We start from the raw sequence: 121,593 nt of genomic DNA, 5'->3' as shown, positions 1-121,593 counted from the left end.
ATATCTAAAGGAATTTTTCAGGGATTCTTCCAGGGACTTCTTTACAAATGTCTTCAAGGATTCTTCCACGGATTCTTTCAGGGATTCCTTCAAGAATTCTCCAGGAATTCCTCCATGAATTCCACTAGGAATTCCTCCAGGATTTCCTCAGATGATTTGTTATTTATTTTTTCAGAAATAGATAAATAATAGAATAGGAATAGAAATCCCCCAGAATTCCTCTAGAAATTCATTCAGTAATACTTTCAAGAATTCCTGTAGTGATTCCTCCAGGAAATCCATCATTGATTTTTCCAGCAATTCCCAGGAATACCTCTAGGAATTCTTTCAGGCATACCTCCAGGATTTTATATAGGAATTTCTCCAGGAACTCTTCCAGGAATTCTTTCAGGAATTACCCAGGAATTTCTTCAGAAATTCCTCCAGAAATTGCTGCAGAGCATCCTTCAAACAATTATGTCAGCAATTCCTTTAGGCATTTCTCCAGGAATTTCTCCTGAGATTCCATCAGGAATTGCTACAGGGATTCCTCCAGAGATTTCTCCATGAATTTCTCCAGAGATTTTCCCAGGGATTCCTCCAGGAAATCCTCCAGCAGTTCCTCTAAGGGTGTGAAGAATTAGCTTAAGTTAAAATTCACAAATACAAAGAAATTAAAAAAAGTTCCTCTAAGGATTCTTGCAGGAAATTCTCAAGGGATTTCTTCAGAAATTCTCCCAGGAAATTATCCAGGGTCTTCGGGAATTTTTCAGAGATTCCTTCAGGTATTCCTGCAGGAATTCCTCCAGGGATTTCTTCACAAATTTCTTCGAGGATTCCCCCAGGGATGTCTTCACAAATTTCTTCGAGGATTCCCCCAGGGATTCCTTTAGGAATTTCTTCGAGGATTTCTCCTGAAATGCCTCCAGAAATTCCGCTACCAATTCCTCCAGGAATTTCTCAAGTGTTTTTTTTTTTCAGAAATAGAAAAATAACAGAAATAGAAACAGAAATCTACCAGAATTCCTTCATTCATTATTCCAGGATTTTGTCCAGGAATTCCTCCAGGAAATGTCCTATGAATTTCTTCCGGAATTCCTCCAAGAATTTCTCCAGGAATTGATCCTGGCATCCTTTGGAAATTATGTCAGCAATTTGTCTAGGAATTTCTCCAGGCAATCCTCTAGGGATTTCTTCAAAGATTCTTTCGGGAAATTCTCCAGGAATACTTTCAGGATTTTTTCCTCCAAGCACTCCTGCGGGAATTTCTCCAGAGATCCTGGCATCCTTTGGAAATTATATCAGCAATTTGTCTAGGAATTTCTCCAGGAAATCCTCTAGGGATTTCTTCAAAGATTCTTTCGGGAAATTCTCCAGAAATATTTTCAGGATTTTTTCCTCCAGGCATTCCTGCGGGAATATCTCCGGAGATTCCTCCAGAAATTGCTTCAGGGATTCCTCCAGGGGTTTCTCCACGAATTTCTCCAGGGATATTCCCAGAGGTACCATCAGGGAATCCTCCAGCAATTCATTCCATGCGTTCTTCCAGAAAATCCTCCTACCTGGAATTTCTCAAGGGATTTTTTCAGAAATTTCTCCATCAATTCCTCCCAGAATAGCGCTGGAGATGTTTCCAGGAATTCTTCAAGGGATTGCTCCAAGAATTCATCTAAGAAGTTTCTCAAGGAATTTCTCCAGAAATTCCCGCTGGGTCTCATCCAAGAATTCCTCTAGGAATTACGCCCGGAATTTGTTCAGATGTTTTTCCAGGCATTCCGCCATGATTCTCTAGAGATTTTTCCAGGAATTGCCTTACGGATTCCTTCAGGAATTTCTCCAAGAATTCCTCCAAGGATTCCTTCAAAAGATTTCCTCTATAAATTCCTCAAGAGATTTCTTATGAAATTTTTCAAGGCATTCCTCGCAGAATTTCTCCAGAAATTTCTTCAAAATTTCCCCCAAGGAATCCTCCAAAAATTTATCTAGGATTTCCTCATGAGATCTTTTCAGAAATTTCACTAGGTATTCATCCCATAGTTTATCCAGGAATTCCTTCAGGTACATTTCCAGAAATTCTTCCAGGGATTCCTTCGGGGAATTCCTCCAGAGATTCCACATGGCTTCCTTCAGGCATTCCTGTAGGAATTGCTCCATGGATTCATCTAGGTGTTTCTTCAGGGATTTTTTAAGGAAGACTTCCAGGAATTGCTCCGGAAATTCCTCAAGTGATTTCTTCAGAATTCCTCTCAGGTTCTTTTCAAAAGTTCATTTAGGAATTCGTTCGGAAATTTCAGAAGTCCTTCAATTATCTTTTCAGGGATGTACCCAAGCACTTCTCCAGGATTACCTGATGATTTAATTGATTTTTTTTCAAGAATTTCTGAAAAAAATCCTCCAGCGAACAGCCTCAAGTGTCTGAAGTAGTTCCAACAGATCTACCCGGTGCGCCCACTATGGAGTCGGAACCGGATCCCTTCCCTCCCATCGAAGACAAAGGAGGCGGACATTCATCGAATCTCTTTGATGGCGAATTTGCTGGAGCGCTGTTGCCAGGGTATCTCGACAAATATGGCACAAAGGGCCCTATTCAGGTGCTACGTATGAAGGCAGTCCGGGGAGTGCTACCGCAAAACCCTTTCGTACTGCGTAAATCAGTGGAAAAATGCGTGGGTATGAAAATTGATGGCGCTTTTCCTGAAGGCAAGGAGGGAATCTCGTATGTGCTGAAGATCCGAAGTACAAATCAAATCAGCAAACTAAAAACCCGATTTAATCCACCTATGGTGAACAGAACCCTTCTTACACTTATTAAAATCAGTGTTGTATTATTTGTTTTTAACATATTTATTTTGTGCTATTGACCAAAAGTTCTAGAAAATATTGTGGATTTGGCATCCAGTGGATTGGTTTCCAAAATAGCATCATGGACCATGGACTAAACTACTAGAAAAGCCAGACACCATCTAGAATCTTGTATGGAATGTTTAAAAAATATCTTACATATTCTGGAATATTCCTCCTCTCCTCTTCTTGGCGTAACGTCCTCATTGGGACAGAGCCTGCTTCTCAGCTTAGTGTTCTATGAGCACTTCCAATGCTAGAATTCTGGAATATTATATCTTTTGTTAACTGCCAAAAGATCTTGAATCGATTAATAAATGGATAAGAAAATCACCGAGATACACTTTGTCTAATATCTCTTAATCAGTCGATTAACTTAGCTCCAAAGTACTTGGTATTCATGGTTATGGTGTAGAAAGGACAAAAATGATATATCTACTGAGCTTATCAGTTTTGGCATCAGCTAGTTATTTTGGCTGTCCGGTTCTTGCATTTTTCCCACAATATATAAATTCAAAGCTTTCATTTAACATATTGTTAGTTTTCATAGAATTTTCTGTTTATTTATAATTTGTTATTTATAATTTTGTTGAAAACAATAACCTGCTAGTATACACTTTGTATGAGGTCAGCATTATTTAAGAAAAATAATTTCCCATAAACTGCTCAAAAACTAATTTAAGATAACAAGTGAATGTAATAATAAAAAAGAATTTCTTGAAATACTCTTCGCAAGATATCTTAGTAATCAAATGGCGAATCGAAATAAAATTTCAGGGCCTTTTACAAGGATATTATAGCTTTCATTTGGTGCTTAGAGAACCCAAATCGGTTGACAGACGGCTGAGATATTTATTATGGTACCCTTGGTCAAAAATCTCTCAAAAAGTTAACCTGTATTACTCCAGAGTACTCTTTGAAAGATATGTTGGTAACCAAATGTCCAATCCTAATGAAATTGTATAGGGTTCTTCTAGAATGTTGTAGCTTTCATTTGGTGCCAGGAGAACCGAAATCGGTTGACAGACGGCTAAGATATTTATTATGATACACTTGGTCAAAAATCTCAAAAGATTTAGTTGTATAAATCCTAAGTACTCTTCGAAAGATATCTCTGTAAACAAATGTCCAATCGAAATAAAATTTCTGGGCGATCTACTAGGATGCTGTAGCTTTTATTTGGTGCCAAGAGAACCCAAATCGATTGACAAACGGCCGAAATATTTATTATGATACACTTGGTCAAAAATCTTAAAAAGTTTAGATGTATGACTCATAAGTACTCTTCGAGAGATATCTCGGTAACCAAACGTCCAATCGAAAAAAAATTCAATAGCGTTCTACTAGGATGTAGTAGCTTTCATTTGCTTCCAAGAGAACTCAAATCGGTTGACAGACGGCTGAGAAACGTGCGTGACTTTTTTTTGTAACGCACATACACACACACACATACACACATACACACACACACACACACACATACAGACATTTGCTCAGTTCGTCGAGCTGAGTTCATTGGTATATGAGACTCGGCCCTCCGGGCCTCGGATCGAAAGTCGGTTTTTCGAGCGATATTTATACCCTTCTTATGGGTGTAAGAAGGGTAAAAAGGCTTTTCCTACATACATTCCGTGATATTTTTGCTACTGTTTATTAAGCTCAAATATAACAAAGAGATAGTAGCTTTTATGTATTTGATGCAATTGCATTTTTATGTATAACTAACTTGTGTAACCAAATATGATCATAAAAAATCTGTTGACAAACGGCTGAGAAATGTATTATGATACATTTTATCAAAAATCTCTCAAAAGCGTAAATTTCATTACTCCTTAGTACTCGTGGAAAGATATCTCGGAAACAAAATGTCCAAACGGCATAAAATTTAATAGCATACTACTTGGATGCTGTAGCTTTCATTTGATGCTGAGAGAACTCAAATCGATTGACACACGGCTGATTCATTTATTATGAAGCATTTTGTCAAAGACCTCTTAAAAAGTTAAGTTGTATTACTCCAAAGTACTCCCCGAAAGATATCTCGGTTACAAAATGTCCAATCGGAATGAAATTCAAAAGCGTTCTTCTAGGGTGCAGTAGCTTTCGTTTCGAGCCTTAAGAACCCGATTCGGTTGATAGACGGCTGAGAAATTTATGGTGATACACTTTGTCAAAAATATCTAAAATAATTAAGTTGTACTACTCCCTAGCACTCTTTGAAAGATATCGCGGTAACCGAACGTCCAATCAAAAAAAATTCAATAGCGTTCTACTAGGATGTAGTAGCTTTCGTTTGGGGCCTTAAGAACCCAAATCGGTTGATAGACGGCTGAGAAATTTATGGTGATACACTTTGTCAAAAATATCTAAAATAATTAAGTTGTACTACTCCCTAGCACTCTTTGAAAGATATCTCGGTAACCGAACGTCCAATCAAAAAAAACTTCAATAGCGTTCTACTAGGATGTAGTAGCTTTCATTTGCTTCCAAGAGAACTCAAATCGGTCAACAGACGGCTGAGAACCGTGAGTGACATTTTTTTGTAACATACATACACACACATACACACACACATACACACACACATACACACACACGCACATACAGACATTTGCTCAATTCGTCGAGCTGAGTTGATTGGTATATGTGACTCGGCCCTGCGGGCCTCGGATCGAAAGTCGGTTTTCCAAGCGGTATTTATACCCTTCTTATGGGTGTAAGAAGGGTAAAAAAAAGGCTTTTCCTACATACATTCCGTGATATTTTTGCTACTGTTTATTAAGCTCAAATATTACAAAGAGATAGTAGCTTTTATGTATTTGATGCACTTGCATTTTCATGTAGAGCTAACTTGGGAAACCAGATTTGGTCATAAAAAAGGCTTTTCCTACATACATTCCGTGATATTTTTGCTACTGTTTATTAAGCTCAAATATTACAAAGAGATAGTAGCTTTTATGTATTTGATGCAATTGCATTTTCATGTAGAGCTAACTTGAGAAACCAGATTTGGTCATAAAAAAAAGGCTTTTCCTACATACATTCCGTGATATTTTTGCTACTGTTTATTAAGCTCAAATATTACAAAGAGATAGTAGCTTTTATGTATTTGATGCAATTGCATTTTCATGTAGAGCTAACTTGAGAAACCAGATTTGGTCATAAAAAAAAGGCTTTTCCTACATACATTCCGTGATATTTTTGCTACTGTTTATTAAGCTCAAATATTACAAAGAGATAGTAGCTTTTATGTATTTGATGCACTTGCATTTTCATGTAGAGCTAACTTGGGAAACCAGATTTGGTCATAAAAAAGGCTTTTCCTACATACATTCCGTGATATTTTTGCTACTGTTTATTAAGCTCAAATATTACAAAGAGATAGTAGCTTTTATGTATTTGATGCAATTGCATTTTCATGTAGAGCTAACTTGAGAAACCAGATTTGGTCATAAAAAAAAGGCTTTTCCTACATACATTCCGTGATATTTTTGCTACTGTTTATTAAGCTCAAATATTACAAAGAGATAGTAGCTTTTATGTATTTGATGCAATTGCATTTTCATGTAGAGCTAACTTGAGAAACCAAATTTGATCATAAATAAAAAAGGCTTTTCTTACATACATTCCATGATATTTTTGCTACTGTTTATTAAGCTCAACTATTACAAAGAGATATTAGCTTTTATGTATTTGATGCAGTTGCATTTTCATGTAGAGCTAACTTGAGAAACCAGATTTGGTCATAAAAAAAGGCTTTTCCTACATACATTCCGTGATATTTTTGCTACTGTTTATTAAGCTCAAATATTACAAAGAGATAGTAGCTTTTATGTATTTGATGCACTTGCATTTTCATGTAGAGCTAACTTGGGAAACCAGATTTGGTCATAAAAAAGGCTTTTCCTACATACATTCCGTGATATTTTTGCTACTGTTTATTAAGCTCAAATATTACAAAGAGATAGTAGCTTTTATGTATTTGATGCAATTGCATTTTCATGTAGAGCTAACTTGAGAAACCAGATTTGGTCATAAAAAAAAGGCTTTTCCTACATACATTCCGTGATATTTTTGCTACTGTTTATTAAGCTCAAATATTACAAAGAGATAGTAGCTTTTATGTATTTGATGCACTTGCATTTTCATGTAGAGCTAACTTGGGAAACCAGATTTGGTCATAAAAAAGGCTTTTCCTACATACATTCCGTGATATTTTTGCTACTGTTTATTAAGCTCAAATATTACAAAGAGATAGTAGCTTTTATGTATTTGATGCAATTGCATTTTCATGTAGAGCTAACTTGAGAAACCAGATTTGGTCATAAAAAAGGCTTTTCCTACATACATTCCGTGATATTTTTGCTACTGTTTATAAAGCTCAAATATTACAAAGAGATAGTAGCTTTTATATATTTGATGCAATTGCATTTTCATGCAGAGCTCCTTGAGAAACCAAATTTGATCATAAAAAAAGGCTTTTCCTACATAGAGTAATGCGGGGCAAAAGTTCGCACGGGGCAAAAGTTCGCAGTGGGTCTTTTTCTGAACACGAGTTAAGAACCCAAACAAATTTGCATGGGTTCGACACATAATCAGGCCAGTTACTCGTCAACAAAAAATGGAAGGATTTCGTTATGGTGTGGCAGAGTTATGCGAAAAAATGTGTTTCTAGGTGTTTTGATAGATTTTTTGGGCTTTTTGGAATAAGAATTTGTAGTAGCAGGAAGAAGAAGAATCTCAAAATCTCTTGATGTCGGAGAATTGTTATTCCATAGTAGTTCAAGAGGTGCACTCAAATAAACAATAAACTACTAGTGCTTCTTGCAGAAAGGGACATTGTTAAAACCTTGACGGTGGGGCAAAAGTTCGCAGTAGCTGTGGGGCAAAAGTTCGCACTAGCTTTCTGAATGTAGTACATCAATAAAATTACAGAATCTTTGCAGTAATGATGGTTTCGTATAGAAACTACTATATGTGTATAATATGTGTAGTATGTACCCTGAAATCGTTCCGGCAGAGGGTTTGAACTTTGTTTTGTAAGAAGATCCATTGTAAGGCAAACATTATGTTCACCCATTTAAATCAAGAAATGAAAAATGGCTAAAAAACATTTTAAAACATTTTCTTCGTCATCCTCGTCGTGTCTTTTCATATGTTTCTGCAGGTCATGTTATGTTCTTCTACTTTACCGGGGTCTTTCATAGCTTAGTTTGTAAATTCACAGTTATAATTCATCACCATACTGACGGGGATAAGATTCGATTACGGTCCCGTTCAATAGTTTTGCAGCATATTTGATTTTTTTAAATGTATTTTGTGCAACACGTATCTCTATGATTACCCCACAATGTATTTTGATAACTTCAGTTATGCAGGAAAGGACAGCTTCTTGTTAGTAGTTGTGGAAGTCTTCATAAAATACATTGTATTCCAAAGCTGAACACCAGATCGTATTCCAGTTGGGCCGTAAAGCTAAGAACAGAAAGAAACAGATTTCACGGCTAAAGTGAAAGGACGAACATGAATTACCATGAAATAAATGAACATCACACCAATAAACTATGCTATTCAACGTGCGAACTTTTGCCCCGCATAATGCGAACTTTTGCCCCCACTATGGGGCAAAAGTTCGCATTGGAGTACTTGCATTAAAAATTGTATTACTGAAACTACGAAAAGAACGCGAAAAAATCTAGTACTACGTTTTGAAGGCAACATGATAGGGACCCGTTTAACGAAGAAAAACGATATTATTTTCTTTTCGTTTAATAGCTATTTTGTGAAGTCTGTTAGGTGCGAACTTTTGCCCCGCATTACTCTACATTCCGTGATATTTTTGCTACTGTTTATTAAGCTCAAATATAACAAAGAGATAGTAGCTTTTATGTATTTGATGCAATTGCATTTTTATGTATAACTAACTTGTGTAACCAAATATGATCATGAAAAATCTGTTGACAAACGGCTGAGAAATGTATTATGATACATTTTATCAAAAATCTCTCAAAAGCGTAAATTTCATTACTCCTTAGTACTCGTGGAAAGATATCTCGGAAACAAAATGTCCAAACGGCATAAAATTTAATAGCATACTACTTGGATGCTGTAGCTTTCATTTGATGCTGAGAGAACTCAAATCGATTGACACACGGCTGATTCATTTATTATGAAGCATTTTGTCAAAGACCTCTTAAAAAGTTAAGTTGTATTACTCCAAAGTACTCCCCGAAAGATATCTCGGTTACAAAATGTCCAATCGGAATGAAATTCAAAAGCGTTCTTCTAGGGTGCAGTAGCTTTCGTTTCGATCCTTAAGAACCCGATTCGGTTGATAGACGGCTGAGAAATTTATGGTGATACACTTTGTCAAAAATATCTAAAATAATTAAGTTGTACTACTCCCTAGCACTCTTTGAAAGATATCGCGGTAACCGAACGTCCAATCAAAAAAAAATTCAATAGCGTTCTACTAGTGTTGTGGTAGGGTAGAACTGAGTTTTCGTAGCAGCTGGGGTTTGTTCTCGAGCAGCTCAAAACTGGAATTTATTCAATTTTATAGTAAATCCACTTCTCTCTTAATTTATGTACTTACATGACTAGTTTCCCCTTAACTCAAATGATTCTCCTCGCTAATCCTCTTTACCAGCTATTTACAGCTTAGCTGTTCACGGTGACAAATTATTTCAATTTGTGCAACAATTAATGCAATAAATGCAGACTGAGTAATCACTTTGATACCGAAATCTTTCTAGAAAATATCACCGACTTGTTCACGTTTGTTATCGTCTCCTAGCATGACGATGCACCTTGCTGATCTGACGTTTCGTTGTATCGCTGTGATAGTGCAGTTACTGCAAGGTTGCCAGCGGTGCCTCAACAGCCCCACCCTGTAACTCTGGCGCAGGTTCCGACAAGCCAGAATTACCAGATCGAATCTCTGGCACCGCCAATTTTGTCACTGGTCGTCGGTAAGTACCCTTAGAGGTACGTACAATAGCTTGTCTAACACGATTATCTGCTCCTTTGATTACTTCTTCAACAACTCCTCGTACCCAGCACTTACGATTCTCACTATCTGCTAAGTACACCAGTTCTCCCACTTTAATGTCGATTGTTTCCTCGAACCACTTCGATCGTCTATTGATTGTCGGCAGATATTCCATTAACCAACGCTGCCATAACTTTTCTGCTAACTTTTGCGACCGTTTATAACTGTCTCTCAATGCTTCTGCATCTACAGTTGGCAAGTGTTCATGTTCTGCTCCATTGGACGGGAACCCGCGTACGAAGTGGTTGGGAGTTAAAGCTTCGTTTTCAGCTGACTCCAACGGAACATAAGTCAAAGGTCTGCTGTTGATCATGTCCTCTGCCTCAGCTAACGTTGTTAACAGCATCTCATCGGAAAGTTTCCTTCCATCTTCGAAAACCTTCATAGCTTCCTTTACTGAACGAACCAATCTTTCCCACGCCCCACCCATGTGTGGTGCGGAGGGAGGGTTAAAGTTCCATTTGGTTCTCGCATCTGTAAATGCTTCGCAGCAGTCGACATTTATCTTCTTCGCCATCTCCTTACTCGCTCCAACAAAGTTTGTTCCATTGTCCGAAAAAAATTCTATCGGCATACCACGTCGACATGCGAATCTCCGAATCGTCATCAAGCAAGCTTGCGTAGACAGAGTATGCGCCACTTCGAGATGAACTGCTCTTGTTGCGAAACAAGTAAAAAGGCAGACCCAACGTTTTTCCGAACGTCGGCCAACTGTTACCATTATCGGACCGAAATAATCTATCCCCGTGTAACTGAATGGACGCATGTTTGGAGTGAGTCGCTGTATCGGCAATGGTGCCATTCGTGGAATCCTTGGTTGACATTTGTGAACTTTACACCAGGTACAAGCTCGCATAACACTCCGAAGTTCAACCCTCAAATGTGGAATGTAGAATCTTTGCCTCAATTCATTCACTACTGTCTCACGATTTGCATGACCAAACTTCTGATGATAGTGCTCGATCAGTTTAACGGTGATTGGATGTTTTTTGGGCAAAATGATGGGGAATCTCATCTCGAAAGGCAAGAACTCTGCTTGGTTTGTCCTGCCCTCCATGCGAATAACGCTGTGTTCATCCAAAACTGGCGAGAGTTTGAATAAATCACTGTCCTTATCCATGGATACACCTCCCTTCTTTGTTTCTTCACCTCTCTGTAGAATCCTGATTTCTGCTGCATATCGATCTCCTTGAGCCATCTTCCATAGCTGACACTCCGCCATTTGAAACTCTTCTTTTGTTAATAATCTTTTCACAGCTGGAATCGCCTTCACGATGCAGTCCTTCACTTTTCCTGGAGCTGACACTGCTTCGATAGGCTCCTGTTTTTGTTTCCGGCGAATGTTAGAAACAAAGCGTAAAACACAAGCCAGTGTTCGTACTAAAACGTTCCATTTGGAAATTCTTCTTACGTCTATCAACTGCGTAGGTGCTTCCAGATCATGGAACATGAATACTGCTCGAAGTTCTTCGTTGATATCTGTCGTTTTGGCCGGTTGCTCAGGCCAATGATCCTCCGACTCGTACAAAAATGACGGACCTTTGAACCATCGTCCATTCGAATCTAACTGTGGTCCATTATTCCATTTAGTTAGCTCGTCCGCTACATTGAGCTTTGTTGGCACCCCATGCCATTCAGATAATGCTGTTCTAGTAAGAATATCTCCAATCCTCAAGGCAACAAATATTTTGTACTTTTTAGCATCGGACACTATCCACGAAAGAGCAGTGCGGGAGTCGGTCCACAGAAACACCTTTCTTATCTCTAGGGTATGGTTTTCTTTAATATTTTGGACCATTCGAGCCCCTAGAACGGTAGCCATCAGTTCCAAACGAGGGATGGTGGTTGGTTTCAGTGGCGCCACTTTTGATCTTGCCTGAACTAAGGAACAAATGGGAGCTCCGTTAGCAATAATTCGAAAATACGCAACGCACCCATAAGCGCATTCGCTAGCGTCTGTGAACACGTGAAGCTGTAGCGACTCATGTTCCAGCACCTCTGCTCCGACGAAGTGGAACCGAGGAATCTTCACGCTTCCAATCGTCGACAAGTAGCTGATCCATAACTTCCATTTACCAAACGATTCGTCGTCGATCAGGTCATCCCATTCACACCCTGTCCGCCACAAACTCTGTATTAAGGTTCTTCCATATGTAGTAAACGGCGCTAGTAATCCCAGCGGGTCGAAGAGGCTCATCACACAGCTTAGGACTAAACGCTTCGTTGGTCGCTTTCCCTCAGATACGTATGTCACTTGATCGTCTCGCATTTTCGTGGAAAAAGTGAAAACATCTTCAACGGTGTTCCACACTATGCCTAACACACGTTCGTAATCAGACTCCTTATCACGATGGAAGTGCACTTCCTTATCCAACATCTTTTCGCCCAATTGATGCAGAACGTTCTTTGAGTTTGATACCCAGTTCCTGACTTCGAAACCGGCTTTGGAATTGATATAACGGACCGTCGAGAGTCCGACTGCACACTAATTGCCATACCAATAAGTGATTGGAAGGCAGTGCCCGAAGCTCTCGACAATTAAAAATAACTTCCTCTCCCGCTTTGACATACATGTGCACAACAGACAATGTGTTAGATGTTCATCTAATCCCATCCGAAGGGGGTTTGGATTGTGAAAAGAAGATAACCATGTGCGATTGTGGAATCGAGTTCAGTTCTAGGCCTGCTGGCGACGGAGATAGTCGAGTGACTCCGTAGCTTGAAGGAATAGAAGCGCCCGTCTAGCGAATTGGGAGTCGTGAGTTCGAGTCTCACCGGAGTACGTGGATTTCTTTTCATAATTTCAAATCTCAATTTGTTCATCGAGCACATGTTCTGTTGTGCACATGGATGTCAAAGCATTTTCAACAGTGTAATTTCCCACATGGCTTGGTCAGCCAAAGCAAAATCAAGAAATTGACATTTGTAAGGTGCTACGGTCACCCTTACCGTATTCGGTCGGCCGAGGACCGACCCGTCGAGAGTCCGACTGCACACTAATTGCCATACCAATAAGTGATTGGAAGGCAGTGCCCGAAGCTCTCGACAATTAAAAATAACTTCCTCTCCCGCTTTGACATAGGGTTCATTCAAATATTACGTAACGCAAAATATGACAGTTTTAGACCCCCTCCCTCCCCCACGTAACAACTTTTGTATGAAAGATTTTGAAATTTTGTATGAGACGTAACACAGCGTTAGACCCCCTCCCTCCCCTCATTGCGTTACGTAATATTTGAATGAGCCCATACATGTGCACAACAGACAATGTGTTAGATGTTCATCTAATCCCATCCGAAGGGGGTTTGGATTGTAAAAAGAGGATAACCATGTGCGATTGTGGAATCGAGTTCAGTTCTAGGCCTGCTGGCGACGGAGATAGTCGAGTGACTCCGTAGCTTGAAGGAATAGAAGCGCCCGTCTAGCGAATTGGGAGTCGTGAGTTCGAGTCTCACCGGAGTACGTGGATTTCTTTTCATAATTTCAAATCTCAATTTGTTCATCGAGCACATGTTCTGTTGTGCACATGGATGTCAAAGCATTTTCAACAGTGTAATTTCCCACATGGCTTGGTCAGCCAAAGCAAAATCAAGAAATTGACATAACGGACCTGCCTGGCTCTCCTAATTGCTTCGTTTTCGCTGGGTGCACTGTCAAAGTAGTCGTCCATATAAGTCTTCTTTACAACTGCCTCAGATGCTTCCGGAAACTGGCTCTCATATTCCCTGGCGTTTCTGTCCTTCACATACAGCGCTTGACTGGGCGAACACGTGGCTCCAAATATTGCACAATCCATTACATATGTCTGACCACCGTACAGGAATCTTTGTGCTTGCTTGTCAGCTGATTGAATTAGAACCTGGTGGAACATCTCTCGAATGTCACCACCGAATCCAACAGAATGTTCACGAAACTTGAAAATTACGGAGGGGAGAGAGGTAAGGAAATCAGGTCCCTTCATCAGTTTCGAATTCAGGGATACCCCCTCAACGGCAGCCGCAGCGTCCCACACCAATCTTACTTTTCCTGGTTTCTTTGGATTTAGTACGATGTTTAGCGGCAAATACCAAACCTTCTTCGGGTCAGCTTCACTCAGTTCATGTTCTGTGGCCTTATGACAGTAGCCCTTCTCCTGATACTCGACAATTTGCGTATCCACGTTAGCTTTCAACTCTGGATTCCTGGACAGCCTTTTCTCCAAACACCTCATTCGACGCATCGCCATCGAGAAACTGTTGGGAAATTGAGGATTATCCTCTCGCCACAGTAAACCGGTTTGAAACCGATCTCCTACACGGACAGTGGTGTTCTCAAGAATCTCTCGAGCTCTCCGATCTTCAGCTGACTCCGGTAGTAGATCAACCGATATTCCCGCTTCCTCCGTCATGTAATGGGATTTCATCAACTCATGGAGTTCTTGATTTGAAACTCCCGAGCAGAAATGATGTCCCATGAATTGTTGTCGCAATGGTTCATCGTTTTCCTGTGGCCCATACACAGTCCATCCAAGTTTTGACCGCACTGCTATAGGTTCCCCCGGGCTACCAATTCGCGACTCTAGTGGAGCGAACAAGTGCAGATGCTTTAGACCGATCAGTATTTTTGGGGATTCCTTTGGATAGTCTATTACAGGTAGATTTTGCAAATGCCTGTATTGTTTTGCTACTTCTGCAAAAACCATTGTCTGTTTAGGTAGTTTCAACTCCTGAACGGTATGAGCATTTCTAATTTCGAACTTTTCAGGAGACCCGCGCGCAGAAAGAGTCAAGTGTAGTCGCTGGGAATGTCTTTCGAGTCTGGATAATCCACCCGTCCAAGTAACACGAAGCGGTTGTGTTGAACCTTTGATCTTCAATTGGTCAGTTAAGGCGCTATCAATTAACGTATACGAGGAACCTTCGTCTAGAAAAGCCATTGCATTGACTGACTTGTTTTCATTAAACAGTGTAACAGCTACGATCCGGAAAAGAATCGGTTGTCCCTCTCCCACTACCGCGTGTGTGTTGCAGTCCGAGTGTGCCACAGGATCTCGTTGGTGAAGAAGTGTGTTATGCTGTTTATCACATTTCGCTACCTTACAACGGATAGTCATCCTACATCGCGATTTCCCATGGTCGTTCAGACACACATGACAAAGCCCCCACCGATTTACCGCTTGCAGACGCTCAACGGGGTCCACCTTTCGAAATTCGTCACAGTTTCTGAGCCTATGGTCCGTTTTATCACACATTGGACAGGGAATTTTGCTGAACTGTCGTGGCTGGCAGTTTACCTGATCTTCAACGTCTCCTACACCCCCACAGTGCACATACGTATACCCTTCTCTTTCTTTATTTTTGCTATTTCCTACATTGCTACTCTTACCTAGACGACTATGACCCTGGTACGAATCTAGAAAACTTGCTGCTTCGTTGTATCGCTGTGATAGTGCAGTTACTGCAAGGTTGCCAGCGGTGCCTCAACAACTAGGATGTAGTAGCTTTCGTTTGGGGCCTTAAGAACCCAAATCGGTTGATAGACGGCTGAGAAATTTATGGTGATACACTTTGTCAAAAATATCTAAAATAATTAAGTTGAACTACTCCCTAGCACTCTTTGAAAGATATCTCGGTAACCGAACGTCCAATCAAAATAAAATTCAATAGCGTTCTACTAGGATGTAGTAGCTTTCATTTGCTTCCAAGAGAACTCAAATCGGTCAACAGACGGCTGAGAACCGTGAGTGACATTTTTTTGTAACATACATACACACACACATACACACACATACACACACACATACACACACACGCACATACAGACATTTGCTCATGGGGCAGCAGGGACGGATGTCCTGGGGCCTGACGCACTAACCTTGAGGGTGCGATATGCACTAGCCCCTCTCTGAAGCAATACCTTCTTGGTGGTTCCGGAGAGACGTAGGGTTTGGCGACCATAGGAATGTGTTTTAGTGGGTCGAGGAGAGAGTAGTCCTGGCTTCTACCGGCATTGTAGAAGACGGCCTCAACCCCACACTACCCTAACCTTCCTGTTAGGGTGTCTGATGAGCAGATTTATCCCCCTATGGTTTAGAAGGAAAAAAAAAAGACATTTGCTCAATTCGTCGAGCTGAGTTGATTGGTATATGTGACTCGGCCCTGCGGGCCTCGGATCGAAAGTCGGTTTTCCAAGCGGTATTTATACCCTTCTTATGGGTGTAAAAAGGGTAAAAACCTGACAACGCTCACCGATGGAACCGGGGTCGAGGTTACCGAACACCCTACCCTTAACACCTGTCGATGCGTCGTGAACTGCAGAGCCGTAATTGATATGCCCGATGACGTTTTGGAGAATGAGCTGATGGACCAGGGTGTGAAAGGTATTCGCATCACCAAACGCATAGGAAAGGACAACGTCAACACGCCTACTATCATTTTGACAATCGCAGGTACCATTATTCCTTCCCACGTTGACTTCGGTTATATTCGATGCAAAACACGCCTGTACTATCCAGCCCCTATGCAATGTTACAATTGTTGGTGCTTTGGACATACCAGTAGGAGATGCCAACAAACACATCCAACCTGTGGCACATGTTCCAAAGATCACGCGATTGATAAAGAGAACCCTTGCCAAGCAGAAACATACTGCAAGCGTTGCGACAGACACTCTCACTCATTGTCTAGCCGAAAATGTCCGGTTTTTGTCAAAGAAAACGAGATTCAAAGGATTCGTGTCAATCGTGGCATTTCGTATCCAGCCGCAAGACGTGAATATGAGCAAGCCAATCACCAGAACACCTACTCTAGCATCGCAGTAGCAGGCAAAGAAAGAAATCGCTAACTTTTCCTCTAAGGTGGACCAACTCCAACAAGAGATGGAGAGAAAGCGAATCGAAATTCTTGAATCCAATCTTGAAAGCGGCACTCACTCCGAAAATAATCGCGGTATTGCCGAACTCCTAGAAAAAGTGGATCTTCTCACCAAAGAAATGCGCAAAAAGGATAAACGAATCCAAGCACTAGAGGCGACCCTGCAAAACAGTTCCCGCATGGAAATGGTACGAAAGCACGACACAATTGAAGACCTCGTAGCGAAAGTCACCAACCTCGAAGATCAGCTCAAACAGAAGGAAAAGGAAGTTAACGCTTTCAAAGCCCTCTTCCAAAATCCCTCACAATCGACCCTGAAAACCACTCAGAAGCCGTCTACAAGCGCTCAGACCAAAATCCAGAAGGAAACACGTTCGACAAAATCTAAAAATAAGAAAGATAATCAAGCAGTAAAGGAATGGCAGTCGACACCTATGTATGAAAGTGACACAAGCCCTATCTCAGTATCCCCCGCCGAAAGAACTCCGACGACTCATCCGGACAACCTAAAACCAAGATAACAAACGCCAACGCCTCTACAGCTAGTGGAGACGACGGTATGTCGGAGTAAATCAAAAGCGCCATCCAGTACTCCCCTACATATCAGGCTCCAACTGATACTATCCAATCCACTACAAATCAATGGCCACGAAATCCACTAACAGCATAGCCCTACCGTAGAAGAAAATTCTGGACGCCTCACCTTTGCTACCGACCACACCACAGATCAAGACAACTACCGACCTGGAAACGCACGACAACCCAACACCAACACCTTACCAAAGGCACCCCCGGATCCTCCGTGGGACAGTCAAGGCCCCGTCGGTGCGGAAGCTACACCACCACCGGAACTGGCGGACAACCCTTGGCATCCCACGGACCCGGGAAGAGGGACGCACAAGGGCAGAAATGCTCGTTCCCCTGAGGACAACGTGGGAATCAAGGCACCTGCCACCATGGAGATCAAGATGTTCGAACGGAGATGCTCACCAAAGACAGCTAAAAGCTTCATAAAGACTAACAATCAAAATGTAGATACTTCCCGTCGACAACCGAACTTCTCAAACACCACCGACTACGACAGAATGTTGCTTCTTCAATACGGTCCCACAGCAGTCCCTGTGGCAAGCAGCTCCACTATTTCTCGTTCGAAAAAGACCTTGAAATCAGTCATCTGCAACCAATCTACTGTAGAAGACGAGGCTTCTAGACTCTTCTGGAGAGGGTCATCGATCACAACATTAATCAAGACCACTCTCAACCTGGAAACGCACAACAAACGAACATCTTACCAATGGCTCCCCCGGACCCTCCGTGGGACAGTCACGGCCCCGCCGGTTCTACATCACCACCGGAACTGGCGGACAACTCTTGGCATCCCACGGTCCCGGGAAGAGGGACGCACGAGGGCAGAAATGCTCGTACCCGTAAAGACAACGTGGAATTCAAGCAAGGATTCAAGAAACCTGACACCAATGAGATCAAGACGTACGAACCGAGACGCTCGGCACGGATACAACATGGCCCCACAGCGGTTCCTGTAGCAAGCAGCTCAGATACTCCTCGTTCTAGTACTTCGACGATCCCAGCAGTTGGCATCGACTTTGGGGAACGCTCCATCTTCGCTCTACAGTGGAACATGAACGGGTTCCACAATAACCTCAACGACCTTGAATATCTAATCCAAGACAACACACCAGTCGTCCTTGCCATTCAAGAGGTGCATCGCAGCAACGTGAACAGCATGAACCGAACCTTAGGTGGACGATACTCTTGGGTCTACAAAAGCAACGCGAACATCTATCACTCTGTAGCTATCGGAATTCTGGAACCAATCGCCTTATCAGTGATACAACTGGACACTGATCTACCCATCATTGCCGTCAGGATCGAATATCCGTTCCCAGTCTCAATTATAAGCATCTACCTCCCATGTCAAAAGATTCCAGACCTTAAGAACCGCCTGCTTTTAGCATTGGAGCCCATACAGGGTGCCAAACTGATCCTTGGGCACATCAACGGTCATCACACTTCATGGGGAAACTCCAAAGTAGATTCCCGTGGAGCCACTATTATGGAAATTGCAGAGATGATTGACCTAGTCCTACTTAATGACGGATCCATTACATTTACCAAAGGAGAACGTAGGTCATCAGTTGATATCTCTTTGGCAAGCTCCTGCATCGTCAACAGGCTGCTCATAAGCGAGGACCCACTAGGAAGCGACCATCATCCAATATCGATATGTCTCCACGAGCAACCACCAGAAACATCACGGCGTCCCCGATGGATTTACAATTAAGCTGATTGGACTGCTTTTCAAACAACGATAAACGAATCTCTAACAACGTCCGAACAAGAAAACCTCTCTGGGTTTTTAAGCATAGTTCATCAAGCAGCCATAACGTCGATTCCAAAGACTAGCTCAAAGCCAGGTCGAAAAGCTCTACCCTGGTGGTCACCGGAGACAAAAAGAGCAACTAAGGCTAGAAGGAAAGCCCTAAAAGCCATGTTACGTCTCCCCGATGGGCATCCACAGAAGCTAATCGCCAAGGATCTTTACAAATCAAAGCGAAACGAATGCCGTCAAATCATACGTGATGCCAAACGACTAAGCTTTGAAAACTTTCTGGACGGCATAAATTCCAACCAATCCTCGAGCGAGCTTTGGGGAAGAGTGAATGCTCTCAGTGGGAAGCGAAACGCCAGGGGCATGGCAATCCAACACAACGGTGCCCTTACCAGAGATCCGCAGGTCATAGCTGATGTACTTGGCGAATATTTTGCCTCTCTTTCTGCCTTTGACAAATATGATGAAGCCTTCAAACGACGAAATGATGCATCCACGCTTGGCAAAATGGTCATCTCGGAGGTCACACCACCGCATCCCATCAACGTACCTTTCCGTCCCATTGAATTGGAACATGCCTTAGTTGGCTGCAAACGTAACTCCGCAGGAAACGATGAGATAGGTTATCCGATGTTGAAACATCTAACTCTCACCGGCAAGGCATCCCTTTTACGATTGCTGAACAAAGAATGGTCGAGAAACACGCTTCCTCAGGGGTGGAATCACAGTTTGGTCATCCCTATACCGAAACATGGTTCTGCGGCCTCCAAGCCTTCAGACTTTCGTCCAATATCGTTGACATGTTGTGTCAGCAAAGTGTTGGAGAAAATGGTTAGGGTAGGGCGGGGCAAGATGAGCACCCTAAGGATCACGTTGAGTTTATTGAACAGGGTTCCTGATTTCCACTTTTCATCTTCTTCCCCACTCGAATACAGTCAGCAGCGAACGGTTGTCGCTTTAGTTTGTGTGTTTGCTTGTCAGCGACGACAGCAAACACCGGCGAACGGTGGGAAGCCATACATGGAATTTAAACATTCGTCCACAATCGCATCGCAAGCGATGGAGAGGTGATGCGATTCGTGAGTGAATTGCGCGTACGAATATTTGAAGTTTTCAAAAAATGTTTATTATTTTCTTTGCTAATCTAGCATTTCAACAACAATACACTAAAAACGTATGCATTACATGCAGAAATTCTCTTCTAGTTATGATAATAGCCGCTCCGATCGCTCACCAGCATTCGTCACCATTCGCCATTCATTCATTCGCTTGCGATCCAAACTGCGACGATCGGCCACGAATATCCATGTCAACCAGCTTGCGCATCGCTTCTCACTGGTGATGGGGTTGCGTGTTTGTTCATGACTATCCGTTTGCTGCATCATTCTCGATTCGCTTCAGCAAAGAGGAGTGAATATGAATGGAGTGAGGCGAATTTACCGATCCTTGAATTGAAAGTTAACACAATTTTTCAAAGTACCTCTCAGTAGTTCTCTTCTATATCTTGTTTTCTATCACCCATAAACATGGGAGGGTTAAAAATTCACAATAAGGATGATTTATTTGACTAAACAAAAAAGATGTTTTATGGTCAGTTCGAACATGCTACGGGGCAAGACGAGCACCCCTACGGGGCAAGAAGAGCACTTCATTAAAATCCCAATATTTTAACAATAAATTGGTCATACACTGATTGATATAGTGAACCTTGTGTATAGCTATGGTATCACGTTCTAAAATTATCATTTTTTTTCGATAATTGAAAAAAATGCGGTTTTATAATACTTTATACAAAATGACCCGAAAAACAATAAACGATTATGTGGTTGCTTATTTTTAGAAATTTACTCAACCAAATAGTTGCAGAGGTTACGGAAACCTATGTTCGGCACTATTGAGTGGATTACAATAATTTCAAAATATTTTCTATATTACCATCAGGGGTGCTCATCTTGCCCCACTATAGGTAAATAACTAAAATTGAATAAATTTTAATGTTTGTTTTTAGAAAATATTTTCTAATGTAAATTAAAATGCTTTGCAGTAAGCTAGTAATGTTGGCTGATAACTAGAATTATGGTAAAAATTTGATTCTGACATAAAAACCTTATTTTATTCTGATGATTTCTTATAAGAAAATGATAAAATTCCATGCTATCGACTTATTTGACAATATTGTTTAATTCGTTCATTATGAAGTACCTTTTATCAGGTTTACAAACAGGATGAACATTATTCTAACGGATTATGAAGTTGCTTGGGCAAAATTCATCATAAAAGTAGTAAAACGGAGGGGTGCTCATCTTGCCCCGGGTGGCCATCTTGCCCCGTCCTACACCGTCGTTTAATTCACTTTCTTGAGTCGAACGGCCATCTCGACCACCGGCAACACGCTTTCTGTCCCGGACACGGAACAGGCACATATTTTGCTACGCTAGGGCAAGTATTACACGACGCAAAAACACAGGAGCAGCACGTGGAAGTTGCCACGTTAGACTTGGCAAAAGCGTACAACAGGGCCTGGACACCAGGCGTCATCTACCAACTGTGTAAATGGGGTCTATCAGGACACGTTCTGCACTTCCTCCGGAATTTCCTTCACAACCGGACATTCCAAGTTTGCATTGGAAACCATCGTTCTAGAAGCTTCAAAGAAGAAACAGGCATACCGCAAGGTTCGGTTATTGCCGTTACCATCTTCTTAATCGCCATGAACGGAGTTTTCATCAGCCTTCCGAAGGAGATTTACATATTTGTATATGCAGACGATATAGTACTAGTGGTAGTCGGATCCACGGAAAAAGCTCTTAGACGGAAACTCCAAGCATCAGTGAACGCCGTCTCTAAATGGGCAAAGGAAGCCGGATTTGAGCTATCAGCCGAAAAAAGTTCCATAACACATATATGTCCCCTCCGCCATCGTCCCATCCGTACTACAATTGTAGCTAACGGACAACCTATACCATTGAAACAACGTACTCGAATACTCGGTGTCCATCTGGATCGCCGCCTATCCTTCCAAGAGCATTTCAAAGAGGTCAAACGGAACTGCCAAACTCGTCTAAACCTTATGCCGCACCCCTTGGCGCACCCTTTCCAAGATACACCAGGGTAGTAATCGAGATGTTCGTCTACGTGTAGCGAGTGCAATAATTGATAGTAGATTACTCTATGGCATTGAACTAACCTGTACATCAACCGATGCAATGACCGCTTCACTCGCTCCTGTGTACCATCAGTCGATCTGAATAAGCTCTGGTCTACTACCCTCTACACCCTCCTACTCCGCTTGTACTGAAAGTGGTAAACTACCTTTTGGGCATCTCGTTACAGAGGCTGTCTGCAAAAGAGCAATCAGTTTCTTGGAAATGACAACAGCTAGCAACGACAGAGTCCTTCTTCTCGATAAGGCGAATCGACTCCTACAGAGACACACCAACGAAGTGCTCCCCCCGGTGGCCGAGGTTCATTGGAACAGAGCCAGAAGTTGGGATTCACAGCGTATCAATCTCGAGACATCTATAAAAAGCAGATTTCGGGCGGGAGATAACTCTCCTACTCTTACCAGAACCGTAACAGAATTACTGCGCAACAAATACCACAACTATACGCATCGATACACAGATGGTTCCAAGGACCAGAATCGCGTCGGCATCGGCGTTACTGGTCCTGACATCAACCGCTCTCACCGCCTTCAAGATCCCTGCTCAGTTTTCTCTGCAGAGGCTGCAGCGGTCCTCATCGCCTCTACTACTCCATCTCCAAAGCCAATTCTCGTCCTAACGGACTCAGCCAGCGTTATTGCAGCCTTATCGTCCGACGTAGCACGACACCCATGGATTCAAGCTATCCAGTTGCAAGCTCAGCCCGATACAGTATTCACATGGATCCCTGGCCACTGCGGAATCCGCGGCAACGAAAAGGCTGACGAATTGGCAGCTAATGGAAGATCTGGAACTTTCTTTACAAACGATGTACCTGGGCGAGATTTGAAACATTGGGTCACCATGATGCTGAGAAATTCCTGGTCAATCGAATGGCTCAACTCGAGAGATCTCTTCTTACGAAAAATAAAAAAAAATGGTACGACTCGCTGGGACGATCCTGAAACTCATCGGGAGCAGAAAATTCTTTCGAGGCAACGTACAGGCCACACAAAAGTATCCCATAATATGGCCAGTACAGGGGCTTTCCGCAAAATTTGTCCCGTTTGCAATGTACCCTACTCTGTGGAACATTTTATCATCAACTATCCCCAACATGAACCAGCACGCGTTTCGCCCGGACAACGAAAAGGATCAACGGAATAACACACAACCACAATTGAAGGTGAAGACTCTGGCAAACGCATCCGGACTATCCAATGGAAACATCCCCGTTTATAATACGTCTACTCGTTTTTCTGCCCAGGAGGGCTAGTGTACCGCCCTCTCTCGATACAGAGATGAACCAGCCGCCGGCTGAAAATCTCTTTAATAAAGATAAATAATAATAATAATAATATAATGTTATTACCTACATTAAATTTCAACGTGTTGCGTTTAATTATAAAAGCTAGTAAGTAAAAATTTGCCAAGGAGTGGTTGCCAAATCCCCCCCCCCCCTTTCTGACTGAAAAGCTGGCTACGCCCTTGGACTTAGGATTTCTCTTGCTTCTACTTACAGGAACACCGGCTACATTGAATAAACGTCTTTGATTTATATAACTTTTCGGATCTACAACCAATCACATCGCCATTAACTTAAGATAAAGTTCTCCCGCGGAAAAGATCTCCAACATGAAACAAAATCACTATTACGAAATTACAAAAAAAAAAAAACGGTAAAATTATGAAGCGTAAACTGCCGTCGTTGAACACATTCGAGTGGGTGCACAATGCAGATGATTAGTAAATGCATTTAAAAGTTTCATTTCGTCTGTGATCATCGTCGGGAAATCTGTTTCCGCTAGTTACTCTCGGGCCTCACAAAATTTGGACCGCTCGAAGAAGTTTAATATAAATTTCCCTGAGATGAGCGGTTTTGCTGAGCTTGGATACTCGGGGATGCTTCTATGTTGGATAACACCTGCATAACTCGTTCCAATCGACCTGGTTGTCTGAACCGTACATGGTGGAACTACGGAATGACCAATCTCCGTAAAATGCTGAATCTAACAACATGCTCAGCAATTGGAAGAAATGATCTACACCGTTCATTCCACTGGATAACGCGAGGCCAGCTCATTGAATTGAAAAATAGTCTCTAATTTACACACTGCGGTCACAGTTCCGAATTTTAACTCCTATTGCAAAAATTTAGCTCTAGATTTTACCTTAACGTTACATAATGAATCCTTTTCCGCCCGTGATTGATTTGTGATCTAGTTTCTCTTGCTCCGATAACCAAGCCATCTGAAAGAGAAAAAAATGGGGTTCGTTTTATGTTTGAATTTTAAGATAACCTGGATAACCGGAAACAAACCTTCTGTCGGTGTTGTCGCACGGCAGCTTCGCATCGATCCAGGACCATCTTTTCGGTCAGCACTCCCTGCTCGGAGGCGTAGCAAGCCGCTTGCCAGGAAACGCCCAGCTTGGAAATCTCACGACCGGACATGCCTTCGCACATTTCGGCCATCCTACTGCACACGACGCTGTAATCCCACTGTTCTACCTTGAAGCGCCTGCAAAGGGAAGAAAAACGCACAATTTAGAGTTGTTACTTTTAAAAATAATCTTCTTCTAGGGCGTTTAGAAGGGCCCACGGGTCGTGTTCCCATTAAATTTCAGTAGTTGACAATATTCAGATTTCAAAGGGAATAAACCACGAATCTTATGGAAATGTATGGAAAACTTAAGAAATTCTGCAATAAAGATCTTTTGAGAAGTGCTTCATTCACTTACTTCTTTCCTTCGGAGGCCGGCTGCAGCACAAATTTGTCAAAGTACAACCGGATCAACCGTTCGCGCTCCTCAATGCCGGGCAGAACGAACTCGACCATCTCGTCCAGCCGATCGTTGATGGCGTAGTCAAACTGTTCCGGGGTATTCGACGCCAGAACCAACATGAATCGTGGATTCTGCTCGCCGGTCCTGTAGAGGAAAGCGTTCAGCGCCGAACGCAACTCCTCGGAAATGTGCTCCGACGATCGTTTCCGCAGGAAAGCATCCGCCTCGTCGATGAACAGCAGCAAACCGCGCCGACTGGTGTTGGCCCAATCGAACACCTTGTGGATTGCAGTGACGGCATCCCGGCCCATCGGGCCCACATCGCCTCCAGTCATTATAGCGTAGTCCATTCCCGAGTGGTTGGCCAGCTTCTTGGCGAACATGGTCTTACCCGTTCCGGGAGGACCGTGGAAGAGAATGTTCCGGAACAGTCCGTTGTTGTGCTTGGTGTTCTTGGTTGCGATTGCGATATCTCTGAGGCGTTCTTCCAGCTTCGGTTGGAGGACAACACCTTGGAGAGCATCTGCAGGCTTGGCCTTAAAGCGATTGAAGGTTTGGATTGGATGACGGACCGCTTCCAGAAGGGAGAATCTAGATGTTTCGTTCACTAACGAAGGCTTTCCAATTCTGGCTTCGATGAAACGGGCCGTGACACCGGTGGCACCTTTGGCAGAATACACACCCAGGGCCAAGAGGGACAAACCTCCGACCGTTGTGGCCACCTTATTCCAATCCGTGAGCAACGCTGTGGCACCTTGCCCCAAAACTGATCCTGCAGTCTTAATACTTTCCATGACAGTGATGCGGTTCTCCTCGGCCTTCAATCGAATCTGTTCCAAAGTCAAATCACGATTCTCCCGGTCAACCTTAGCCTTTGCCCTCAGTTCCGCTTCCAGCAGTTTCATCTTGTTCTTTTCCCTCAACTCCATTTCGTGCTCAATTGTTTGCCTTCGCATCGCTTCTTGCTTGGCTACACTCTCTTCCTGCTTTCGAAGATTCTCTTCCTGCACTCGTTGCTGCTGGGCAAGTTGCTCCTCATACCGCTTCCTGGCCAGCTGATCCTGATACTGTGCCCTCTGTTGCTGATGCTTGGTCTCCTCAGCCAATGTTTTACGGCGCTCTTCATGGTCTACGCGTTTCTGTTCCACCTTGGACGCTTCAATGTGTGCCTCGTATTCCTTGACCTTGGCAACGTATTCCTGCTGTCTAGTTCCCTCCTGCAACTTCGACAGTTCAAGCGCTTCTCGAGCATGCTCTGAAATTTGCCAAAATCGAAAGTTTTAATCCACCTTCCGTAATGCTTGTTCTACGCTTAGTAACTAAACTGCACAAACTTGCTGTTGGATTCATTACGCAACAACTAACACAATCGTATAATATGTAACACTACTCACTTGATCTTTCCAGCGTTCGGGCAGCTTCCGCGGCACGCTCCAGTGCCGACGAATCGAACCGATACGCTTCCATCGCTTTGCGTTCGGCCTTGGTAAGATTGGCATCGCCGGCCGCTTGACCAGCCGAGCTGGGATCCTGCGGGGCACCGCCTTCGGCACCACCCGGAGGTGGAGGCCCCTGCGGTACCTGGCTTTTGTACCCGAATAACCACGACATATTGGAACAAAAACTGTGTCAGAACACGCGGAACTATATCGCAACTGTTTTCACTTGATAAGTTTCCGGAAAAGCCGAAAAAATACGGGATGATGAAATAACAATGCACCCGCGGAAAAACGGTAACGATCCGATGGGACTCGATTATGCGAATGATGGAAGCGCACGAGGCACACGCAGATGTTGCACTTGGAAACGTCAAAATGACAATGATTTTTTTGTGTTTACTGTTGACTAGGAATGAACTTTAGATGACTTTCCCCAGGAACTCGTTCACGAAACCAAACGGCTTGATTAGGGTGAGTCAATCAAGGTTTTCGGTCTTGAAGAAATTGAGTTATTTTTTTTTACTTATTGTCTATCCAGTTGGAATCAAGACCGACATTCAAACGAAAATTGCAAATTTCTTGGTCCACAAGTGTTGCAACTGTTTCGCATCTAGTGCGCTGTGTTGCTGGCAACAACGGGAAGGATGCGCACTACTTTTGACATGATTAAAAAACGTCGCGAGTTGGGTCGCGTCGCGACTTGATTGTGCGAAGTCCGGTTTGGTGGCGGCCCGACAATATTGCGCATTGCGCAGTTAAAAGTGCGACGAGGAAGTGCGGAATCTCAAATAAAAGTGCGATTTGGTGTCAGATCGTTTCGGTGTCTTCGTCGCACTTATTCATTAGCTCATGATGAAAGTGCGGTGAAGACACCGGAACGATTTGATGCAATATCGCACTTTTATTTAAGATTCCGCACTCTGTCGCAGTCCAGTTAGCAATGCAATATACTATATGTCTTTATTGACGATCTTGCGCCAAATATTTATATACGACGCACAGGCAAACAAAATTGTCCCACCACAAAATATGCACACCGGTTGCAGCATACATTAGTTGATATCGTCACTACAGTTATCCAGTAAAGGATGCGTTATTTTGGAGTGGTGTTTCGACTAAATCGGTTTGTTTATGCACTGTTTCCTTTGTTGTTGGATGTGTAAACATTGTGCTGTCAAAGATTGAACATTTGCACGATCGTCGCGAAATCCGTGCAAAGCTCAATACACAACTTCATCGCATCCAGTTGGTTGCAGCTGTTTCTGTGTAATATTCACAATCTCTCGGTGTGAATGTTTCACATAAACGATGCAAAGAAAAATTGGTAATGTTTTTTGTGTAATATAAAGGAATGTGTAATTTTCAATCGAACCGATGTGATTGTGCATTTGAAAATCACGATTCGGAATTTTTACATAATACGGCAATTGCGTCGAGGCATATTGCGGATTTTTAGAAAATTTTCCACTCTGCGGTAGCCGCCGAGTTCTACCGCAGCTGTCAAAGTCCTACCGCAGCCATGAAAATGATCGTACACACTATTTTTATTTCGCTGGAAACCAGCAAAATTTTGCTGGTTTTTGACATGCTGTAAAACCAGTAATCCATCCAGTAAAATATTTCTTGCTGGTTTTTCAGTAATGCATCTTGACAGCTTGTTATGCTGGACGTTCAGCAATTTTGTCCAAGCTCGAATCCGGCCGAATTTTTTTGTATTTTTTTTTCTTCTCAGCCGAAATAAAAGTGTATAAAAATGTTCGTTTGAACTTGATTTTTGATAATCAGAGGTAATTCAATTCGAAGAAGGCTCAGTATTGAAGTAATGCAATCCATTTAAGTGTAAATCAAGATGAAAATTGAAACTTTTTCAAGTTATTTTCTCGTCCTCCGGCTCGTGCAGTGCCTCAGGTAGGAGCGCGCAAATGTGTCAAGGAGAATGGCTGGGGGGAAATGCTAAGTGTTTGACAACTCTTTTGCTGATGTTCAGCAATTTCTAATTTTGCTGACCCTTCAGCTATTATTACTGAATTTTCGGCAAACTACAGCTTGCTGATCACGTTCCAGCAATTGGGTTGTTTAGTGAATAAAATATTGCTATTTTCTACAGCCTAATCGAAAGAGCTCATTTTTCTGAGTATAACGTGATTTTATTGGATTGCAACGCCTTTGTTTTGATGGTTAAATTAACAAAACAGTTTTAATTTTCGTGGATACAATGACAGTTCAATCGTTAAAGTGACAGTTCGACCCGAACAAAAAATTTTCCCCATACAAACTTTAAATGCATTTTAAAAATAGTTCCCGGACTCCAAAAATTATGAAATTTTGGATTTCGACTAATTTTTGGGCGGAGAATCCGATTATGAAATAATCCGGATACCCCTAAAGAACCCAATTAGTTTTGCTGGATGAAAAAATCAAAATTTGGTGTGTATCATCGAAAAGTTTGGTCAAATCAAAGCATGCTTGTAAAGTAAAATGTTCTGAAAAGCAACAACAAACAATGGTCATCGGCGTCGTATCCAAGGCTCGATCCAAGGTATCCTTGGACTGATTGATGATACATTGGTGAAAATCATCAGTCTGATAGCTGCGGTAGCTTTTCAATCTTCCATAAAGTGGAAAATTTTCTCTAAATTAGCAATATTACAATATTTTTTGCTGTGATAGTGCCTTGGCTAGTAGATTAATCGAGGCATTAACTATCACAGCAAAAAATAAATGCAACCCGCCCGATGTAATTCATTCCGATGTACTAAATAATCACGATTCCTATGTACCATTACATCGTTTTGTTGTAAAATCTTATGATCTTATGTGTACATCGTCCGATGTAATATTCATGCAACCGACGTATTGATCGAGTTGTAGCAGTTCAGATGTAATATTACACAACAGTTTTTTCTGTGCATATGCATCACTTTTAATGTAAAATCATGTAAGAAATCAAAGAAAAATATTATCAGCGCATTTTGGTGAGGCATTTCTGAGTAGAAAGAAGTTGTTGAGAGTCGACCCCGCTGTGCTGTCAAAAAAATTTCAGGCTTAGTGAACTCAATGTTCATCGGTGCACTCGTCTATACTCAATATTTTTTATTTAAAGTGTACTTTTCATGAGCGTGTTCCATTATTTGTTGAATCTTCGAATATTCATTAAGTACAGAATCCATATTTTCTGCAGTGGGGCTCCCTCTGACAAGTGTGTTCATTTTCTCCCGAACGCCGCCGCGGCGCGACGACGAACGAACGAGTTCAACTTTCAAACCAAAAACGACCGCCATAAGTGCAGGAGGCCTTGCAAAAGCACACCTTCGTAATCGTGAAAGCAACACACGTCCAAAGGAAAATTCGCGTTTTCGCTCAAGTGCGCAGCGTTTGTGGATTCGTGATCGTACAGGAATATTCCTCCGGAATCGCGGGTGAAGGAAGAGTGGCATTCGGTTCGTTTACGATACGGAGTGAAGTGTTAAATCGCAGTTTTTTCGGACACCGATTCAGTGGGGGCCCGGTGTCGACATCATTGTGAAAATGTTCTCCACCAAGAAGGATATTGATCGACACGTAAAAACATCGCTTGCAAAACTGCCGGAGCATGAGGTAAGCTTTATTAGTGGTTCAAATACGACAGGACAGTGTTTTTGCTTCGAAAAAGTGACTCATTTTGGCTATTTTCATGGTTTTGGGAGTTGATTTTATTACGGTGACGCTTCTACGCAAAACTGACGGATCGAGTACAAAGACCTTGAATGTGTTGCGGCATTCGTCGTCACTTTTGGTTTTGAGGTTATGTTGCGTTTTACCGTCAACATCCCGGATAGCTTCCGCATCTTGTTGTTATTCTCAGATTGTTATGATTTTGAATGCCGATTATTTGGAGTTTGACACTCCAAAATGTAGGAAAAAGGTGCAGTAATTATTGCAAAAGTTTAGTTAACTGGTTTGAATCAGGTCAAATATTTCGCCGGAGATGTCTTGAACTGAACTAGCGCCATTCTGGTTCACGGTGTCTCTTATAGAAGAATATTTTTGAAAAATATCAGAAACGCTAAAACATCCACCAGTTGGGAGCATAGACTTTTCTATTCAATCAGACATTAAAACTTCCTGCAGGGTAATATTTTCAAGGATATAGCAATACTGGAACGTACCTGAAATTTGCTCTAATCTTGAAAAAGCGTGTTATTCTGATTAAAATGTCTTCACCAGTATTGCGCAACTAGTTTCTTCACTTTGCACACAACGTTTTATGGCCAATAATTCACATGGCCTATATAATAGGGAAAGATCCATCTCGGCAGGGGCCCTTTTTTTGGGCACTTTTCTACTATAACTCAGCCAATTTTGAACCAATTGACACAATTTTTGGAACGCGCTGAGATACATATAGTATCTAGCCGTGTACAGAATTTCAAGTCAATTTGTTTGGAATTGACTGAGTTATAGCGAAGAGTGCCCAAAATACCGGTTGCTGCCCAAATGGTTCGCTACCCTATGTAATTGTAATTGTAATTGTAATTTTATTAGTTACGACACCCTGTTGGATACATTTGTATACCTATTATCAGGTCAAGGAGAAACAGTTGGATACTTTAATAAGGAAACTAATTAATTACATCTACTGAACAATGAATCTAACAGATGATTTGGGCTGATAGTTTGTATGAATTCCTGGGCAAATTAAAATATCCTAAATTAATTTATCGCCCCCTAAGGGCTGTTTTGAAGCTAGATAAAGTAGATAGCTGTTTAATATTCAGAGGAAGTCTATTCCACATGATAGGCCCACTGATAAGTACACTTTTCTTCTCGGATGTAGTGTGACGGGGAACGATGAAACTGCGTGTTCGTTCCATTTGTCCTCTCTGCAAGTGTTGCTGCAGATACTCTGGAAGAGATCCAATGTAGCCAAGTCGTATGAAGTTTAGAATTCTGTTTTCGTAGTGTGTTTGAAGATCGTGTCCAAGGATTCTGTTTCTCACGGCAGCCGTAGAGTCACGTCGACGAATATTGAACACGAATCGGACCGATGCCTTGAAGCACTTATTTAGCTGCTCCTTGAGTGCAGCCGATAAGCCAGACCAGTACACGACATCGCAGTAAGAAAAAAATGGTATCACCACCGCTTGGACGAGCTTCATCCGTGTGGCAGTGGTTAGTACTGGAGCGAACTTCCGGAAAGTATGAAGGGTCCCAAAGACCTTCGCGGTCACATTGTTCACATGTGCATTCCAGCGCAGGTTCTTATCCATGTGCACACCGAGGTTCACAACTTTCTCAGCTATCACGATTTTTTCGGAGCAGAACATGATGTCGGTGTGAGCATCGACCACACCATCTTTGCAAAAGATTATCGACTGTGTTTTCTTGGGGTTTGGAAACAAGGCGTTGTCCTTTGCCCAAGCCTCAATGAACTTGAGATCTTGATTAATTTGCGCTATCAATCTATGCACGTGTTCTCTGGGGCCAGTTAGATAAATCTGTAGGTCGTCAGCATAGAGTTGATATTCGCATTTTAGACCTTGTGGTAAACTGTTTACATATAGGCTGAAAAGAAGGGCACTCAAACAAGATCCTTGAGGGGTGCCATCGGTGAGATGATGCTCGGACGACATTCGATCATTGCACTTTACGAATTGACTTCTGCCGCTGAGAAACGACGAAATCAGCTCACATGCACCTGGATCGAAATGGAACTCTTCACGCAGTTTTGTCTTGAGTTTCGAATGGTTAACACAGTTAAAGGCTAACGAAAAGTCCACAAGTACCAAAACGGTGCACTGGTCGGTGTCGAAGCCTTTGAGAATATCGTGAGTCACTTTCGCTAAGGCCGTTGTAGTGCTGTGCCTCTTTCTGTATCCTGACTGATTCCGAGCAAGCAGCTGATGATCAGGTTGGTCGACGTGTTCCACTATTTGGTCCATTAGTAGTTTCTCTAGGATTTTGGCTATAGCTGGGAGCACAGTGATCGGACGAAAGTCCTTTGGTTGGGTTGGATTCGGCGTTTTTGGAATCGGGGAAACAATACCCTTTTTCCATATTCTGGGGAATATTTCGGTATCGATGATAGCGTTGTATGTGTTTACCAGTAGCCTATATTTCACATAAAATATTCTTTAAAATAATCAGGGTGGTCACCCAGTCGAGAATTTCAGAAACAAAACTGGGAAAGGCTCGGCGTGGTACTGGCCGGAAACTATGAGCAACCTTAGGGAAGATCGGGTAGCCAACCCCGGTGGGAACTTTGGTCGTAGGCTGACAGGGAAGAGGGCGAGGGGTTTGCTTCGGTAAACCTGGGCGTCTGTTCTCCAGGAGGAGCGGCTCACAACAGCGTCTGATCTCTATGTTAAGGACGGCTGATCTACGTTTGAGTGCCAGGGAAGGACTCTAAGCTCAACTGTGCACTATGATAGAGGGTTGGTGTCAGGCCCTACGAGCCAGCCATAAAAAACCATTGTAATGCCTGGTGTTGTAGACAGTGCAAGTGACTTGATTCAAGTCAATGGAAAATGCCCAATTGAATGCGAATTAAACGTGTAAACACCACCATTCATCTCACATGAGCAACTCACTTGACTTGAACGAAAGTTGAACATGTTGAACTTTTTCATTCAAGTCAAACGAAATCGTCTCACTTGCCCCGTCTAAACCCGCGATTCATGTGAGCTGAATTCAAGTCATCTGTCAGTGAGATGAATTCAATTCAGTTTGCTTACGCTCCGCACGAGTTGAACAATGTAAACACTTGCTTCAACTGAGATGCATTCAAGAGCATGCAAGTGGACACTCAAGTCATTTGCTCAGTCTAAACACGTCGTTCCATTGGATTGAACATGTTTTAGAAGTTTGCAACTCAGATGCTCGTTTCATTTGAACAGTCTGAACCAGGCATAACGGAAAATCAGCAACAGAATAATACGAACCGAGACCAATGGCAACGACCCCAGCGAACAAAAAGGACTTGCGATTGGATTGGAAAGAGGCACGATCGACGAAAGAATGTGCAGGTTGAAGATCAAGGGCCGATTCTTCAACTTCAGCATAAAAAAACGTGCACAGCCCACACTCCGGTAGCACTGCTGATGACAAGGACGCATTTTATGCGCAGCTCGAACGCGAGTACGATCGCTGCCCAAGCTACGACGTTAAGATCGTCATAGGAGATTCAAACGCTAAGGTAGGCAGACCAACCAGCAGACGAACGAAAACGGCCTACGACTCATTGATTTCGCCGCCTCCAAAAATATGGCCATAAGTAGCATTTTTTTCCAACACAGCCTCCCTTATCTTTACACCACAGCAGATCACCACAGCAGACGGAATCTCAAATCGACCACGTTCTGATTGACGGACGGCACTTCTCCGACATTATCGACGACAGGACCTATCGTGGCGCCAACATCGACTCCGACCACTATCTGGTGATGGTCAAACTGTGCCCAGAACTCTCTGTCATCAACAATGTAAGGTACCGGCGACCGCCACGGTACAACCTAGAGCGACTGAAACAACCGAATGTCGCCTCAGCATACGCGCAGAATCTCGAGGCCGCGTTGCCAGACGAGGGTGAGCTCGACGAGGCCCCTCTAGAGGACTGCTGGAAAACAGTCAAAGCAGCCGTCAACGATGAAGCCGAGAGCACTATCGGGTACGTGGAACGGAATCGACGGAACGAATGGTTTGACGAAGAGTGCAGAACGGTTTTAGAGGAGAAGAACGCAGCGAGGGCGGTAATGCTGCAGCAAGGGACCCGACAGAACGAACCCTGGTTTGACGGTATTAAAGTGAAGGTTATTGTAATGTATATGTAATGGCTGATCATATGTTTTGGCATATTCATCAGACATGCTCGATAAACACGAAGGGACCGCCGATGCTCAATAGATTCTATACCCAAGCAATAGTTCCAAGTTGGTTGGATTTGAGAAGGTTTTGATGATCATTGCAAATCCTAGTAGAAATATTATAGGTTTTGTGACAGGTTTTGAAACCATTTTATTGCCAGTAGACTTGAAAATGCTGTTTGGGCTTTCTTTTCCACATTTTTTGGTTCATTTTGATTAACTACTAAATTTATTATACTTTAAGTAATATACAATAATTAAATATATTTAAATTTGTAATTTTATCAAAATTGATTTGCTTCTTTGAAATATTACAATGGTATCCAGTAATATTCTCCCTGGCCGAGATCACAGGGTTCGACGGTATTAAAGTGAAGGATGTTAATTGTAATTCTTGTAATGAAAATATCACCTTTAACACTTTAATGCGCCTTCAACGGTTCATTGCGAACCGGCGACTACACATGGAGTATGGCTGATTTATCAGAAATGCTCGATAAACAGGAGGGACCTGCTGGGGCCTAGTAGTTTCTATACCCAGAAAACAGTTCCGGTCGATTGAGTCTGGGATGGTTTCGAGAGTCGTTGTGAATCATAATGCAAATTTTTGTGTTTTGTGATGAGTCTCGGAATCTTTTTTGAGCCAGCAGACTTTGAACTGTTTTCTGGGCTTCCCACTATTCGGTTAATTTTAACAAATACTGTCGGCGCAGGAGTCGGCAAGCTGGCAACCCTGTCAGCCACCGTTCCCAAAGCGACGCGTCATCTGTCAAAGCGTCGAGGCATAACGAGTGACAAACATCATCGTGAGATGGACGACCCGTCATTAACAGTTTCCGGTGGTCAGAGCTCGTCAGAGTAATAGAAAATTCTACCGAGAACACAAGTGAAGATAGAGAGCTTAGTTAAGACTAGAGGTGAAGAATCGTTTGTGAATTAAAATAAATTTGTGAAATCTGAATTGTGGATGATACGAAATTGTCAAGATAGATTAATTTCAGTCGTGTCTAATTGAGAATAGTTTGCGATCAACTCGTTGAGTCTGGTCCGTAGTGTCGTGTCCTGGTGTCCGATCAGTCCGTCAGTGAAATACCTGAAAAGAAAGAAAAGTCACAAATCCACGTGAAGAGGTGTGAAGAGAACCGTAGGGCGTGCTATAAGATAAAGGCACACCGAATTTTTGAAGTTTATAATAAACTATATGCGCTATCAAAAGCGGCGTAGTCTATCAAATTTCCGCCCTACCTCCCTCAACAAAACCTTCAAAAATTCGTGGCGACATGGATAAAGACGGCCACGTGGATGGCTCTAGAGGAGGCCACGTGCAAGAATCCAACTGTGCGGATTGCCAACGACCGGATAGCGCGGAGGACATGGTCCAATGTGACCAATGCGACGTTTGGAAACACTACACGTGTGCCGGAGTCAACGACAGCGTCGCTAACCGATCGTTCGTGTGCGGCAACTATACCGCCCAGCAGAGCGCGGTCAACCGAAGCACAACTGAGAAGAGCGCTAGCGACGTGATATCTGTGTGCAGTGGATCTAGCCGCACTAGTACGACGTCGGCTTTCTCCGTTTGCCTGAGCCAGCTGGTGGAGCGGCAGAAGCTGGAGCGCGCACGGGTCGAATTGGAGCTGCAACGACGTCATCTCGACGAGCAACAGCAGCTGATCGACAAGGTGCTGGATGGGGAGGAAACAGCAAGTCATCGCAGCGGTGGTCTACCGAGCGGTGCGAAGGGTGCCGCAAACAACGAGCTAGCGCCCCCTTCATCGAAGGCACTTTCAACACCACCCCCTCCTGGTGCTCCTCTTGCGTCGGCTGCTGGCCGATCAAAACAGTCGACCGTCGAAACGACTGATTCCACCGCACCACTTATGGTAACGATTCCCCTCTCCGCGCTAGATTCGAGCACTGTGGAATCGTTGAAATTGAGAAAAAATCCCCTAGATGCCTTCAGGAACCGGGTTGAGCAGTGCGAGATTCGCGCCAATCCAACACCTGAACAGGAGGATTCATCGGTGGTGGTATCGGTTCCCCTTTCGGCCCTAGATCCGAGGACGGTGGAATCTCTTAAAGCAAGGGAGGATCCGCAAACTGCCCTGCGGGAACTCAGGAACCGGGTTGAGCAATGCGAGCATCGCGCCAATCCAACACCTGACGAGTTGGCAGATCTGCGGGTACAAGTAGAGAAATGCCGGAAACTTTTGGAAGGTTTCCAGACAAGTGCGGAACCGAGCAAAGCTGCTCGACGACCGGAGACAAGCAATCCAGCTAAGCTTCAGTATTTAACTCCAGCAGCAAATTCGACGCGCGTGGACAAGCAGACCGGCGCAATCCCGAAAGCGAGTCGGACGTTGCCGGTGGTCGTGGAGAACGAGTTGAATCTCTCACTAGCTGGAGCAGTGGGAGGAATCGACACTTCGAAGGACATCTGGCCCCTTAAGATGCCGGCAAGCCAAACCGGCTGCGCCCCGGTAAGTCAATCCATCGCAGCACTCGAAACGCGTCCGATTGATGCGGGACCCTCAGGTAAGCGTCAAGCCTTGAATAATTTTGTAAATACAAACGAATACTCCTCCAACAATTGCCCCACGACCAATAATCCAACTACCCGAGAGCAGCCGCGTTTTGACGCGCGCCCGGGAGAATCGCATTCGCTTCCCACAAACTCCCACGAGCAGCCGCGAGAATCTTTCGCGCGCTCGGGAGATGCGACTTTGTTCAGTAGCCAATTTGAACAAAATTCAACCCATCTACAAACGCGTAATCTACACTCGCGTGCGGTTGATTCGTCTCTGCCCCCTCGTCATTTGTCAAACAGTCAAGCCATTCCTCATCCAGATCCAGTGCGTCCCACACAGCAGCAGCTAGCAGCAAGGCAGTCCCTGGCTAAGGAACTTCCGCGCTTCACCGGCGACCCAACTGAATGGCCGATCTTCATCTCCAACTACCGCTACACCACAGACGCCTGTGGTTACACGGACGGCGAAAACATGCTTCGTCTCCAGCGGAGCCTATCCGGGCCGGCATTGGAAATGGTGCGCAGTCGGTTGGTGCTTCCAGCAGCAGTGCCACAGGTGATCGAGACGCTTCGCTTGCGGTTTGGACGTCCGGAGTTGCTGATCAACGCGCTACTACGGAAGGTGCGCGAGATACCAGCTCCAAAGTCCGACAGGCTGGAAGGACTCATCGACTTCGGTATGGCGGTGCAAGCGTTGTGCGACCACATCGAAGCTGCGAACGAACGCGCTCACCTTTCGAACCCGTCACTTCTCCAAGAGCTCGTCGCCAAGTTGCCTGCGGATCAACGGATGATGTGGGCGGGGTACAAGCGAGGCTTCCAGGACGTCAATCTAAGGACCTTCGGAGATTACATGGCGGCGGTTGTACGAGACGCAACCAGCGTGACAACGTTCGAGCCGGAGCAGAAGCGGATCAATGCTCGTGACCATCCGAAGCATAAGGGGTTCGTTAACTCCCATGCGACGGAGACAGCCGGAACACGAGATTCGTCGCATGATTCCAAGGAGACGCCGAAGCAGTTCAACTGTGCGCATTGCAACAAAAGCGGACACCGATTGCGAGATTGCAATGCGTTCGCGCAGCTAAAGGTGGACGATCGCTGGCGACGGATTCGGGAACTGAAGCTATGCCAAAGCTGTCTCTTCAGTCATGGACGAAGAGCGTGCCGTATTCGGAAGGTTTGTGAGATCGACGGTTGCCAGTATAGCCACCATAAGCTACTTCACTCCTCGGCAGGACCTCCAAAGCCATCGGCTCCACAGATTCAGGTGGCGGAACACCATACACATCGTCAACCTACCTCTTCGACGTTGTTTCGGATCATCCCAGTGACCCTGCACGGAGTCAGCGGTTCGATCGACACCTTTGCCTTTCTTGACGAAGGGTCTGATATGACGTTGGTGGAAAACGACCTGGTTACGTCATTGGGTATCCAAGGTACCCCGCTCCCGCTATGCCTCCGATGGACTGGGAACACTTCGCGAACCGAAAAGGGATCGCAACAGGTCACAATCGAGATCGCAGGAATGGGACAGAAGAAGCGACATAAGCTGCTGAACGCGAGGACTGTGAACAACCTGGGACTTCCTTCGCAAACTTTCCGAATGGACGAAGCGGAAAGGAGACACCAGCACCTGAAGGGCATTCCGGTCAGCAGCTACGAGAACGTGATACCCAGGATCCTGATTGGTATCGACAACCTGCGCCTAGCGGTTCCGTTGAAGGTACGGGAAGGAGAGGGGACAGCACCGGTGGCGGTGAAGACTAGACTGGGCTGGTGCGTCTACGGTCCCCAAGGATGCAACAATCGCGATTCCTACAGCTTCCATATATGTGAATGTTCCTGTGACGATACACTGCACGAAGCAGTGAAAGAGTTCTTCGCCGTTGAAGCAGCTGGAGCAGGTCCGGTGGATATTCCACTGACACTGGAGGAAGAACGAGCGCTAACTACCCTGGAACAAACGACCCGGCGAGTGGGGAATCGATTCGAAACGGGCCTGATTTGGAAGCAAGACGATGTGGAATTCCCGGACAGCTACTCTATGGCCGTGCGACGACTAGAATGCCTAGAACGCCGAATGGACCGCAACCCGGAGCTGAAGGAAAATCTCCATCGGCAGGTCTCCGAGTATGAAGCGAAAGGCTATGCTCACAAAACCACAAAAGCGGAAATGAAAGCAGCCGATCCGCGGAGAGTGTGGTACCTTCCGGTTGGAGCAGTAATCAACCCCAAGAAACCGGGAAAGGTTCGTGTCATCTGGGACGCCGCTGCTAAGGTAGACGGCGTATCGTTGAACAGTCAACTCCTCAAAGGTCCCGATCAGCTTTCCTCCCTTCCGGCGGTTCTTTTTCGCTTTCGCCAATACGGAGTGGCAATCAGCTCGGATATCCAGGAGATGTTTCATCAAATCCGTATCCGAGAGGAAGACAAACATTCTCAGCGCTTCTTGTGGCGTGCCAAGCCGTCCGATGAACCTACTGTCTACCTGATGGACGTCGCCACGTTCGGGAGCACTTGTTCTCCAGCTTCGGCACAATTCGTTAAAAATCTAAACGCAGAACAACACCGCGAGCAGTATCCCGAGGCGGCGAGTGCGATCATCGATGACCACTACGTCGACGACTATTTGACGAGTTTCGGTTCCGAGGAAGAAGCAGCAAAGGTGGCACGCGATGTACGACACGTACACGGAAACGGTGGCTTCAAGCTGCACAACTGGCGATCGAACAGCAGTAGAGTACTGGAACAGCTGGACGAAGTGCAGTCCGAAGCAGACAAGGTGCTGAACTTAGTCGACGGTGGGAAGTCCGAGAGGGTGCTTGGAATGCTGTGGAGTCCATCAGCCGACGAGTTGAGTTTCTCCACCCAGCTTAGCGAAGAGGTGCAAACACTGATCCAGACCGGAACGCGACCGACAAAAAGGCAAGTGCTGCGTTGCGTCATGACACTGTTTGACCCTTTGGGGTTGCTGTCACCGTTCATCATCCACGGCAGAGTCCTGATCCAGGACCTTTGGCGAGAAGGCACGGAGTGGGACGAACAAATAAGCGATGACGTTAACAAGAAGTGGAAAAGATGGATACAGATGATCGGGTACATCGCGGAAATACGGATCCCTCGATGTTACTTCCACCAAGCCACCAGGGAGACCTACCAGAACTCGGAGTACCATGTGTTCGTCGACGCCAGCGGAGAGGCGTATTCCTGCGCAATTTATCTGCGCACAATCGACGATAGAGGAGAACCGCGCTGTTGCCTAGTCGCCGCCAAGTCGAAGGTTGCTCCGATAAAACCATGGTCGATTCCGAAGCTCGAGCTCCAAGGATGCGTTCTCGGTGTACGTTGGTCGAAATTCGTCAAGGAGAATCATAGTTTGCCCATTTCAAAGATGGTTTTCTGGTGCGACGCCACAGTACCACTGGGATGGATCAAAGCTGACCCCCGGAATTATCGACAGTTTGTATCCTTTAGAGTAGGCGAGATTCTGGAGCATACAACGGCAAACCAGTGGCGCTGGGTTCCGTCAAAGGATAATCCAGCTGATGAAGCTACCAAATGGGGTAGCGGACCGTACTTCGACCCAGAGAGCAAGTGGTTCCATGGACCAACCTTCCTTCGTCTGCCGGAAACCGAGTGGCCTCGCCCTAAACAGCGCGTGACCACCCCTACCGAGGAAATGCGTGCATCGATCCTTCACCACTGTTCGTTCGTACCAGTCATTGACTTTGAGCGGTTTTCTTCCTGGGGCCGGCTACAACGAGCGACAGCATACGTACTTCGATTCCTGCATAATTCGGCTAAAAAGCAGCCGAAATTCACGGGACAGCTCTCGCAAGCAGAACTCCGGGCAGCGGAAGAAGTTATCCTCAAACTGGTGCAACTCGAATGCTACCCAGACGAGATCGCAGCACTGTCAAACAAAGTACCGAACGAAATCGATCAGGAGGCCATAGGGAAGGAGAGCTCAATCTACCGACTAATGCCGATGTTGGATAACGTCGGTGTACTGCGTGAGCGTGGACGAATCAGCGCTGCCAAAGATGTCTGCTACAACGTGCAGCATCCGGTCATCCTCCCACGAAACCACCGAGTCACAGAGCTTCTCGTGCACCATTTCCATCAGCGGTACCGCCACGGGAATGCAGAGACAGTAGTTAACGAGCTCCGCCAGCTGTATACCATCCCAAGACTTCGGCTGGTTGTCAAGCAAGTGACTCGCGACTGCGCTTTATGCAAGGTCCGTCGAGCCCGACCTGCAATCCCACCAATGGCACCTCTTCCACTTGCACGAGTAGCCCACCATGAACGAGCATTCACCTACACAGGGGTGGACTACTTCGGGCCGCTGCTGGTAAAGCAGGGCCGATCCAACGTAACCACCGCTTTTCACCTGTTTAACAGTACGTGCCGTCCACCTCGAGGTCGCCTATTCGCTGTCAACAGAATCCTGCATCTCCTGCGTTCGTCGGTTCGTGGGTCGCCGTGGTTCACCCGCCGAATTCTTCAGCGACAACGGAACGAACTTCCAAGGCGCCGACCGGGTACTGCGACACCAGATTAGCCAGGGACTGTCCAACACGTTCACCAGTACCAACACGAAGTGGAACTTCATCCCACCAGGAGCGCCGCATATGGGCGGAGCATGGGAACGATTGGTACGCTCTGTGAAGGCCGCAATGGCCGAAGCGTACTCCGAGGGAAAGTTAGATGACGAGGGGCTGCAGACACTGGTCGTGGAGGCCGAGAGTATTGTAAATTCAAGGCCTCTGACGTATTTACCACTCGACTCTGAAGAAGCGGAGGCGCTCACACCCAACCATTTTCTGGTGCTGAGCTCAAACGGAGCAAAATCTTGCGGTGAAGGACATTCGGCTACAAACCGTAGCCAGCCCAGCGAACTAGTCCGCAGAGAAATCTTGGGGAGATCCTGGGAGTTGATCCAGCGACAGTTGGGCGTCTTTTGGAAACGATGGTTGGTGGAATACCTGCCGGTGATTCGTCGGCAGTCGAAATGGTTCGATGAAACCAGAACCCTAAAAGTTGGAGACTTGGTAATGGTTGCGGAGCCGACGAAGCGCAGCGGATGGGAACGAGGACGAATCATCCGCACGATCTCAAATCCAGACGGCCGGCATCGACAGGCTGTCGTGATGATTGGGCCGAAAAGGGTGGTGAGACCAGTGTCACGATTGGCGCTGCTTGACCTCCAAGACAACAGTGAGACTCCGGAGGACTCCGGACTTCACCGGGGGGAGACTGTCGGCGCAGGAGTCGGCAAGCTGGCAACCCTGTCAGCCACCGTTCCCAAAGCGACGCGTCATCTGTCAAAGCGTCGAGGCATAACGAGTGACAGACATCATCGTGAGATGGACGACCCGTCATTAACAGTTTCCGGTGGTCAGAGCTCGTCAGAGTAATAGAAAATTCTACCGAGAACACAAGTGAAGATAGAGAGCTTAGTTAAGACTAGAGGTGAAGAATCGTTTGTGAATTAAAATAAATTTGTGAAATCTGAATTGTGGATGATACGAAATTGTCAAGATAGATTAATTTCAGTCGTGTCTAATTGAGAATAGTTTGCGATCAACTCGTTGAGTCTGGTCCGTAGTGTCGTGTCCTGGTGTCCGATCAGTCCGTCAGTGAAATACCTGAAAAGAAAGAAAAGTCACAAATCCACGTGAAGAGGTGTGAAGAGAACCGTAGGGCGTGCTATAAGATAAAGGCACACCGAATTTTTGAAGTTTATAATAAACTATATGCGCTATCAAAAGCGGCGTAGTCTATCAAATTTCCGCCCTACCTCCCTCAACAAATACACTATACAAATACAAATTTAATTCAAATATGAAATAATTAGTAGTATCTCGCGTATTCAATTTACTAATACATAGTTCTCAACATTTGATGTGCTTTCGTAATTCAATTTTCTCTATAATGTTTTGTCAATCCTAAATAACTAAGAAACTAATAGTGGGAAGTGCAGCATTTAACAGTGCTTGCTTATAGATTCGAAGCTAACGTGTGATCAAGACGAAATCGACAAAAACTGACTACTTCGACTTTGACTAACGTAGACTATTTATGACAAATTAGATATTTTTATATTTTTCGACTGAGTGTATGGAAGGTTTTGTTTAATATGGACTTATTTGATCCGATAGTGCTAGGGATGTTGACGAAAGACAACTTTCAAAGATAATAAAAACAATACTAGAATGAGGATCAACGAAAATGGACATAACAAACACATCGACTATCTAACAGATCATAGGCACACCAAAGATTACTGAATTATAGGGCATAGCATAAATATGAACAATAACATTCTTTAAACCTGGACATGACAAAAAAAAAATAATACAAAATCGACCATATGACAAAACCGAAACTTTCACACCTTCTACCGTAACCTTCTTAGTCAGTACGCAACAGTGTCTTACTGGACGACATGTTCCGTGCACGGCTGGTGAACTGCTTCTGAAGGATTACGTTCTCTATCCTATCCAAAGGTTTAGTGAACTGTCGTTGTCCGCGCAAACGCGAGACGCTTGTGCGCACAGTGATGGGAGAGCTTTCTACGTCCGTCGACGTGCCGCTAGGAACCTTTCCAAAAAAAAGGTATCCAGTACTATTCTCTTCTTCTTCTTCTTCTTCTTTCTGTTTTGAGCCATCTGCTGACGGCTCAGCGGGTTGGGCCAGTTACAAGACTATATGCCCAGTTGTTTTGTGTTTTTGATGCCTTCGTTGTGTTTCATAGGTCCAATTTCATCTCTTTCACAAAGTTTGCAACTTCTTCGAATAGCTTTTTGTTACCAGTTTTAAAGATTTCTTCTAAATTAGCGTAACGACAATCAAAACTGTATTGTTGTCGTTGCATACCAAAACGGGGACAGTGTAATATAACGTGCTCGGCAGTTTCGTGTTCATCACACAGGTCGCAATTTGGGTCATCTTTAAGTTTCATTTTAGCCAACCAGTATTTTGAGTAATCATGTCCTGACATAAGCCGATTTAGCAGTCGAACGTCTTTTCCTTTCAGATCAGCTTTTGTGAACCACGGCTGTGCATTCCACGTAGGTTGTATTGCGTAGAACTTCTTTCCCTTCTCCTGAGACGCTTCCTCATACCATCGTTTTGTTCTGTCCTCTAGTTGTTTGGTGAATTCCAGGAAAAGGTCCTTAAGTAACAGCTTGTTTTCGAAAACCGGTGCACCATCTTTTGTTCCCTCTTTTGCCAACATATCTGCCACGTCATTGCCGGACACTTGAATGTGGCTGGGTACCCATTGTATGGATACTCTCCAACTCTTCGCTATTCGTAATATCTCCGCAATCACTGTTTCTCCTTCGCCAGTGTCTATCCCACTTTCCAGCATTTGACAAGATGATCTAGAGTCTGTTAGTACTACGTAGTGTAGCAGCTGACCTTCTTCGACTATTTTCATAGCCACCCAAATCGCCGTGAGTTCCGCTGATGTAATACTAGTGTTGTGTTGTAATCGATAATAGTATCGCCTTCTTTGACCTTCTACAAATATTCCAATTCCACATTTGCCTCTGTCTTTGGAAGCGTCTGTCCATATCCTGCCCCTACCTTTGTATTTTCCGTTGATCAAGCCGAGGGTATGTTGTTTCAGCTTCAGTTGGCTAAGTTGATCCTTCTTGAGCATTTTTTCACCTAGATACGCATTTATTTCGACTTGGTCAACATCTATAATCCGTTCATTCTGCATCAACATGTCGAACGAAGCTTTGTTGTGTAAGTAGAGTTGTTCCATATACGAGTATTTTTCTAGATGTGTTTCTTCTTCAACCTCTTGATAAACAACGAGCAATTTCACGGCAAGTGACCATCTCCTGTCGAAATTCTATTGGTGGTTGTCCACTAATTGCAGAAAGCGTATTTAGTGGCGTAGATTTTGTACTACCAGTGGCTTTCCTCAAGCTTTGATTATTTATCACTTCTAGCATTCTCCTTGATGTTTTGCTGGCATTGTTGTAGGCGGAGCAGCCATACTCCATAGTACTCCGGATGAGGGATTGGTATACTTTTAGCATCGTATCTGGATGTGCTCCTTTTTTGGCGCCATTAAGAACTTTCAGCATGCACAATCTCTCCTGAACTTTCTCCCGCACTAGTCTAATATGAGCTCCAAAGGTTAAGGACCGGTCTATAGTGATCCCAAGGTACCGTTGTTTTATTACCGATTCTATCGCATTATCCCTAATTTTCACATTTAAAGTTCTATTGCTCACACTCATCACCATCACGCTCGATTTTTCGGAGTTTATTGCCAAATTTAGTTTTTCGCATTCTGCCACAAACTTATCCATATATTCCAGTGCTCTAACATTCAAAGTTTCCCAGTTGTTTGCCGTAACAATTATTTCGAAATCATCAGCATACTGAACCAACGTGATTCCTTCTACGCGTATGTCGTGCAACACAGTAGTGTACACGTTAAATAGTGTTGGAGACAAGACATCTCCTTGTGGCAGCCCGTTCGAAACTCTTCGCGAGATCACCCCATGACGCTGGTGCAGAACAATCTTCCTGTTCTTTAGAAAAGAAGATATCCACGTTACGACCTCAACGGATGTTCCTTTGCTAGCTAAAGTTTCTAGCAAAGTGTCTGTGCGAACAGCATTAAACGCGTTCGACAGATCTACGCATATTAATGCAGTCAGTTTGTTTTCTCGTTTGTTTCTTTTTATTTCATTTATGACAAATGAAATTGCAGTAGATGTTGAGTTTCCTCGCCGAAACCCGAATGACCTCTCTGGCAGGATGTTGTTCTGGTAAAGGTGATTTTGTAGCATGTCTAATACAGCTGTATTCATTACCTTGGTCATGGTAGGTACCAGTGAAATCGGTCTTTTCCCTTCTACCGTTGATTGATCCCTACCTGGCTTTGGTATTGCTACAACTTTGATGGTCTTGAGCTCCTCAGTTAGGGTACCCCGAATCCACATTCGATTTAAATCTTCGATCACGTTTTCCGCTACTCTTGGACTTAGTTGACGTAGTACTTCATATGAAATACCGTCCTCCCCTGGAGCCGATCTTCGTTTCTTCTTCTGGATAATTTCTTCCCATTTCGACGAGTCCAGCAAATTGTATGACGCTACTGGTATTGGATCGATCCAGTCTTCCGGATCATGTGGCCCGAAGTGTTTATCCAAGAATGAATTCGCTGCATTCAAATCATCTAACATGGGGTTATTCTCTGCGGTCCTTATCTTCTTTCCGGTGAGCCTACCGATTTTGTTCCACAACTCGTTGGCACTGGTATGTGGACCAATCTCCTCTGCAAATTCGTCGAACTTCTTTCGGATTTCCACACGTTTTCGATTTTGAAAAATGGCTGCTTTGCGTTTGAACTGGATGAGATTCTGCAAACTGGACTCCCTGTTGAAAGCCCGTCTCGCTTCTGTCTTCTCTTTCCAAGCCTGGTCCACCGAGTCCGACCACCAAAACTTGGGCGTTTTAGTGTCTTTCTTCCTGTTGCACTTCCGTATTTTCTTTATCGCTGATTTCAAGTCCTCTACATTGTGTATTTCAGTTGGTCCCAAGCTTGCTATCGAAGATGCTATTTTCTTATTGTCGTAACAATACTTTGGTCGCTCAATCTTACCGTTGTTGATTGTAATTTCAATTGCTACGTGGTGACTGCCAATGCCATATGCTAGCGTCCGCCACTGAACGTGTGACAGCATCTGTGAAGAGCACATGCTAAGATCTATCGCCGAAGACCTACATCCTAACCTTAGCGGAACAAACGTCATAGATCCATCATTCAACAGAAGGCTGTTCGAGTCGTTGTTCATATCAGCTAGTATTTCACCTTTTCTATCGACATTCCAGTCTCCCCAGTCTCCATGGTGGGCATTGAAATCCCCTCCAACGATTACTCTGTCAAACCGATGTGTAGTATCAAACAGAACTTGCATGTCTTCCTTGAAGTCGGATAAGCTGATTGAAGGGCTGACGTACACGGAAAAGAGGACCAAGTTCAGCGATAACACCGAAATTGCTACAGCTTGTGTTTTATCGGATAGGGCAGGTAGATTTACTCTGGTATAGCTATGCTCGTTCTTCAAAAGGATCGCCGTTCCCCCGTAACCATCGTGTCTTGAATTGGCAACAAGGTGGCATCCAGCGATTCGGTACTTGTTGGTGGTTTCCTGTGCCGCACTAGTCCATGTCTCTGACAAGAGAGCTACATCGAAGCCTTCACCGAATAGAACCCTGTGGATTTCTGCCTTATTTTTATCAAAACTCTGCACGTTACACTGTAGTACTTTTATTGATTTCTTGAACTCCCCGAATTTTACTTGGTATGAGGTAAAAGCTAATTTTTTTTTATTTATCTTTTTTTTTTCTGGTTACAGCTATGTAATGAAGAAGTGCTTACCTTACTTGGTGTCGGTGTGGTGTATAACTGACTTTGCGAAATTGAAGTGCCTATTGGTGCACATCTTGAACTTCTGTTTGGTGTTTTCGTCGTTATCCAGTTGAGCGATGAAGTCCGCGTAGAACGTCATCAGCAGGTTCTGTTGCTCCTTCTGTACCCGATCCATGATCTGCTTGGAAAGACTTTCCAAGCGCTCCTTTTCGTCCACACGTTGATTGTTGTTAAGAGCTACTCCGTTGCTAGCTTCTTCTGCTTCGTTTCCAACAATGAGATTTATGGCACAAATTTCCCAAATGGAGGAGAACGTGCCTCTTGAGCCGACCTACTGATACAATGAGATTACGCCTTTCAGTTGTTCTGTCCGCGTTTGTTGTTTTCCTCTTCTTGTTTTGTTTGTCTGGTTTCCCCATGTTCACCGCAGCTTGTAGTTTCTTCCTTTCGTTGTTGGCCAGCAGCCACTGCTCTCGCAGCGGATCCTTCCAGCGGAAGCTGCCTTTTGCCATGTCCGCAAATGTTTCTGCCGGAGTCGGGAATTCTTCAGCATCGTACAGGGCTTCGTACACATTTTGACTTGCGATTGGAACTTGCTCTTTCGCTTCTGCGTATGTGAGATTCCTCTTTGCCATAAGCTTCTTGATTTTGTCCTGACGTTTGATTTCGGGACAGTTCGGATCTGTTGTAGTGTGGTCCGTGCTTCTGCAGTTGGCGCATTTCTTACCTTTTTGGCATCTTTCGTACTCTTTGTTGTCCTCGTGTCGTTCTGCGCATCGCTGGCAACGCTTTGCACTTCGGCAGTTCGCAGTGCGATGGTTCGTGCGTAGGGCATGGTACACTAATTACGTAACGCAAAAATTGGCCATTTCAGACCCCCTCCCTCCCCCCATGTAACGCTTTTTGTATGAAAAGCCAAAAATTTTTGTGTGGATCGTAACGCTAAGCTCGACTCCCCCTCTCCCCCTATAGCGTTACGTAATTTGTGTACGATGCCTAGGCAATTCAGGCAGATCACCACCTTTTGCACAAACGGTTGAACGCGGCTAGAGCAGCAAAACAATCTGACCCGTTCTGGTAGACTGTCTGCTCGGAACGTAACACTGACGCGGTTGGTTGGTATCTTTGCTCCATCGATGAACCGTGTGAGGCGCCGAACCCCAACGATCGGCACTTCACATTCCAAATCTTCTTCGATTTGCTCGATCGGGATTTCAGCAGAGATTCCCGCTAGCACTCCTGTGATGCACACCAGGTGCTTTGGCACGTATGCTCGGTAGATGCTGTTCGATTCGTTGATGTTTTTCACCAGTTGATTCGCTTTCACGTAGCTGTTCAGAAATACTAGGATTTTCTGCCTTCCTGCGTACTTCATGTCGACGATGTGACGTTTGTACGTGTCGTTGCTGCGCAGTGTTGATCCGAGTCCGAACTTGTTGATTTTCTTCGTTCCGTTTTCGTCGTTCCGCAATTCGAAGTAAACTCTGTACGGAGCTGCGTCTTGGTGAGTGTAGATCACGTTTTCTCGAGTGGGTTTGTCATCGTCGTGCTGATTCTTGTTGCTTGCGGCAGCTTCCGCATCCATGTCTTGTGCCCAGTCCACTTGGTTCCAAGCTGCTCTACCTCCACCGTCCGGTGGGTCGTCTTCCGCTCCCATCGTGACGCTAACCTCACTTTTTGTTTTCACTCAACTCACTGATTTTTTTCCGTTCTTTTCGTAATATCCTCAATCAAAAATGTTTTCACCCAAAGTCACTTCACTTAACTCTCGCTATTCACCGAAAATTTCCAGCTATTTCACGTAATTTGCACCGATTTTTTGCTTTTTCCGAGCCGAGACACTTCCAACAATCACTCGCTTCGACGCGTCGTACTCGAATGTACTATTCTCTAAATCTAGTGAAATCAACCGAATAGTAGGAAGGAAAGTTGCAGCACTTAATAGTGCTGATAGATTCGAAGCTAACGTGCGAACAATGGATTACTGCACGAATTTAAACCAGCCTGCTTGCTCTCACACATGGTTTGACTTTTGAGCGGTGACGACACCGCTCAAACGCCAAATTATCTTTGGGAGTGGCTGGGCCGGCCCAAGTTCGTGCAGTAGTCCATACTTTAACACTTTATTGACGTCAATGCGTTCGACGTGACATTTTGGACAAAAACGGATTGTTTCTAAGCTGAAGGACGTAACTTGTGTACTGGGACAAGTCAGCTCATTGATAGAAGCCCTCTTATTCTTTTTGTCAGAGTTGATACGGGGGCTGCTCCAGTGCTGCCATTAATATTCATGTGCAAATCAATCAACACTCGTTGACTATTTTCATTTTTCAATTTTGCTTCTGAGAGTATAAATTTTAAAACAAATTGGTCTTCCTCGTTTGCATTCTCCACACACACTTCCACCCAGTGCCGGCGTGCCTTTGGATCCTTCGAAAACGAGTAAAAATTGTGACCAGGACTATACACTTCACTCCGCTTATAATTTATCGCTTTGTATTTCATTTCATAATATTTTCGTATCAAGTTCGGAATGTAAACAGCACAGAAAGTGAGATAAATGATAAATCTTGGCAGTCAATAATATCATTTTGAAAAATCAATGACAACTAGCAATACAGGAAACTTAACAACAAAGTGCCCTTTTGTAAACGAGCGTAACGGAACGCAACGGCGCTTTTGTCAAATCGACCAATCAGAAGTGGTCTTTTCTGACAGGCAAATGGTTTCGTATTTGCACTAGTACCTGACGGGTCCCGTCCCAGCTTGTGTATAACTAGGCTGACATTTCTAGGGTACGGGGGAGAAAATGACTTGGTTTATCTAGGTAGGACCGATAGGACAAATTAACGGATTGGCTCTGTTTTAATAGTTAAGCTGTTTTCGTATGTCGTATCATTGGAAGCCCATGACATGTTCAAAACTAGTGTATCATTGACGATGGCGCCAGAACTGTAGGTGGGTACCAACATAGGTGTTATCGCAGTAACAGTTGTTATTTTCAATAGTATAAAATCAAAGCTTGTTTTTCTCAGAGATGGCGCCACCACATTAAAAGTAAAATCATTTTTACTGTATGGACAAATCGCTGGCTTGCACTTGTTCCGCATCGCAGCGATTTACAAATTATTTGTGCCTTGGGGCAAAAAGTTGCAAATTAGAAACAAAATCATTATACCTATGCGTTTATTCCGGATTCATTACAGTAACAGAGAATTTATTACGCCACCATACTAATTTCAAGCTGTTTACTTATTTTTTTCTGACTGCCATTTTCCACCGGTGCTGCGCATGATGTTTCCGAGTGGATAGGTGCAGGCGGCGCCGCTGTATATGTGGAAAACACGTGGAACACGAGCGCCATCTACGATCGCATAGCGTAACCTTCGCCGTTACTTTACACTGTTATCACGTTTACCGCATTTATCAGAAAAGCGCCTCTACCGGCACTCTAGCAGAAACGCAACTGATTGCTTCCCATTGGTACCTATTTGACCGTAACATTTTTTGGAGATAGCATAGGCACAGTTGTCAACATAGACAGCATTTTGTGTGTAAGAAGTAAGAAGTAATAGCAAGGACATAAACATTCCTAGGGCTTCAGGTTCCGCGGGTTAATATTTATTCTGATAGCTTCATAGACTTCACATGACTGAGGGCGGACATGACTAATACATCTATGGGAGGGAAAATGCAAAATTTTGATTAAAACAACTAAGGCACAATGTAAAAACTAGTGTTAAATTGGGCAACATAGCCTATTCCGTCTAAACATTGGTCTTTGTAGAGATGAAATTTGAATAACGGGATCAGCCTTGACAAACAAGCTGTCACGCAGCTCCAACTGAAAACCCATAAAAAAATAAAAAAGTTATAGCTTATCAAAGTTAGGGTCTTTAAAGCGGCATTTTTCAGTTGAAGCAGGTTCCCGGTGGCTACAGCAGTGATGGAAAACAGTGAGGAATGCAGCTGAGTAGACACAAACGCAAAGCTATCCTACTCGTGAACAACAGAAGCCAGAATATATTCGCACTTCCTTCACTCGCGAGCTAACGAAGCTGGTCGCACTCGTGATTGATTCGCGAAGCAGCTCTGAACATTTTTCAATTTTGTGAAAAAAGTAAATTTACACGGCCGACAGATTAACTTTTCAGGAACAATAAAGCACAAAACACTACTATCTGATGCATAATTACTTGTTTTGATATTAAAATCGCACTAAAATGCAATTCCCGCATCTCCACTTGTTCTTCGCGAATAAAAATTCATGAGTGTTTTTGGTTTTGTTTTGCTTCATACTCGTGAAGCAAGCGGGTGCGAATAAACTCACACACGGCTTACTCTCGGCACCGTGAGTAAACCGTTTGTTGCTTTTACACTCGCGAGTTGATTCACGATGAGAGTGTTTCCATCTCTGGGCTACAGTGGCCAAATCCGGATTTCTGCGGTGATTTTGAAAACTAAACTTGTAGCACTTTCATTTGAGCCAGAGATCCAAAATCGGTCAAGCCACTGATTTTTGCGAGCTGTTCAAAGTTTTGGGTCAAAAATAACCCCAGGGTCTTATTTGTAACTTTTTTTTTATGGGAGCGCTCCTCGTTCAATGCTTTTTATTTTTGGAAAAGGTTTATTTCCGTGAAAAAATAATTGTCAGAAAATTTCAGATTACTAGGATTCGTTGAACAAAAACTACAGGGAATTGAAATTCGAAAAAGGTCAAAAAAGACCCCAAGACCTTACTAAGGTTAAATAAATTATCTTTTCCGTTTCAGAAATTTCTCCGCGGATTGGCAATAGCACGGCAGTATTTCAAGCTTGGTGAGTACGCAAGTGCCGAGCATTGGCTTTCCTGTTTCCTCACGGTTCAGGAAGACAGCGCTCCCGGCCACAAACTGCTTGGCCAATGTTACGAAAAGCAGAAGAAGATCGACAGAGCCATCACCGCGTATCAACGGTCGCTTCAACTTGATTCCAAACAAACCGGATTGATAACTGAAGTTTGCAAACTGTTGCTGTCGGATGACAATTTAAGTAAAAATATGTCGAAAGCCAAACACTGGTGCGATCTAGCGGAAAATGAACGCATCAACCATGAAGCCGTACTGAATCTGAAGCTTAAGGTGGCGAATAAGGATGTCGCTACAGACAATAAACTGGTCAAGGAGATCATCCTTAAAGAGATCGTAGCACGTCCGTTGGATCCGGGTCTGAGAATACGCCTGGTCAAGCACTTTGTCGACGAAAAAAAGTTGGACGACGCATTCAAGTATTGCTTTGATATTGAAATGAAGTTTACCGAAACGTTTCAGCAGTCGATCGAATGGGCAAACGCTATTTCATCTATGCTGACCAAGTACGTAGAGATGAACGGAAACACTTACCAATCCAACTGGAGCTATTGGCTTCTGTCTACTCTGACTCTTGATCGACAAATTTATCTCAATCTGCTGGCTGATTCGTCACTTCAGGCCATCAAACAGAGTAACCTAAAAGAAATAGCCACACTCATATTTGAACTAGACCAAAACCTACGCAAATTCTCCGATAAAGGGCGCAATGCGTGCCCTCAGAAACAACTCGCCGAAGAATTTCTCCGGCACTACCGTGGCCAGCTGTTGTTGTATTCGGCCTCCCTTCTCTTCAAGCACGAAAAACAGGCCTGCGGAAAATCACGTGACGTTACGACCAAATGCTTACCTCTGCTATTCTTGGCGTACCAATGTGGTGTTCCGGATTCGGATGAGCCATGGCTGAAACACACCAATGACATCACCCGGCAATTGATGGGGTACTGGAACAAGCAGGCCGCCTTCCGGTGCTGTCAGGCAGGCGGAACTATTCTATCGTGCGTTGATGAAAGTGTCGATGCCTCGGTGATTGCCCAAATCCAAAGCGTAACGGAGAGCAAAATTTGGAACACAGCGGAGGATCTGGTTAACCAGGTAGGTTGAGCTTCTGGTATAAATGATTTGACACGATGGATGTTTTTCTGTGTGTCTCAAAAACAATCACCTGCTATTTCGTTTCAGGTTCGCCAATTCTGTTCCGACGTTAGCTGGAAAAAGAACGTGTTTCGCACTCTGTACAGCAACAACGGCGATCAGGTGTCAAAAATGTCGTCTTCCTACTTCATGCAGAGTGGATCCATCGGGGAGCCACAGTATGTGCTTCCCAAGCGGGAGCACATGCAAATGTATTTGGAGATTGCCCAGTACCTCTTCCCGTCGTCTTTGGCTTACCAGGTCTATTTGGGCCTTGTTGGAGTAGAAGATCTTTCCGAGTTGAAGTGTAAATCGTTCCATGGGCTAAACTTCTCCACGAATAACTTGGACAACTGCAGTGTGGAGACGCTAAACCAGCTGGATGTGGATTCTTTCCTCTATTGCTCGATTTTGGTCGCCAAAAGTTGTCTGGAAGGCGAGAAGAAGTACCAGGACAAAATTGACACAGGAAAACCATTGGTTCTGCCGGCTCCTAATATGATGCCAACGCTTTGCGAGGAAAACAAAGTCGACTGGTGGAACGCCGCTTGTGCGGTTTATAGGAATACCAAAATGGAAAACTTGTCGTCCAATAAACAACTGCTTCAGCACGGCATTCAAGCTGTTCGAGGAACGGGAACACCGATTACGGATGTGATTGTACTGTTGAAGTTGGGCAAGATTCTGGCAAAGCGAGTGAATTCTACAATGTTACCGGAGGAACGTCGCCAGCTGGAACTTAGAACCGAGTGCGTCTACAAGGCTGGAGTGCTATTATGGAAAATGCGCAACGAAGCATCGTTCAGCAGCACAAACATCTTCTTCAAGTACGGTATTGATTCGTTCGATTGCAGCCAAGAAGCGGTAAAACTCGCTGAAGATGCTCTTACATATCTGGCTGGGGTTTACTTCAAACATGGTCGTTTTGAGGAATTCACGCATGATTTTGGAGGGATTCCGTTGCCTTTTGCTGCATATTTCCGCGCAGAAGCGTTCAAAAAGCTCGACGAATCGAGTAAAACGCCGCTAAAGACGAAGAAATTCTACAGTGAGAGAGCGCGGGATTGCATGAAGCAAACGCAGAAATATCTGGAGCTTCCCTACATCGAGAAAAGCCATCCGTTACACTTTGTGGTTCATAGCGAGATTAAGCGTTTGCAGTTCAATGAATCTCTGGATGGAAGCTTGAACACTTCTATGAACGGTTTTGGAGCTGCGGGTGGCGCTGATGATAGTGATCACTTCCAATCGTTCAGTTCGTCGACCAATACCGGATTGAACCGATCGGAGCGTGAGGCAGCGGTGTCTAATTTTGCCGCCAAGACTAATGATTTGGAAAATCTGATTCGGAAGATGATGGAAACCCTGAACATCGTGAAAGAGGATGTATTGAATATCAGGAATGACGTGGGTGACATGCAAGAGCGACTTGTTAAAATAGAGGAAAATATTTATAAAAAGCCATCTGAAGATGAAGCAACCCGAGCTGCTTCTGTGTTGAATGATCTGTACATTTTGGACGAACTGCAAAATCCATCCTATTCGAATCAAGCAGCTTATAATCAACCTTCGATGCAGCAACTTACGCCAAATCTGGCCCAAACGCACAATCGTCTGCCTCCGACTCATCCAGCAGCTGCTGCCGCTGCAGCAGCAGTGGCCATGCAGCAATCCAATGCTGCTTACCAGCAGTTCTACAATACCTCCTATCCAATGTACATGCAACAGTATGCTCAACAAAACCGAGCACAGATGGGGGCAATCGCTTCTCCCATGCACACTTATCCCGACAATAATTTGCTAGTGCAAGCATCCCCGTCTTACTATCAACAGCAACAGACCCTCCCACAGGTTCCACTGCCCATCCCACCACAGGTTCCAGTGGCCACTCCTAAAGGTACATCCCTCATCGAACAAGCTCTTCAGACACCCACTCTTCTCAACACCTGGAATTCTACCTACAATTCTACTATTCCAACAGTTTCGATGGCTGCTCCAATTCCATCAGGGCCTGTTACATTAGAGAAAGCGGCTCCAGTCAATGTAGTTATCACCAGCTCTGATCCTCTACCTACAAACATCTCTGTGGGAACTACTCAGCCCACTTATAGTGTAACGATTCCCCCGCAGCACATCAAACATAGCGTAGTTAGCAATACCCCAACAGTAGCAGCTATTGTACCGCCGTCTGCACCATCCATTGCCGCCCCGGGTATAGAAAACATCTCTCCGGTTGAACAGCAGCCAATTAACACCAAATTCCCAATTCCAGCTCCGAAGGCAACTATGCCGACTATTACTCCTGGAATGTTCAGTCAAAGTATTCTTGCATCGGCGTCAACCACCACAGCGGAAGCTGAGGAAATCGACGAAGATGACGATGACGCCGCCAATGTATCCGGAGAATATGATCCTCGGCCGGACTTCAAGCCCATCATCGCTCTTCCGGACGAAATTGAAGTAAAGACTGGCGAAGAAGACGAAGAACAAGTATTCTGCGGTCGATCAAAACTGCTGCGTATGGTCGACAGAGAATGGAAGGAACGTGGTCTTGGCGATCTAAAGATTCTCAAGAGCAAAACCGATCCAACCAAGTATAGGATTGTTATGCGACGAGATCAAGTGCACAAGATCGCTGCCAATCATACTATTTCGCCGGAGCTGATTATCAAACCGATGGAGAAGAACAATAAGTGCTACACCTGGGCTGCGATGGATTTCGCTGATGAGGAACCAAAGAAAGAGACGTTCTGTGCTCGATTTGCCACTGCGGAATTAGCCAAGGAATTTTTCGACAAGTTTAACGAGGCTAAGAACGAAATTGTCAAGCTGAAGAAACAGAAGGAAACAACAAACGCACCAAATTTTGCTTTCAGTACCCCCAAAACAGATACGACCTCAACTCCTGTTTCCAAGCCATTGTTCTCAGCAGTAACAACCGCTAAACCGATCTTCGGATCAACAGTGACTTCCACCACACCGGCGACAACAACATCAAGTACCACGACACCGTTCCAAGGCTTCACATTTGCCAACAGTTTTGCACCAAAACCCCCGGCACCGACTCCAACCGCTGAAGAAAAACCAAAAGAACCAGCCAAGCCTAGTCCATTTGCTTCGTTTAGCTTTGGAGCAAATGCGACCACGCCAGCAACAACCACGGCCGCTTCATCTAGTACCACCGGTCAGAAGTCGTTTACCGACATCTTCAGTAGCCTGAATAAGCTGGCCACTCCTACGGTCACTTCCACGCCCGTGACGGCTGCCACCGTTACCCCCGTTGCCAAAACTCCGGAGAACCAACCTTCGAATACCTCCATCAGTGAGGACGTTGTGGAAGAATTTGTTCCCACCGCAGATTTCAAACCAGTTATCCCTCTACCTGAACTGGTTGAGGTCAGAACCGGCGAGGAAGGCTTCGATTGCGTGTTTGAGCATCGGGCAAAAATCTTCCGCATGGACAAAGCCGCCAAAGAGTGGAAGGAACGTGGCATTGGAAACATCCGGGTGCTGGTCAAAAAGGACGATAACAATATTGCACGGTTGCTGATGCGACGGGAACAGGTGTTGAAGCTGTGCTGCAATCAATTGATCACCAAGGATCTGAAGTTCACTCCGAACGACAAAAATAATTCTCTGACATGGATTGGGCACGACTATTCCGAAAATGAGCTGGTTGTGGAAACCTTTGCCATTCGGTTCAAGACGGCTGACATTCGAAATGATTTCCACAATATCATAAAGAAGGTTCAAGCTGCCATGGGGGACAACAAACCACAGAAACCAGTTAAAGACAAAAAGGAAAACAAGAAACCGGAACAAAAGGGCTTCGGGGACATGTTCAAACCTAAGGTCGGGTCGTGGACATGCGAGTCGTGCTATGTTACTAACAAAGCTGATGATCAGTACTGCATGGCTTGCAACAGCCCGAAGGATTCCACAGTTCCGAAGAAAGAAACCAACCTCCTGGATAGTTTATCGAAAACGACCAGCAAGTTCACTTTCGGTGTACAACCGGCGTCAGATGCACCAAAATTCAGTTTCGGAGTGCCAACACCTGCAGCTACTGTCCCCACCCCTGCCAAAGCACCGGAAACAGCGAAAAAAGACCAGCCAGTCGCTACAGGATTTGGTGATCAATTCAAACCAAAAGCTGGTTCTTGGTCTTGTTCCGGATGTTACATTAACAACAAATCCGACGATCTGTACTGCTTAGCTTGTGACACCCCCAAAGATTCCACAGTACCTAAAAAGGAAAACAAAGGTGCTCTTGGTGCAGGAGGAGGAGACGCTCCAAAGTTCACATTCGCTTCAGGAGGTGGTTTCTCGTTTGGCACGCTTACTGCACCGTCCACGACCACCTCATCGGTCAGCAGCACTAGCAATGTCGAAACAACAACTACCGGAGGAGGTTTCAGTTTCGGAACAACCCCGGGATCGGGATTCTCGTTCGGAACACCGCTTTCCAAGCCTACCGCAACATCCACTACAGTCTCGGCGGATGCTGCTGCTGCTACGACGGTAACATCCACTACGACCAGTTTCAAATTTGAACTACCGAAACCTACAATGTCCTTCGGGCCTTCACCGACCAAGCCAACTGCAGCCGATACGACCAGCACACCACCCAGGCTGGCGGGTCCGGAAAAGCCTACCTTCGAGTTTGTTTTTAAGCCCAAGTCGCCCGGAAAGCCGAAGAGTCCCGGTCGCACCCTAAGCACGAGTTCCGCCAATGAGGACGGCGAAGTGGAAGGCGGCGAAGGCGAAGAATGTGCCGCTGAAGAGGAAAACAACACCTACTTCACACCAGTGATTCCACTGCCGGACAAGGTATGTACACATGCACACTAAATATTGCCGGTGAACCTGTTTCGATTGATTTTGACCATAAATTCGAAGGTTTCTAATTACAGTTTAAAGGGGAGCGGGGCCATTCGAAGTCGGGACATTGTTGTTAAAAGTAGCAACCGCGTACGCGCTCGAAATACCGTTGTTTTTGGTGGTTTTTCGCGATTTTTTTTTCGGACAGACCATCCACTGTTGCAGTTGGAGCGGACTAGTGTATCTACTAGAAAGCAGGTCAAAATCGGTGAAGAAATAGTGAGAAACTGTGCAGAATTGTCTTTCCGCGTGGCTCGGCGATACATACCAAACGGCATCGCATTGTATTGCCAAAGCCCTTGCTACTGTATGTAGCATTGTGACCCGAGTGGAAAGAGGTGTTTAAAGAAGAACAAATTGACTCTTTCGGTTTAAGTGAAAAGTTTTACCATCGAAGTGTTAGAGTGACAGAAGTAACTTTTACGTTCTGTATTAATATCAGTGTTTCCCAATCAACGCGCTGCGGACCACGAAAAGAAAAATAAATAGTCAACACACTTTTCTTGTGGCCAGCCGGCGCCATGCTGGCTAATGGCCGACCACCCCATCCAGGGGACCCAGGGGGCCCCGGTGGTGGTCACAACAGTGCGGGAAATCGACGATATGGTGACTACGCCGGCCAACTACTGCCGGACTATATGGACCCAGAGGGTACAGCAGGTCAGCTGCAGTATCTCAAAATGGAGACAACCAATGGTGTGATGCCGCAGGATCCCTTTCTCCTCCGCCTATCTGTGGAAAAGGCAATCGGAAGTCCTATCTTCGGGGCTTTCAAAGAGAATAGGGGGCTATCCTACGTCCTTAAGGTGCGAAGCCAGGAACAAGTGAACCGACTACTACGCATGACACAGCTCCAGGACAGCACTCCCATTCGAATCTCGGAACATCCGTTTCTAAATCAGAGGAAATGCGTCGTGACGAACCACGATTCCACTGGACTGACCGATACATACCTACTTGAGCAACTGTCGCATCAAGGTGTCAAAGAGGTGAAGAGGATCACGCGACGAACTCCGGAAGGCAAACGCGAAAATACAGCCACCGTAATCCTTACGATTAGGGGTACTGTCATTCCAGACCACATTGACTTTGGGTGGTCCCGATGTAAAACACGCAAGTATTACCCATCCCCAATGCTATGCTTCCGTTGCTGGGAGTACGGCCATACTGGGAAGCGCTGCACAAGTCCTCACCGCGTTTGTGGTCGATGTTGCCAAATCCACCCCGAGGATCAAAATGAAACAGCCGGAACTGATCAGATGCCGAAACCAAGATACCAGTGCCAGGAGACACCTTTCTGCAAACACTGTAGTGCAGGAGATCATCCCGTGTCCAGTCGCAAGTGTGCAGCATACGAGAAAGAAATGGCCATTCACCACATCCGAGTGGATATGGACATCTCCTATCCGCTAGCACGCAAAGAGTACGATGCCCGACATGGAGCTAGTCGAAGTAACGACACCTTCTCAGGAGTCGTCAACGCCAGTAAAGATACTGAAATACAGGAACTCAAGGACACAATAAAGAAGCTGCAAACAGACGCCGAAGCGAAGGAAAAGAGAATGGCAGAGATGGAACGAGCGTTACAAAGCCACACCGTTACTGACCGCATCGAAACGGTAAAAGAGCATGGTACCATCGGAGAACTTGTAAAGCAGGTCGCGGCCCTCACCGAAACGGTAAAAAACCTACATGACTCGCTAGCAGCTAAGGACAGATTCATCGTACGACAAAATCGCATCATTTCCGAGCTCAGAGGAAGTCTGAAAGCACCCAGTGAACAGGACACCCCGACGATCATTGCTATTGCGGAACCACAGGACCAAATGGAAACCACTGCCTCCCAAATCTCTTCGGATGATTCTGCCACCAAGTCGCCCAATCTCAATTCAAAAGTAGCTGAACGGGTCTCAAACTGGATCTCCAGTGTGATACCGGAGAAAGAACGGAATCCGAGCAATGACAAAACAAACGATGATAATGTATCGGTCCATAGCATGGCTTCGAAAACGACAGAAAAATCTAACGCCACTCACAACTCCAAGAGAGTCCACTCGGGCTCCGACTACAGCTGCCCCTCCGGAAATTCCAAAGGATCACCCACCAGCTCCAAGCGGAAAAACAAACACCGCAGGAAAGGTGATAAAACCAGAAACTAAAAAGAAAAGCATTCACGCTCAGTCCTCTATCATCTCAACGGCCCAATCAAGGTAAAACATCCCTACAAACTATCCTTTTCACTGCGCAACCCACTGTAGGAAAAGAGGAAATGCAAGAGTCGACTGAGCAAACCCACAGCAATACCACAAATCGAGAAAACCAGCCAAACACAACAACGACAACAGGGGCTACGGATAGCCGGGGCCCCGTTAGTGCGGAAGTTACACCCCTACCGGAACTGGCGGACAACCTCCGGCATCCTAGCGTAACTGTTGTCTCCGGGACGCACAAGGGTCATTGTACCCGTTCCCCGGGATTCCCAACATACTGTCCGGGCAACCAGAGCCCCGTCGGTGCGGAAGTCTTGGTCGTACCGGAACTGGCGGACAACCTTTGGGACTCGGTCAGGGTTGGAAGAGGGACGCAAAAGGGATTCACATCCTATTCCCCTAAGGACAGCGAGGGAGACAAGAAACTGGATACCAAACGAAGAGCGAAGATCGGGACGCCTAATACCCCGAAGGACAACGATGGATTCAAGCATTTTCCTAGGAGAAATCCGCGAAGAGCCTGCCGCGCCCCAATACCGCAGAACGCCTCTGATATTTCGGAATCCCAGCGTCACAAGCCAGCGGCTCCTTCATCTCTGCCTAGCCTGGGTTCCACGTCGGGGCCTGCACTGGGTGGAGCTCTGTTGGGGTCCGCACGCGGCCCATTTTTTGTTCCAGAAAGTCCTAATATGGCAACATCCCGAAACTCAATTCCGTCTGAGAGTATCACCGTCAACGAGCCTGTTACAGGGGAGGCATTTTTCGCAGCTCTCGGTGTGGAGACGACAAACGCACAACTCTATGATATGCTGCACCGTTCTCGCTACGGCAATCAGGCTGTGATACTACCCGGATGTTCGAATCTGCAACTCTCATTGAGTACAAATTCCAAGCCACCCACCCATGCACAATGGGAAAACTCCGCAAACCAAAAATCTACTGTTTCCACAACTTTGTCGATTGCCCCTACCACACCACACCGTTCAGCTAGTCCGCCGCCGATTATCAGTAGCAAAATTTTCGCAATACAGTGGAACATGAATGGATTCTTCCATAATCTCTCAGGCCTCGAAATGCTCGTCCGCGACCTCCAACCAACTGTACTTGCACTGCAAGAAATCCATCGAACAACGCCGGCTGCAATGAAAAGAACACTTGGAAGCAGTTTTAGATGGTATACCAAAAACGGATCTAATATATACCGTTCAGTGGCTTTGGGAATATCCACCGAAATACCAGCCGATGAAATCCACCTCAACACTGATCTGCCTATCGTAGCGATCCGCCTATTATGGCCCTTCCCTGTATCGGTCGTGTCATTCTACCTACCAAATGGGAAAATTCCGAACCTCAAAAAACAACTGGAAAAAATCATTGAAGCAATTCCAGACCCGATGATACTAATGGGAGACGCCAACGCACACCACAGGGCTTGGGGTAGTTACCAGAACTGCCCTCGCGGTTCAAATGTTTTGAACGTTGCTAACAAACATCTACTAGCTCTTCTTAATGATGGCACTCCAACCTTCATGCGCAAAAACACCGAGTCTGCCATTGACATATCATTGGTATCGTCCCGCCACAGTAACAGATTTTCCTGGACTGTGGATACAGATCAGCATGGAAGTGACCACCACCCAATCTTGCTATCTCTTACTGGACACACCACACCTGAAACATCGAGGCGACCCAGGTGGAAATATAGTGAAGCGGACTGGGATAGTTTCCAAACGGCTGTAGAGAGTAAACACTACGCATCGGCACCATCAAGTACAACAGAATTCATCGACATAATCAACAGTGCGGCCAAGGACACGATACCCAGGACAAGTCCAAAGCCGGGGAAACGCGCCTTGCACTGGTGGTCGGACGAAACAAAAAGAGCGGTCAAGGCCCGACGCAAGACTTTAAGAGCTTGCAAGCGGCTTCCGAATGGGCACCCGAACAAGAATGAAGCCATCAATCGATATCATGAAGCCCGTAATAACTGCCGTCAAGTGATACGAGACGCAAAGGATAGATCCTGGGCTGCATTTTTGGACGGTATCAGTGACAGCCAGTCCTCAAGTGAAATATGGGGTAGATTCAACAGTCTACAGGGTAAAAGGCGACATAAAGGCATTGCCCTAAAAATCGACGATATAGTTACAAGAGACCCGATCATCATCGCAGACGCACTGGCGGATCATTTTATGGACGCTTCGTCCATACAGCGGTATAGCAAAACCTTTCTGGATCGACATCCGTTTGCAGCAACGGCTATCGAAAATTTCGTCGTTCCACCAGATCAGGGACAGAACTTCAACGCTCCTTTCTCTATGAAGGAATTGATGTTTGCCCTTCAAAAGACCAAAGGCAATTCAGCTGGCCCTGACGATATTGGATACCCAATGTTAAAAAATCTATCTATATGTGGTAAGCGTTATCTTCTCGAGAATATCAATCGTGAATGGGCCAACGGGACCATCCCAGAAGAATGGAAACATGGGCTAGTAATTCCGATTCCGAAAGGCACCGGACCAAGCAACACGGTTAAAAGCTATAGACCAATCACTTTAACCAGCTGTGTGGCGAAAGTGATGGAACGAATGGCGAATCGTCGACTTGTCGAATTTCTTGAAATGAGTAAAAAACTTGACCCCAGGCAGCACGCATTTCGACCTGGCTTCGGTACTGGCACATACCTCGCTTCTCTGGGTCAAATTCTGGACGACGCCATGAGGCAAGGTGATCACGTTGAGTTAGCCTCGCTGGACTTGGCCAAAGCCTACAATAGGGCATGGATGCCTGGAGTGTTGCGTCAATTGGCGGACTGGGGCATTACTGGAAATATGCTGAAATTTCTGCAAAATTACCTGTCTCACCGAACTTTCCAGGTCGCTATTGGTAATCATCGCTCGAAAACGGTTTGTGAAGAAACCGGAGTCCCACAAGGCTCCGTCATAGCCGTTACCCTGTTTCTCGTTGCCATGAACGGCAGTTTCATCAGATTGCCGGCAGGCATTTTCATCCTAGTTTACGCTGACGACATTTTGCTGTTGGTGGTGGGCAAGCACCCTAAAATGATTCGTAGAAAGTTACAAGCAGCTGTATCTGCCGTCGGTAGGTGGGCAGCCCAGAGCGGGTTTGACATAGCAGCTGAAAAATGTGCAAGACTACACATCTGTGGAAGTAATCACAAACCGCCGAAGAGACCAGTGGCCATCAATGGTATTCCAATACCAATGCGGATGGCTTTCAAAATATTAGGAGTGACACTAGATCGCAGGTTGAATTTCCAAAACCATTTCAAAAACGTCAAAGATAGTTGCAAAAACAGGTTGAATCTCATTAAGGCGATATCTGGGCGACGTACACGTAGCGACCGGATTACAAGGTTCCGTGTAGCCGATGCCATCATTGCAAGCAGAGTCCTGTACGGCATAGAAATCACAGGTCGCGCTTCAGATGAACTTCTACGCATACTCGAGCCCACTTTCAATAAAACGATCAGAATCATCTCAGGACTATTGCCATCTACACCAGCCCCAGCAGCCTGCTCGGAAATGGGAATCCTGCCACTCGAATTCAAGCTAGCGCTTACACTCTGTAACCGAGCGATCAGTTTCCTGGAGCGTACCAAAGCTAACAGGAACCTTGGCTTCCTTCCCTATCAAGCCAATCGTGTCCTGCAGACTCTGGCTAATTGCCGGCTCCCCCCCATGGCTGCGCTTCACCGCGTCGGGCCAAGAAGCTGGTTAGCGAAGAATATCCTTATTGACAACTATATCAAAACAAAATTCAGGAGAAATGACAACCCCAGTCAAGTACAAGCTCATGTCAAAGAGCGAATCAGCCAGAAATACGCCCTGGCAGATGTCAGATTTACAGATGCCTCCAAAAAGAATAACTCTGTGGGTGCTGGAATTTTCGCCAATGGGATCAGTGAATCCCACAAACTTCCAAACATCTGCTCTGTTTTCTCAGCAGAAACAGCAGCGATTTTTCGAGCAATATCTCTACCGAGCGATGTTCCAATTCTAGTGGTTACTGATTCAGCGAGCGCATTGCAGGCTATTGAATCCCCGACAAACAAGCACCCATTTATACAATGGATACATAGCACGATAGAAGAACAAAATAAGGATGTTACATTTCTCTGGGTTCCTGGTCACTGCGGTATACAGGGTAACGAAAAGGCGGACGCACTGGCAAACCTCGGCCGGCAAAGTCGTCTGCTAACACCAACGTCACCAGCTGATGATGTACGTTTGTGGGTCAAAAACGTCATCTGGGACTCTTGGGCCCAGCGCTGGAATAGAGACCGTACATGTTTTGCCAGAAAAATAAAACCAACCGTCGAACGATGGGAAGACCTAACATCTCGGAGAGAGCAAGTGATCCTCTCCCGACTACGCACGGGTCATACTAGACTCTCGCACAATATGAGCGGAAGAGGCGATTTCAAAATACTCTGCGAAAACTGCAACACCCACAACTCTGTTGAACATTTCATCGTTAACTGTCCGACCCTAGAAGACCTCCGTATAAAACATAATATTACGTGCATCCAGACAGCACTCAGTCCACAAAAAACTGGACAAACCGCTTTACTAGACTTTCTAAAGGATGCAAAGCTATTCGACGCTATATAGCTAAAACTACAACCTCGACAAAACCTATGACGACCCCAGCAAGAATAAGGATAAGAGATGGATACCGGAACAACTACAGAAATTTATTCGAAATTTGAAGCCTTTGCTTTGAAACAAAATCCCATCTGGACTGAGAGTTTTGTAAATGAAATGTAGCAGTTATCATTGCCAGCTTCCCTTCCCCCTGACTATGAATCAGGTTTCCTTTCCCAAAATACCCTATCCTCACTTAGCACAGAGATGAACCAGCCTAGGGCTGAAAATCTCTTTAATAAAGAAAAAAAAAAAAAAAAAAAAGGGGAGCGGGACATTTGGCATAAGGTCGTTTGGCATAAAGCCACTTGGCATAAAGCCATTTAGCATAACGGTCATTTGGCATAATGGACATTTGGCATAATCGAAATGCACCCTTCTTTATTACGCCAATTATTCATTTTGCCAACTGACCGTCATGCCTTCAACCTTCACCAAATTCATTCGAACAATTCCTCCAATCATCTTTTACAACAGAGTTGTGCAACTCAAAATCTATCAGTTTTGGTCCAAATCAATCGGAAGAGAGCAGGGCAGAACAACAATTTTATCTTTTATATTTGGCTAGGTTGATGTTAAAACTGGCGAAGAAGACGAGGATGTACTGTATTCGCACAGGGCGAAACTGTATCGCTATGTAGACAAAGAGTGGAAGGAACGAGGCATTGGTGATGTTAAAATCTTGAGACATAAAACCAATGGCAAACTGAGGTGAATGATTGGGATGAAATTTAAAACTGTACCTTACAATAAATCATGTATTTTTATTTCAGAGTGGTCATGCGTCGAGATCAGGTGCTGAAGATTTGTTTAAACCATGCGCTGGATGCCGATATTCAGTATCAGAAGAAGGATGACAAGTCGTGGCTATTCGTGGCAAACGATTTCTCAGAAGGTGTATTCGAGGTGATGAATTTCTCGTTACGCTTCAAGAATGCCGAAATTGCCAACGACTTCAAGAGTGCAATCGACCGGGCCCTTTCAGGTGAGGCAACTACGATTCCATCGCCAGTGGCCAAGACGGACAGTGCACTCAACACAACGCTGGACTCCACCATTTCGACCCCGATCAGCAATCTGAACTTCTCCCAGCTGAGCGATATTTCGCTAAACGATAAGGAACTTCTTGACAAGTACAAACTGCCGGCCAATTTCTTCGACAGTCCCAAGCAACCGTGCCCAGGTTGTCGAGGTTGTGATCCGGACAGCTTTGTCTTTCCAATCTACGACTTCACTGTGAATAAGGACCTCTTGGACGAGAAACCGCTGCCAATGAATGTGACCGATGTAAAGCAGCTGCCCATCACCAGGAAAATTACGCGATCGCCGAAAAAAGTCAGCTTTTCCGAAACAAACGATGATCAGAAGGTGAACAACCTTTTTGGGTCGTTATCAACGGCGGGAACGGGAAAAACGGAAAGCAAAGCATCGCCATTTTCTATCAGTAATTTTGTGACGGCTGAGAAACAGTCGTCCGGTGGCACGCTTTTCGGAGGAGTAACGAAACCAGCGACGGAACAGTCCACCCCTAAGTCTATCTTCGGAGGTAAGTTCAGGTGGGGGGGAGAGTTGCATTCCAGTTGGGATTCCAGATGAGAATTATTATTATTATTATCTTTATTAAAGAGGTTTTCAACTCCCCAGTTGGTTCGCCTCTATGTATTAGTTTGTTTTCTTCGTTTGGGTCGTTACATCATTACATCACACATTCTAATCCCACCAACAGGTTTTGCATCCGCAGTCAGCTCAGGAACGCCCACCACTGGATCGATTTTCTCCTCTTCTCTCAATACAACCCCTAAAACCGCACTTTTACCTTCGCAAACGGACAAGTCTAAGTCTCCACTACTACAACCCTCGGTATTCGGTAGTGCAGCCCCCGGAGCCAATTTGAATAAATCAGCTGAAGGCGTTCAGCTCTTCGGTTCCAGTTTCGGACAAAACACATCCAGCACAAACATCTTTGGGGGAACGCCAACATCGACGACGAAATCAGAACCTGCTAGCACTACCACCCCCGCCAGTAGTACAACCGCGCCTGTATTTGGTTCAACCGGAAGTGCTGGTAGCATATTCGGTGGATTTGGTAGTAGCAACTCGACGCCGACCTTTGGATCACTTTCCACAAGCACAAGCGTTACCGGTGGGTTCAGCTTTGCTGATGCCGCAAAAGGATTTGACAAAAAATCCACCACCGCTGAGCCCGATCTGCTGAAAAAGATGGAATCGGGTGTGAGTTTTGCTGCATTGGCCTCCGGAACAGCTGGAAGTTTTCTGACCAAACAGAGTGCACCCAACAGCGGATTCGTTGGGTTGACGGTGAAGGAAGATATCTTCACCAGAATGGCCAACAAGAGCAAGAATGACAGTACCGGAGAGAATGACGACAAAGACGAAGCAGCCGGTGGAGACGATAATTACGATCCACATTATGAGCCTGCTATCCAGTTACCGGACGAAATTGAGGTGCGGACGGGCGAGGAGGATGAGACGAAGCTGTTTGGCGAGCGAGCCAAGTTGTACCGATACGATGCTGACACAAAGGAGTGGAAAGAACGAGGTGAGAAAAATCGATCAATGACAAGTTTCTTGGAATGGTATTTCCCAAACTATCCTTGAAGTCAAATAACATCGTTCCTAACGATCTGGGAGTATCACATGTAACGTAATGTTGTTTGACATAACGTTAGCTATTTTGCTTGATATCTGTTTGGCCTTTTTTCGTATATGCCAAAAGGGGTACTCCCAACCACCTTGTGCCAAATGGCACTAGTTTGGCTTTACAGAAAATAATAGGTACTTGCGATGTTTTCCAATTTCATACTCTCAGGTGTTGGTGAATTGAAAGTGCTGTACCATCCCGGCCGGAACAGCTATCGGTTGTTGATGAGGCGAGAACAAATTTTCAAACTTGTTCTGAATCACGCCATCACCAGCGACCTGCTAGTGACACCGATGAGCAACTCAAGCAAGGCATACGTCTGGGCTACCATGAATCATGCCGAAGAGGGACCCCAGCTGGAGCAGCTGGCTGTCCGATTTAAGGACGAGGACCTAGCCGGCACCTTCAAATCCGTGCTGGACCAGTGTCAAGAGAAGCTCCGACAGAAGCCGGACCTCGAACCGGACCAGGACTAATACAACGCCTCTGCTGGACGTGAGTAACCTTCAAAAGAAAGATAGTGATTATATGTATGTGTATAATTATTATATAATTGGCGATTATCTGGCAATTAGTTAAAGCGTGTTCGCCACATTTTATGTATATGTTTAAGTTCTTTCGCCGAAACCCTTCCAAATTTGTTTTTCGTTGACTTTTGGCAAGGATGTTCTGTTGCATGTCAGATCGAATCATGAAACCGTTTCACCGCAGAAGACACACATCCCAAACCAACGAGAAATGGAAGCCTTTCCTAGAATCACGTCGCAAATAATTAGAATTAGGCTCTACCGTACAACATATATTCTAAATATAAGAGGAAAAATAATTTGAAGTGACTACCATGCTTGGGAGCTTCAATTTGTTAAACCCCCGCCTATCGAAATCCCGCGAAGATGCAAAGAAAAGACTGACGTATAGCGCAAATACATAACCCCAGACCCAATAATGATTACAAAATGGTCTGTGCAAGCATGGCTTGACGGTTCACTTCAGGTTAGTTTTTTGACCGAGTAATGCTACTTTTTCGTTGGCAATCTTAATTTTTACCAAGCGACAACTACTACTCGCAACTTACGGTTATCATGAAAAATAGCGTAGCTTTTAAGCAAATTTCGTGTTATCCGAACGGGTTGTACAATTGGACACGTAACACTATTCATTGCGTTTTATCCCCGAAAAAGCAATACCTACCTTTGTTTTCGTACTGGTTCCGGTGCAGTTGTTTATTACTGATTTGAACCATTTCAGTTGTAAGTTGTGTTGTAGATTTTATTAGGTATCTAAACAGCGGAAAATAATATCCGACAGCAAGTTCTAATGATGAAGTTAATTAAAACCCAATTCAATGTAAGCTGAAGTATGCGTTCGTTTATGTTTGTCCGAAATTGTTCCTTGGGAGGTTATTTACAAAAAAATACCGGTGGCCTACGAATGCGAACTTTAAGCTATGATATCAATAATGCGCTTCGTTATTCGTCGTGTTGGCTCGGTAGCTTAGTTGGTAAACCGCTTGTCTAGCGTATAAGGGTCGTTAGTTTGAATCTCACCTGAACTGTGGTTTTTTTTCTTATTTTGAATATTAGTATTTCAGGTTTTTCTTTCTTTTCAAACAGTGTTTGAGCACTCTGAAGCATAAAGTTGATGTGTAATAATAAAAAAAAAGTTTTTGTGGGGGGTCCTAAAATGTGATGATTTCAAGCAACTTCGTGGCATCTCCGACAGCATCCATGATATTATTTTCGATGATCCAAAGAGCATTGGCCGATTTCCTCAAAACCACAAGACTTTCCTATAAGATTTGTCCGAGCATACCGCTAAATCAAAGAGGAAACTATAAAACAGTTGCACATACATACACATTAAGTTTTTTTTTTGTATTGATACAATATTTTTAATTTGTTTTCTTTGTGGTAGCTTCTAAGTGGATAAAGCAGAAGGGCTATTTTTCTTTAATTATCTCTCTGAATTCTGAAAAGATAACAATAGTTGCAATTCCGGTAAACAAAGTGGGACTCAGTTTCTTTTTATTGTCCCGTTTCTGCACCTCTCTTCCGGAACACGAATCCTTCCAGGGCTCCTCCTTGTTACATTAAAAGAATTTGTCCTTCAGATCATCATAAAATACCCATGTTCTCCGTTTTTCGATCTTCGACGTCCGAGTGCCATGGAAGGACCAAATACCTACTAAACTTAAATTAGGTCTTCGGAAGGACTCTAAGCTCAACTATAGTGCCCAGTTGAGGTACTGAAGTATCGCGGGTTCGACATCGTAACGCTGCAGAAGGTGTGTTGGACAGGATCCATGGTGCGAGCGTTCAAACAAGGTTATTATTCCATCTACCAGAGCTGCGGCAATACGCGCAAGCCGTTATGCAGAAACGCATAATAGGTTGGTTGCGAAAAGAATGTGTAGGTTGAGGATCAGAGGCCGATTATTCAACTGCAGCATAATCAACGGGGCCCATATAGCCGAGGCGGTAAACGCACGGGTATTCAGCATGACCATGCTGAGGGTGACGGGTTCGATTCCCGGTCGGTCCAGGATCTTTTCGTAAAGGAAATTTCCTTGACTTCCTTGGGCAAAGAGTATCTTCGTGCCTGCCACACGATATACACATGCAAAATGGTCATTGGCAGAGGAAGCTCTCAGTTAAAAACTGTGGAAGTGCTCATAGAACTGAAGCATAGCTGAGAAGCAGGCTTTGTCCCAGTGAGGACGTTACGCCAAGAAGAGAGAGAGAGAGATAATCAACGTTGCACCGTCCACACTCAGGAAGTTACTGATGATGACAACGACGCTTTCTACACGCAGCTCGACCACGAGTACGATTGCTGTTCGAGCCACGACGTCAAGACCATCATATGAGGTAAGCCGAGAGGAGAAATTCAGACCGATGAAAGTTAAGCGCCACCTCTGAAAACAATCTTTCGCAGCACCATCTTCCAACACAGCAGACGAAATCCCAAATCGACCACGTGAAAATCAGCTGATCAGATACTCAAGAGGTGATACCTCGGGTTATGTGGGTTTCGATCGTTCCGATCCACTACCTAATAACTCACTCTTTCTCTTCCTTACCTTAGCGGTACGCGGATTACTTTGAGAAGAGGGGACCGTACATGAGTACTCTCTATTAGTTAATGTTCCACCAGCTACCTCCTCAAGATGCCCTCTCTCCCCTGGAAGCATGGGTCCTGGTTAGTATTATAGGGAACCCGTTGGGCTCAAGCTCCCAAATGGAAAGAGGGGCAACTCAACTTGCTTTTGGTCGGCTCGCCATTTTCTATGTAATTCAGGTATGATTTGGGAGACCGTGGAAGTAACGGAATCCCACATCCTTTCAACATCGACTCTGACCACTGATGATGTTCAAACTGCACCCAAAACTCTCCGTAATCAACAATGTTCGGTATAGACGGCCGCCTCATCACAACCTAGGGTAATTGATACATCAACATGTCGCCTCACCATACGAGCAGAATTTGGAGGCTACGCTGCAGGACGAGGACGAGATCCATAAGGCCTCTCTAGAGAATTGGTGGAGTACAGTTAAAGCAGCCATTAACGACGCCGCTGGGAGCACCGTCGGGTACATGGAACAGGGTCGAAGAAACGACTGGTTCAATGAGGAGTGTAATGAGATTTTGGAGAAGAATGACACGCAGTGCGGGTGATCAAGCTGCAGCATGGCACTCGGCAGAACGTGGAAGTGGAAGCATCAGACCCGCCACTCCCGGGAGAAGAAACGCCGCCTGAAAGAAGCGAAATTCAAGGAAATTGAATTGCTGTGCCGTTCTCAAGAATCATGGCAAGTTCTACCAGCAGAAGTTCAATGCATCCCACAACGGTTTTGTGCCGCAAGTCGAAAGGTGTCGGTAGAAGGATGGGAGTCTTTTGGTGGACCAATATGAAGTGGTCAAAAGGTGGAAGCAGCACTTAAGCGAACACCAGAATGGTGCAGAGATCAAATGAAAATCACCTCATTCAAGTCGAGAATTCTCATCTCAATATTCGAGTCGAGCAAGCTTTCGAGCGATGTGTACTAAGGACGATCTTTGGCAGCGGGCAGGATAACGATATGTGGCGGAGAACAATGCATCATGAGCTCACTGCGCTCTATGGTGAATCCAGCATCCAGAATCCGGAAGGATACGTTGGGCAAAGCATGTTGCAAGAATGCCGGATAGCAACTCTGCAAACGTTGTGTTCGCGAGAAATCCGAATGGTACAAGGCAACGTGGAGCACAGCGGACAAAGTGGGCTGACCAAGTCGAGAGTGGTTTAGCGAGTGCAAGACTTTCCGGAGGTTTGAGAGAAGCGGGAGCAACAAAACATTTCTACTGAATTGACCAAGGTAAGCAAAAGGGAGGTTATCTAATACCATTCGCCATATTGAAAAACAAACCACAGCTGGCAAGTTTGTGTATGTTATTCATGTTCACTAGTGTGATGGCAAATACCATACGAGAAGGGAGTGCTGCAGAACATTTCAATGCTAAGTTATTAATTTTGAATGTTTGAGAAATTTTAGAAATTTCCGTCCTTTTTCATACTAACGCGAGTTGGATACTTTGGGCTCCATTTTCTCCAATGCCTACTTCTGTCGAATGTTACTGTCAGGAAATGGATCATTCATTTGCAATCAGCTACATTCACTTTCTGTTAACGCGCTTCAGAAACATCGTAGCAAAAATCATTGTCTGTAGCACTTTTTTTATTTTTGTTTTACCTGAAACTTTGTAGAAGAATGTGCTAGCGGAGCATCAATATTAAGTAAGTCAACAGAAAGCAGCAAACGCAACTCTCCACGGCGTGCATGTACTTTACATTCACCGCGTGGAGAGTTGCCTTCACAGCTCGCTCACGCCATCGGCATGCGTTTGCGACCGTAATGTTATTCGGCAAACTTTCAGATAAAACTATGAGGTTAAAGTCATCCATGTGTTGTTGTTGATAGCATTCTCCTGAACTGAGATAGTAGCAAGTGCATGTAACTCTTTGCAAATGAATGATCCCATTCCTGGTTACTGTTACGCTACTAGTCAATTGGTTGTATACTGATTAAAATATTCATATTTTTACAGCTTTTTCGAAAAAGACTTATATTTAATGGTAATCCATGGTTATGTGCACGCATTTTAAGAGACATAGCAGGCCAAGCTACATGACTAAAGAAGCGTGAAAACTTTAAAAATAAACGAAATAGGTAGGGATTCGACCATTTGGATAGGGGGCAGTTTCCGTTATAATTCAGTGAATTGTATATCAATGACTGTTTTATATCGGAAAATATCTAATGGTGCCACATTTTATTCCAAACCAGTCAACATACTGATGATTTCCAAATAGGTATACTACACTCATTGCACAATTATGGGTCACACACAATTATTAGTCACTTTCCACTTTAATAGATAAATACTAATTAATTGCAAGCTTTTGTTAGTTATTATTATTTTTCGCACATAAGTTGATTTGCTTTGTGTCACTATACGTATCGCACACGGGCTTATACATCAAAACATACATATTTTCAATACTTTTTTGTTCGGCGCAAAACTAGCTGTCAAAGTAACGCTTCGATTGTGAATATCGGACAGTGCGTGCGCTGCTTTCGTAAGCTCTGTAAAAACGAGATTTAGTGATTTTCAAGTGCGAAATGGTATCGTCACCAGAACAAAGGTATAATTTACGTTCTAAATGTAGAAATTCATGTGACTGTAGCTAATTAAAGCTTATTTCAGGCAAAATTTAAGTGACTCATTATTGTTCCAAGGAACACCGAAAATCACACAATTATGGGTCACCATTTGTGCAGCATAATATTGACAGTTCTGCGTACATGGGCATTGCATACTTTTAGGCGTTTATCGGTTGTTGTGTTGGAGAATTTGTCCCAATTTTGAAAAATTGATTTCAAATCGTGAAAACACGCTTCGTTAAGAGGTTTGAGACCAGTTTTGGATTCTACTATAGTTGATCTATCGAGAATAAGTGATCATTCATTGAAAAAATAGACAAAACATTATTTTTGAGCCGATTTCTCTTGAGTGACCCATAATTGGCAACAAATTGACCCATAACTGTTACACAGCCTATTTTGACCCATTATTGTGGTTTTCATTATTCACCAACATTTTAGTAATTTTCACCGCCTAAAGTGAATTTTACAAGCAGATTTTTATTTAAAACAATAAAAAGGGGTTTCAATGAAGAGAATATAAAATAAAAATAATGAAAGTGTTATTTTTGTATGAAAAACGATTCATATTATGAAATGGTTGTTCCTTGAGTGACCCATAATTGTGCAATGAGTGTAATTACTTTTTGTCAGAGAAAGGTAAGTAAAAAATAGTCTCTTTTCTATGTTTATTAAACCAACATGTAGGTATGTGGTGCCTCATTAAAAAAGAAATGCACAAACAAAAAATCCCTAAGCAAGTATCGCTAAAGCTGAAAACTTTATATTTTTTATCCAAGAACGATTCCCCTTTGTGCTCACACCGCCACTTTTGCGAACATTTCCACCTGAATCCTGCAGATGGCCCTCTTGTTTTATTTCCTCCGTTGTTTTGGATGGCGTGCGTGTGCAGTACGAAAAAAAAACGTCAAAACATACACCGCCGCGCACCAATACGCATGCAATTCATCGGTCACACATCCATACCGGTGGTTACTGCTCCGCATCGTATTTTCCACACCACGCTTGCTATGATGCCAATGATTGCCAAGTGTACGAACGGTACGAACGAAGCAGCAGCAGCACAGCATCGAAGGCGACGAGTTTTTCAACCACACACGTACCCCGTACTGACTGGCTCAGTAGGCCTAGTAGTCTGTGGCATGTGTAGCAACACCAGTTTATTCTTGGTCTTGGAGAGCTGCACAGCACACTCGACTCGCTGACTCGAGCGACTGGCGTACAGAGAAAGTTCACAGCTCGGTTTAGGCAACCTCTCTGCAGAAGTCCCAGGAGGAGAAAAAATCTTACCCGCAAAATTAGGCAGGAATGCAACCCACATTTGGACCGGAATCGAGCGGATACTGAACGTACGGAAGTGGAATCGTCAATTGCAGGTGGTGGTTCAGGGGCAGCCGGAAGGCAGGTGAGTGAACACTGCTAGATAACTTGGCAAAATTTGCATTATTACTTTTTCCTCTTTTGCTGGTTATGTCTCGAGTGTCCATTTTATGCTTCCTCGGAAGATGATGGCATCGGGTGGAATGAAAGATGTAGGATTCATTGGCTGGAGTATTCAGATCTTCGTTTGCGGAAAATTACACAACATGGAAGAAAACACTGATTCAACCGATTCCTTTTTTAGCAATGACGTTTTCATCAAAGCAATCCTGTAATTATAGGACCACCAATCTAGTTTGCTATGCTGTCATTTTTGTTGCTCGAAAGTTGATGATAATTTCATCGAAATAAGCGATAGCTGCTAGTACTAGTCGGAACAAATTTTGCTTGGGTAAGTGGTTTTATTCGTATATTCATTAAGCTTGGTACAATGGGGTAAAATGAATCGATTGAAACCCATTGCTTCCATTTTTGCATTCAGTTCGACGCCCAAGAGCGCTCAGTTCTCAGAACAGTCGTGAGATGGCGTCCGACCAGCGAGTTACTAGAGCACAATCGATTAGTATTGTTGTGATGACCTTGTGGGACCTCGCTACACTAACAATAATTGATAGTAGATTCAAAATAATAGTAATGTAATATTGAAGTTTTTTTAACTTTTCCTAAAGTAACAGCTTTGCTATTATATAATTTATAATCACGAACAGTGTTGCATCTTCATGCGTAATTTAATTGCATTCCAATGAAACGCAAAAAGAATATGGTTGAAGTTTATATTGCCTTTGTTTGTCGGTTCGTATGTGCTATACATATACAGAAAGAGGCCACTATTCAATGTACGAATTTATTTCATTTTCTTTCTAGGTTTGCGGCTCTCAAGGTATTTGTAATGTGTACATCATATCTACACACTGCCAGTTTTTTTTTAATATTAATCCATTATCTAAGAACTATTGAATCAAAACATCTTTTAATGAACTTATTCGATACAATGTATGGAATTTAATTGAAAAGATTGGAAAACGTTAATTTACACACCCTAAATGAAAGAACCAAATAGGTGCTTGTTTTATAAAAGTTACCAGAACTCCCTTTCTGAGAATTCCATTTTTTAAGGAAATCAATGTTTTCTATTTTTTCTATCTGACTAAGAAAAATCGGAGGAATCCAATTCTGAGAAATGGTTTTTAAGAGAATGTTATATACCTATGACGGTTCTATAACAATCCAGTGAAAACTATTACCCCCAATTTCAAGAGCCAGATTAAACCATTCACCAGAATTACATTCTCCAGGAACTATTTTTCCTATTAGGTTCTTGAAATCTATGCATTCTTCTTCAATACAAGTTTTCGGGGGAATGACACGCACTAAAATTCTAATTTTCAGCTCAATATTGTACGCAACACCTCAGTAGATGGTACGCAACACGTTCCGTTCGAAAACTCCAAAGGCGCGTTGCTCCTCTGCACGTAGGATCCATGCTCCGTGTCCACTATGGGGGATTCCCATACAAGCAGGCGGACAAAAATATTTTCATCATATTTTCGAGGATTTATTAGTATTCTGTATTGGTTAGGGGCCCATATAGCCGAGGCGGTAAACGCACGGGTATTCAGCATGACCATGCTGAGGGTGACGGGTTCGATTCCCGGTCGGTCCAGGATCTTTTCGTAAAGGAAATTTCCTTGACCTCCTGGGGCATAGAGTATCTTCGTTCCTGCCACACGATATACGCATGCGAAATGGTCATTGGCAGAGGAAGCTCTCAGTTAATAACAGTGGAAGTGCTCATAGAACACTAAGCTGAGATGCAGGCTTTGTCCCAATGAGGACGTTACGCCAAGAAGAGAGAGATTGGTTCGACTAAAATATATTGTTTATGAATATTTTTAAACATCACGACCAAGTTTTGAAAAGTGCGTATTTTCGATATGGTCAAATAACTGATAATATATAAAAAGTTTGAATTTGTTTTATTTTTTAAATTTTTATTTTGTTTTTTTTTTTTTGTACTTAAAATGATCAACACTATTGTGTAGTTACTTTCAAAAATGAATTCCAAGGAATTCCCTTGGAATGTTTGAGAATCGTCGTTTAATCTCAAGGGGTGCGCCCGGGCGGTCTCGTGCGAAAAAAACGCTAAATCTCCCAAGACCGCAATTTACCGCAGCATTTCGCATACAAAATCATTAGAGTAGGCCTAAAGCTTGACCATAAACTGATTTTGAGCCTGGGAATGTTTGGGAAAAAAAGATGCCGTTTATCAAAATTTGAATCTCATGCCTTTTTCAACTTCTTCTTCTTGTACCTTTTTTTCATGCAATGTTTCAATTATTTCACAAAACCACGTGTTTGTTGGAAAGTTTGCTTCATTATCTTACCAATGATGTATTGAAACCAATAGATAATGATATGATAATAATTAGAAAATATCGATTTGAAATTATGTGTTGTTTTTTTTTGCGAAAATTACATTTTTTAGCTTTACTCAACTTTGATACTCAATATCTTTGTAACTACATCACCTTAAACTTGAAATTCTAGATTTCTCTTAGTTTATATGTTTATTATCGATAGAAAGTTTCAGAACAAGCATTAGTGGAAGCCACTTTTCTGATTTTTGTCCGCCTGATATCCTATAGTGGCGCGGTGATTCCTCCCTGGACCCCTTTGTCATTATGTACTTTGTCTTCGACACCTTACTTACCTTACCGGTCAGGCTAAGGCCGGGGTGGCCTCTGCTGTACATAGTAGCCGCCTCCATTCCACTCGGTCCATCGGTGTGGACGTTGATGATGCTGTAGTTGAAGAAACGGCCCTTAACTCTCAACATGCACATCCTTGCATTGATCGGCTGCCACCCGATCACACGTTGTCGCATCTTGCCCAACACTATAAATCCTGTTCCCAGTTCATTGGTGGTGCCACAGCTTTGGTAGAAGGTAGCCGCTCGATGCCCGCTTTTCCACACTTTCTGTCCAGTCCAACAAAGTTCCTGCAACGCCACGATGTCGAAGTTGCGGGGATGTAGTTCGTCGTAGATTATCCTGTCACATCCTGCGAAACCTAGTGACTTGCAATTCCATGTTCCAAGTTTCCAATCGTAGTCCTTATTTCGTCGCGTGGGTCTTTGCCGATTGTATCGAGTCGTATTTTCTCCTATGTTATTCGCAATGGGGATTTTTACGGGTGGCTTATTGGGCCTACGCCAACACTCCTGTCTCGCCGGAGGGCCATCGTGCCAGTTCTGTTTAACGTCCCAACCAACACTGGGACGACCACGCTGATGGGGCTACCACCTTGGATCTAGCTGGGCGTGGTGCAGCGTTTCTTACTCAGCCGCTGGATGCCAGAACAGACGCTGTTTGAGCCGCACCTCCTTGGTGAACAGACACTCGGATCGTACCTCCTCAATCTAGCTGAAGTCAGAAGGACAACAGTGCCCAGGCTGCACTACCAGCTAAGCACACAACTCTTAGCACTTTGGATTAGCAATAATTGATTATTCACGAGGTGAAAAGTACGCAACAAATTCAGCTTCCGTTTTGTCTGCAACAAAAAATTTCGAGATCATGTCATTATCTGTTACCAGTAGGGATAAAGAGTATTGAGAGATTTGCACAAAAGTGCACGCGGCCTATCGCTTCCGAAAGGTACAGCCGCGGTTTTCACTCCCTGTTTACTTCATCCTTATGGGAAATAACATTGCGGCGTTTCCTACGGTGCGGCTGTTCCTTTCGAAAACGATAGACCGCGTGAACTTTTGTGCAAAGCCCTTTTATAAACATTTCAACGACCGCGCGGTGTTTACGTTTCAAGAAATCTGACAATAATCGTCGCACCTTCTTTGTTGCTTGTTTTGTGCCTCTTTTGTCTGACAATTCTCTTCACTGCACGGTAGGGTACGTGGGCACGTTGTATTCATGGCATTTCTACAACACCTGGCGGATGGCGAACATCTGGTCCGTTGTAACGGATTCACCCATATCCGACCTGTTATTGCCCCACGAACTCCCTTGCAATCGGTGATAGACGGCGGCATAAAATTTGAGAGGCAGCGCTCAATAGTGTGACCGCGCGGTAGGTCCCGCAATCCAACTTGTCGCCTTTTTTTTTGTAAATAGGGTATCGCGCCACTTGGGCGGTGGCTTCTATATTCGTCTGTTTTCCACTATAACTAAGTCAATTTTGAACCAATTGACTTAAAATGTTGTACACGGGTAAATACTATACCTATCTCACTGCATTCCAAGAATTGTGTCAATTGGTCAAATTTGACTGAGTTATAACGGGAAACAGACGAAAATAGAAGCCACCGCCCAAGTGGCGCGATTCCCTAGGAAACACGATACCTTCTAGCCATGCCTCCGGTAATAGTTCCTGCTTCCATATCTTAGTAATGACCCAGTGCAGTACCTATGGTAGTACTATCACCAGTGCTTCTCAACCGTATGTTAGAAGCGCGCTAGGTAGTTGATCTGCATCAGTGGCTTTGTTGTTTTCAACCGGCCAAACTTTTCCTCAATCTCTTGGACGTCAGGAGTCGGCGTCTTCTGTCTTGCCCAACTAACATTTTCAGCGCTATAAGCTTCAGTCATTTGCTTTCTGTTGTGTAACAATCGGATTGAAGCAGTCAACGCTGAATAAAAGGGAAGCTAGTCAAATTTAAACCATCAGGGGTTCTCAAACTTTTCTCGCCTGCGACCCACTTTTGATTGTTCTAGAATATGGCGACCCACCAGCACGTTTTTTCATAACATAAGTCGGTTTAGAAACTTTGAACTGACTTTTTGTGTAAACACATTTATCACTTTGATAAGTTTCGATAAACTTACGTTACGTAGCATTTAATCTTGCAAAAAATGTATCCATAATAGAACTGCGATGTTGATGGGGATTCGTAAAATTAAAAATTATAAACAAGACCCTAGGTACCCTGTCTGCAAGCAGATGTTGATCAAGAGCAGCACCAAGGGCGTATCTAATGGACGAATTTCTTGAAATCCTTAATTTTAATTGCTGCATTTGGTGCGTAAATCTTACTGAAAATCCAAACTGCAAGCATTGAATTGAGATTTTTTTTAGAGATCAAGGAAAATCTGAAATTTCTCCAGAATCCTCAACCTTCTAGTCTAATCTAGTCTAAACATACATTTCACGAGAATCTTAAACCTTCTAGTCTAGTCTAGTCTAGTCTACATATACACAGCCATTCATTGAAAGAATCCTGGAAAATGATAGAATCGACTACTTCCATCATTTTTCTTGTCAGTATTAATGATTGCAGTACATCAGAGATGTCACGAGAATATTAAACCTTCTGATCAAAAACTTATAATTTCAGAATCGATTTCAGAATGCAGATAGAAGTTTGAATATTCACAATTCAAACCAAGACAGTTACAAAAAATGAATTTCAATAATAAGAATCCTTACGTCTAGGAATAAATGAATTTTGCAAGAGATTATTTGTAAATTAGATAAACAATTGTAAATTAGGTAACAATCAATTACAACAATTGGAAATTATGCTAACAATATCATTTAACATAAATTAATAAAGACTTTGATTATAATATCGCCCAAGCCTTCGCGACCCACCAAAAATCAGCCCACGACCCACCAGTGGGTCGCGACCCATAGTTTGAGAAACGCTGCATAAGCTAATACACGGCTGCTAAAAAAGCACCATACAACTACCAAACTTAGTTTTTTTTATATCAATCATAATTATCACTGGGGCTGCATTTACTGCACTCTATTCCAACTCCGGGAGATTTCCCGGAAGATGTGAACTTGAAAAAATCAAATATGATTCCCCACGAACAAAACAGCTGCTACTATATAGTAACTGACAAATCCACAAACCAGCAGCGCTTTGAAGACCGTTATGCGATATCACTACAGCTAGAAGCTGTAATAAAGAAACTGTTGGTATACCAACACGGCTTGTCGGATGTAAACATAATGTCAAAACAAACTTTAAGCGGGATACATACTACACAAATACTTTACAGCTATCCATCTCTGCGTTGTGAAACTATTTGGGTTGCTTTTATTGCACTTTATTCCAACTCCGGAAGATGTGCAAATCGAATAAGAGTCGTAGCTGTTTAAAGAACATTCTCTCAGCTAGAAGCTGTGACGAAGAACCTGTTGGCGCAACGACACAGCGTTCGATGTTAACATCATGGCGTTTGACGTTTCACAAGCTTTTAGAGCAACATTAACGGCGGCTACTATTCGAGCAACCCGCGCAGCGCTAGCATTTTGACTTAACCACCCTTTTCCACACCGGTAGCAATCAAATTAGTCACCTTGATTCGTATCGGGAGGGCTGTCATATTCCCATATAATTTTTAGCAGCGCAACTGTCGCGCTACTATATTTGGTCACCCACCCATAGCGCTACTATTTTGCGAGCGCATCCAGCAGCGACCGGTAAAGTTTGCTGCAATGATGGAGGGCTGCGCTAGATGGAGCGGGTAAGGTTTCTTGTGGCACAATTATAAAGCTAGACAATTATACTCCAGACATAAAACAAAACGGGCTTTTTTTCTATGCTATTTATATATAGTAGTGTGGCAGCGAGGACATCATCGGGACCAGCGGGGTTCGATTCCAAGTAGCGGCAAGTACCGTCCCTACACAGTAATGGATCACACACAGTTACGGATCATTTTGATGTTTAAAGCTGGAGGGCTTGCATAAAAGCTTCCGTCCATATGTACAACACAGTAACTCAGCATCAAGCCGTATTGAGGACGCTTTGTTGACGTTTACATTCACAATAAATGTTAGTTGAGTGGTGTATAAAAAAAGGCATTCTTCGCAGACTTTCTCAGAGATTCCTCCAGGCATACGTCGAGTGATTTCCACAGGAATTTCTCGAAACATTCTTTAAGTAACTTTATCGAAGACAGTTCAATAAATTGAAACTAGAGAAGTCTGTTCAATAATGCGACATAACTTTTCTCCAACGATTGCATTTAGTATTTCCATTACAAATCTCTAGTATAATTTTAGTAGGATTTTCTTTAAGATTCTAACATTATTTCCGCCAGAGTTTTCCTCCACCAAAACTCTGATATAACATGGCTATCAGTGAGATTTTTTCCAGCTCCACTAGGATACTTTCTCATAGTTATACCCAGAGCCAAAACTTCCACAATTATTGTTTTTCTTCACTCTGACTTAAGCGTTAAGGCATGTTTAACTATATGGGTAAGTCTAGCTTTCCGGTTGAGCCGAGGTGAAGAAGTCGGCTCTTAAAGGATTGATGGGAAAAGTTAAATTGCTCAATAAACTGTGGATCAAATTATCACTTAATTTACAACTTCGGATAAAGTGAATTTAATATGGATAAAATACCGAAAATACTTTCTTGAAAAATATGTTAAATTTTCAAGATTAGAGAAAAGTCAGTTTCAATTTTTTCATAGATGCATCAACTATAGGGGACATTCGCCTCTAAACTTTCGCTCTATTTGAGATTTTAAATACTTGAATTGTAATCAATAAATGAACAAAACATTAAACAATCTGGCACAAAAAAAAAACAAATTTGGCCAATTGAGCATTTGAATAGCTCAAGCACTCGGGCTGTTTATGATGAATGATGTTTTTGATGCACATTTAATTTTTCACAACAGTCTGCTCTTCGTAAGGTTAACTTAACTGTTTCGCTTAACACATTCAAAGTGAGAAAATTGAAAATAGGATAATCCCTAGGGATGCTCATCTTGCACAGCTCTACCCTAAGATTCCATAAGCGTTGCTGCAACAATCGGCTGATTTGTCGTCGTAAACACTTATCCCTGTTCAAAGTATCTAAATACCAAGGTAAGAGATTCCCGCTAATATTCACGGATTAGTGAGAAAAGGAAAAAAGCAAAAAATAGTTATGAAGTTTGCGCTGATTTGTATGGGCACATCACTATTTAGCAATCTTTCTTAAGAAATTAAGCACTCCCATCTTAGAAGCTATTATTTAATTGCATCTGACTGGATTAAATGTGACCTCCATGCAATAAAACAGAAAATATCGCCATTTGAAAATCGGTAACAATTTTTTTTTAATTGATTCTAAACATATTTTTTAGCATTTAGAAACATCCAAACTAACAAAACTTCACAAACTTTGCTGAAATAATGACATTTTAGTGTAAAAACACCAACTTTTCATAACTAACGCAGATGTGTTGGTGAGTCTCATTTTTGACATTTACGGGAATCTCTTACCTTGGTACATATTTATATACTTTGATCCCTGTTTTACAATTTTTTCTACATCAAGTGCCACCAACACATACTTGCGATTCGGTTCTACTATAGACACTATAGATTCCATAGACTCGCGGAGACATGGTTGAGAAATTAAATTTTAGTGTGTTTTATCGTCAATTTAGAGTGTACCGAGCAAATATGACGTCACGCAATCCATTGTCGCTATTGAAATCGTGACGTCATGCTCGTTTGGCTACACGAACTGACAGTTCGTTTGGCTACAGTTGTCTTCGTCTCCGCGAGTCTATGGAATCTATAGTGTCTATAGGTTCTACTCGTGTTATACACTGAAATAATTCCAAGAGCCTATTTTATCAGACACTACACGTACATTGTGCCCGTAGTCTGACACGTTCACGTTAAATGAATCGTTATACGTATCACAACATTAACAGTTCCGATTGAAAAGCCTTCTAATAAAACTCAATGACTCTTGCGCATATCGGAGTAATATGCACATAACACGATCGACACATTAGCTTTGCATATAACTTTGGCCGGCTGGAAAAGCAACATTGGCAGCTAAAGTGGAATACGTTTTGCAGAATTTCGCAATTCCAATAAGTGAGCTTCATGATCGTGCGGCTAGCGGCGTCGGTCATTTAGGCGTTGTGATTTCGATTCCCGCTCCAGCCCAAGGCAACTTTTTTTTCAAAATGTGAAGGATATTATTGGAGATGCATATACATTGGCGCACCCAGCCCACATGATAGAAGCAAAATGCAAGACACATAACATTATAATGGCGATCTGAGAGTCATACCACATGCGTCGCATATAACTCTCACTTCCCATTTTCAACCTACGATTAGATTCATATGTTATCCCAATAGTGCAGTAATATAGGACTGACATATAACTATGATCGGGGGAGTTGGCTCAGTGTAGTCGATACCATTTTTTTGTGTACACTGAGCCAACTCCCCCGATCATAGTTATATGTCAGTCCTATATTACTGCACTATTGGGATAACATATGAATCTAATCGTAGGTTGAAAATGGGAAGTGAGAGTTATATGCGACGCATGTGGTATGACTCTCAGATCGCCATTATAATGTTATGTGTCTTGCATTTTGCTTCTATCATGTGGGCTGGGTGCGCCAATGTATATGCATCTCCAATAATATCCTTCACATTTTGAAAAAAAAGTTGCCTTGGGCTGGAGCGGGAATCGAAATCACAACGCCTAAATGACCGACGCCGCTAGCCGCACGATCATGAAGCTCACTTATTGGAATTGCGAAATTCTGCAAAACGTATTCCACTTTAGCTGCCAATGTTGCTTTTCCAGCCGGCCAAAGTTATATGCAAAGCTAATGTGTCGATCGTGTTATGTGCATATTACTCCGATATGCGCAAGAGTCATTGAGTTTTATTAGAAGGCTTTTCAATCGGAACTGTTAATGTTGTGATACGTATAACGATTCATTTAACGTGAACGTGTCAGACTACGGGCACAATGTACGTGTAGTGTCTGATAAAATAGGCTCTTGGAATTATTTCAGTGTACTCAAACAAAGACTGAATCCCGAGCTATATAAATCCTCAGTAAAATTAAAGAATTTCATGAACCTGGAAAAGAGCTGATTTTTTAACTTTACATCATAGGTACAGCCATGTCTGCCATCAATTCGGATACCGGTAGCACTGTACCGAAGAGCTTACCGGCGCAGGTCTCCACCGGATCCATGATTGATTGTCGGAATGTGTATAAAATATCGCCAACAAAACCGGTCATCCCGAACGCCCAACAGCAGGATATCGTCAAAATAAGGATCACTAAGGATGACAGTGGCAATGGATTTGGTTATACCAAGACAATTGTCTCTAATACCCAATCGACAGAAGGTAATAGATCCCTAAGCGATAAGGATAAACAACTAAATCTGGGTGAACCATGGGGTAAACAAAGCACCATCAGAAGTTACTTTGCCAGGAAGCCTTCGTCTATTTCAGCAGGAAACCCTCAACGCTCTGAGTTCAGTAATGAAACTATAACAAAAAGCAATAAGAATTTTAACTTTGTTTCAGGTAAAACTGACAACAGAATTGCACCACAAACAATAAATATAAATTTAGCACAGCAACCAACAATTCAAATGAAAACTCCCCAGAACAAAATAGTGTTTGTCAAAATGATGCCAAAAATGCCCCAAAACGGCCCACAAGTTGTGGCGGCTTCGGCTTCTAGGAGTAGTATTTCGCCCACCACATTAGCGGTGGCTCGTAGTGTTCAAGGTCTGCGACCTATTGCACATGTTGGTTCTCCCCCAAAATCTACTATTATATCGGACATATCGACGACACCAGAGAAACCGAAATCCACCGCATCCAAGGAAATTGCGAAAACTGAAAGCGATACTTCGCTGTCTTCAAATTCAACTCTGACGACAGTTACGTCTTCTTGTTCGTTCACTACCACTACTTCAACGGAGAGCGAGATCTTCAACAACCAGCAAACCAGATCTTCATCTCCGCCGGTTGATGACAAAGAATTGGATCAACCAACGGAACCTAACTCCCAAACAACAGAAGAAAATGAACAGCACGACGATCCGGACGACAGTGCCAGTATCGGAAATGTAAAAATGTCCCGGGAAATGAGGTGTCTCAAGGCGTCGCAGAGCAGTTCTAAGATTCTCACGGAATTCATGTTGAATTCGTCGTCGTCGGAGAAGTTACGGAAGCGCTGTCGCTCCCGTGGCGAAGGCGAGGACAGCCGCAGCTGTGGCAGTCTGACGCCAACCTCGCAAAAACGGTATTCAGTTTCGGGCCGGGAAGACGACATGGACATGGACGAAAGCAAAGGCAGTCCATCGTCGAATGCGAAGCGTTCGGGCATGCGCTCGGCCAATGCGGAGTTTTCAATGAAGCAAAAGAAGTTCCTCAGCAGCATCCACCACCAGAGCGACGGGTCGGACAACTCCGACAACGAAGGGGAACGGTCGAATGCGGCGGCGACCAGGAGTGCTAAGAAAGGAGTGGAAATGCCAGTCCCTCCGCAAGCACCGAAGGTATGTACTTCGAAGCATTGTAATAAAATGTTTATGGGTTTGAAACTTTACTATACTCTACTATCTCTTGCCTTTCGTATCATGCGGGCGTAAATAACTTCATGTCTTACCTCGAACTATACAGTAAAATTATCCGTAAGCATTTTCAACGTCCCATAATAACTCAAAGAGAAAATTGTTTTATAGAAATCTATGACTGCAATTGCACCCAAATTGTGCTCATTTTTTTACCGATTGAGCTGCTGAAAGCCAATGCATGGCACCGGTTTTATTCAGTTGTGTAACAATTGAATATAATGATTCTCTTCTTCTAGCTCGGATGGGACAAGTTCTGCTGGCGGTGCAAAACCTGCGAACCGGGCCTGGAAACCTGCTCCGGGTGCATACGGTGCTTTCATCCGGTGTGCCTGAAAATGAGTCCGGCCTTCTTTGTGGTGGAGAAAAAATGGAACTGCCCCGAGTGTATCAAGGCGGATGCCCTGGCCGACGGTGCTAGCGATAAACATGCAAAGGACATCAAACTGAAACAGGACAGCCTGACCGTATCGCTCAAGTTTACGATGAAGCGGATGCAGCAACTGAAGGGGGTGAGTGGTAATACCTTTGCCGTGGCATAGTAATATGTATTAGATTTTTAAATGATTCAGCACTTAAACACTAATATTTTTACTGTTAGATTCTTTATGTCCTCATAGTGTACCTACGATCAGGGAGGTCTAAAGATCAATTAGGGGTCCCTCATTCGGATTAACCTTCACGTACCCGACCCCCGACAACTCGTTTTCAAAATGCTAGCGATACTTCAATTTTAATTCGATTTTTTTTCAAGTCACCCTCAATTGATCATAAATTGGTGCAAGTTTATTACACTCAAGTGGCCATGTAACACCGGAAACAAGCCGGAGATATTCCGACCAAAATGGCTAAAAGTGATTATTTCACCTGTTATTGTGTTTGAGAGGCTCCCACGTAACCTGTTCCAGGTGTTCCGCAGCGGCCATATCAATTGATACATATGGCAGTCCATCTTTTCTGCCCCATTCTTTTAAAATCATGAAGATTAATACGTCGCACGGCATGTTTTGGCTGCAAACCAGAAATGTCCTCGATGAAGCCCCCGTGGAACCTGTTCCATATTAGTTGATACAGACTCCAGTCTATCGTTTCTGACTCATACATTCGAAATCATGAAGATTGATATGTCGCACTGCGTGTTTAGGTTGAAAATCAGAAGTGTCCCTAATGATACCCTGCGGAACCTGACACTGTGTTCCGGATGGGTCAACTTATTCAAATCTGATTATCGCAGTTGTGCTTCATTGTTCGCAACAAAATTTTTGATAAAAATCGACAGTTCGAACCCAATAACACACGAAATAATCACTGGCAACTCGCCTGACCCCGGTACAATCCGGAATATCTCCGGAATCGTACCGGATATCACATGGCCACTTAAGTATAATAAACTTGAACCCATTTATCATCGATTAAAGGGCGACATAAAAAAAATCCAAGAAAAAATCGGATGGAAATTGAAATTCAAGCACAAAATGAGTTGTCGGGGGTCGGGTACTTGAAGATTAAAGTCGCAAAGGCGTAAAGTTGTTTAAGATAGAGTCTTTTATCATAACGGCCATTTGGCATAAGGCTTTTTACGGCATCATCAGCATCGACAGCCCGGATATTTGGCTCGAAATTTCAAAGTGATAATTCTCCGCCACCAAAGCGAATATTCGCATGAAAAAGTGTTATCCCATATGCTCACTCGCAGTGATTACGATGATACTTTTTCTGCTGCGTTGCTGCAGAATTGGGTGTTTTTTATCACTTCAAAAACGCGAGGTAAACAATCATTGAAAAGCAAACCTTCAATGATTCGTTTGAAAGCTTAGTGATGCATCATGACACCATAACATGAAGAACAGCCAATCAGAGGAAGGGATATAGGGTGACGAAGGGTATTATCGGCAGGTTTGTTCTCTTCGTCATGGGGGGTTTTTGTGGGCCGAATTGTCTGAAATTTGGGCATATAACTCAGTTTGGTTGGGAAGGATTTGAAGCCAACTCTGAGACCATCAGGTTTCAAAAAAAAAAACCATGACGAAGAGAACAAAACTGCCGACAATACGTAAGTTTCCCTAAATATGGTTTAAAAATATATTTATATTTATGGCTTTATGCCAAACGATTACGAGATAATGTCAAGCGACCTTCTGCCGCATGGGCTTCTTTCCTAGTACATCAGTTGTCACTGCCCATTTATAAAAACTTGAAATTTGATTAGTAAAAAAATATAAATTTCTAAGCGAAACTTTTCAAATTATCGCTATCTTCTTCCCATTTACAAAATTTTGAATAATATTAAAAATAATTGAATATTTTGTAAATGATTTGCTTAAAGTAAATAAATTTGGATGTCATTTGATAAATAGAGCAACTTTGCAGAATAATATAAATATTTACATTATATCGAATGGCAAATGCGTAAAATATTTCATACTATGAAAACTATCCTCTATGGTCCTATTGAACACACGTGCTTTTGCCGCCTCGGCCTATTATGCCCTATTGATCCTCGAGAACACACGAGGGAAGAAAAAAAAACAAAAAAGACCGTCGGCCATCACAAAAAAGAAGCTATTTGCAAACGCTCTAACAGGGACATGAACGTCGATAGATATATGAAAACTTCATAAACTCTAGAAAACTGTCTTCAAAATTATCTAGTAATCGATCGCATAAAGCATGAATCAATCTTTACATCTTTTGCTATACGTTTGTTTGATTAGTCGTAAAGGTATTTCTATCATTTCAATGCAATGAGGTTTACTTTATGAACGGATTTCGTTTCCTCAGATACACACACATGCAACGATTTATTGCGAGATAACATTGATCCTGAATGTGTTTGTTGCATTACCACATTCAAACGCCCGCGTGTACCAAACAAGCCCGATGAAAACCATCAAAACACACACACCAATGTGTACTTATTGCGCTCGCATTACTTTACCTCAAATCCGCGAGATGTCATTGCATGCGTTTGAAGGAACAATATGTAATAATGTGTAATCCGATAACGATTTCTTCCCCAGAGTTCAATTCTAAATCCACTGGATAGAGAGAATTTTCCCAACTACGATGGATACGTAACAAAACACATCGATCTCACAACCTTGCAGAACAACATTGTAGAACACAAGTATCAAACTACGGAGGCGTTCCAAGCTGATGTGAACTGGATTCTTCACAATGCTTCGATTTATCCTTGTAAGTGAAAAGTTGTTAGCAAGTAACTACATTAAAACTATAACTAAATTATTGTTGTTTTAATTACAGTGAACAGTAAACTGCTTTCGATAGCGAAGGGCTTGATTAAGATTTGCAAGCAGGAAATCAACGAGATCGAAGCCTGCAACGAGTGCTACTTCAATGCCAACACGTGTAAAACGTGGTTCACCGAAGTTTGCAGTAAGCCTCATCTGCTGGTGTGGGCCAAATTGAAAGGTTTTCCCTACTGGCCGGCGAAGCTAATGTCGGTGAATGTCAACCAGTTGGCAGATGTTCGCTTCTTCGGTGATCACGACCGAGCCTGGGTGCCTATCAAGGAATGCTTTCTGTTCTGCGATAAGGATCCCAACACGAAGCTGCAACGGCGAACCAATATGGCCGAATGTATGCGAGAGGCTGATACGTACATTTCCAAGCTGAAGAAGAAATTCGGGAGCTTCAAGTATGCGGAATTTAGGACTCCTTTGGAACCGGGAAAGTTAGACGAGCACCTGGAAGCGATGCTTCCAGGAGTGTTACAGAAGATAGTTGAAAATGGAGATTCTCAAAAGGCCAAGTTAATGCTCAAGATAATCAAAACGGCCGATAACTTTTTGTCGGTTTCGCCCGTGTCGCCGAATCCTCCAAAAACTTCTACCCCAAAGGCCCGCCAGCGAGAAAGTATGTCTCCAGAGAAAGTGAAAGAGATTATTTTTGGAAGCCCGAAGGATAAATCAACTGCAGAATCGAATTCCTTTGAAGTACCCGCTTCCAAAAATCGATCCCAGTCCACTCAAGTCAAAGAGGAAATCCGGAATTCAATCTCTACTCCAGATCCTATCACTAGCTTGGCGGCCAAAATTTACGCCACAAGGAAGCGCAAAAGTATAAGTGCTAGTAATGATGAATCAAAGCCGAAGGAAGTAAGTCCGGAGTCGGCGTCGCAAGAGCCGCGAAAAAAGAGCAATCGAATAAGGTCGAGCCTCGCAAGCAAACCCAAGGATGAAGATGGTAGTAGCTCCACTGCTTCTGAGCCGGCGCCGGTTCCAAAATGCTATTCCGGTAAGAAACGTAAATCTAGCACTCCGGTGGTGGACGTGATCAAAGAACCTAAGCAGAGCAAGATTGAATCCGTAGTGCTACAAAGAGAATCGGACAGCTGGAAAACTGTCCCATCTGGCAAAAAAGCTAAACTAGCCTCGGAGTCAACCGAAAGCGAGGGGGAGAAAGTGGAGACGACTAAAGAAGTTGAGAAAAAGGAGGACCCTAAACCGGAAACTAGTGATAGCTCGGTTCCCAAACCGGATGAGAAAGATCAACAAGAGCCACCGGCGGCTGCGACCAGCGCTCCGGTTGAACCTGAAGTCGCCTCAAAGGTAGATGAACCACAAATACCAAAGAGCGCTGAGCCACCTGGTACTACCAACAAGTTGAATCTACTGCCATTGATTCCACTAGCGGCAGATGAAATTAAAACGGAACCAACCGAAGAGGAACCACCACCCCCTAGTGAACCATCCGTTGCTGATCATGCAGTAGAATCGACAACTGCTAACACTAGCAACGGCTCTGTCACCATTGCTACAAATGCTAATGATAGTTCTTCTACAAATGCGTCCCTACCATTGCTACCGATAAAATCAGAACCGGTTTCCGACGATGAATCGTCGATAGGTACTGCTACCACAAACCAAGCTCCCCCACAACCTGCTAAACAACAAACAGAAAATCCGAATCAAGTTTTAATACGTACTAGCAACAGGATCATGGTTCGAAATATCAATCAACTCACTAATCAGACTGCGCCCAGAGCAAATGCAGTGTTCAACAACAACGGACAACCCGTAGTTCTAACTCCCGTAGATAAATCAAAAGTTCCGCAAAAGATTACACCGAAAGCTCCAATAATCATCCATGCGAAAGCCCGTAAGCCCCCTCTTATGCAAACAGCCGCCCAAAGCCATCCGGTAGCGATCAAGAGAACTACAACTGTTCCGGGACCATCCGGAACGAACACTTTCCCCGCCGGTAGAAACAGTGGTAGCATGATGCATATGGTTCACATTCCAAGTCCGCTTCCCATGGCGGCTAACGATCTAGCTGGACGATCTGACCAACCCAATGGAGGTTCCGCAGTGCCACAGCAGCAACCATCCACCACCAATACCACCCCGGTCAGCAGCAATGAACCTACCGGTAACAATCCAACTCCAAATCAATCCAACCCTGCGCCGACGCCGCCGATGACTAGCGGCGAACAACCATCATCATCGTCGTCAGCGGCGGGTGGATCGGCTGAAGGAGATCATATGATGGCCGGATTCATCACGCCCAGTCTCGCGGCGGCAGTGACGGAAACTATTGTCTCTACGCCTCCGAAGTTGCACTCGCGGCCGAGTGGCGCCTTGCGCTCCGAAGGAGACTGTGTTTACCCATCCGGGGCTGGCCCCGTGTCGCAAATATTGATAAACAATTCCTACAAGGTGAGTAACTACCAAACAAAAGATTTATCGATTTCTGAGTAAGGTCAACTTAGTACCTGAGTAGATATTTTTCTCGATGAATGTCCACAATTCGAAAACTATCAGCTCAATAATGACGCTGACCATGCATTTGATGTTATCGAAGAAGGTAAGGCATGTTAGATCAGCATTCGCTGTTTACTAGCGACCGAGTATACTCTGCCTCTAGACAGTCTTCTCGGAAAAGCTTTTTGTTAGCTGAGTAAGTGATTGATGATGTAAGAGTTGACAATTGATAAGGGCCCATATAGCCACAGCTGTAAAGGCGTGGGTACCCACCATGCCCATGCTGGAGGAGACGGGTTTGATTCGCAGTCGGTTCAGGAACTTTTCGTAAAGGATATTTCCTGGACTGCCCTGGGCATAGAGTAGCTTCGTGCCTGTCACAGATATACACATGCAAATGGTTATTAACAGAGGACAGCTCTCAGTTAAAAGCTGAGAAGCAGGCTTTGTCCCAGTGGGGACGTTCCGCCAAGAAGAAGAAGAAGATATCGAATATACCGCTGCATCTTCACAGTTGTCTCGGGAAGACCTTTTTTGTGCTCATTCTACACGTGAAGTGGCGTGACACAGCTCTACTCGCATATTGAGGTGAGAAATCTCGACTCGAATGAGGTAACTCTCCATTTGCTATACACGGCGAATCACTTTATACGAGTCAAGATTTACAAAGTTATACTGACCCACGTATTTCTGAAACTAATACTGAAGGAGTGTTATTGCTCGCATTTAAACGGAGCGTAGAGCCGACCAGGCGAAATAGATTTAAGCTGTTAGTATACAGGGTCAAATATTTGACAACGAAAGAACTGAAGAAACAACGTCAGTTTGACACTAATGAAAATTCGATCGAGTCAAATAAGATATTTTAGCATTGCAGTACCAAATTTTGAAAACGACGTATCATCAATGGTGTAGCATTGATTATACGTTGTTTTCAAAATTGGTTACTGATTGGTATCTTTTCGGACAAATATTTTATCCTGTGTACTAACAGCTTTAGTGTGGAATTTATACTATTTCTTCTTCTTCTTCTTCATGGCTCTACGCCCCAACTGGGACTTGGACTGCCTCGCTTCAACTTAGTGTTCTTTGAGCACTTCCACAGTTATTAATTGAAGGGCTTTCTTTGCCTGCCATTGCATGAAATTGTATATTGTGAGTGTTGACGCGCCAGTGAATACTGATCACCCTAGTTGAGTGAAATCGTTGACTGAATAGCAAAGAGATAGAGAGTAATGTCAAAAGAATAAGGATTGGCAAAGGTGAATAAAGATAGAAGTTATTTTCGGTTATTGAGGCCGCACGGGACGACGTGTAATTTTTCCTATCTTCCGTCTCTTTCTAACAATTTGCCTCGCGATTTTGAAGAAGCAAATATCAATTTCCACTGCACTGACGTAGCTGAAACTTTAGTCGATTGTGCACCACAAGTGAGCAAATGAACGATCAAATTTTTAGTGAATAATATGAAGTAGAAGTTGAGATTTGCATCTTACTAACAACAGAGCAATGGCGGACGATTCTGTTAAGACCGACTTTTATACTTTAAAGACCGTGATTCACCGTGTTACTATATGCGACTGTTTCTGGAGAGCACTCAATATCGAATGCTGATATGGCTTTATTCAATCTAACATCAGACCTCCTGCTGGGATGTTCTAGAAAACATCGCACGCGCTACTGTTCGTTAAACGACACAAACAACTACAACAGTGTATGTGCCTTACACTCTAACATAAAACACATCAGCTCTTCTCCCTTAAAATAGTTAACAATAGGCGATCAATTCATATTTCAAAACTTCGAACCTTAAACTCTAAGTATTATAATAAGGAAACTTCGATTGAATTCAAAATTCATTTTGCTCAACAATAACAATTCAGAACGTGACAATAATCACGAATTAATTCAAGTATACGTAATCACTGTCAATGTTAGCTCGCCGGAGCCGTTTAGATCGTCTCGGAACGCAATCAGTCGACCTCTCAACTTCTTGCGCCGCTTCCTCCACCAGCATTCTCCGCTTCCTACTGCGTCTGACATCTTCCGGAGCACCTCGAAACTTTTCAAAGTCGGCTTCTGGTACCAGCGTTCGCTGGCGCACCAATACGTCGCTTCTCGGGCAGGACACTGTTTGTTTACTGTTGCGTGGCTTGGTTCTCTCAATTTCCTCTTCCGAAAATCCACGAAATTCTCCGCCATCTTCATGGAATTCCAGCTGTTGCCGGCGCAGAAGGACGTTTGGTTTTTCGTGGGATTCTCCGGTTTTACTGATGCGCAGCTGTCCTCGATGTGCTGCGGTTGGAACGCTTCCAATTAGAACCTGGAAGGTATTGCGAGAAACTCTTTTAATATAATTTGCCTTGAGCCATTTAGCAGTGTGGTGCGGATTATGATTTTTATACCAAATCTCATCTCCTTGCGTCAGATCTTCAAAAGGGTCGGGAATATTTGCCTTGGCATGCCCTACACCCTTCAAGTTATCATCATGCACCGAGATATCCTTAGTTAGATCATCATGCATTTCCTCCACACGCAAATGTTTTTTATAATGAGATTTAGGATTTAACAAGTCCAAAATCGTTTTTGGCTTGTAAGAAAATATCATTTGTGACGGGTAATTTCCCTCGCTAGTCAGACAGTTGTTCCTGTAGTTAATCAAAAACAAATTGATCTGGTCTTCCATGTCTAAATCTGCATATTCTGGGTCAACTAGAAACTTCTTTAATACATCTTTTACGGTTCTCACCAACCTCTCCGCTTGACCATTGCTGGAGGGATTATACGGTGGACTTTTCAAAACGTTGATTCCCTGTCGCTTTAAGAAATCACCAAAAGCTTGAGAATTAAATGGGGGTCCTCCGTCTGAAACTAGTACGTCTGGTAAGCCATATCTAGCAAATATGCTTACCAACTTCTTCAATACTTTTCTACAATCTGTTCCATTTTTCATTGGCTCAACTTCAATCCACTTTGAGTAGCTATCAACCACTAACAAATATGTATGGTGAGAAAAATAAAAAAAATCAATGTGTATTCTACTGAAAGGTCTAGTTGTTGCTATCCATTTGGAGTGCGTTTTCGTTTTGGGAACAACCATCATACTATTACAGGTGTCACAAATTGCTACATAATCCTCAATGTCCGAATTAATTCCAAACCAATAAACATTCTTTCTAGCTAACCTCTTCATTTTTACAATTCCGGCATGGTTAGCGTGTAATAAATTCAAAACATGTTTTTTTAAAGACATTGGTATCACAACCCTGTTTTGGTACAAAAGACATTCATCCACCCATTCCAAATCCTTTTGATTTGCGTAAACGTCAATATATTGTTTATTTACTTTTGCGGGCCAACCCTTTGTCATATATAAAATTACATTTTGCAAGAACTCATCATCTTTTGTCTTAGTTGCTATAGTAGAAAAATCAATTGGGAATTGCTTACTAAAATTTATACTATTAATCAACCCTTCATCATATTCTCCTGGAACCGGTATATCCATAGGAAAACGCGAGCAAAAATCTGCGTTACCCATCCGATTTGAGGGCCTATATTGTATTTCAAAATCGTAGATGGAAAGCTCCAGCACAAATCTTTGCAATCTAGTAGCGTAAATAGAGTTTTTTCCTTCCTTGCCAAAAATGCCTACAAGGGGTTTATGGTCAGTGTAAACAAAAAATTTTTTCCCAAATATAAATTTATGAAATTTTTTTACCGTGCAAACTAGGGCAAGCGCTTCCAAATGAAGGATCGGGTAATTTCGCTGGGCTGTGTTTAACGAGAATGATGTGAAATAAATTGGCTTTTCAGTACCATCAACTATGTGCGCCATAACTCCTCCTAAACCGTAACCAGATGCGTCTGAAACTATCACAATGGGTTTGTTTGAGTCATAAAATTCCAAAAGTTGCGTTTCTAATAATGCCTTCTTGCTTTCTTCAAATGCTTTAGTGCAATTATCATCCCAAATAAACTTGACACCAGATTTTAATAAATTATACAAATGAAACAGCTTTGATGACAACCTTGGAATAAATTTGTGATAATAATTGATCAATCCCAAAAAAGATTTCAATTCAGTTTCATTACGAGGTATATTGGCCTTTTCAATGGTAGAAATTTTATCCGGGCATGGCATTAATCCTTTTTCACTTATAACGTGCCCCAAATGTATCAATTCAGTAACAAAAAAATTACATTTATCCCAATTTACTTTGATGTTAGCATGTTTCAGTCTATCAAGTACCCTCAACAATTTACTTTTACAATCCTCGAAATCCTTTCCTGCTATTAAAACATCGTCCAAGTATACAGACACATTCTCAATTCCATTTAGAACCTGGTCCATAACTTGCTGAAATATTGCTGCACTGGACGATGCGCCTTGCGGTAATCTGTTATACGTATAGAGCCCTTTTATTGTGTTTATCACCATAAATTTTTGTGATCTTTTCGTTAAAGACAATTGGGTGTAGGTTCCTTCAAGGTCTAATGAACAAAACACCTTACACCCAGCCAAACCCGCGAAAACATCTTGAGCGGTGGGTAAAGGGTAGGTGTTCGGAATAATCATTTTATTTACCGAAACTTTGCAGTCTATTACAAGTCGAATTTGATTGTTTTTCTTCATAACAACAATAACTGGAGAAGCCCATTCACTAATTTTAATCGGGGTAATTACCTTCTCCTTCTCCAGTTTCGACAAATAGTCCAATACTTTATCGCGTAATCGATATGGCACTTCATAGGCTTTCTTAAATATCGGATTTTCAGATTTTAAAACCAAATCTGCTTCAAATCCTTTAATTGGATACGCGAAATTTTTTATAAAAACATCTTCATATTTCATTTTTATATCATCTACTGTGTCCTGAATTGATTCAACACAAGTGGAAATTGAATTGACAAAAAAATTTCGCCAATCAGGGAAAAACACGTCAAGCCAGGGTCTGCCAAGTAAAGGGATGAAATTATTATCACAATTTAGTACCAAAAGCTTTAAGTTACTCGAAATTCCCCTAAAGGTAACACAAACATCAACTTCACCTTCAATCATGAGGTTTGCCCCATTTACCACAATCAAGTTTCTTTGGGTTTTTGATAAGGTTTTGTCAAAATGTTTAAAATATTGTTTTTTTTCCCATTACAGATACAGACGATCCACAATCCACCTCCATTTCAAACAAAACATCATCTATTTTCACATTCACAAGACAAGGATCACTTATTTTACCAACTGTTGATACGTGCATACATTCAATAACATTTGTCTCACCATCATCTTCATTTTCACTGTCAGTCTCCGTTTGCATCCTGTTGACAAGTTCACTCAAATATTCGTCCGGATTAGATGCAGAGGTGTTCGGGGTAACCAAATTAACAGCATCTCTATGCATGTTTTTTAATTTGAAACATTTTCGCCTAATATGACCTTGCACTCCGCAAAAGTCACAAACTATTTGAGAATAATCAGGACGCGTCGATGAGCGATTTCTTTCTTCCTGGTCTGATCTTCGCCCGCTCTGCCATTGCTTACTCTTCCATTGTCCTCGCTGGTATGGAGCATGTCCTAGCCTACTTTTAACTGGTCCGCGGTTTCGCTCATCATCTCTATTACCACGGTTTGTTCTAGCTACCAATTGCAAGGTAGCTGCTAAGTTATTGAGCCTTGATCCAGGAAAACCTTTCGCTTTCATTGATGCTATCTGGTCCGCAGTGTTGCCATAATCCATATTTTTCGCATTGTTCCTGGCAATTTCCCAGGTCGCTATAAGTTTCTCTGCTGTTTCCAAAGTTAGCTTCTCTTCGTTCAGCAACCTTTGTTGGAGAGCTCTGTCCCGGATCCTGGCAACAATGCGATCAGCCATTTTCTTAAAATTTTCAAAGTTGCAAAACTCGGCCTGGAGCTTTACAGACAACACGAAATCCTCTAACGATTCATCCGGTTGCTGTATTCTCACATTAAACTTTAATCTCTGCACCAAATCTGACTCTGTTTTATCGAGTCGTGCCTTTAGCTTAGTGATCATTTCCTCATAAGGAACTTCAGCAAGGTTACTATTAGGGTACAATAACTTTAACTCTCTAAAAATAATGGGTCCACTGAGCGTAATGAAATGAGCACGTTTTTCCTCATCAGGAATTTTATTCATATCAAAAAAGAACCCTAGACGCTCCACCCAATCCCCAAAAGAGTTTCCTTTACGGAAAGGTTCCAAAGTAGTATTAATGGCTGATTGAGCCATGGTTGTCTAAAAAACACGATCAATACAAATCACTCCCAAAGCTAAAATAGACAACTTGTATCAGCTGCTGGATACACTGGAAGAATCCCCGACAACGTAAAAATAATAAAAACTCACCAGAAAGTCCTTCAGCCTTTGCTGAAGCTGTATGGGTCACTCTACTCGCGGCCCCTTGGCTTACACGCGAGCCGTCAGTCGACGTGAACGGATGTCTCTACCTGGTAGAAAATCACCACTTCGTGCTCTGGAATTTAAGGAGTCCCTGTCCGACAGCAGCAATTCGCCAATCCGCTGATAAATAACGCCAGATACACTTTGTTAATATCACCACAGTGAAGACTAATGATTGAGCAGGCCCAGGAGCAGGCCCGAATCACTGTTGAATCTAATGAAATAAAGGAAAAAATCTATTGATTAAACAGTTTTAACAAAACTATTGTTTTGCACTTTCTTTTGTATTCCTTATTTTATTATTTTAGATTCCAAAGGAACAATAGCCTGCTTATGTTTCACTGCACCTTTTGTTTGCGATTCCAAAATGGCGCCTTAAAACGCCCAAAGAAAAAAAAATCGATGGAAGTGTTCCGTCAAAATTCTTTGCACAAACTTACCACACCGAAACAGAATCCGCCGTTCTTCCGGCTCTTGATTGTAGTCGGTCTGAGGGTTAGCGTCAGCTCTTATGTAGATTTCCTCCTCCCGTGATGATCAGCTTGACCGGGTGAAGTTTCCGAGCGATGGCGTTGGTTCGTCACAAGGTAGCCGATTTTGATTAATTATTCACCACGCACGCTGAAACTTTCTTCTAATCCGCTTTTTCTCGCCGTCAACTGTTAAGACCGACTTTTATACTTTAAAGACCGTGATTCACCGTGTTACTATATGCGACTGTTTCTGGAGAGCACTCAATATCGAATGCTGATATGGCTTTATTCAATCTAACATCAGACCTCTTGCTAGGATGTTCTAGAAAACATCGCACGCGCTACTGTTCGTTAAACGACACAAACAACTACAACAGTGTATGTGCCTTACACTCTAACATAAAACACATCAGATTCAACCACCGTCCCGTCCGGCCTTAAACGGTTTGAAACCAAAATCACTGATAATTGTAAGTGGGATAAAATAATCAATTCAGATATGTTTTATAATAAAGAATTTTCTAGTTCAAGCTGATCATCAAATAAAACGTCTTTCGATCTGCTTTGAAACCCAGTGGCCGGCTTGAGAAGGTTGAACCATCTCAACAAACTTGAAAATTATCACTACGTTGACCGCCACATGCCAGAAGACATGAAGAAGAACGGAGCCAAAAAACAAGCTGTGTAGCCGTCAAGTATGGACGATAAACGAAAAACATCGAGAAAAAAAGCGCAGAAGTTCAATTCTGCATCGGAAGCGTTGCAGCTTCAGTTGGATTTTTTACAACAAGAGCAATCCATTAAACTGAAGGCAATCGCAGAACGTGAGACGGTTGAACTGTCGTTTGCACGAAAACGGTACCTATCTCCTATTCAAAACACAACTGGAGCTAGGTGTTGATGCTGTTGATGTGGAGGAAATCGAGTCCAATTGTCTCGACTCTGATGATACTGTGAGCAGTGTAGAAAATAATAATACTCCAGATGCGTTTGAGTACGCATCTTCTATATGCGAATCGGTGCCCGTGTCGTCAAATGCGGCACCGACATCTGAGCAAATTTGTGCGCGCCAAGTTATGTCTGCGGATTTGAACACTTTCACGGGAGATCCCAAAGATTGGCCTGTATTTTACAGCCAATACAAGCACACCACTGCTGCTTGTGGTTATAGTAATTCTGAAAACCTGGTACGGTTACAGAGGTGTGTGAAAGGGCAAGCTCTAGAATACGTACGGAGCCGTTTGCTTGTGCCAGAGTTGGTCTCAAAGGTCATGGAAACACTGGAGATGCTGTATGGGAGACCGGCAGTATTGGTCAATTCGCTGATAAATGAAGCGCGGGAAATCCCTCCACCGAAGATGGAGCATTTGGAGACGATCATAGATTACGGAATGGCAATTCAGAATTTGTTTGACCATTTGATTGCAATGGATCAGGAGGTGCACTTGCGGAATCCAACTTTGTTGGCAGAACTTGAGTCGAAATTACCAGGGGAAATGAAACTGGAATGGGCGCGGTATAAACGAGAGCATACTCCGTCCTCACTTCGAACTTTGCACGAGTTCATGAATGAGCGGGTTAAGGCCGCCAGTGAGCTCACCACCACTGGAATAGGGAAACAAGTATCTACATTTCCAGTAGATGATTCTGAGGATGAAATCGGCCTATGTTCGACAACTTCCGACCATACCAGAAGCTGTTTGATATGTAAAAGACATAATCATCACGTTAAGGATTGCGAACAGTTCAAATCGTATGACGTGAGCCGTCGTTGGAGACTACTGGGAGAGTTGAGATTGTGTAGATGTTGCCTCGGTCGCCACACGACTAGAGTTTGCAGAAATGCAAATGAATGTGGGAAAAATAGGTGCAAACTTATACATCATCCTTTATTGCATCAAGATAGGTTCTGATAGGGTAACCAGAATGCGCTAGAAAGGATAGGTAGTAACACTTAATTGAACATGAAGTATTACTGGGGGGAGTGTTGACGCGCCAGTGAATACTGGTCACCCTAGTTGACTGAAATCGTTGACTGAATAGCAAAGAAATAGAGAGTAATGTCAAAAGAATAAGGATTGGCAAAGGTGAATAAAGATAGAAGTTATTTTCGGTTATTAAACGGTTTGAAACCAAAATCAAAGTGTATAACGGCACTGATAATTGTAAGTGGGATAAAATAATCAATTCAGATATGTTTTAAAATAAAGAATTTTCTAGTTCAAGCTGATCATCAAATAAAACGTCTTTCGATCTGCTTTGAAACCCAGTGGCCGGCTTGAGAAGGTTGAACCATCTCAACAGTGAGGCAAGTACAATGATACACTATGCCCAGGGAGTCGAGAAAATTTTCCCGATCGGAACGGGAATCGAACCCGCCGTCTCCGGATTGGCGATCCATAGTCTTAACCACTAGGCTAACTGGAGACCCCTTTATACTATTTGGTATAGCTATTTCGAGTGTAAACAAAAACAACCACTACCGCAGTTGGCAGGTTAACGCTAGTCTCGTTTACTAGTTCAAAACAAGATTTAATATAACATTCTGCATTTCATTCATTTATTTAGTATTACATAAAATTCAAGATAAAACTGAATCAACAATATTTCTCCATAATACACGGTTCGTGGCTGCCGCTCTCCATCCTCGGTCGCGCCCGATGCTCGCCAAGTGACGCTCTACCTGGTCCGCCCATCGTGCTCTCTGCGCTCCACGCCTTCTTGTGCCAACCGGATCAGTTGCAAACACCAGCGTTGCAGGGTTGTTGTCCGGCATTCTTGCAACATGCCCTGCCCACCGTATCCTTCCGGCTTTGGCCACCTTCTGGATGCTGGGTTCGCCGTAAAGTGCAGCGAGCTCGTGGTTCATTCTTCTCCGCCACACACCGTTCTCCTGCACACCGCCGAAGATCGTCCTTAGCACGCGTCGCTCGAAAACTCCGAGTGCTTGCAGGTCCTCCTCGAGCATGGTCCATGTCTCGTGCCCGTAGAGGATTACCGATCTTATTAGCGTTTTGTACATGGTGCATTTGGTGCGAGGGTGAATCTTTTTCGACCGCAGTTTCTTCTGGAGCCCGTAGTAGGCCCGACTTCCGCTGATGATGCGCCTCCGAATTTCACGGCTCACGTTGTTGTCAGCCGTCAGTAAGGATCCGAGGTAGACGAATTCCTCCACCACCTCGAAAGTATCTCCGTCTATCGTAACATTACTACCCAGACGGATCCGGTCGTTTTCGGTTCCGCCAACCAGCATGTACTTTGTTTTTGAGGCATTCACCACCAGTCCGACCTTTGTTGCTTCGCGTTTCAGGCGGGTGTACAGCTCTGCCACCGTTCCAAATGTTCTGCAAATAATGTCCATGTCGTCCGCAAAGCACACAAATTGTCCGGATTTTGTGAAAATCGTTCCCCGGGTGTTGAGCCCGGCTCGTCGCATCACACCTTCCAGAGCGATGTTGAAAAGTAGGCATGAGAGTCCATCACCTTGTCGCAGTCCCCGGCGAGATTCGAATGAACTAGATAGTTCACCCGAAACCCTTACGCAGTTTTGCACACCGTCCATCGTTGCTTTAATCAGTCTAGTCAGCTTCCCAGGAAAGCCGTTTTCGTCCATGATTCTCCATAGCTCTGCGCTGTCGATACTGTCGTATGCCGCTTTGAAGTCGATGAACAGGTGATGCGTTGGGACCTGGTATTCACGGCATTTCTGGAGGATTTTCCGTACGGTAAAGATCTGGTCCGTTGTCGACCGGCCGTCGATGAAGCCGGCTTGATAACTTCCCACGAACTCATTTGTTTTAGGTGACAGACGACGGAAGATAATCTGGGATAGCACTTTGTAGGCAGCATTCAAAATAGTGATCGCCCTGAAGTTCTCACAACATTCTGCATTTATATTACGTAAATTTAATAGCTTTATGACAAATAATGCGGATTATGTTGGTTGATTCTTAGATACACCCCGTCCTGTTTTACTTCCATGAAATTGTAAGACAATGAGCAAACTTAACATTTTTATATGTTGTGAAATATGTATCTTAACAATCACTTAAAATAAATAAATAAATTTAAAGATAAATAATTAAAACGAGCCCTATGGAATGAACAGATTGCGCCACAGTAGCCTTGTGTATTTGACATAACTCGGTTGCTGCTGCCTGTGCACGCATAATTATCCCATGTGCAAAAACAGACAATCGTTCTCGCATTTTTGGCAATATTGAGATTTTGCAGTCTATGATCATGAATCATGCCCCGTTAACCCTCCTAATGGGTGATACTTTTTTTTTAGTTTTTATTTCTGTGTATTTTAACTTAGGTGCTAATTCTACACTCAAATGGGTGATACGCTGATCGCAAGAAATTTCTTGGCCTATCTCGGTGCGTGGAAAATTCAGGCAAGGAATCGCTCAAGAAATAATAAGGCGTCGCTTTATTCCGGATCCTAGTACGGAGCTCAAACGAAACGTCAAATCAAATGGGACTTGCCGTGTTAAATTTCTTGACCATTCCGGTCACGAAAAAAATAATGCATTGAACGAAAATTACTTGAGCGATTCCGTTTGAAGTGCATACCTCCTATAAGATGTTAAGTTATCACATTTAACTAGGGTTGAAGTGTAAATAAGCTTCCGTTTGACGTATCTATTCACCTCTAGGGGATGGTACACTACATTAGCTGAAGAGTGCACCAAAAATCTGGAGCAACATTTGAAAAGGGCATACAAGCATTGGTAAACAATGACTTCACACGTCGCTCCTTAGCCCCCATCAGCTTGTTCACACAAACTAGGACCGTTATTAGATAGAGCGAACTTCGATCTTTCGGATAACGGTGTCCATTTGCGTGGGCGGGCTGCTGTTATGCCCTACGGAGCGTTTTCGAAAAAAGACCCAAGACCTCTTGGGCCCTTTTCAAATGTTGCTCCAAAAATGTGCTCTCAGGCACCTTGGTTGCCCATGTATGTGTGTAGCTGATCCCGAAATATTAGAGCAGCAAGCACAGCATACAAAAAAGTATCAGATCGTTTTCGTATTTTGTAAGAGAAGTAATCAATGAATGGCTTCCATAGAGGCTTGCATCAAAAACATAACCTCATCGAATTCTCATACGATTTGTAAACATTGCCCTCAAATTTTTTTGAGGGCAAGGACGGCTTTATGGACCGACGCCGAAGGAAAGAAAGAGAAGGAGACAGTGATGACGTCAGCGTGCAAGCGCTCATTGTAAGTTTTTTTTTAAATTTAAAGAAAAATATGACACACGGTTAGGGCATATTTATTGTACCCACAAATGTTTTAAATTTGAATATCATAGACTACATAAATGTGCTTCTAAGATATTGTTGTTTTTTTCTCACTATATACCAGATGGCTGATTTCTTCCGATCTGTGATCGAGGACACGTTGTCCGACCTTTCCAACAACAGTGGTGCCCTGGAGGCCAAGGTTAAAGTTCTGGAGTTGGAGATAGAGAAGCTCAAACACTGCCACCAACAGGAAATTACCAAGCTGAAGCACAACTCCGACCTGGTGCTGTGCGAGATGCGCAAAAACATGGAGGTGGAAAAGACGCGCATCATAAACGAGGTTCGCAAGCAGTGCGAGTTGGAGAGAATTCGTTCCGTGGAGGAAGCAAAGAAGAAGCAGTGGTGCGTTAACTGTGGCAAGGAGGCACTGTTTTACTGCTGCTGGAATACGTCGTACTGTGATTATCCCTGCCAGCAGCAGCACTGGGCAACGCACATGAACCACTGCACCCAGAGCCAGTTCAACCTACCGAGCAATGCGATTGCCTCGAAGCCATCGACTGTGATCAACAATAAACTTACGACGCAGCAGCATATCACCACGCCGAAAATTACCACCGTGCAGACACTGAACCTGAACGGACGGGCCGGACTGACGATACAACCTGCATCGCAAGCTCAACAACTTCAGCAGCAACAGCAACAGCTGATAATCACCTCCGCACGAGGAGCAGCGCAGCTGGGCAAGGGACAGCCCTATCAGCGATTGGTAAATTAATTTGATTATATTGCCCCTTACATAGATGGCTAATGTTATCTTTTTATTTTGTTTCCTTTCCATTCGATCTCTATTTTAAAGCGTTAGTTTTTAAGTTTTTAATTTCATCACCCGATTGAACTCTTTGTACATTGGACAAACAACAATTCTACAGAGCGATTTCTGTTGAATATATTGTTAATTTTTAAGTTTAAAAATACATCTCAATGTAAATATGCGTAATGTAACGTAGGTTCTTATTATTTGAGAAAATTCTCCCCTTCCCCATTCTGTAGAGTTTGCCTCTTGTTGTTTTTATGTTTATTTTGTGTCTTTCCGTACACACATTTTTAGCTCGTTTTCTTTGTTGGTATGTGTTTCTTTGTCTCTTTTTGATATCAGTTTTTTTTACGTTGTCTTCTTCCCTCCGAGCGCGACATCTGCCAGCAATCGCATAGTAGTAACATCACATGGTTGATGTCTCCGATATCAGTGCACTTTAGTTCCAGCTTCCACCACAATTGCACAATAAAATAACCATAGTCATTTATCACAGGTTTCTGGAAAACCCAGTAATAATCGGATTCTACATTTTGCAGAGATTTTTACAAGGATTTTTTGTATTCAAGGAAACAGAATCCTTTCTGTATTCTGCAAAGTTTGTTCTTTAATTATGTGTTGCCGAATCAAGAAAACTAGCTTCTGTTAAATCTTCTTAGAATGGCTTTCTGTGAAATTTCTGAAAAAAAAATCGTACGTAAAGGACCAAGACCAGGACGTATGGCAAGAAGATCGTTGTTCACCAATGTCGCTATGGTAATTTTAATTTCTATTCAATATCGTTGCTCGCTTGCGATTTAATCCACCATATTCATCCATCACTTTCCTTACTTTTCCTTACATAAATTTTATATATAAAAAAAGAAACAAACCTAATTAAATACATAACTAAATACATAAACCATACTACAAAAAAAAATTGACAAAAAGAAAAAAAGGGGAAACTTTTATTAAAACTATTTTTGTTCAACGCAGGCCAAAACAGTGTCGACTTGGGCCACGATATGCCTACGTACTTCTGTGTGTTGAAACAAAAATAGAGGCTCATAGAAGCAAACGTAGGGAAAGGGTGCGGTGTTAGAACATAAGCACAGTGTGCTACCGCCGTAATCACTATGAAAAAAAAAAAAAAAGAAAGAAACAAACCTAATTATAATAAAGACATGAGGTGATGAATCCCCTTTCCTTAGTAAAGCCTTTTAAATCATTTTGTAAAAAAAAAATACATTACTAAAATATGTGCTGAAATAACGCATCATTCAATAGGTAAGTAAACCTGAAACTAAAAGTATTTTTATGCAATTCAGTATTATAATTTACATTTTATATAACTCATTTTGGTATAATAATGGCCAATTTTTCCGAACTGGCTCATTACGCAACTGGAATAAGTTGCATAATAAAAAATAGTTGTATAATATTCATAATGCAACTCATTTGAGTTGCATTATGAACATTATGCAACTCAAATGGGTTGCATTATGAAAAAAATCATTGCATAAAATTTTGTATGGAACTCGTTGCAAAACTCGATTTTTTCAGCACTTTTCGTATTTATCCAACTCGGCAAGCCTCGTTGGATAAATGTACGACTCGTGCTGAAAAAATCAACTTTTTGCAACTTGTTACATAAATAACTATTAATGTATGATACTTCCCTGAAAATCACAAGCCCCCAATATTTATTTTTTTTTCAAACATTATCCTCACCACATAGCATTTGTTGGACACATTTGCCTAATATATGTTAAACAAGCAAAGATTTGAAGGAAGAAAGCTCTCTGTATAAATAATCCATTATTGTGTCAAACGACTATTGCGCCGATCTAAACCAAAATCAAATCAATCATATTGACTATGCGCACACAAAACCCATTCTTCTTCCAGATGTTAAACCCTGTCTCGGCGGGTCCACCAGCGTACACCATTGTCAGTAGTTCTCCGAACCGATGGCCCCCGACCGGATCCCTAACGGCCTCCATTGGTCCCGTAGAGCCACAAGTCGGTTCACCTACGCCCGTTGGTATACTGACCAGCTCCAGTGTGGTAGCCGCAGCAGTTACCGGTGGAGTGCTTGGTCGACCCGGCAGCAACATTAAGCCAGTTGCGGGCGAAAAGTTTGTCGTCGGTGCCAAGTAGAAGCTGTCGCGGAACAGCGCTTCACAATTGTATGATATGTGTAAGTAAAATTTCACCAAGTTTTTAATCGTAGATGTGAATATGAACGTGATACATAAAATGAGAATGTCTTTCGTTGGACACTAGAACAAAACTTGTACTTCTGTAAAATATAATGTGTAACGTAAGATGAGTTTATTTTCGAATGCAATAAAAGAGTGAGATTGCAACATATGCTATGAAAACAATTTACACGACATCGAAAAATAAAATGATGAGATATGTATTATTACTGTGCATAATAAACTTTATTTTTATACTTCGATTTTCTTCGAAAGCATTGCCTAGTAAGTAACTCAGGTTCAATCAGTCTATTATAACAATTGTAATTCAGTCTACGTGTTGTGTCTTTCCTACATGATTTCTATGAACATGTTTTGTTTGAGTGCTTACTTAAGTCTCTAAAAGCCTCACAGCTTTGTCCGGCAAAGGCTATACAATATCTCACCTATCAAGAATATCAAATAGATAACACTGAGAGCGACAAAATAGTAACCATAAACGGTGAATTGTCCTATCACATCTAGCGCGAACCAACCGTCTGCATCCGTCACGGCAAAGGTCAGCAGTGTCTGCAGCGATAACGCTATCAGAGTATTGAATCCAAACACCAGACCGAAGCTATCATCCGAGATATTTTTCGCTATTTCGGCACTAACGACCGTAATGGTGAACGCATACAGCACTCCGAATACAATGTAGCCAACGTACGAGGTAATGAGATTATCTGTCATTGTTGCCAACAGGATTGCACCCCCTTGCCCGACGGACAACAAGGAGAGGGCGAACAAGCTACTTCTTGGTTGTAGGAGGCTGCTGTGGATGTACCCTGCCAGCAGAGATACTACAGCCCCTAGGAGTGTTAGCGTTGCTTCGACAGCTCCGTTCCAGATTGCTTCCTGAGTGGGATCAACTTCACTCCACAGCGCTTGGATATAGGCGATGGTTTGGATGTAGCCGGCCATGGCCAGGGCATACCAAATGCTCCACTGCAGAACGGTGAGATTCGTAAACGACGTTTTAAAGTGTACCCAAATCAGTACGAATGCTGAAACCATTTTCCTCCTGAAGGACGGGGATTTTGTGGAGTTTTTCTCACTCGAACTATCGTCGTTGAAGTTTTCATCGGCAGCATTTCCCAATATTGGTGGCAAAGCTGCTCGGTGAAAGTACATGCTAGTTTTGACCGATGGCAAAAATATAGCCCATAATGTAGCACTGATTTGAGCCGCCACCGAAAGATAGTTAAGTTCCTTGTAATCCATCGCCTTGAAGTAGACCAAAATTTGAGCTAGAACTCCGGCAAAGAACCTTCCACTGTAGATGGCAGCACGGGTATGCGAGGTCACCTTCTGGTAGTGCTCCCTATCGACTTTGGCGTAGATGTAGCTAAAATAGGCGATTTCAGCTGCACAGTAAGTACCGTAGAATACTTCCAACACTTTGAGAGCTTCCAAGGACGTTGTCCAGAGCAACATGCTCCATACGACGACACCAGCTAGGCCGTTCACTATGATCAGCGGTTTGTAGCGCAGCATATCCGTAATCAGAAATATGATCACCAGTTGAGCCAGGTATGAGTACGTTCCGACTGGGAAGGCTTCTTGGATTACCTACAAATGCGTATAACTAAATAAATAATCGTTCTGTAAACCAGTAACAGCATTATTCAAATACCTGTGTCATAGTAAGATTGCGCCATGGTCCTGCCAAGTAGTCAACGATGAACGGTTCGCTAGGTCGGATTTCTTTGAGGAAACCGAACGTACAGAGCATCAGTGATATTTTGAGCCATTGTTGCATCGTTTGGAAAAGCGGTGCGATTTCGGTTGATCGTAAGTTCTGAAGGTGTTGGAACGTTTCCGTCGAAATAAGTAAGCAGTGCGCATTATAAAGATGGGAAACACTTAGTTGGTTTGATAACAATTGATAGGAATGTGTGCCAATCAGCAGTGAAAATTGAGATTCTGTGGTAAAAAATAGTGGGCATGTGCTAAATAAATAATATTTTGCTATGAATAGCTAAAAACTTAGTTTTTCAAACATTAATTTTTGGCAACAACTTGAAGAGGAGTCGTTACGTATTACGCCGCTTTCCCGACAGTTGTTTTCTTAAAAAAATGACATATATAAGTTACATGAATTGTAGAGCTTTCGGGGAATTGGGTTCTTTAGGGGTATCCGGATTATTTTATAATTGAATTCTCCACCCAAAAATTAGTCGAAATCCAAAATTTCATAATTTTTGGAGTGCGGGAACTATTTTTAAAATGCATTTAAAGTTTGTATGGGAAAATTGTTTTGCTCGGGTCGAACTGTCATTTTATCGATTGAACTGTCATTCTATCCACGAAAATAAAAACTGTTTTGTTATTTTAACCATCAAAACAAAGCTATTGGAATCCAATAAAATCACGTTATACTCAGAAACATGAGCTCTATCGGTTAGGCTATAGAAAACAGCAATATTTTATTCACTAAACAACCCAATTGAAAAAATAAAAAATAAAAATCCATTATTTCATCATTTGTTTCAGTATAAGTCCCTAAGGGCAATTGGGGCCATTTGTACTAAATTTTATTAGAATCGGGTAATTTTATTAGCTGACGCTGATAATTTTTTATATGCATATGCGCAAAAAAACTGCTGTTTTATTTAGGACAAATCAGCAAACATGATTTGCACGTTAAAAACCGACTAAAAACTGTTATTTTCTTATTTTCATTCCAATTAACGCATTATATTTATGTATTTATCTCTTCAATTCATGTAACTCAAGACCATCTTTTTTAACGCGACAACATGATGTTTAACTCAGAAAACAGTTATTAAGTTCTTAAATATATCTATTTGTTTTCTTCAACTATATGTACCCGGCCACTGCAAGTGCTGCAGGAGATCCCTCTTGAAGCACAGAAATGTTTTATTGATGTCGGTAAGTTATTCCAACTAACAATGCCCCCATGCCCCTTACAAATAAAGTCTGGCTATACTGCCGTGAATCGCATATCAGTCCCATCTTTGCTGGATTTCATATGCAAATGAGACAGATATGCGATTCACGGCAGTATAGTACGTAGAACTATGTTGAGGTACTCGATAACTTTATGTTCTTGTTCCTCTTAATGGCACCAGCTTTTCAAAAAGATAAGCAGGTGCAGATGTTTTAATTAATCTAAAGCTAAATAGTCTTACGCTTGATCTACATCTATAAAAATTAACCAAAGGGCATCCTAAAACCGAGAGAGGTTGTAAACATAACGAACATAGCATTCAACGTAACTCATAGGGTCGATTTCTTCACCTCGGCTTAACCGGTAAGCCAGGCTTACCCATATAGTTAAACCTGGTTTAACCCTTAAGCCAGGGTGAAGAAATCGGCCCTTAGCCTATCCATTGATCCAGCCAACGCATTTGTGAAAATGAAATCACCGTGCAGAAAATGAAACAGAATTTAGGTTTTAAAAAGTTTTAGGTTAATGGCAGAGTTACAGTGTCTAGTCGTTAAATTTAATGTTTTTAATGATCTGTAGGTTTTGGAGCATTGCATATTAATATGAGCATCTCATTCTAAATTATTTTTAAAGATAACTATGAATGTAGTTTATTCTGGCAACATAGTCTGTGATCTGAACTTTGATCAATTTAAAAAAAAAAGAGATATTGTGGGTAGCAAGCTTATTAAGTCTAAGGTTTGAGATAGCTTCTACGTTTGTTATTTTATTTATTGCAATAATCTTAGTACATTTCCATTGAGTAGGGAATTTACTAGAAACGATGATTGATTTGAAAAGATGCTCAAATACAGGTAATGCAAAAAAGGAAATAATTGATGAGAATGTCATCGAATCCAACAGCATTGGACTCGATACCAAAAATAGCATTTCATAGTCCATTACAGGACGAAAATGAAAACCATTATAATTTGTTGAATATCGTATTGTTTCTCTATCATCAGCAGAAAATTTTGAGGAAAAATGTTCATTTATATCATTTGGAGAATGTTTACTTACAACTGGCGGAGGAGGTTCTTTTTCTTTTGCCGATACGCCAAGGCTTTGACATAGTGTCTAGTTTTTAAAAGCAAAAATGTTGCCTATTGCATTATGTTCTCATTTTTTGCCGGGTACTGGCTATGTCCAAATGCAATTGTTGTGCATTCTCGATTCTTTCTGCTTATCCCGCCATCCACTTCACGTTCTCACAAAGCGAAATAAGCAAGTTTATATTCTATCCAAATAGAAAAAATATCAATAGTTAAGTGCTAATCAATTAACACACAAAAACTATTAGGTTGATATAAATGTTAGGCCAATTCTTAGAACGAGCTTCAATAATTGATTTGTAAAGTAAAAGGTTCTCTAAACCGAATCAAAACATTGCAAAACAAAGAAATCATACTCCCTCATTGGCTAGGGCCAATGAACAATCAGAAGTATTTATCAGAACTAACCAACTAAACCTATGAACCGATATATGAATAATAGCAATAGAAGAAAAAGAAAAACAAATCAATCAAAGGATATTTTTTTAAGTGTTAAAGTTTTAGAGCAGTTACTGTAACTTGTACCAGCGTGTCAATTTTCGCAACCATTGCACATTTACATCGCATTTCAACATTTCAATTAGACTGTTGACACCATCACGTAAATTGAACCCTTTTACATTGCGTTGACCGGCCGGCTAGAACTCGTTAATAAATAGCGATTCAATCAACGAATTTTGGCCGTCATAACAAGCATACACAGTAAGCTTGTTCCATCGGTTTTCATTTATTATGACTGACACTCTCTGGGGCTAGATCTATCTTGCTTAGTGGCTATACCAATAATTCAGTATCTAGTCTTAAAATTTCAAACATACTTGAGTATGATTTCATCAGCATGTCTCACAATGTGGCTATGCTTTTTATATGTTATACATAGATATTCCTAATATCACTGTAGATACGTCACCACAAAAACAAAACAAAGCCAATCAAATCATTAGTTTTGTAATGAACTGATTCCTAAACAGGGCTTATCACATCACATTGTGCATCGTTCAGAGATTTACTTCTTATCAACACTGGAATGGTTTTCTGCAAAATAATAGTTGCACTACACTTCTAATTTCGCACTGCTCTATATCAATGACCGGGAGACTTACATAAACACCTCCGTCCGTAGCGATCTCTACTCTGTCCACTGAATGGACGCACAGTTAAAACTTTGTTTTCATTGAAATGCACGAGCACGTTGAGAGTATTTAGAACCAACTCTCTTCCTCTCTCAGTAGCTGATAGCATTTTGTCGGTTTGGTTGTGTGATATATGTAAATACAGTCAGGTTTTTTTTTACGCGGGGGATACATACCGCGTAAAAAAAAACCGCGTAAAAATAAACCGCGTTAATTCAAAAATCCGCGTAAAAATAAACCGCGTTAATTCAAAAATCCGCGTAAAAAAAAACCGCGTTAATTCAAAAATCCGCGTAAAAAAAAACCGCGTTAATTCAAAAATCCGCGTAAATGAAAACCATGTTTTATAACTTTAACTCAATAATTTCCTTCTTAATTTTATATTAAAAAATGAACTCAACGAATTATTTTAAGACAACATTTTAAGATTTTTGCCTGTCACTCAAAATTTCTACAAGTTTGGCAGTTTGTGTATTATAGCTATTGTTTAAAGGTTTAAAGCTTTTACCATCATTGATGACGTCAAACCCGACATCAACCTATCATTCACCTATTTTTATTTTGGCCACCAAACCCAACATGGAACCAATACTTGGTCGATGTTGGTCCAACAGTGGCTCAACATTCGATAAAAATTGACCCAACTTTGACCCGACATTCGATATTTTTTCAGTCTGGCGGAATTTTGCAGGGTTTTCTCGTGTTTCGTGCCCAGCTACTCATTCGAGTGACAATGTAATAAATTGACAAGGATTCGCTTCTCATTTGATAGGTGTCCTGATTGAATGAAATCGTTTTGAACATTAATAGAAGGAAAAATGTTTGAAAAGAGTTGTTGGTTAATGTTCAAATGAATGAGATGAAGTTTTGCAGTAAATCATGTTCACTTAACCTTCCGTAACTCGCGCGGTTGCCCACCACCGTCAGCACCACGCTTATTACTGAACACGAAAAGCGAGATTATTTCAAGGTGTTGTACAAAATACAACAGCGCGATTGCTCGAGGGTCGATAGTTAAAGGTCACAAAGCATTCTTAGAAAAAATTGGGATATTCCAGGTAATCCTAAGTGTTCTGGAACTCAGTTTTTAAAGTCTATGGCTATGACAGTAGTTTCTCAAGCTAAAAATAGTAACTATACATAATTAGACAGGGTTTAAATCAATAATTGTTCCAAAATAGTTTTAAAATATTCCAAATCAGCCAATTGAACAGCCAGAAATGGACATAATAGATTACACATCGTAGATTTGTACAATGAAAAAAGTTCATGTAATCTCAAGAACGCTTTGGATGTCCTTAGACATCTCAACAGATCTGATGCTGTCTATTAAACTTTGAGATGTTCAGTAAGTCATGAAAGATTACAAGTCGTAGCTTTGTATTATGAATGCAGTTACCGGTACACCCGTAGACTTTAGGATCTAAACTCCAGAATATTTTGGATGACCTAGGATATCCCGACTGATTTGAAACTATCTATTGAACTTTCAAAAGACTTACTGAGCATAATAGATTACAAATCGTTGATTTGTATGATGCAAGAAGCTAGACTTTAGGATCTAAACTCCAGAATAGTTTGGATGACCTAGGATATCCCGACTGATCTGAAACTGTCTATTGAACTTTCAAAAGACTTACTGGGCTTAATAGATTGCAAATCATTGCTTTGTATAATGCAAGAAGTTACCGCTGCACCCGTAGAGTATGGGATCTAAACTCCAGAACAGTTTGGATGACCTAGGATATCCCGACTGATCTGAAACTGTCTATTGAACTTTCAAATGACTTACTGGGCTTAATAGATTACAAATCGTTGCTTTGTATAATGCAAGAAGTTACCGCTGCACCCGTAGAGTATGGGATCTAAACTCCAGAACAGTTTGGATGACCTAGGATATCCCGACTGATCTGAAACTGTCTATTGAACTTTCAAATGACTTACTGGGCTTAATAGATTACAAATCGTTGCTTTGTATAATGCAAGAAGTTACCGCTGCACCCGTAGAATATGGGATCTAAACTCCAGAACAGTTTGGATGACCTAGGATATCCCGTCTGATCTGAAACTGTCTATTGAACTTTTAAAAGACTTATTGGGTATAATAGATTACAAATCGTTGCTTTGTATAATGCAAGAAGTTACCGTTACAGACGTAGACTTTAGGATCTAAACTCAGAACAGTTTGGATGTCCTTGGATATTCAGAAAATTACTCTGCATCATATTCTACCTTTTTAATGCTGTTAAGCACCAAAACTACAGAAATATGTAGAAAAAACTCTATAATAATGCTTGGAAAAATTCCGGCTTAAAATTAAAAATCCACGTAAATGAAAACCGCGTTAATTCAAAAAACCGCGTAAAAATAAACCGCGTTAATTCAAAAATCCGCGTAAAAATAAACCGCGTTAATTCAAAAATCCGCGTAAAAAAAAACCGCGTTAATTCAAAAATCCGCGTAAAAAAACCTCGTAAATGAAAACCGCGTAAAAAAAAACCGCGTAAAAAAAAACCTGACTGTACGATGGATGGTTGAAAGAGTTTTTGACGTTCTTTTTTGGTTTTTCGCAGTGGTGCTCAGTAAACCCTCTACGGATCGATTTAATCATCATCTTATTGAATATATAAAAATATTCAATAACATGACCTGCATTTAGCTCGACAAGTAACAGGGGGGATTTTTTTTTATTGTCGTACAAGGGTCTTAGATTTTCATGATTATTTTTCCACAGGCAGGGCTCATGGATATATGAACAACAAAAAATGAGACAAATTCAGGGTCGCATATTTTCCCGGAAAACTTAGAAGGTTTTTTTTTGTTTCCCCCTGACATTATGTACTTACTTTGAAAAATCATAACCTCAAGAACCAAACATACTGTAAAAAACTTTGTTTCTACGATTCTTCGTTCCTGAGTTATGATTTTTCAAATTAAGTAATGTCAGGGGGAAACAAAAAAATTCCGGTCAAGTACTGTTCCCTTGAATTCCACTAAGAATTTGCATCCTTCGAGAGATACGTATTTCGACCTCAACTGTTAGGTCGTCTTCAGTGTCTTGTACAAGCCCAGGTTAATCATCATCAAAAAAATTCCACCTAAGTTTTCCGGGAAAATAGGCGACCCTGAATTTGTCTCATTTTATTTTTGTTCATATATCCATGAGCCCTGCCTGTGGAAAAAGTTTCATTAAAATCCAACCAAACCCAGAAGGTAGACAAAATGATCGATACAGGCAAAACTTTCACTTTTCAAAAAACGATCAACTAGCTCTAACTTTTCGAAAAGTGCATCAAATATTCTCAAGTTTTTACTGTTATTTTGACAACTAGCTTTCTATCAATGGTCCAAATTTAAGACAGATTAGGCTACACTACATAAAGTTAGAAATATTCTAGAAAAAGGCATAATTATCCAATAGCCAACTTGGAAGTGCTGGATCCCCTCTCCGGATTCAATAAATCGAATGCAATCAAATTTTGAGCATTTATGACTTAAATAATGAACATCGAAAAACTTTTGACTAAACGTAAAATTGTCAACACGGAAGAAAATTATAGCGATCGGACTATTTTTCTAATAAAACATCAAATTAGCCAAAACTTTAACATCGCTTCAAAATTCAACATAATTATTTTAGTTCATTTAAATTCCCTCTAATTAACTTAAACATAAATATGTTCTGGAAAGAAGTAATAAATAATCCGGCAAAAATTTAAAAAAAAAACTTATGGAATGCACGTTAAAAATAGACAAATTTACCGTCAAGGCACCATTCACGGTGGATCTAATAGGATTTGGGGCGAATAAGGGCTGTCATATGACACCAATCTTATAAACATTGTTGGTGCCGCTGTTAATTGCTTTCATTAGAGGTTAAAATTAAAGTAATATTCACAAAAGTGGAAAAAATTTCAAAAAAATTGATGATATGGTACAATTAGTAGAGGGTAGTAAGGTCGCCTGATTCCGTGATAGGTCACCATTCACCGTGATAGTAGGGACCCATTCACCGTGTGTCAGAAATTTTATTCTATTTTATTTAAAAAAGATCAAAACAATTGACTATGTTATTTTATCGTTTTTATTCATTTCAAGTAATAACTTGCTAGATTTAATTAGAAAAACAAATGTTCAAATTTTCAATTTTTTTCTAGGTATATGGGACCATTGATTTTTAGGGTACCCGTTAACCGTGCCTTTTTGTTTCAATTAAAAAGTACGAGTAATCGTACTTTCTTGTTAAACTTTCTTCGGTAATGCAAAATACTTACCTAATATGTGAACTTAATTGCTTCTTGGCTGAATAAAAACGTTACTACATTTAGTTTATCGCTTAAATCACCTTAGCGCAGTTTTGGGTTTTTCACTATGAATGCAGTGAACGAGCAGAAAACCGCTTCATGTAAACACACTTTAGTGTTAAAATGGTACTTTAAAAGATTCTAATGACCGTTTTGACATGGTAACAATTCATTGGCGTTGTATTGGTGAAATTTAAGGGAAACTGTCATACCATTCAATCGTAATATGGAAATAATGAAAAAATATTCGCAGGCACACGGTGAATGGAGCCCCCACGGTGAATGGCGCCTTGACGATATTAAAAACATATAATAAATTAAATCGCTATAACTTTTTTTCTTATAAACATTTTGAGTTAATTCAAAAGTTTTTCAAAGCTCATTGAAAAAGTCTTAAACGCTCAAAATTTCATTACAGTCGGTTCATGGAATCCGGAGATATAACAGTTCAAAGTTGTCTATCGAATAATTATACCTTTTACTAGAATCTTTCTAACTTCTTGTAGAATATGCCTGATCTTTTCCAAATTTGGACCATTGATAGACAACTAGTTGATTAACTCTCAAATACCCAACCCCGCCTTTAAACGGGGTATAGTTTGAGCATTTTTGTAATTTTTGTTTCGTGGAAAATCTTTTTTTTTAAATTTTTGGCCGATATTTAGGGCTGTTCTGTATGTCTCAAAATGGGTTTTCAAAGCGTATTTACATTTTTTAAAAATCGTTGAAAAAATAAAAACATCATTTTAACTTTTTAGAAGTCATTGTTTATTTTGTTTTGACCCTCTACAATTAACATATTTTAATTTTTCCCAAAATCATTTTATCCTAGTTTAATAGTTTAAGGGAGTCGAATACACTCTAAAATTATACGGAAAATAAAAATTTTCACGTAAAATAATTAAAATAAAATTATTTCAACAATAATCATAAAATAGGTTTTTCATAGGTTTCCAGGAAAAATTCAAAAGGTGAACCAGCGTCTGGCTGAAAGCCTTTTTAATAAAGAAAAAAAAATCTTTTTTTTAAATATTTTTGCCTGATATTTAGGACTGTTTCGTATATCTCAAAATGGTTTTTGGTATATTTTAAAGCATATTTATATTTTTTTAAATCATTGAAAAATTGATGTTTTAGTCACCTTCTAGAAGCTATTGTTTATTTTGTATTGAATCGCTACAATTAACATAATTTATTTTTTTCTTAAATCATTCTATCCTAGTTGAAGGGAATCGAATACACTTTAAAATTATTTTTCCTAAAATTATACGAAAAATAAAATTTTCTATGAAAAAAAATTAAAATAAAAATATTTCAACAATAATCATAAAATCTCAAAATGTTTCCATCTAAAAAAACCGTACCTCAAATAGGCTTCTAGGAAAAATATAAAACTGTGGGGATGTTCAAAAATAAAAACTAGAAAAATAAAAAAAAACTGAAATTCACGAAATCGAGAATAGGGTCCTAAAATGAAAAATATTTCCCCGGTTTTGCTGCATAACACGAAAGAGCATGCTTTTCTGATCTCAATGGTAATTTTTCCGAACTTAAACAATAACAGAATAGTTAATAAACTTGAAAATAAAATAATGATGAGCAGGTCTTGTTTGACATTCGAGGTCAACCTTGACGTAACGAAAGTGAAACGGCGGGTTGCAAAAGACACCACATTGGCTCACTTTTGACAATAAATGTTCCTGTTTGACATACACGGTAAACAAAATTTACCCAAAGTTTAGTGCTAAACAAGGAGTGTTGCAAAAATTATTAAAATTTTTGAAAATATATTTTATGGGCTTTACCTAATAGGAATACTTAAAAAATGAGTAAACATGTCGTTTTAATCAATGCCTGATCGAATTATGCAGAAATTGAGATAGGCCTTTAGGAGCCTATTAAAAAGAATCATCTTCCAAAACATGATTAAATCGATTTTAGATGACTAAAAATGATATTTAGATCAAAATAAAAAAAATGGGTATTAGAAGGTTAACGTACAGTAGAAAATGTGTATGCATACTTTCGCCCTTATTTAAACTCAATCTAGATTTAATTTACGCTGATACATGTGATGGAGAACTTAGCAAACGTGGAGATGCAGCGATTCTCGGTCTCTATAACAACGTTTGTCTTACTAACATTCCTTCCCATTCTCGATGATCGTAAGGACATGGCCGGCGCTGTTATTGACCTTGCTATAGTAGGAAGTTCTCGAACTGTGCACATTGAGAAAGGGTTAGCTAGTTCCAAGCCCCGTTCATTGGTTCTCTGTGCAATTTCTATAGCTCCGGTCAATCACGGAGTAGTAACTACGCATTGTGCGGTCATCTATGCTCATGCTCACATGTGATGGAGAACTTAGCATTGACTTATAAATATATAAGGTATAAGAAAAAGGCTTTGCGGACGATAATAATCTTATCGACATCGATCATAGGGCAGTGCAAGAAGCTTATCCCAACTAACATTTTCAGCGCTATAAGCTTCGGTCATTTGCTTTCTGTTGTGTAACCATCGAATAAAAGCAGTCAACGCTGAATAAAAGGGAAGCTAGTCAAATATAAATCATAAGCTAATACACGACTGTAAAACAAGCATCATACAGCTACCAAACTCGGTTTTCAGAAATCCATTGCTTGTCACTGAGGCTGCCTTTACTCCACTCTATTCCAACTCCGGGAGATTTCCCGGAAGATGTGAAAACTTCACAAATCGAATAGGAGTCCCCACTAACAAAACCGCTGCTACTATACAGTACAATTCGTTATACTGACAAATCCCCAAAAACAGCAGCGCTTTGAAGGCCGTTATGCGATTTTATTACAGCTAGAAGCTGTAATAAAGAAACTGTTGGTTTACCAACACGGCTTGTCGGATGTAAACATTATTGTCAAAACAAACTTCAAGCGGGATATATAGCTACTACACGAATTGTTTACAGCTATCCATCTCTGTGCTGTGAAATTATTTGGGTTGCTTTTATTGCACTTTAATTCAATGCCGGAAGATTTGCCGGAGGAGGTGCAAATCGAGTAAGAGTCCCAGCCAATACAACAGCTGCTTTTATACAGTATGTTTTGTAATGTTGCCAAAACACAAAACAGCAGCGCTTTGTAGCCGTTTAAATAACACTCTTTCAGCTAGTAGCTGTGAAGAAGAATCTGTTGGCGCAACCACACAGCTTGTTCAATGTAAACATTATTGCGTTTGACGTTTCACAAGCTTTTGCAGCAAGATGAAGTTGGGTAAGGTTTCTTGTGGCACAATTATGAAGCCTTGTCTGGAGTAAAACAAAATTAGCTATTTTTTATGCTATTTATATATAGCAGTGTGGCAGCGAGGACCAGTGGATACGGAGATCGGGAGTTCGATTCCAAGTAGCGACAAGTACTTTAATTATTCAATTTTAAAAGTGATAATTCCAGTTCCACATGTATTGCGTAACGGTATCCATAACCTAATTATATTTAATCGTTTAATTTGGGGATGCCGTGAAACTATTATTTAACAATTGCGAAAAGGCTGAAAAAGCGCCTTCTCATGATGTTATTCAGTTAGTGGTTACATAGGAGCCGAGAAAAGAGCTATGACTAGGTGGCATAGAAGCTGATCGCACAGCATGTACAAGCTGATTAAGTTCGCCAGATTCATTGGTATAGGGCTTACATAGAAGCTTCCGTCCATATGTACAACACAGTAACTCAGCATCAAGCCGTATTAAGGACGCTTTATTGACGTTTACATTCACAATAAATGTTAGTTGGGATGCTCCTCTGCAGAGGGAGACAGCAAGGATAGGATTGACGATCAAATCTACCAAGACACATAGGCATGCCTAATAGTATTAGTGATGAGGTAGTGATTGACGGGGATGTGTTTGAAGTTGTTGAGTAATTTGTTTATATTGGAACATTTGTGACATGTGACAATGATGTTTCCCGTGTAGTGAAACGGCTTATTGCTAGAGATTATTGAAGACTTTCAAAAGCATGAAATATTACTTTTACATACTTTCTCTTAAAATTTCGTCTACAGAAAAAAAAAATTGTGTAATTTAATTTATAGTTTCTACAGATATTCTATCAATGATTCTGTCAGAAACTTTTTCAGTGGTTCTTTTAGAAATGCTGGAAACATTAACCCAAAACATTATTCTGAATTAATAATAGTTTTTTTAAGATATTCAATAGAAAATACGTTAAAGCTACACATTTCGAGCAACTGATTTATTTTACCGTTTTATCAAAAAGATATTTTGTTACGTTTGTAATATAGTTAATACGTTGTAAAGTAGATTTAAGAATTTTCCATGAATTGCGTTCTCCAATTCATGGAAAATTCTTCGATTATTGCATGGAGTTTGCTACGTTTGTAAATAGTTGTGAACATTTTGTCAGTTATTTTGTTTGTTATACTATGGTTTTTGTACATCTGTCTCTGAATTTTGACGCTCCAGTCATTTCGTGCAGCGATCCAATGCAAAATACGCCAGCCGTCCCCTAACACGGACGTCAAACGGCAGACGGTCTTGTGATGTTGCCAGAATCTAGATGACCCCCTTAGGATTGGAAATTCCTTAGACCAAACACAAGCTGTGAAAGCAACTATCGCTGCGAACTAAAGGTAACCAGCCAGAAAAAAAATACGATTACAGGATCGACTGATGGACCAAGAACAATAATGAAACCTCATCATCCTGGGATTGGACTTCGTTATCTATTTAGATAACTGGGCACAATGTATGTTATAAGTTGTGTGCATTTGTAATGTTCCGTTTTACTTTTCGTAATACATTAGTACCCAAACGTGGAGCTCGATATGAAACATAAAAAATGCATTTGTAGAGTTTCAATTTATCTGTTACATAGTTCCCAAACGTGGGGCCCGATACGGACCGAAATGAGCAATTATAAGGTTTCAATATTTTTGTTACATTTGTAGCCCTACGTTGGGCGAAGAATTTTCCATGAATTGGAGAATGCAATTCATGGAAAATTCTCAAATCTTCTTTACAACGTATTAACTATATTACAAACGTAACCATTTTTCAGTTTGATTACCAACTCTAGCAGAAACTTCTCTAGCTTAATTGTCAGTAAGTTTATGAAGATTTCTTCAGTTTCTGCCATATAAGAACGTCTTCACAGACTTATTCGAAAATTCCG

General features: G+C 42.5%; 6 protein-coding genes across 11 annotated transcripts; 2 read left to right on the top strand and 4 right to left on the bottom strand.

Moving 5' to 3' along the window:
• Positions 1 to 7,307: 7,307 nt before the first annotated feature.
• LOC134290046 (uncharacterized) lies at positions 7,308 to 12,330 on the bottom strand. Its single transcript, XM_062857008.1, has 2 exons — positions 9,416 to 12,330; positions 7,308 to 9,359 (listed from the first exon to the last, which is right to left on the bottom strand). Exon 1 carries the CDS (start codon positions 12,246 to 12,248, stop codon positions 9,672 to 9,674), a length of 2,577 nt encoding a protein of 858 aa, XP_062712992.1. The 5' UTR covers positions 12,249 to 12,330; the 3' UTR covers positions 7,308 to 9,359; positions 9,416 to 9,671.
• Positions 12,331 to 23,751: 11,421 nt separating this feature from the next.
• Positions 23,752 to 26,799, bottom strand: LOC109622056 (ATPase family AAA domain-containing protein 3A homolog). Its single transcript, XM_029878059.2, has 4 exons — positions 26,394 to 26,799; positions 24,955 to 26,254; positions 24,536 to 24,734; positions 23,752 to 24,465 (listed from the first exon to the last, which is right to left on the bottom strand). The coding sequence occupies exons 1-4, from the start codon at positions 26,608 to 26,610 to the stop codon at positions 24,394 to 24,396; spliced, it is 1,788 nt and encodes a 595-aa protein (XP_029733919.2). The 5' UTR covers positions 26,611 to 26,799; the 3' UTR covers positions 23,752 to 24,393.
• Positions 26,800 to 29,695: 2,896 nt separating this feature from the next.
• Positions 29,696 to 68,975, top strand: LOC109622057 (E3 SUMO-protein ligase RanBP2). Of its 3 annotated transcripts, none has more exons than XM_029878068.2 (8): positions 29,696 to 30,035; positions 51,990 to 53,159; positions 53,247 to 55,095; positions 55,180 to 58,028; positions 65,525 to 65,667; positions 65,730 to 66,502; positions 66,683 to 67,516; positions 67,787 to 68,975. In XM_029878068.2, the coding sequence occupies exons 1-8, from the start codon at positions 29,967 to 29,969 to the stop codon at positions 68,092 to 68,094; spliced, it is 7,995 nt and encodes a 2,664-aa protein (XP_029733928.2). In that variant the 5' UTR covers positions 29,696 to 29,966; the 3' UTR covers positions 68,095 to 68,975. The 3 variants fall into 3 exon arrangements, with proteins under 3 accessions (XP_029733928.2, XP_062712350.1, XP_062712349.1); XM_062856366.1 differs by having other exon boundaries at positions 53,247 to 55,410; positions 55,471 to 58,028; XM_062856365.1 differs by having other exon boundaries at positions 53,247 to 58,028.
• Positions 68,976 to 74,385: 5,410 nt separating this feature from the next.
• On the top strand, positions 74,386 to 107,249 carry LOC109405048 (MYND-type zinc finger-containing chromatin reader Zmynd8). 2 transcript variants are annotated; one of them, XM_029878085.2, is made up of 8 exons: positions 74,386 to 74,725; positions 84,600 to 84,839; positions 85,023 to 86,005; positions 86,320 to 86,592; positions 89,101 to 89,275; positions 89,345 to 91,758; positions 104,069 to 104,716; positions 104,807 to 104,947. In XM_029878085.2, the coding sequence occupies exons 2-8, from the start codon at positions 84,608 to 84,610 to the stop codon at positions 104,810 to 104,812; spliced, it is 4,731 nt and encodes a 1,576-aa protein (XP_029733945.2). In that variant the 5' UTR covers positions 74,386 to 74,725; positions 84,600 to 84,607; the 3' UTR covers positions 104,813 to 104,947. The 2 variants fall into 2 exon arrangements, with proteins under 2 accessions (XP_029733945.2, XP_019533582.3); XM_019678037.4 differs by lacking the exon at positions 104,807 to 104,947 and adding an exon at positions 106,652 to 107,249 and having other exon boundaries at positions 74,496 to 74,725.
• On the bottom strand, positions 93,080 to 98,305 carry LOC109433146 (uncharacterized). Its single transcript, XM_029878409.2, has 2 exons — positions 97,085 to 98,305; positions 93,080 to 94,126 (listed from the first exon to the last, which is right to left on the bottom strand). Exons 1-2 carry the CDS (start codon positions 98,052 to 98,054, stop codon positions 94,071 to 94,073), a joined length of 1,026 nt encoding a protein of 341 aa, XP_029734269.2. The 5' UTR covers positions 98,055 to 98,305; the 3' UTR covers positions 93,080 to 94,070.
• On the bottom strand, positions 107,044 to 112,214 carry LOC109622058 (thiamine transporter 2). Of its 3 annotated transcripts, none has more exons than XM_029878403.2 (3): positions 112,092 to 112,214; positions 108,620 to 108,784; positions 107,044 to 108,555 (listed from the first exon to the last, which is right to left on the bottom strand). In XM_029878403.2, the coding sequence occupies exons 2-3, from the start codon at positions 108,743 to 108,745 to the stop codon at positions 107,353 to 107,355; spliced, it is 1,329 nt and encodes a 442-aa protein (XP_029734263.1). In that variant the 5' UTR covers positions 108,746 to 108,784; positions 112,092 to 112,214; the 3' UTR covers positions 107,044 to 107,352. The 3 variants fall into 3 exon arrangements, with proteins under 3 accessions (XP_029734263.1, XP_062715398.1, XP_029734267.1); XM_062859414.1 differs by lacking the exon at positions 112,092 to 112,214 and adding an exon at positions 111,807 to 112,080; XM_029878407.2 differs by lacking the exon at positions 112,092 to 112,214 and adding an exon at positions 111,999 to 112,072.
• Positions 112,215 to 121,593: the final 9,379 nt, after the last annotated feature.

This window comes from Aedes albopictus, chromosome 3, assembly GCF_035046485.1.
Source record: "Aedes albopictus strain Foshan chromosome 3, AalbF5, whole genome shotgun sequence".
In the NCBI taxonomy this organism is placed as follows: domain Eukaryota; kingdom Metazoa; phylum Arthropoda; class Insecta; order Diptera; family Culicidae; genus Aedes; species Aedes albopictus.
The sequence above is the reverse complement of the archived record's forward strand: the minus strand, read 5'-3'. Positions and strand labels throughout refer to the sequence as shown.

Excerpts from the sequence above, each read along its gene's own strand:
- LOC134290046 (XM_062857008.1), bottom strand. The coding sequence starts at position 12,248 with ATGTTGGATAAGGAAGTGCACTTCCATCGTGATAAGGAGTCTGATTAC.
- LOC109622056 (XM_029878059.2), bottom strand. The coding sequence starts at position 26,610 with ATGTCGTGGTTATTCGGGTACAAAAGCCAGGTACCGCAGGGGCCTCCA. Across the intron at positions 24,735-24,954 it reads CCGGCCTCCGAAGGAAAGAA|GCGCTTCAAGGTAGAACAGT; the intron begins GTAAGTGAATGA and ends TTCCCTTTGCAG. Across the intron at positions 24,466-24,535 it reads TGCGACAACACCGACAGAAG|ATGGCTTGGTTATCGGAGCA; the intron begins GTTTGTTTCCGG and ends TTTCTCTTTCAG.
- LOC109622057 (XM_062856365.1), top strand. The coding sequence starts at position 29,967 with ATGTTCTCCACCAAGAAGGATATTGATCGACACGTAAAAACATCGCTT. Across the intron at positions 58,029-65,524 it reads TGATTCCACTGCCGGACAAG|GTTGATGTTAAAACTGGCGA; the intron begins GTATGTACACAT and ends ATATTTGGCTAG. Across the intron at positions 67,517-67,786 it reads AAAGGAGTGGAAAGAACGAG|GTGTTGGTGAATTGAAAGTG; the intron begins GTGAGAAAAATC and ends TCATACTCTCAG.
- LOC109405048 (XM_019678037.4), top strand. The coding sequence starts at position 84,608 with ATGTCTGCCATCAATTCGGATACCGGTAGCACTGTACCGAAGAGCTTA. Across the intron at positions 84,840-85,022 it reads TAATACCCAATCGACAGAAG|GTAAAACTGACAACAGAATT; the intron begins GTAATAGATCCC and ends ACTTTGTTTCAG. Across the intron at positions 104,717-106,651 it reads GACAGCCCTATCAGCGATTG|ATGTTAAACCCTGTCTCGGC; the intron begins GTAAATTAATTT and ends TTCTTCTTCCAG.
- LOC109433146 (XM_029878409.2), bottom strand. The coding sequence starts at position 98,054 with ATGGCTCAATCAGCCATTAATACTACTTTGGAACCTTTCCGTAAAGGA. Across the intron at positions 94,127-97,084 it reads CAGTGAAAATGAAGATGATG|GTTCTAATTGGAAGCGTTCC; the intron begins GTGAGACAAATG and ends AATACCTTCCAG.
- LOC109622058 (XM_029878403.2), bottom strand. The coding sequence starts at position 108,745 with ATGCAACAATGGCTCAAAATATCACTGATGCTCTGTACGTTCGGTTTC. Across the intron at positions 108,556-108,619 it reads GCAATCTTACTATGACACAG|GTAATCCAAGAAGCCTTCCC; the intron begins GTATTTGAATAA and ends ACGCATTTGTAG.